Genomic DNA, 144,179 nt, shown 5'->3' on the forward strand with positions numbered 1-144,179 from the left:
ATCTGTGCTTCTGCTGTTCTCTCCAGTCACTCAGCAAACATTGCCTGATGTGTGCCCAGTAGGAACAGCCATCAAGTGCTGTGTGTTAAGCCTTTGCAGGCATTTATCCCGGCTAACCCTCACGTCACATACAACCCTATGGGGTAAAAACGGTCATCCTATTTTCAGATGAAACAGCCCAGCAGAGCGGTCAGCCACACCAGCTCTATATGAGTTTGTTAGGGCTGCCGTAACAAAGGACCACAAACTGGGTGGCTTAAATAACAGAGCTTCGTAGCCTCATAGTTCTGGAGGCCGGAAGTCTGAAGTCCAGGTGTTGGCAGAGTTGCTTCCTTCTGAGGCTGGGAAGGAAGGAGCTCTCCTTGGCCTGGGTCTCCAGGCCTCCCTCCTTGCTCGTAGATGCCGTCTTCCCTCTGTGTGTGTGTCTCTGTGTCCTAATTTCCCCTTAATATAAGGACACCAGTCGTATTGAATTAGGGCCCACCCTGATGACCTCATTTAATCTTAATTGCCTTTAAGGAGCCTACCTCCCAATACAGTCCCACGCTGAGGTACGGGGGGTTAAGGCTTCATGAAGTATGTGAGCTTGGGGGGAGATACAGTTTAGCCCATACCAGGCTCTAGAGTCAGCTGGGCCTGGGCTGGCATTCTAGCTCTAATGCTCGCTTGCCACTCAATCCCAGGAAACCTCGGCTTCCTCATTTATAAAAGAGGAATAAGAACACCTCTCACGTGGGGTGCTGCATGAGGACTAAATGAGATGCTTCGCACTTGGCACGGTGCCTAGTCAGCCCTGTGGTTATTGTAAATCAGGGGAGCAGATGCTGGGGATGCCCCACGCCCAGCCCTCGGCCACCTGAGTTCCCCCGATGCTGAGGTGGGCTGGGCCATGCAGAGGGACGGCTCACTTGCTCAGGCACATGCCCCTTATTCTCTGCCCGGGGAGTTCTCGGGGCTACCCAAGCTGGCTCAGCCCACACAGGACAGTCCTAAGTTGCCAATCACTGAACGCCTCCGGGGCTGTACCCTCATGCGCTGAGAGACGAGGCGCAGTAGTTAAATAGTCCAGCTTCCCCATAACGATCATTCTCAAGCGTATTCTACGTGGGCCCCCAGCACGACCGAGCCCCAGCTGCCCACCATGCCAGTTAAAGCAGCCTTTGCCTTTCTCCTTCCCCTGGCTTATCCTTCCATTTGTGCTCCCTGGGCTCACCTCCCAAATAAACCACCGGCAGCCGAGTCCTTGCCTCGACGTCGGCTTCTGAAGTGCCCAATGTAAGGTAATGAGGAAACTGAGGCCCAGAGCAGCTCCGCGGCTTGTGTGAGGGCACAGGTAGGGTGTGCTGGGCCTGGGGTTTGAACCATGGCCTCTCTGGATCCAAAGCCCACGGGCCCAATCACCGTATAACCTCATCTCTGGTCCTGAATGCCTGTCCTGTTTCTGTCTTTCCTCATTCTGTTTGTTCTCTCATATTTTTATCCTCTTCTGTACAACCACAGGAAGGAAGCCATTTTATAGAGAGGGAAAAGTTTCTCCTTTTGTCTCCTAACAAACATAACCTAACTCAACCTCCCAGCCTTTCCCCCTTGACCTTCATGCCATCTCCACTCCAGAGTGAGAGACACCAGAGGGACCCACGAGGGGACCCTGCAATGCCCAATGTGGCCAGAAGGGGTGACGCCATCTCAGCCCACAGGGGGTTACCTAGGTCAAGCCCCTTTTATTGGGCATGGCCAATAGAAAGCTAAGTAGCCATGGCTCTTGCCCTGAACAAGCAAATAGTTTTATAGAAAAAAGCATTACTTTCCTCCCCTGGAAAATGGGGATAATAATAGCTTCTTTGTCAAAAGGTTGTTGTGAGAACTAAACAAGACTGTGCAGGTATTGGGCTTAGCATACAGTAAGGCCCCAAGAGTTAAATAGAAATATAAGCTTCTTGTGGGGAGGACAGGAAGCAGCCGTCATTTCTGTCTTGGAAAATCAGGAAGTGGTAGTTTAAGCTGGGTCTTGATGATAAGTATGAGTTGGAACTTAAGCTGCTGGTATCCATGACGCTCACCGAATGGGGAGAGCCTGTCCAGGAGGCAGCACGATCAACAAAGCCCTGATCACTTCATCTGAGGCCCTGGATCCAGCTATGCCTGAAGCCAGGACTTCCTTCGTTGCTTAAACTATTTTGTGTTAATTTCCTGTTGCTTGCAATGGGAGGGACCTACCATAAATCCTCGTCTTCTCTTTGCACGGGTTCTCCTGTCAGTCGTCAGATGAATACATCTTAACGTTTCGACTGTTCTTCCTTCCCAGACCACACACTCATCTTACCAACAATGTCCAGCGTGACCGGTTGTCTGGTTATACCCACTGTGGCCCTCGAGTCTTCCAGCTGAAGCCGTAGGTCTCATGGGACAGAGACAAGCCATCCCCGTGTCTGGTCTCAATTCTGGGGCCACAGAATCTGTGAGCATAATAAATACCAGCGCTCTGAGCCGTTGGGATGACGTGTTACACAGTGGCAGGAACTGAAACACCCTCCTACCCTCCATGCCCATGTTCACGAAGAAAAAGATAACTCAAATGCATGGCACAAATAGATAATCTTTAATGTCAATAAATAGCTCCCCATTATACCAGACAATAGGCTGTGGGAAAAGATACAGAAGCATCAACAGAGAGAGAGATCTATTCTAACTACACTAATTTCTTAGCACGAGAGAGATGACTTTGGTTCACACACAAACACAGAGCGATCCTCAGGGTGTGACGAGGAGGGGTGTCGTCTTGGATGGGGGCGTGCAGCAGCCGTGGTGGCCATTTTCTTCCCTGTAACTGTCCTTTGCCGGTCTTCTGTGAGTCGCAGTCGCCATGATTCGGTCAAAAAACGTTACTTCTGCTCTATCGTATTTTATTTACTTGACTTACACACACGCTACTGCTACTGAAGGTGGGGTCTTCACAGACAGGAGGGCGCTGGGTGAAACTTCACTGACGGGCGAGGCAGAGAGAAGGGAGTACTCAGGACTGAGGTCCCGGCCCAGCACCTTGCTCACTAAGGGGACACACAGGCACACACACGTGCTCACCTGAGGGCACACACACCAGAACGTCCACATACATACCCACAGGGAGTCCCCAGAAGAAAAGCTACCACAAGGACGAGTTCAATTAAGCCAGGAGCGCCTTCTTACACTGGAATATTTTTTGTTGCCGTTTGGTTTCTCCAAATAGTCTAATCTATTTATCACATCTACTAAAGAGAAGACAGAGTACTTAACACTTTTGGGGAAAGGTACCAGGTTTGAAGAACCCCTAGGAACAGCAGCCCATTCAGAAGTCACCCAGTGGGTGTGCCTTTTGGGCATGGGGGGGGTCAGGCCTCCCAACACTGGCCAAACTCTTGGAAAATTTTGTCTCAATGGAGGTTGGCACCTTTGGGGAGGCCCTTCCTCTGGCCTGAGGTTGAAAGTGCATTTTGGGGCAGGGGGTTCCACGAGAGCAAGCACTGCCCGTAAGTCTCGGAGCGGAGCCCACTCAGCTCATGACCTATGCGTGGGAATTCTGGCAAGTTCGCAGGCCTCGCTCCTTGAGGGCGGCCAGTTTGTGATCAAGAGTCAGCTTCCTTTCGGTTCTGAGAGGAGCTGTGTGTGTGGTGAGGAGGGTGTGTGCAGATGTGGATGTCATAGTATACATATATGGCATATTTTTTGTCCTAAGTTTTCTTCCTTTTTTCACAAATGAAAGCTGCCTTCCCCGCAGCCCTCAGGTCACCTCCAGCGAGGCAGGGGACACACGGTCACACTCGGCCCGGGACCGCAGGCTGTGCCACTGCTCCACGGCCGTGCGGTGGGCACTGAGCATCCGCCGCCAGTGGTTGGATTCTGAGGGGCCCGAAGAGTACTGGCCGATGACGATCCTCCCGATGAAGTCGTTGCTGCTCTTCATGTTGTGGCCGAACACTAGCCAGAGGGGCGAGAGGAGGAGGGGGCAGGACGGGAGGCAGGAGCAAGACAGAGGCGTTAGTCTCCATACTCCTCAACTGCAGGTGCGAGGTCCTTGTTCTCAGGACACTTTTAACCATGAGAATTCCCGGATTCCCTCATCATCCTCCCACGAGTCCCGTGGCTGCAAATTTAAGCTTCTGACTCATAGACTCACCACACTGTCCTCAGGGCACTACAGCCGGACAGTCCTGGTGGAACTGCCAGCCACCACTGGAGTCCAGCTGAGCACTTAAACCAGGCTTCTCAAGCCCGGCACTGTTGACACTGGGGCCTGGATAATTCTTTGTGGGGCATCCTGTGCACTGCAGGATGTCCAGCAGCACCTCAGGCCTCTACCCACCAGATCCCAGTAGCACCCACCGCCCCCAGCTGTCACAACCCCTGAGTCTCCAAACATGGCCTGGTATCCCAGGGGGTCAATTCATCCCAGATAAGAACCACTGGGCCATGGGGCCAGACATCCTAGGTGAATCCTGGCTCTGTCATTCAACAGCTCCGAGACCCTGAGACAAGCAAAGGAGCCCCTCTGGCACTCAGTTTCCTCCTCGGTTACACAGGAATCTTAACAGTACTGTGAGAGCTTTCAGTGAGATAATGCACACTGTGCCTGGCACTCAGTAAGTGCTCAATAAACACGACACTGCTCTTTCGATCCTCAATTTCTACCTCTTGACCTTTTACAAAAGGGACTTAGGCAACAGAGGCAAGTTTCCTGAGAGAAAGGGCTCCAGCAATTTCTCCTCCCCTTGTTGCACTGCATGTCTCTTTGGAAGGCTGTTAATTCCCATGCAAGCTTAATTTGTGTCTTTCAAGCCTAATGAGATAGTTAGCTTGATTTATCTTTCCAGCCGAGTTCTGCCTAATTCCTTATCTGCATGTGGGTAGTCCAGGCATGCCATCTCACTACCGGGGAAGCAGGCTGTGTCTGTGTTACAAATGAAAGACTACAGAAAGGGGACCATCACAAATTCACCCAGCGTGAGCAGAGCACAGGCAGGCTGGATCCCAGGAGGGATGCCCATTATCAAACAAACCAGCTAAAATATGCAGCCCAAAACAGAGCTTGAATGCTAACAAATCTCTGTTTCCCCCTGTGGGGCTCACATCAAGAAATCCAAACGGGGGCTTCCCCGGTGGCGCAGTGGTTGATAGTCCGCCTGCCGATGCAGGGGACGCAGGTTCGTGCCCCGGTCTGGGAAGATCCCACATGCCGCGGAGCGGCTGGGCCCATGAGCCATGGCCACTGAGCTTGTGTATCTGGAGCCTGTGCTCTGCAACGGAAGAAAAAAAAAAAAAGAATTCCAAACATAAAAATATGGGGAAAAAAAGAAAAGTGGAAAAACAAAAACAAAAATCCCATCGTCTTCAAACCCAAAAAAGACCTAGAGTGAACCAGGCTAAGTGAAACGCTGTGCCATCTCCATCAAGAGTGTCCCGTACCTGTCAGCTCCATGAACAAAAATTGGACCATGTATATTTTTTGTACATTTGGTAAAGTGTTCACTATGCATAGGTAGGCCTTATTTATATGAAAATCCCTTACGGAAGAGAAAAATTAGGAAAAGAATCTTTGCTTAATAAAGGAAATTGCTGAGAAGCTCTCTGATGCATCTTAAAAAAAAAAAAAATCTTTTTTGAATAGGTAACATTCAGGACTCTTGAACTACACCTAGTGGGCAATGTAAGGTTTAATTTTCACCAAATGAAAACAAGTTACCAGAGTCCCCTTCCCCGTGGGCCTCAAATCTAAAGTAAGACATTAGGAGACCATTTCAGGCCCCATTTGGTTTTCTTTCCTGGGGGCAAAATGTTCTGTCTTCCTCTGCCTCTCCAAAGCTCAAGACTGAAAATGCACAAACATCCTAGTCAACAGGTGCAGGTTTTGCTTCCTTGGCAAGTGGTTCTAAGAAAGGAAATCTCAAAGGTTCTCAGGCACTGTTGGTGAAAGAGGAAGCACGTTCAACTTTTGGGGGAGGTTCACAGTATCTGCTCAAAATAAGAATGTCATTACTCCAGATCCAGCAATTCTACTTCTAGGGATCTGTCCCATAGAATTATCTGCACAAATGGACAAAGATAAACACCCAAGAATTATCCACTGTAGCAGGGGTTGGCAAATTAGAGCCCTCAAGCTAAATCTGGTCTGTACCGGTTTTTTGTAAATAAAGTTTTACTGGAACCCAGTCAAACCCATTTATTTCCATAATGCCCGCAGCTGCTTTTGTGCTACAGCAGCAGAGTTGAGTAGCTGCAGCAGAGACTGTGTGGCCTGCAAAGCTGAAAATCTTTGCTAGCTGGCCCTTTACAAAGAAGTTCACCAACTCCTGCTCTAGAACATCATTTGTGAGAATGACAAATGGAAATAACAAAAACACTTCATGACGAAGTGTGGCTGAGGCTTGCTGGTACCCTGCCTGCCCCCTCAGCCCACCCCAGAGGCTACCCATAGCTTCTGTTGCTGGCATCCTACCATGAGCGCCCGGTGCTCTCTGCCTGGGACGTGCCAGTGTATGCCGACAATGTGACTTTCGGTAGGGGCCTTGGACCACTCAATAGAAACTTGACCTCTGAAAAGGCTGGGGACTAGGGTCAATCCAAATCCTAGACACCGAGGCTTCAGTGCTCTTCTCCGGTTGGTGATCCTCCGAGCATGCTGCCACACATCATTACTGGGAGAATGAAGTGCTGTCCATACACAACTGGACATTCACGGCCGGTCTCTCCTGGACTCTGCCTTCTGCTGATTTGGGTCTGTACCCTTTCACTTCAATAAACCATAACCAGGAGTATAACAGCTTTTCTGAGTTCTGTGAGCCCTTCTAGAGAATCACTGAACCTGACGGTGGTCCTGGGGCCCTCCCGAGCTGCAGTTACCCACGCATCAATCGTCCTTGACTGGGGGCTTCCCTGGTGGCGCAGTGATTAAGAATCCGCCTGCCAATGCAGGGGACACGGGTTCAAGCCCCGGTCCGGGAAGATCCCACGTGCCGCGGAGTAACTAAGCCCGTGCGCCACAACTACTGAGCCTGCGCTCTAGAGCCCGCGAGCCACAACTACTGAGCCTGTGTGCCACAACTCCTGAAGCCCGCGTGCCTAGAGCCTGTGCTCCGCAACAAGAGAAGTCACAACAATGAGACGCCCACACACCACAATGAAGAGTAGCCCCCGCTCGCCACAGCTAGAGAAAGCCCGTGCACTTCAACAAAGACCCAACACAGCCAAAAATAAATAAATAAGTAAATCAATCAATTAATTAATTAAATAAATTAAGAAAAAAATCGTCCTTGATTGGCCTGCCTCCCTTCCTGGTCTCACTTCCCCAGCCTCTTGTTGGTGTTTCCTGGGATCACCTTCCTAGTAGCCTGCTTGCACCCACGTCCTTGTCTTAGGACCAGATTTGGGAGCACCCAAACTAAGACTGGAGAGGACTAATTATGAGTTTTCTTCTATTGCGGTACGCGGGCTTCTCACTGCTGTGGCCTCTCCCGTTGTGGAGCACAGGCTCCGGACGCACAGGCTCAGCGGCCATGGCTCACGGGCCCAGCCGCTCCGCGGCATGTGGGATTCTCCCGGACCGGGGCACGAACCTGTGTCCCCTGCATCGGCAGGCGGACTCCCAACCACTGCGCCACCTGGGAAGCCCAAGAGGACTAATTAAATAATTTCTGATGTGACAACACCATGGAAACCAGAACCATGGTAAAAAATGAGACAGACCTATATATACAAGATGGAAACATCTCCAAGACATATTGCTAGGAGACAAAATCAAGCTGCAAAACAGTATATGTAAACACAATCTCTTTTTGCTTAAGAAAATGTTAACATATAGAATAGAAAATAGTATCTGGAAGAATATTCACAAAATTGTTAAGAGTAGCTCTCTCTAGAGAGAGGAAACAGAGAACTTGACACTTTTTCTAATTATTATATAAGTATGTACAGTTTGAACTTCTTAGTAGAATATATTATTTTGGAAAGAAAACAAAGGAAAAAATAAGTTCATATTAGAGAATCAACATCGAAATTACCAGAAGGGGCAGAAGGATGAATGGAAATCTGATAGCCTACGTTCCTTATCCCAAGGTGCAAAGTAACTTGGCTTGGTAAATCACTCAGCACTTGAAAGGTGGTCGCTCCTCAGTGATTCAGCCCTTCTGATGGGAAGCAGTTGCTGCTATGGCCATCTGACCTAATTGGCAGGCTTTGGGACTTGCAAATCACTGGGTAAAGTTATGGCAATCTTAACAGTCTTTTAAAAAACATACATTTAAAATGCAAATTATAACAAGCTGAATAAAACCAATGACTTCTATCATAAAATTTGCCTGGGAGAGTATCAAGATTTGCCATCACTGTAAATGCTAGGGAGTGTGAGAATAGGGAATTAAGACTGGATATTTATTGAATCCAGAAAGGGGCTCAGAGACAGGAGACCAGATACCCCTGACCACTCCACTTTGTAGACAGGGAAGCCAAGTCACTGAGTAAGCTGGTGAGACACTCGCAGTATTTGCAGCAAAAAACCTGTAAAGGAAGCAAATTCCTCATAACTAGATCCCTACATTTCTCCTCTTTAGAAACAATAACATCTAGGAATTTTGTTGTGAGGCACCCCAAATATCCCCACTGGCTGTTATGGGGGACTCGTCTTACTGCAGTCAACAGTATACACCTGCAAAATGTATAGGCTCTAATTTACCCTCATCATCTGGAGGGAACTTCAAAACAACCTTTACAAACCAGAGAGTGAAGAAAAGCCATAGATGTCAGCAAGGACCTACGGTATAGCACAGGGAACTGTGCTCAATATCTTGTAATAACCCATAATGGAAAAGCATCTGAAAAAGAATGTGTGTGTGTGTGTGTGTGTGTGTGTAACTGAATCACGTGGCTGTACACTTGAAACTAATACAACATTGTAAATTAACTATACTTCAATTAAAAAAAAAAGGCATAGATGTCACGAAGTCCATGCACAAAACCTGTGAAGAGGGCGCCTCGCATTTCCTCTTAGATACTATTTACTCTTCATGGCTTTAGACATAATTCAAATAAGCTTGGTCATGTGGTTTCCCCATCTGGAGTAATTTAAATTAATCTGGTAGATTGTGACTACCAGACAGATACCAGAACTTAAAAAAGTACAACAGAACCAGGGCTAGGTGAAGCGGCAAACAACCCTTTTCTCCTTCATAGAGCCTGGGGAAATTCACTGTGTGATCATTTATTTTTATAATTAAGATTCTGAATCGGTAAGAAAGCTCAACGTCCTGGTTAATGGGTCAAAGGAAGTACAAACAGTTTTCTATCAAACAGTTAAAACTTTAAAGCCTTTTTAAAAAAACGATAAATTTATTTATTTATTTTTGGCTGCGTTGGGTCTTCGTTGCTGCCCGCTGGCTTTCTCTAGTTGTGACGAGCGGGGGCTACTCTTCGTTGCGGTGCGCGAGCTTCTTATTGTCGTGGCTTCTCCTGTGGCGGAGCACAGGCTCTAGGTACACAGGCTTCAGTAGTTGTGGCACACGGGCTCTAGAGCGCAGGTTCCGTAGTTGTGGCGCACGGACTTAGTTGCTCCGCAGCATGTGGGATCTTCCTGGACCAGGGCTCAAATCTGCGTCCCCTGCATTGGCAGGTGGATTCTTAACCACTGCGTCATCAGGGAAGTCCCTAAAGCCTTTTTTAAAGTTTAAGGGGAACGCGCTTGGCGAGTAGAAAATTTACTCACACAAAACCCCTTTAGTGCCCCTCCCCCAGTGATCAGAGTACAGCACCAGGCGTGCCAGGAACGTGCTCTGTGCCCTGTCACACTGTTCTCTCTCTAACCTCGACAAACTCCATGCACCCTGATGGCTACAGTCTCCAAGGATCACCCTCCGTGTGGGCCAGTGAGTCACTGAAGTCCAGCTCTATCCTCAGACGGGGCGTGGACACACCTGGCACATTCTACTTTCTGAAATTTATCTCTAAAGGATCACCAACATATTGAAACCATGTACAAGCCCTGCCTCCTTGTCATGTTGCAGCAAAAATAGAAATGAGGTTTTTTTCTTTTCTGACAAACAAGGAAAATAAAGGAACAATGGGTAGGCTACGGAAACAACATAAACTGGCCCGAAAGAGTTAAGCAATCCTAGTTTTACTGTAACTGTTACTTGTCCTTCACAAAGCTAACTCCTTAAACACTCTCTGACTCATGTGAATTACATCCTGCACCTAGTCTTTACATCCCCTACACTCCCTTGTAACAATTTACCCCTTGTAGCATTCTTCATTTCAGAAAGGTCACCAGCTATAACCCACAGATGAACAGACCTAATTACTGGGCTGCCTGATGCCAGCTGTGACTGTTTTAACTTTTTGCAAAAAAAAAAAAAGAATATAAGGCTGTCACTGCTTTGATCCTTATCATCTATCCCAGACCTCAGACTACAAGACCTCTCCTGGGACTCCACTGGTGGCACAGTGGTTAAGATTCCGTGCTCCCAATGCAGGGGGCCCAGGGTTCGATCCCTGGTCAGGGAACTAGATCCCACATGCATGCCACAACTGAGAGTTCCCATGCCACAACTAAGGAGCCTGCCTGACGCAACTAAGACCCAGAGCAACCAAATAAATAAAGTGTCGAAGAGAAATGCACACTTCAATATACATCCCAAGGAGGGGAAAGAAGAAAGACCTCTCCTAATTCCCTGAAGAGGGGGGCACAGTTCTTGAGGCGCTAGCCTGCTGTGTTCCCTTTCTGTCCAGCAAAGAATAAAGCTCTTTCTCCTCCAAAACTCTGTCTCCATATCTTATTTCAGCATCCGTGTAAAAAGAGCCCATATTTTGACATCAATATCTGTCTGCTTCTGTGGTGACGATTGCCATGGCAATTCAGGTTAGGGACACACAACTGGCAAAACAAAAGCATGATGAGAGGCGCCGATGGGCTCAAGGCTTTGAAGGAACACGGAGAGCACCACTGCTTTATGAAGCACCTACCATGTGTATGGCCCAGGGCTAGGCGTATCACATGGATTAACTCACTTAATCTTCATATCAACCCACTAGCATGGGGTTTCTCATCCTCAGCACTGCTGACATTTGGGGCCAGACTGTTCCGTGTTATGGGGGCTGATCTGAGCACTGCAGGGTGTCCAGCAGCACCCCTGGCCTCTGCCCACGGGATGCCATTAGCAGTCCTCTCCCCAAAGTATCTCCAGACATTGCCAGACATAATCCACCCCCCCCCCTTCCACTGAGAACCACTGCTCTAAGGCAGCTGCTGTCACTGGCCCATTTTACAGCTGGGGAGCCCGAGGCCCAGAGGTGCAGGGAGATCCCTGCTCCAGTCAACATCCACGTGCCCTGAGTGAGTCAGGGGCAAGCTGAGGCTTTCACGTGTTGATATGTGCTGGAAAAATGATTCTGTTCTTTCCCACAAGAGCTAAACTCCTTTGGTTGCTAATTTAGTTTGCCAAGGCAGACGGTTCTGGAAGGGAAGCTGGACGACTTAGAGTGTGGGTGTGATAAACACTGCAAATGAAAAGGGAAGAAAATCTTGATCATTACCAGTGGGAGCAGACTTGGCAGCTGCCCAGTTTGCAGGTTCGGTTCACAAGGTGATGCCCCCACCTGCACAGAGACCCCCGCCTCGTGGAACCCCACCTCGTCGCTGTCCCCTGCAGTCCACCTCTTGGGTGCTGGATTGAGCATGCTCCCGCACTTCTGAAAAAGCTGCACTAAGCTACCAAAACCCATCCTAGCTGTTTCCCAGTCCTCTTGAACTCGTCACTCTGGAGGGATCCCCGCACTTCAGCAGGCTGTTCGGGAGTGATCTCAGCCCTTGGAGGAGCCCAAAGCAGTCTACACGCCCCTGCTTCCTCCCCTTCCCCCTCCCCACAGGCCACTCCACAAACGCACCCATTCTCTTTTCAACTTTTGCAAAACTTCCTCAAATTACAGTTGGTCCCCTGCATCCGCAGACACGGAGGCCATTTCATATAAGGGACGTGAGCGTCCACGGAGTCTGGGATCCAAGGCGGGTCTGGAACCAACTGCCCGCAAGTGCCTCTTTTTTCTTCTCTCTGGAACCTAGAAGCTGTTTCAGGTTTTTCTTTAAAACCAGGGAGATCATATCACTTCCCTGGGCCTCGGTTTCCCCATTTACACAATGAGTGGGTTTATGTAGGATTTAAGGTCCCTTTCAGCTCTGAGATTTCTTCAGTTCCAGTTTCATCCATGATTTAAGGGTGACGTTTTTCATGCTTTCTTGGCTCATTCTGTGATTCACAGCAGCTGCATGGACGGAATTGTTTCTCCATGTTTTTCCTTCTAATAGTCATCGTGACAATTTAGATAGCAGTATTACAATAATTTAAAATCAGCAATGCCGAATCCTGACATCTTTTTACTAGGCACTGAGCAAAGTACTTTGTATACATTTTTGACTTCATCAACACCACCATCCTATAGGGAAGGTGCTATCTATACACCCATTTTGCAGATGGGGAATTAGAGGCTCAGAGGGCTTAGGAGGTTGAGTGTCCAAGGTCACACAGCCAGCATGGGCATAGAAGGAATTGACATTCAAAGCTCAGCATCATTTCTCCTCCTTCTGTCTCAGAAAGAAGAGACTTCTCACCCATTCCCCCCTTCCACTGACCCTGCCACAAGACAAAGACAAGATTAGGAACAGAAATATACACAACAGGTCCTCAAGTCAGCATGTCAAGGAGAATGGCCCTAAAACCCCCTCATGACAGTGCCGGGTTGGAGACCTTCACACCATCTCTCTGGGGTCCAGCAAGGTCAGGTTAACCTCCAACATCTGAATGGATGGCTGCTTCTTCAGGGTGCAGCAGACAAGGAAGTTGTCTTATGTTTAGGGACTATTGATATGAAAAGTATAATAATAGCAGCTAACATTTATATAGAGCTTATCATGTGCCAACCCTGTTCCATGGACTTTGGATACACTAAATTATTTAGTCCACACAACTCTATTTACAAAGAGAGTACTATTATTATTATCTCCTTGGGCCTAGAGGTCACACACTGGCATCATGGTCTACCTCCCTGAAGATGGACCTGGAGAAAACCCTAAGCAGGCTTCGGTCATTTGGGTGAAAAATTCTGGGATCCCAGTACTCAGAGGTGATCTGGAAAGGAAGATGTGGGCTCCAGGTGCGCACATCTCCTTGTCTCCCTGGACTCCTTGCCTTTAGACCCCCTCACCCCATTTAAAGTACAAGGCCCAGGAAGACCTAAATAGACATCTCTCCAAAGAAGACATACAGATGGCCAAGAGCACATGAAAAGATACTCAACATCGCTAATTATTAGAGAAATGCAAATCAAAACTACAATGAGGTATCACCTCATGCCAGTTAGAATGGGCATCATCAGAAAATCTACAAACAACAAATGCTGGAGAGGGTGTGGAGTAAAGGGAACCCTCTTGCACTGTTGGTAGGAATGTAAATTGATACAGCTACTATGGAGAACAGTATGGAGGTTCCTTAAAAACCTAAAAATAGAATTACCATATGACCCAGCAATCCCACTACTGGGCATATACCCACAGAAAATCATAATTCAAAAAGACACATGCACCCCAACGTCCATTGCAGCACTATTTACAATAGCCAGGTCATGGAAGCAACCTAAATGCCCATGGACAGATGAACTCATAAAGAAGATGTGGCACATATATACAATGGGATATTACTCAGCCATAAAAAGGAATGAAATTGGGTCATTTGTAGAGACATGGATGGACATAGAGACTGTCATACAGAGTGAAATAAGTCAGAAAGAGAAAAAGAAATATCGTATATTAATGCATATATGTGGAACCTAGAAGAATGGTACAGATGAACTGGTTTGCAGGGCAGAAATAGAGACACAGATGTAGAGAACAAACGTATGGACACCAAGCGGGGAAAGGGGGTGTGGTGGTGGGATGAATTGGGAGTTTGGGGCTGACATATATACACTAATATGTATAAAATAGATAATTAATTAACAAAAAAGACCTCTTTAAGTAATAGAAGACATGAAGAGATGAAAAATAAATAAATAAAATAAAAAATTAAAGTACAAGGCCCAGGGTAGAGGCCCCTCTTGCCCAGGTCTGCAGGCAATGATGGCTTAAAGCGTTGGGTTCCTTTAATCCAGTGGTTCTCAGCTGGGGCCAATTCTGCCCTCAAACTTGGCAATGTCAGGAGACATCTGGATTGTCACACTGGGGATGGGGGGTTACTACTGGCATCTAGTGAGTAGAGGCCAGGGATGTTCCTAACCATCTTACACTGCACAGGACAGCGCCATGACAAAGAATTATCTGACCCCAAATGTCCACAAGTGCCAAGGTTAAAAATCCTGCCTTAAGGGAAAAGCACGCGTTTGGCGGTTTCCCTTCATTAACACCCAATCCATTGTCACCAAAGGAAAGTCCCTGTGACCCAAGTGGCTACAAAGATCTGCAGGGAAAAAGAGCTGGGAGGGGAGAGGGAGGGAGAGAAGTCACCTGTCTGAGATAAAGAGGGTTTGGGAGCTCAACAGAGAAGAAATTCCCGAGCAAATTCAGGGCGAGAGGAAACCGGGGAGTGGGGGCAGGGCCTGCTGAGAATGTCGCTGTGGCTTACGAATCAGATCTTCCTCCTTGCCCAAGAGAAAGAACTCAAGATTGCAATGTTTTAAAATTCCTTCGGACCACGGCCGGACTACTTTGTGTCTGTGTGGAAACTGAGCCACGTGGAGCCTGCGTTTACAGGGATGACATATGGGTTGAAGCATCATGTTCAGATCTGTGTGTGGATCACACTGTCTAGGAGGAAGCATTTAGAAGTGTGACTGTAATGCAACGTGCTTGCTTTTACAAGAACAACTGAAACTTACACGTCTGAATGAGGATCATCTTTGTAATATTTGTTTAAGAGATGCTGGCATTGCTTTGGGAGAGAATGTTCACTGCAAACTGTCTTCCGAGCTAGTTATACGACACCCACTGGAGCTTTAGAAGATGCCCCTCGTTTTCTAAAATAACTGAGAAAATGAAGGAGAGAGACCCCGAACGTGAGAATCACTTGGAAGACTTTTAAAAGTATCAGTGCCGGGGCCTCACCCCAAGAGCTTCTGTTGATTGGTTTAGGGGTGGGGGACTGGAGGCCAGTGTTTTTCAACAGTTCCCCAGGTGAGTCTCACGTGTGGTCAGGTTAGACACACGGTATTAGAAGTAGATCAAAATATCCACTGGACTGGTGGCTTAGCTGGGGAAAAACCCCACACGTTTGGTGTCAGAAATGTTGAGTAGAGAAAGACAGTTTTTTCTTTTCACTGTGTTCCAATAAAACGTTATTTATAAAAACAGGCAGTGGGCCAGATTTAGCCCATGGGCTGTGATCTGCCAATCCTGATCTATCTAGGGCAGCGATCTTCAAAGTATAGACCCCAGGACACCAGCTCCAGCATCATCTAGAGCCTGTTAGGAATGCAAGTTCTCAGGCGCCATCAGGGATCTACTGAATCTACTGGAGATCTACTTGTCCTACATAATTTTTCCTTATTCCCCAACACAGTCTCTTTCTTAACCATCAATGCGGGTCAGTGCAGCAACTGTCTTGAATCCTAGCTCAAGACGAGGTGTCAAATCCTAGTGATAGATGGAGGCCCAGCTGGGATCCAGCCAGAGTGACAGTGGTAGAGCTGGGCTTGAACTCAGGTCCTGATGACCTCCTAGGTCCCTACTCTTAACCTCTCTTGGCATTTGCAGCATTCTAAATCATGCTTTGAAAGAAGTGATGCTCATTTGGATGGGCACATTCTAGTATGTTTAAATATCACCCTACTTTTATAATAGATACATAAATTGTTGTATAGTTACACACTGAAATACTATATTAAAAATGTGATGAAAGGGGACTTCCCTGGTGGTCCTGTGGTAAAGACTTTGCCTTCCAATGCAGGGGGTGTGGGTCTGATCCCTGGTCGGGGAGCTAAGATCCCACATGTCTCACGGCCAAAAAACCAAAACATAAAAAACAGAAGCAATACTGTAACAAATTCAATAAAGACTTTTAAAAAAACGTGATGAAAAACCACAAGTACACATAATTATATGAATAAATTTCATAAGGATGATGTTGAGTGAAGGAAGTGGTATGATTCCACTTACACAAAGGTCAAAAAGAGACAAAATGAATGTATGATAAGAAAAGTCAGCACAGTGTCCCCTGGGGGAGGGAGCAGTAATTGAAAAGGGCACAAGGAAGTTTCTGGGAACGCTCTTGTTCTTGATCTGAGTGCCAGTCACATGGGTGTGTTCGTTTTATAAAAATTCATGAATTGTATCTTTAAGACTGATGCACTTTTCTATAGGTATATTACACTGCAACAAAAAGTCAACTTTAAAAAACAAACGAATGCGACTAATGTCTACAACTGACTTGAAATGCATAGAAAAAAATGAATCAAGAGATAAATAGATGGAGAGACGTGTGATAAAGCAAGCGGGAAATGTTCATTGCAGAATCTAAGTGGTAGGAATACGGATGCTGACAGAACCATTCTTTCAAAAATTTTTAAAGTTTCTCAATAAAATGTTGGGATTAAAAAACCCCCAAACACACAAACACCTTAATTGTCCTACTTGTATATTTTATAGTTTTCGCTTGCTTCTTTATACCACAGAAATATCAATTTCCAGGTCTGTGCGCCCATTCAGTTCACAGGCTGGTCACAGGGCTGTTGGATCCTGCAGTAGGTAGGCAACTTGGGGAATCATCAGGGACACAGGAGCGAGCAGGACAAGACTCTCTGGGGAGACGGTGCAGACCTCCCAGTGGGTCCTGCCAGCTTATCCCAATGACCACAATAACCAGACCACACATGGTCAGAAACACAGTCCTGCGCCTGAACCAGGGGGTCTCACACCCTGATGATCTGTCTACTCACAACACCAAACTGAAGGTTCAAGTTGACTGTGGACCACTGACCACAGAGCAAACCCCTGCCTTCAATGCCTTCCTCCTTCCACATGATCTACACCACAGGTCACTGGGGAAATGCAAATTAAAATCACATCCAATTGTTTCATTAAAAAAAGATTACCTACATAGGATAAAATCCATCCATTTTTAAGTATACAAAGTTTTCTCCCTAGTACTTAACATCATTTCTACTCGACATAACTCAGCTGTTTTGTTTACTGCCTGTTCTGTTTACAACATTCAAGCACTCACCCGATGAAACTCGGATGTTTGTCTGATTTCTTCACTGATGTATGTACAGAGCTTGGCTCACAAGAGGTACTCAACGAATATTTGAGTTGAATGAATATATACATTAATATGGAAAAATATCCAAGATATATTATGCGAAAAGGGTAAGTTGCATGAAAGTATATTTATATATTTTGGATGTTAACAACAGAGGCTGGAGATCTATGCATACACACATGTGCACACATGTCACACACACACACACACACACACACACACACACACAGGTGTGTACATTCCTGGAAAGAAGGCTACAATAAGTTGTTAAGAGTAGTTACCTTTAAGTAGGGGGACTTAGGGATTTTTACTTTTTATTCTACTCTCTCCTGTATGTCTGTATCATACACACATATGTATTATACATACATATATGAATATACATTTACATGTACGTATAATAACAACGTAAAAAAGCCTCCAGTACTCCTTGTCCCATGTAACCCCTTCACGTCACCACATGCAGGTGACATGCACCCATAAACTACAATGTGGGGTGGAGTAGAGACCTGATTGAAAAATACTCTGCTCATCTGCCCAGGAGGGCTGCCCAGCCCTGTCTCCCGCCGAGCCAGGCCACAGTGCATCTGCCCAGGCCACACTACCTGGGACATGGGGCTTGTTTGCAGAGCAAGATGTTTCTGTCTGGCCCAGTGATTATGGGCAGAAACAGGGAAGCCGTTTGAAACCGTGCACAGATGAGCACGAATTCAGCCAACAGGCTCTGCCCCGGAACTCTTCACACTTAGGCAGCTAAAGCGAAACTGCTGGGAATGATGAGAGGTTAAAATGCCATAAAGAGGGCTTCCCTGGTGGCGCAGTGGTTGGGAGTCCGCCTGCCGATGCAGGGGACGCGGGTTCGTGCCCCGGTCCGGGAATATCCCGTATGCTGTGGGGCGGCTGGGCCCGTGAGCCATGGCCGCTGAGCCTGCGTGTCCGGAGCCTGTGCTCCGCAACGGGAGAGGCCACAACAGTGAGAGGCCTGCGTACCACAAAAAAAAAAAAAAAAAAAAATGCCATAAAGAGAAGAAACATGCCCCAAACAGGCACATGACATGAGCGGACTGGCTCCGAGCCCACACCAACCTGCCCTTCACAGCTCCTGGCGGAGGCCACCACCTCACCTGCAAACTCCAAGGCGACCAGCAGAGCTGCTACTACGTCTCAGGGGGTCCCAACCTCAGCATCCCTGACGTTCTCCTCTGTCTTGTGCAGTGTAGGATGTTTAGCAGCATCCCTGGCCTCTACCCACGAGACGCCAATAGCTTCCCCCAAGTTGTGACAACCAAAAATACCTCCAGACATTGCCAGATGTCCCCTAGGTGACAAAAATCAGCTCAGCTGAGAACCACCCATCTAACAGCTCTTCTACTTGAGTAAGTGCCCGGAGCTTGCCAGCCAAAACGTATTTGGTGAATATACTGCAAGGACTTCTCTTGTTAGGCTGAATTCCCCAAGCTTGGAATTTGGTGGTGTGGGATCGCCCATTGACACTGATCATGAATTCAGGTAACAGGTGCTCAGAGAGGCAGTGGAGCAAGCTGGTTCAGGGTCCAGGCTGGCTCTTTTGTTTGCCTCTTGGGTGCCTGTGGCAGAGACAATCGTGTGGTCTCCAAAGGCTTTTCTTCCTGGACAAGCAGCTGGACTACATTTCCCTGCCTTCCCTGCAGGGAGTTGTAGCCAAAAGTGTCTGAGTGGAAGCAGAAGTGATATTCATAACTTCCAGGCCTGCCCCATAAAAACTTCCCAGGCAACACACAATCCTCAACTTTCTCTCTCTCTCCCCCATTCACCAGCTGGAGATGAAACCCTCCAAGGCCTGAGAAGATGGCAGAGCCACAAGATGGAAGGGGCCTGGGTCACTGAATCATGGAGTGGAAGGCCACTTGTGAGAAGACCCACAAAGGATCAGTGTGCAAGAAATAAGGGCCACGACTCCCTCTTGCAAGAGCACCAGAATCACAACTAACTGCTGAACAATCATCAACAGGAAGACACTGGAACTCAGCAAAAGAGATACCCCACATCCAAAGACAAAGCAGAAGCCACAATGAGACGGTAGGAGGGGCGCAATCACAATAAAATCAAAACCCATGACTGCTGGGTGGGTGACTCACAAACTGGAGAACGCTTATACCACAGAAGTCCACCCATCAGAGTGAAGGTTCTGAGCCCCATGTCATGCTTCACAACCTGGGGGTCCAGCAATGGGAGGAAGAATTCCTAGAGAATCAGACTTTGAAGGCTAGTGGGAGTTGATTGCAGGACTTCGACAGGACTGGGGGAAACGGAGACTCCACTCTTGGAGGGCACACACAAAGTAGTGTGCACATCAGGACCCAGAGGGAAGGAGCAGTGACCCCATAGGAGACTGAACCAGACCTACCTGCTAGTGTTGGAGGGTCTCCTGCAGAGGCGGGGGGTGGCTGTCGCTCACCGTGGGGACAAGGACACTGGCAGCATAAGTTCTGGAAAGTACTCCTTGGCGTGAGCCCTTCCAGAGTCCGCTATTAGCCCCACCAAAGAGCCAGGTAGGCTCCAGTGCTGGGTTGCCTCAGGCCAAACAACCAAAAGGGAGGAAACCCAGCCCCACCCATCAGCAGACTAGTGGATTAAAGTTTTACTGAGCTCTGCCCACCAGAGCAACACCCAGCTCTACCCACCACCAGTCCCTCCCATCAGGAAGCTTGCACAAGCCTCTTAGATAGCATCATCCACCAGAGGGCAGACAGCAGAAGCAAGAAAAACTACAATCCTGCAGCCTGTGGAAGGAAAACCACATTCACAGAAAGACAAAATGAAAAGGCAGAGGACTTTGCACCAGATGAAGGAACAAGATAAAACCCCAGAAAAACAACTAAATGAAGTGGAGATAGGAAACCTTCCAGAAAAAGAATTCAGAATAATGATAGTGAAGATGATCCAGGACCTTGGAAAAAGAATGGAGGCAAAGATCGAGAAGATGCAAGAAATGTTTAACAAAGACCTAGAAGAATTAAAGAACAAACACCTAGAAGAATTAAAGAACAAACACACAGAGATGAACAATACAATAACTGAAATGAAAAATACACCACAAGGAATCAATAGCAGAATAACTGAGGCAGAATAACAGATAAGTGATCTGAAAGACAGAATGGTGGAATTCACTGCCATGGAACAGAATAAAGAAAAAAGAATGAAAAGAAATGAAGACTGCCTACGAGACCTCTGGGACAACATTAAACACAACAACATTCGCATTACAGGGGTCCCAGAAGGAGAAGAGAGAAAGAAAGGACCTGAGGAAATATTTGAAGAGATAATAGTCAAAAACTTCCCTAACATGGGAAAAGAAATAGCCACCCAAGTCCAGGAAGTGCAGAGAGTCCCAGGCAGGATAAACCCAAGGAGAAACACGAGACACATAGTAAATAAATTGACAAATATTAAAGACAGAGAAAAATTACTGAAAGTAACACGGGAAAAACAACAAATTACATACAAGGGAACTCCCATAAGGTTAACAGCTGAATCTCAGCAGAAACTGTACAAGCCAGAAGGAAGTGGCATGATATACTTAAAGTGATGAAAGGGAAGAAACTGCAACCAAGATTACTCTACCTGGCACATATCTCATTCAGATTCGATGGATAAATCAAAAGCTTTACAGACAAGCAAAAGCTAAGAGAATTCAGCACCACCAAACCAGTTTTACAACAAATGCTAAAGGAACTTCTCTAAGTGGGAAACACAAGAGAAGAAAACGACCTACAAAAACAAACCCATAACAATTAAGAAAATGGTAACAGGAACATACATATCAAAAATTACCTTAAATGTGAATGGATTAAATGCTCCAACCAAAAGACACAGGCTCGCTGAATGGATACAAAAACAAGACCCATATATATGCTGTCTACAAGAGACCCACTTCAGACGTAAGGACACATACAGACTGAAAGTGAAGGGATGGAAAAAGATATTCCATGCAAATGGAAATCAAAAGAAAGCTGGAGTAGCAATATTCATATCAGATAAAATAGACTTTAAAGAATGTTACAAGAGACAAGGAAGGACACTACATAATGATCAAGGGATCAATCCAAGAAGAAGATATAACAGTTATAAATATATATGCACCCAACACAGGAGCACCTCAGTACATAAGGCAACTGCTAACAACTATAAAAGAGGAAATTGACAGTAACACAGTAATAGTGGGGGACTTTAACACCTTACACCAATGGACAGATCATCCAGATAGAAAATTAACAAGGAAACACAAGCTTTAAATGACACAGTAGACCAGATAGATTTAACTGATATTTATAGGACATTCCATCCAAAAACTGCAGATTACACTTTCTTCTCAAGTGCACACGGAACATTCTCCAGGATAGATCACATCTTGGGTCACAAATCAAGCCTCAGTAAATTTAATAAAATTGAAATCAGGGACTTCCCTGGTGGCACAGTGGTTAAGAATCCACCTGCCAATGCAGGGGACGTGGGTTTGATCCCTGGTTCAGGAAGATCCCACATGCCACAGAGCAACTAAGCCCGCATGCCACAACTACTGAAGCCTGCCCGCCTAGAGCTAGTGCTGCACCACAAGAGAAGCCACAGCAATGAGAAGCCCGCGCAACACAATGAAGAGCAGCCCCTTCACAACTGGAGAAGGCCCATGCACAGCAACGAAGACCCAACACAGTCAGAAAAAAAAAAAAAAATTACTACCTTAAAAAAATAAATAAATAAATAAAATTGAAGTCATACGAAGCATCTTTTCCAACCATGATGCTATGACATTAGAAATCAATTACAGGGAAAAAAAACCCGTAAAAAACACAAACACATGGAGGCTAAACAATACGTTACTAAATAACCAAGAGATCACTGAAGAAATCAAAGAGGAAATCAAAAAATACCTAGAGACAAATTACAATGAGAACATGATGATCCAAAACCTATGGGATGCAGCAAAAGCAGTTCTAAGAGGGAAGTTTATAGCAATACAAGCCTACCTCAAGAAACAAGAAAAATCTCAAATAAACAATCTAACCTTACACCTAAAGGAACTAGAGGAAGAAGAACAAACAAAACCCAAAGTTAGTAGAATGAAAGAAATCATAAAGATCAGAGCAGAAATAAATGAAATAGAAACAAAGAAAACAATAGCAAAGATCAATAAAACTAAACAGTGGTCCTTTGAGAAGATAAACAAAATTGATAACCCTTTAGCCAGACTCACCAAGAAAAAGAGGGAGAGGACTCAAATCAATAAAGTTAGAAATGAAAAAGGAGAAGTTACAACAGACACTGCGGAAATACAAAGCATCATAAGAGCCTACTACAAGCAACTCTATGCCAATAAAATGGACAACCTGGAAGAAAGGGACAAATTCTTAGAAAGGTATAACCTTCCAAGACTGAACCAGGAAGAAATAGAAAATATGAACAGACCAAGTATCACAAGTAATGAAATTGAAACTGTGATTAAAAATCTTCCAACAAACAAAAGTCCAGGACCAGATGGCTTCACAGGTGAATTCCATCAAACGTTTAGAGAAGAGCTAACACCCATCCTTCTCAAACTCTTTCAAAAATCGCAGCCAAAGGAACACTCCCAAACACATTCTATGAGGCCCCCATCACCCTGATACCAAAACCAGACAAAGATGCTACAAAAAAAGAAAATTACAGACCAATATCACTGATGAATATAGATAGAAAATACTAGCAAACAGAATCCAACAACATATTAAAAGGATCATACACCATGACCAAGTGGGATTTATTCCAGGGATGCAAGGATTCTTCAATATATGCAAATCAATCAATGTGATATACCATATTAACAAACTGAAGGAGAAAAACCATATGATCATCTCAATAGATGCAGAAATAGCTTTTGACAAAATTCAACACCCATTTATGATAAAAACCCTCCAGAAAGTGGGCACAGAAGGAACCTACCTCAACATAATAAAGGCCATATACGACAAACCCACAGCAAACATCATTCTCAATGGTGAAAAACTGAAAGCATTTCTTCTAAGATCAGGAACAAGACAAAGATGTCCACTCTCGTCACTATTATTCAACATAGTTTTGGAAGTCCTAGCCATGGCAACCAGAGAAGAAAAAGAAATAAAAGGAAAATTGGAAAAGAAGAAGTAAAACTCTCACTGTTTGCAGATGACATGATACCATACATAGAGAATCCTAAAGATGCCACCAGAAAACTACTAGAACTAATCAATGAATTTGGTAAAGTTGCAGGATACAAAATTAATGCACAGAAATCTCTTGCATTCCTATACACTAACAACAAAAGATCAGAAAGAGAAATTAAGGAAACAATCCCATTCACCATTGCAACAAAAAGAATAAAATACCTAGGAATAAACCTACCTAAGGAGGTAAAAGACCTGTACTCAGAAAACTATAAGACACTGCTGAAAGAAATCAGAGATGACACAAACAGATGGAGAGATATACCATGTTCTTGGATTGGAAGAATCAAGATTGTGAAAATGACTATACTACCCAAAGAAATCTATAGATTCAATGTGATCCCTATCAAATTACCAGTGGCATTTTTTACAGAACTAGAACAAAAAATCTTAAAATTTGTATGGAGACACAAAAGACCCCAAATAGCCAAAGCAATCTTGAGGGAAAAAAATGGAGCTGGAGGAATCAGACTCCCTGAGTTCAGACTATACTACAAAGCTACAGTAATCAAGACAATATGGTACTGGCACAAAAACAGAAATATAGATCAATGGAACAGGATAGAAAGCCCAGAGATAAACCCACACACATATGGTCACCTTATCTTTGATAAAAGAGGCAAGAATATATAATGGAGAAAAGACAGCCTCTTCAATAAGTGGTGCTGGGAAAATTGGACAGCTACATGTAAAAGAATGAAATTAGAACACTCCCTAACACCATACACAAAAATAAACCCAAAACGATTAAAGACCTAAATGTAAGGCCAGACAATATAAAACTCTTAGAGGAAAACATAGGCAGAACACTCTATGACATACATCACACCAAGATCCTTTTTGACCCACCTCCTAGAGAAATGGAAATAAAAACAAAAATAAACAAATGGGACCTAATGAAACTTAAAAGCTTTTGCACAGCAAAGGAAACCGTAAACAAGATGAAAAGACAACCCTCAGAATGGGAGAAAATATTTACAAAAGAAGCAACTGACAAAGGATTAATCTCCAAAATATACAGGTAGCTCATGCAGCTCAATATCAAAAAAACAAACAACCCAATCCAAAAATGGGCAGAAGATCTAAATAGACCTTTCTCCAAAGAAGACATACAGATGGCCAACAAACACACGAAATGATGTTCAACATCACTAATCATTAGAGAAATGCAAATCAAGACTACAATGAGGTATCACCTCACACCAGTTAGAATGGGCATCATCAGAAAATCTACAAACAACAAATGCTGGAGAAGTTGTGGAGAAAAGGGAACCCTCTTGCACTGTTGGTGAGAATGTAAATTGATACAGCCACTATGGAGAACAGTATGGAGGTTCCTTAAAAAACTAAAAATAGAATTACCATATGACCCAGCAATCCCACCACTGGGCATATACCCAGAGAAAACCATAATTCAAAAAGACACATGCACCCCAATGTTCACTGCAGCACTAGTTACAACGGCCAGGTCACAGAAGCAACCTAAATGCCCATCGACAGTCGAATGGTAAAGAAGATGTGGTACATATATACAATGGAATATTACTCAGCCATAAAAAGGAATGAAATTGGGTCATTTGTAGAGACGTGGATGGCCAGAGAGACTGTCATACAGAGTGAAGTAAGTCAGAAAGAGAAAAACAAATATCGTATATTAACACATATATGTGGAACCTAGAAAAATGGTATAGATGAACAGGTTTGCAGGGCAGAAATAGAGACACAGATGTAGAGAACAAACGTATGGCCACCAAGGGGGGAAAGCGGGATGGTGGTGGTGGTGGTGGGATGAATTGGGAGATTGGGATTGACATGTATACACTAACATGTATAAGATGGATAACTAATAAGAACCTGCTGTATAAAAAACTAAAATAAAATTCAAAAATTCAAAAAAAAAAAAAGAAAGAAGGGCCACAAAATCTCAGCATTTGATCTATTACAGCTGCTCGCCTTACCTTAACTAATACAGTGCCTTTTGAGGTCACTTGAGCTCTCTGAGTTTCCTCCTCTGTAAAATGGGAATAACACTAGTACGTTCCTCACTTGGTGGTTGTGAGGATCAATTGAGAGAGTGCTTGGGACAGTGCCTGGAACACACAGAGCCTTGATAAAGGCTGGCTATTATGATTAGTGGGGAGAAGAGTTACAACTGAATTCCTGCCCCTCCCATTATCTCTTCTGTGAATTCTTCCAAGTCACACTCAGTAACCTGGAGAAGAATGATTTGCTGCCATCCTGAAATGCCTTAGGGACACACCGGGATTGTAGGGATACTTCTTGTAATGAGGCTGGAGACCCTCATTTTATCATGCGGTTGTCCAGGCATCTCTTAAGTATCCTGGCCTCTCCGTACCAAAGAGGCCACTGAGAAGCCAACGTGACCCTGCACAAGGATGGAAGAGGACCCCACCCACGAACCATCCACAGGCTGCCTCTCCTCTGCTTCTCCAGCCCCGATGAGATGAAGTAGAATGAAATCTGGGAAGTTTGGCACCAAGCCAGGGGATACCCTTCCGGATGCTGTAACTCAGGATCCTAAGGGGAGTGGCTGAGAGTTAAGCCCCCAAAGACCCTCCCTTCCTGGGCACCAGCTCCAAGAGACAGAGGGAAGGATGAGCCCTTCCGCCCACTCCGCTTATTCTTCACCCACTTGTATGCTTTGCTGTCGTTTTTTTTTTCTGGTAAATTATGCCCTTGCCTAAGGCCATCTCTAGAAATAATTACCATAGGTCAACTACATTCTGTCCTGATTTAATGCAGGGGGCGGGGGTCCGGCAGACACCCAGCGAAGCAGTTTTCATGTCAACTTACAAACGGGGAAAGAGAAAATTACGCCCACTGAGCATCTGCTGTGTGCTAAGGGCCCTGCACTCACGTCAGCTCACCCATCCTTCGTGAAGGCAGAGCCACATCTGCCTTCCTCATTTCCGTTTCTCCGGTGCCAAACAGCCCTAGGCACACGGGAGGTTATCACCTAAGCTCCTGACCATGGCCCCTACTTATCGCTCTGACCTCACTGCATAAGTCACTCCCCTCATTAACCAGGCTCTCGCCACTGAACCATCTTTCTTTTCTTTGAACAAAACAAGCTCATTCTTACCTCAGGGCCTTTGCATTTGCCATTTCCTCTGCCCAGAATGTCCCTCTCTCCCATCTTTGCAGGGCTGCTCCTTTCTCAGCTTATGTTACCCAGTTTAAAGTAATGCTCCAGGCCCTCTCTGTTGCCTTACTTTACTCATCTTTAGGTGTTCATTTATTTCTTGTTTGTCTCACCCCAACTAGAATGCCAGCATCGTGAAAGGATGGATTACTTCTGTCTTTCTGCTATCTCTCCAGCAACGAAGCACAGCACCTCAACATAGTAGAGGCTTGATAAATATTTGAGGCTGTTAAAACCCAGCGATTGAGAGCCCAGATTCTGGATCGACATGACCCGAGTCGGAATCCGGGCTCCAGGATCTTGAATCAGATGTTCATCCTATTGCTGCCTCAGTTTCTTCATTCCTCACTAAAATGATGACGATGCCCATGTCACAGTGTTTCTATGAGGATTAAATAAGTTAATTCACATGAAAACAGTTGGAGTAGTTCCTGGCATGTAGGAGACGCTGTATATCTATTTGCTATTATTATTGCTAAAAACTGAATGAACAGGGTCAGGGAGGGGAGGGGGGAGAGGAAGAAAGAAGTCAAAAGGTACAAACTTCCAATTATAAGATACAGAAGTACTAGGGATACAATGTACAACATGATGACTACAGTTAACATAGTACGATACGCAGGGAAGTTGTTAAGAGAGTAGACCCTAAGAGTTCTCACCACAAGGGGAAATGTTTTTTCTTTTCTTTTTATTGTATCTATATGAGATGATGGATGTTAATTAAACCTACTGTGGTGATCATTTCACAATATATGTAAATTAAACCATCATGCTATATGTCCTAAACACATACACTGATACAGGTCAATTATTTCTCAATGAAACTGGGAAAAAAAGAAATCTAAAATAAGAAACCAGGGGAAAAAAACTGAACAACACCAAGGTAGATTCTAGGTGCATCTGAAGGATGGAGAATGGAGGCTCAAAGATGTTAAAAGGTCCTTCACGACGTGATACAGCAACGAAGCTCTGGAATCTGGTTTTCTGATTTCTAAGCCACATCTGTTTCCATGATGGTGAAAGCTCTCCTCGAAATATAGAGAGACAGGTGACACTACAGCTTGTGCCCTGCAGGCCCCGGCATTTTAAGGGTTAAGCCTTCTCCAGCTGACTGGCGGCTCTGGGTTGGTGAAGTCAGGTCAAAGCAATGGACAGAAGGGAGATCTGGAAAGGATACTTTCGATTTCTGATTTTACTTCACGCACCAGCCTTCACCTCAACCGCCCCCGGGTGCTGGCCTTGGCTGCTGGGCCTGACTGCTTGCAGCCAGCCCTGAGGCACAGGTGAGGCTGAACCTGGCCTCCACTGGCGCCCCCTTCTCACTCCATGTAGCTCAGGCCCTGCAGGCACACATATGGCTGGATAAATTCCCAGCCCCCTGATGGTCTCCCCCATGGGGACTTGCCTGGAACGAGGCTTCATCAAAAGGCACCAAAATCATTAAAAAAAACCATGCAAATGGAATAAAAATCCCCAGGAACCCTGGCAGCTGGCCTGGTCTTCAAAGGCTGCCACTGGAACCCAATGAAGGTTTAAGATCCAGCCAGGTTTTACCACCTGGGTGGACTCCGGCAGCCTCAAGGAGCCTCTGGAGAAGAGGCTAAAGTGCAGGTGCCACTGTGGGCTGCGTGCTGTGCCAGGGGAGCCCCAGGGTGACGGGTCTCTGCTTCCCTCTCCTGATGACTTGGCTGGAGTTCCGCGTCTGCGCACATCCAAGGTCAAAGCCGTGATCTGCAGAGCCCTCACCAAGCACTGTGCTAAGCATGTTACATACAGGATTTCCTTTTGTCCCTGCAACACTCCACTCTGTGAGGTGGCAACTGAGATGTACAGGTAAGGAAATCGTGGTTCAGACTGAAGTAACTTGCTGAGATAGAGGATGGTCCTTTACATCTAACTCACCAGCACGTTCTGTTGACTCTGCCTATGTAGTTACATCCTACCACGTTACTTCTCTGAAACCCTTCTGCCACCTCCCTGGTCCAAGCCACCGTCACCTCTCCCCTGGACCAGCACCACAGCCTCGCACATGGTGGGGAGCAGCCTCGCTCCCCCCTCCTGCTCTCCTTCAACCCAGCTCAACAGCTGGAATGATACTTTAAAACGTTATCCAAATCCTATCAGTTCCCGGTCAAAACCCCTCCAAATGCGTCTCGAAGCACTTAGAGAACAATGACAAGCTTCTTGCCCTACAGGCTCTATTTGATCTGTCCTCTGCTAATTCTCCAAACTCATATTGGCTTCCTTGCTCTAGATGTATTGGGGTAACATGGGAGAACAGAGAAAAGGTCTTCTTGCTATTCAAACTGTGGGCCTCACACCAGCACTGGGGTCATCCAGAGCTTATTAGAAATACAGATGCTCAGGTCCCATCTCAGACTTACTGATTCAGAACCTGCATTTTAACAAGATCCCCAGGTGATTCATACACACCTAAGTGTACGATGAACAGTCAGGAAGGCTTTGGAATCAAACAGATTGAGTGGGAAGCTCAGCTCAACCACTCACCAGCTGGGTGACTTGGCACAAGTGACTAGTTACTTGCTGTGCAGTGAAGAATTCACCTACCCAAAGCGAGGGGTGGTCAATGCCCTTGGCTCCTGGGAGGTGATCTCCAGGCCCCTGGAATGTCCTGCCGAGTGCCTTTGTGTGTCTCAGGGCTCTGGCCATGGGACTAACAACGTGATTTATGATGGGAGCTTTTGGCCTTGCAGTTCAGTTCAGACCCCTGGAGAAAGTGATGACTAAGACACGAGCTGGACCTCCGGGAGGCGCTAGAGATGGAAGGTCAGCCACCGGACAGCGTGTGATCAAGCCCCAGTCAGAACGCTGGACATCAAAGGCTCGGTAAGCCTCCCTGGTTGGCAACACTCTGTGCACACTGTCACCCTTAGTGACCAGGAGGAGGTACCGCTCGCTGCCCATGACTCCACAGGGAGAAGATGACAGGATCCCCTGGACTCTGCCCTGTGCGTCTCTTTCCTGGGCTGATTTTAATTTGTACCCTTTCGCTATCATAAAACTGTAGTCATAAGTAGTGCTTTCCTGAGTTCTGTGTGTCATTCTGGTAAATTATTAAACCTGAGGGTGGTCACAGGGACTGCGAACTTGTAGCCAACTGGCATGAAGTGAGGGTGGTCCTGGGGACCCCTGAGCTGGGGACCACTGAGCCTGAAGCGAGGACAGTCTTGTGGGGATGTTCTCTCAGGCTCTGCAGTTGACTCAATTCATTGCACTTCCCTTCTCTGAGCTTCAGTTTCCCCAACTGAAAGATGGCCATCAAAGAGATCACACCTTATATGGTTGCTGAAAGATTCAATGAGATACTGAGTACATAGGAGCCTCACGATAACTACAAGTATCAGTATTACTGTTCCCATTGTTCAGACAAGGAAACTGAGGCTCAGAGACGTAAAGCAACTTGCCCACAATCACACAGAGTGTGAAGCCAGGTCTGGCTGACTTTGTCCACAGTGCAATACTGTCTACTCATGACTTGCTGATGTGTTCTGGGAAGGGAAGGACAGTAGTGGTCCTGCTGAGCTGGGGTCATCCATCCTCATCCCAATGCTCCCCACTGTTTCTCTTCTCTCCTTCTGAGATTCATGTGACATAAATATTAGACTTCTTAATATTTCTCCATAGGTCTTTTTTCCCCTTCTTTTCATCTTCCCCCACCCCCAGAGAATTTTTTTTATTCTCTGTTGTTCAGATTGCCTAATTTCGCTTGATCTCTCTTCAAGTTCACCAACTCTTCCCTCTGTTTCCTCCAGTCTGCTATTGAGTCCATCCAGTGAATATTTCATTTCAGTGACTGTACTTTTCAGTTCTAAAATTTCCATTTGGGTTTTTTCTTTTATATCTTCTATTTCTATATCTGTTGATCTGCTGTCTTTTCTATCTTATCGTTCTTTTTAAGAGGGTTCACTCTTACTTCCCGAAGCATGGTTGTAACAGCTGCTTTAATGTCTTTGTCTGATAATTCCAATACCTGGGTCATCTTGTGGTTGGTGTCTGCTGATTATATTTACTCTAGGAACTTGCCAGATTTTCTGGTTCTTCATAAACCAGGTAATCTGTATCCTGGACATTTCGATCTTGTATTATGAGAGTCTAGGTCTTGTCGAAATCCTACTGAATATGTTGATTTTTTTAGCTGTAGCAGGCAACTGATCAAAGATTAGGTTCAGACTGCAAGTTCTAACCTGCCTTCATGTGCTGTCATTCCGATGTCAGTTCAGTTTGCAAAGCCTTTGCAGTGCTATCCCTATGTGTGCCTCACGTGTGTCCCCCAGGGGTCTACCCTGTGATTCAGTTCTCGAAGTCTCTGATACACTGTGCAGGGCCATCTCCACTCACGCGCAGCTTGGGATGAGCTCAGGAGTTTATACATAAGCTTATGGGATCCCTCCTGGAGTGCCTCCTCTCTGCAATCTTTCTCATTCTGGCTTCCAGGGGCCCACTTTCAAGGCCCTCCGGCTAGAAAGTGGAGGCTTTAGTCTTCCCACTCTGCCGCTCACTGCCCGTGACTGGGTCTGGAGCCAAGTGTCTACTGCCAGCCCCGCACACACTGCCAAACCCAGGGCACTAAAGGCAGCACAAGCCGGCCTGGCCCTGTGGCTGCGTCCACACAGCTTCAGTGTCCATCCCTGGCTCCTGGACGCTGTACCAGCTGGCAGCTCTGGGGTGACGGTGATTAGGTGAGGGAGACAACCACAGGCAGCTGGGCTGAGCCAGTAACCTCAAAAGTGCCAGTGTTTCAACTCACACACATTGCGATTATTAAAACAGCAGGTATGGATTTCTAAGGGGTCACTTCCGGGATGGACAGGTCCACATGATGATCTGCCTTTAATCCCCATAATAGGAATGATTTGCTAGATTTTACACAAGAGAAAGTTGGGACTCAGAGAGGTGGAGTCATTTGCTTGAAGTCACACAGCTGGTTAACAGTGAGGCCAAGATGCAAACCCAAGTCTGTGTAATTCCAGGGTCCACTCCTCTATGGCAGCGTCCATTAATCTCACCATCATCATCAATCTGGTATCTCTCTCTTTTTTTATAGATTTATTGATTGGCTGCATTAGTTCTTCTGTTGCTGCGCACGGGCTTTCTCTAGCTGCCGCGAGCGGGGGTCACTCTTCGCTGCGGCGCGAGGGTCTCCCATTGCGCTGGCTTCTCTTGTTGCTGAGCACGGGCTCTAGGCACGAGGGCTTCAGTAGCTGTGGCTTGAAGACTCTAGAGCGCAGGCTCAGTAGTTGTGGCGCACGGGCCTAGCTGCTCCACAGCAATGTGGGATCTTCCCGGACCAGGGCTCGAACCTGTGTCCCCTGCATGGGCAGGCGGATTCTTAACCACTGCGCCACCAGGGAAACCCAATCTGGTATTTCTTGAGCACTAACTATGTACAAGGCACTGCCTAAAGCTCTTTTTTTTTTTTTTTTTTTTTTTGCAGTACGCAGGCCTCTTACTGCTGTGGCCTCTCCCGCTGCTGAGCACAGGCTCCGGACGCCCAGGCTCAGCGGCCATGGCTCACGGGCCCAGCCACTCCGTGGCATGTGGGATCTTCCCGGACCGGGGCATGAACCTGTGTCCCCTGCATCGGCAGGCGGACTCTCAACCACTGCGCCACCAGGGAAGCCCCTAAAGCTCTTTATATGAATTGTTGAGACTGGAATGTTATAACAGGGGAGGAAACTGAGGCTCAGAAGAGGGATACCAATTACCCAAGGTCACAGGCACTTGCTGAGTGGTAAAGGTGACATCTGAACCAAATTGCATCTCACTTCCATCCATACTCTGAGTGGCCATGCGACCATCTCTCCAGGAGGCAGAGCTAGGCCTGGTACCGAGTGAGCAGGGCTGGGAGAAGTCAGAGCCTGCGGAGGCTGCAGAAAGGGGGCAGGGCATAGGTGGGCCGAGGCCAGATGCTGGGGAACATCTGTGTCCCAGAACAAACCCACAGCATCTTGATCTCAACGGCGTTTCTGGCTCTCACAGAATGGCTATGCCCCTCTCAGACTGGCTTGCCCTTCTCTCCTCGGCTAGAAACCCACTGCTCCACTTCTCAAACCCCGACACTTTTCCAGCATGTCCTCTGTTGCCCATTCAACCCTGAGGTCTTTCCAGGTAAGAGGGCGGCACACTGTGCTCCAGACCTCCCCTCTCATTCTCCTCCACGCCTCCCACCCGTCTCATCTCACCAGCAGATACAATTAACCAATTTGATGCTACAGCTGCAGAAAGCCAAGCAATTATGGAAAACAGACCAGGTGCCTTGGAACTCGCTCTCACAGAGGGCCCTGGGAAGCCTCCAAGCAGACAGTGGGGTCGGGAGGGAGGAAGAACAGGACGGGCAAACGCTTGCCAACCCAGGCTGTGCAAGAGGTCCACCTGGGAAGCTTTGATAAACACACACACACACATCCACACACCCCCCAGATACAAATGCCCTGGCCGATTCGGCTGCTCAGGGCCAGGGCCTGGGCATCAGGGTCTTTTTAAGTCCCCACGTAATAACGAATATACAGATGGGGTTAAGAAATCTAATGATGTGCAGAGGTGAGGATCACAGCTGGAGAGTCTGATTCTTTCTAACACAGGCAGAAAGACTGTCACTCACCCTGAGCACTTTCTGGGTCTCTCCATATCTGCTCCCCAAAGCATGGTCTGCGGACCTGCGGCATCGGCACACCAGGCTGCTGTTAGAAATGCAGAATCCCAGGCCCCGCCCCAGACGGAGTCAGAATCTGCATTTTAACAATTCCCTGGGGAACGCCGTTGCATGTGAAAGTCTGAGGTGCCAAGTTCTCTAGTCCTGGCTAGAGACACTAAGCGTTGGCAAAAAGCTAGGGGTGTCATTCATTGCCTGGCTTCCCTTCCCCGGTGTTCTGCAGCCGCCCGGCACTGGTTATCACTGACAGGCCCCCTTCAAAGCCTATGCCCAGGCCAATTCCTACGGCAGCTGCCTTGAGAAATTCGAACAGGACGGGAGGGCAGCAGGGCATGGGTTAGCGCCCGTCAGCGCCAGGCTGAAATGTCTCCTCCAGCCCTGCCTGATCTCCTCTCCCTCCCTACACCCTTCAGCTCCCAGCTCACATGTCACCTCCTCTCACTCCCCAGACTGGCTCGGGCACTTCTACAATAGGCCCTGCTTCTCTGCTTCATAACCCCTAGGCCAACTCACAATTACATCGCTTTGCTGTGGCATTGGATTGACGTCTCCCTCCAGAGGGAAGCTCCATGAGAACACGTGTCAGGAACGTCTGGTTGTCTACTGAATAAGGAGCATCCAGCACAGTGCCAGGCACATAGTAGGTGCTCAAAAAAAATTCATTTGGTGGGGACGGATGCCTGGTTAGCTCCTGTCTTGGGCAGCTGGACCCTGCCCGCCCCCAGCTCTGCCGTCAGAGGCCGCCTGTAGGCAGCGGGTCCCCACTCCTGCTGCCCCCAGGCATTGGGAATCTTTTCTAAGCTAAGTGCCTCCTGACTAAGGTCACCAGATGAGTAAGAGCTTTGAATGCTTTTCAGAAGGCCAGGAAGCCCAGGGTACTTAGGGGAAACAGACAGAGGCATAGGGCCAGAGGAGCATGACATAAACTTTAGTTCCTTCTAACCTAGCGATCTCCCCCAAACTTCACCTCCAAGCAGACAGAGGGTCTTCCTCTGACACTCAGAAGGAGAGGGACAGGAAGATGAGACAATACCCCACCCAGGTAAGTCTGTAAAATAAGTCCTTTCCTTTTTGGACTTTCCACAGAATCTCAGACTCTAAATTGACAAAGTGGGTAGAACATATTATTTATTTATGTATAATTACCTGTCTTCTTTCAGAAGCTTTAAGATGGCATCTGGCTGCATAAATCTGGTGTCTATCAAGTAGCAATAATAGTAGCTAATACTGAAGGAGCACTTTCTCTGAGCCAAGCACCATTCTAAGCCTTCACATATATTAACTCATTTCGGGCTTGACAACATCTACTGAAGTAAGGGCCACTGTCCCCATTTTACAGATGAGGAAGCTGAGGCAAAGAGAGGCCAAGGAAAGTGCCAAGATCACGGACTCAACCTTGGGCATCTGGCTCAAGGGTCTGGCCCCTAACCACTGCATTTACCCCCTCAGGGAGGACAGTCTGCAAGGGTCTGGCCTCAGCATCCAGGAACTATGCTGAACCACTGGGGTTCTGCGGAGCTCAAGCTACATTTCTTGTCTCTCTCCTTTTTTTAAATTGTGGTAAAATACATGTAACATAAAATTTACCATTTTAACCATTGTAAGGTATACGGTGGCGTTAAGACAATTCGCATTGTGCAGCCACCCATCACCACCATCCATCTCCAGAATCTTTTCATCCTCTCGAACTAAAACTCTGTACCCACTAAATACTAACTCCCCATTCTCCCCTCCCCTCTGCCCCTGGTAACTCTATTCTACTTTCTGTCCCTATCAATTTGATTACTCTAAGTACGTCATATAAAGGGAATGACACACTATTTGTCCTTTTATATCTGGCTTATTACTTAGCATAATGTCCTCTAGTTCATCCACGTAGGAGCAGGCGTCAGTGTCCTTCCTTTGAAGGCTGAATAACATGCCACTGTATAGACACACCACATTCGTTTACCCATTTATGCATCCATCAGTGCACACTTGGGTTGCCTGCTCCCATCCCCACTCTTTTTAGCTGTTGTGAGTAAGGCTGCTTTGAACACGAGTGTACAAATATGTCTGAGTTCTGCTTTCAATTCTTTTGGGCACATGCCCAGAAGTAGAACTGCTGGATCATATGGCAATTCTATTTTTAATGTTTCGAAGAGCTGTGATCAAGCTACGTTTCCTTTTTTCTTTCTTTTCTTTTTTCCTCCTACTTCCAATAACAGCCCAATAAGCCCAGTGACTCCACTTGACTACCTGGAAGGCCTCTGGACCTCAGGCTGCTGTCTCAGGAGTCAAAAAGCCATTTTTCCCCTCTTTTCTTTTAAACGTAAGCTGCAGAAATCACCTGATTGCAACCTGCAGAAGAACCCTCAACCCACACACGAAAGGAACTGTTCAGAAAGCCCAGCCCACCAGCTAATTACAGGCTTTTACCAGGATTCTCCACAAATGCTTCAACTGCAGATCAACCTTCCTTTTGTTAGGTGTTTGGAAACATGCTAATGGACTGGCTTTCAGATGCTTAGCCTAGAGGTGACAGCTCTTTCCCCCAGTGGATAAATAAAGCAAGTTAGAACCTTATGCATTTGAATTCAGGAGAATCACAGCTTTGCCTAGATAGATACCAGCTTAATCTACATTTCTTTATTATTCCAGCCAGTGGCCTTTATGTAAAATGCCACCCCAGCTGGGATTTCCACTCAAAGCTGTGGCTCGGAAGGCTGACTGAGCATTAGAAATATCTGGGGGGCTTTAAAAATATAGATATTTATAGAGAGCCCAGGACCCCAGCTTAGCCCGGCTGAATCAGAGTCTCTGAGGTGGCATCTGGCCACTGGTAGCAGTTTAAAGCTCCCAGCTGATTCTAAAGTACAGCCAGGCTTGAGAATTCCTTGCTTAAGGGGGCACAGAGGCCTGCAATCCTTCCTGCTCTACAAAGAATATTTTCAATGGGCTTTTAACCTGAGGAGAGAAACCCGAGCTAGGGGCCTGAAACGCCAACCTTTAAAGGAGAGAAGCAGGTCTTCCACAAATGGAGAGCACAGGCCTTGCTGATGGCCGCAGCTGACAACTGCCCCCTAAAGTTGGGGGAGGGGGGATGTCAAATGAGAGATGTACGTTGGGGAGGCGGGGCTGGGAGTGCCACTCCGGTTTGAGGCTTCTGCCATATTGGCCTCACATATGGGATTCAGGGGGTTCAAAACACCTCTGAACTGTGTGCAAAATTTTCTGTCCTATTGTGTATTTTTCTGGGGAGGGTACTCCAGAGTTCCTATCACATGCTCTGAAGCTGTCATACACTCCTACCCCCGCCCCCAGAATGAGGAACCTTGGCGTTTTATCACAGTATACCATGTGATGGTATATGATGCAGTTATTAAAAACAGTTAGATCCATTCATACTTGCATTGACCTGGAGGGACTGAACACGTTCATTGTTAATGAAACAGAAGCAAGTTTCAGAGTGACGTTCACAGAATGGTCCAGAAACCTCCACAAGAGCAGGGACTGCTTAATACACAGTTCTGGATTAATGAATAACTTTTTCAAAGAACTGACCCTTCCACATGTGGATGACGTTTGTGTGAACAAGGGGAAAAGTGTGGAGTGAGACACACCGGGACGTTAAAGGTGGCGAGTTCAGGGAGAAGGGCCTGGAAGGAGGGTGAAGAAGAGAGTAAAATTTCCTTTTACTAATAGTGAACAGTTAGCTGAGGGCTTGCTTTGTGCCTGGCACAGTGCTCAGCATTGATTATGAATGGATCTCATTTAATCTACATAACAGTCCTTTGAGGTCTCCTTGTATGGTTATCCCTGTTTTACAGATGAGAAAACCAAAGCGCGCAGCTCTTGCCCAAGGCCACAAAGTCAGCACCCAGGCTATGCAATGAACCCCTCTGTTCTTCTGATTCTCCGTCCATACACATCCTTCGGTTGTATCACTCACAAGCATGTGCTACTTTTGTCATAAAATTTTAAGTAAAATACGAAAGTGTCAGGACTTTCCACGCAGGCTCTCTCAATGCAACCCACCCCCTGCCCGAACCCCTTCCCGATTTAAAGGTGCAACGTTAAGTCCTTTATTCTCAGGAGGGATGTAGGAATCGATATTCCATACCTGGATCCAGTCTTGGTTCAATATGGTTCCCACTGCCTGCTGGCTACTTTTAAGGAGTCAGTGGAATCACTGTCTTGTCTTGACCTGAAACCTTCCAGGGAGTGGGGTCCTTGTCTGTTGGTAACTCAGTCTGGACAGACGCCATCACAGGCTCTATCAGAAATCATTACATCTGCTAGGGCAGGTGGCCCTGATTAGATACAGACTCTCTGGGTGACAGGTCTTGAGAAAGCCCAGAACCAGCCTGCCTCGGAGGGGTCTTGGAGCACGGAACATTAGCAACCTTGGGGATGAGAAGCGATGAGCTTGTGCAGTGGAAGGATTGCATGCAAGGATTTTTCAGCCATGGCCTGCTTTCTTGGGACACCTGCGCCAAGGATTCTAGACTGGATCTAAACAGATGAAGGTTCCCAATTACTCTGGAGCAGGACTCCTCAAAGTATGATGTCAGATCCCTAATGCCAGCACTACTTGGGTGTTTGAGGAAATGCAGATCCCTTGATTTTAGGAGCTAGCAAGACCAGAGCTTGAATCCTGACTCTTACCAGCTTGAGACCCTGGGTGGATTGCTTATGTCTTAGGCCTCAGGCCCCTGCCCTGTAAATGGACGAGGATGATGTTGACTTGACAGGGTGCACTACGATGAATATTAGCAACCACACAGGGGACGTCTATGAAAAGGACACGGGAAATAATAACCATTACTTCTACTAATTACCCTGTGCCGGGTGGGGGGGGGCAGCTTCTAAAATGGCTCCAATGATCCCTGCCTTCCAGTATCCACACCCTTGTATCCTCCTCTCCCCTTGAATGTGAGCTGGACCTAGCAAATTGCTCACACCCTTGTATCCTCCCCTCCCCTTGAATGTGAGCTGGACCTAGCGAGTTGCTCACACTCTTGTATCCTCCCCTCCCCTTGAATGTGAGCTGGACCTAGCGTATTGCTCACACCCTTGTATCTTCCCCTCCCCTTGAATGTGAGCTGGACCTAGCGAGTTGCTCACATCCTTGTATCCTCCCTCCCCTTGAATGTGAGCTGGACCTAGCAAGTTGCTCACACGCTTGTATCCTCCCCTCCCCTTGAATGTGAGCTGGACCTAGCGAGTTGCTTCTAATGAGTGGAATATGGCAAAAGTGATAGGACGTCACTTCCAAGACTGGGTTACATAAAGACTCGAGCTTCCGTCTTGCTTACCCTCTCTTACTCCCTCACTTGCCCACTCTAATGGAAGCCATCTGCCATGTTGTGCACTGCCCTTTGAAGCAGCCCATGTGGGCAAGGTCACTGGATAACACCCAGGAAGGAACTGAGGTCTCAAGCCAACATTTTGCAAGGAACAATTCCTGCCAACAACTATGTGAGAGATCTTGAAAACAGATCCCCACCCTACCTCCAGTTGAGACTTCAGATGAGACTGCAGCCCTCACCAATACCTTAATTGCAGCCTTGCCAGAGAACCTCAGCCAGAAGCACCCAGCGAATCTATGACTGGATTCTTGACCTACAGGAACTATGAGATAATAAGTGTTGATTATTTTAAGCCACTAAAGTTTGGGGTGATAACTAATACACTCTGGAAACAGTAGATTAAATTACACGCTGGAAACAATAGATTCAGCCAGAGTGTGGCACCTGAAGCCTCTACTTAAATACCATGTCCTCTGGGAAGCCTTTCAAAATCCTCCTCTCGGAGTTAGGTGAGCCTATTTTCTCAAGTTTCCCTATTAGACCATAAGCCACTTGAATCATCATAGTGTCAAAGCTAACGCAGCACTTACTATTATCTCAAAGACACAATTTACTTAATCTTCACGACAAACCTATGAAGCAAGTACTATTATTGCTCACGTTTTATAGATGGAAGAAACTGAGGCTCAGAGAGGCTAAGTCAGCGGTCCCCAACTTTTTTGGCACCAGGGACCGGTTTTGTGGAAGACAATTTTTCCACAGACGGAGGTTGGGGGTGGAACGGTTGTTCAGGCGATAATACGAGCGATGGGGGCGATGGTTCAGGCAGTAATGTGAGCAATGGGGAGCAGCAGATGAAGCTTCGCTTGCTCCCCCGCCGCTCACCTCCAGCCGTGCAGCCTGGTTCCTAACAGGCCGCAGACCAGTACCAGTCCACAAACTGGGGGTTGGAAGCCCCTGGGCTAAGTAATTTGCCCAAGACTTTAGTAATTATGTGGAAGGGCCAGGAAATCTGGCTCCAAAATTTACATTTGTAACAATTATACTTTGTGGTTCTATGAATCTTTTCCAAGTCCACAAATGGTGAGTTCAAACCCAGGTAGCTGAATACCAGATGCGAAGTTCTTAAACATCACCCTCTCTAGATCACCTTCTATCCCTAGGACAATACACCGAATATGCCTCACCTGCAGTTCATCAATGTCTGGAACACTACCTACCTGTAAACACTAGGCTAGCATTTTCCAGTTCTTCTTGGGGAACTTTGAAGCTGAAGGATTCATTGTAGAAAGGATCAATTGTGCCTCTTAAGAAGGATGTCTTCTTTGTTTTCACAAGCTTGAGTCCATGTACCAGCTGGATTTTCACAAAGGGATCTGAGAATTGGATGCAGAATCATAGCATTGGAGATCAGGAAACCCAATCCATCCATCCATCCATCCATCTATCCATCCATCCATCCATCCATCTATCCATCCATCCATCCACCCATCCACCTATCCATCCATCCACCCATCCACCTATCCATCCATCCATCCATCCATCTATCCATCCAGCCATCCATCCATCTATCCATCCAGCCATCCATCCACCTATCCATCCATCCACCTATCCATCCATCCACCCATCCACCTATCCATCCATCCACCCATCCAGCTATCCATCCATCCATCCATCCATCCATCCATCCATCTATCCATCCATCTATCCATCCATCCATCCATCCATCCATCCATCCATCCACCCATCCATCCATCCATCCATCCATCCATCCATCCACCTATCCATCCATCCACCTATCCATCCATCCACCCATCCACCTATCCATCCAACTTCCCATCCATTTGACAGCCCAACCACTGACCCATCCTTTCGTTTCTCATCAGTCCATCCATTCCAGGTTTCCACTCCTCCTTTCATTCATCCATTTTCCCATCTATCCATCTATTACATATTCTTCCTTTTTCCCATCCAGCTGCTTTTCTGCTCACCCCTTTCTCTCTTACTCTAGCCATCCAAAATTTATTGAGCTCCTCCCGTGTGTCAGGCATTGTGTTCATTTTACAGATGAAGAAACTCAGGACTCAAGACAGGAAATGATTTGCTTAAGATCAGGCTAGTGGAAGAAGAGCTAGACCCAGAGCCTGTCCTAGTTTTCTGCCCTTAGAGACCCATTAACATGTCAGTGAGCCCATAGCCCGTACAGGGAAAAACAGAATTATAACTGTCATTCTCAGATCACTTTATGGTTTACAAAGAGATTCATGTACATTATCTAATCTTGTATTGGTTTAAACAACCCAGTGAGATGAATACTGTTATTATCTCAATTTTTCAGATGAAGAAATTGAGGCTTATAGAGGTTATAAGTATATATACTTATATATGGGGAAGTATATATAACTTCCCCAAGCCCACATTATTTATAAGCCGTAGAACTAGGCTTTGGTTCCAGGCAGTTTGACTCCGGAGCCTTTAATCATTTTATCACACTGACTCTCCCACTGTGGTGATTCTGAAACTCTCCAGCCTTAATACCATTCCCTCTACTGGTCCCTTCAAAACCTGTTTTCATAATGTGTTTTTTTTCGGTACGCGGGCCTCTCACTGTTGTGGCCTCTCCCGTTGCGGAGCTCAGGCTCCGGACGCGCAGGCTCAGCGGTCATGGCTGACGGGCCCAGCCGCTATGCGGCATGTGGGATCCTCCCGGACCGGGGCACGAACCCGTGTCCCCTGAATCGGCAGGCGGACTCTCAACCACTGCGCCACCAGGGAAGCCCTATAATGTGGTTTTTGAGAATACAAGTTGTCTTCTAAATTCAGCTGTCACTTTATAGCAAAAGTAATTTATCTCAGCTACGGCACTTAGAGAAGACGGTACTTCCCCTACTGAGCAACCGTGGCTGCTTTCATGATAATATCCTTTGCTGTCATGGGAAAGCTACATACAAATGGAATGGAATCTGTTCTACTTCATTCAAAGTCACGTTTGAATTGGTGTGTTATAGGCACTTTAAATACAACAGCCTTTTCAGAGCTGGGATTTATAAAGACTTACGCTACTCTTGAAAAGGGCTGGGAAAAGAACCTCAGGGTGTGTCCACTGCTCTCACAGATTAGAATGCATGGTCAGTGCACGCTACCGCCACCTGGAGCATGGTGTCTGCATTACATTGCATAGCATCTGGAAAGGCAAGTTAACTTCTTTGGGGCTGCATGTGTACACAAAGAGGATCTAGATTTCAGTAGTCATCACACCTGGTCTCGGTCAAACCCCTGCTTCAAATGGAGTAACTGGAATGGTATCACTTACCTGCCTCATCCTAAGAAACAACCGATCGTTATTGCACTAACATCCTAGATACGGACGCTATTTCGCCCTCAAAGGGTCGCGTTAATTAATAGTATCCAGGAGGCAGAAAAAGAAAATCAGGTCCCTTGTGTCAAACAAACATAGATGGCTTGTTAAAGAAATGGGGGAAGGAGAGGCCACACAGTACCTGAACCTTGGCTCACATCTGTCTGAAGAAGTTGCTTGGCTCGAATGACATCAACGTTCAGTCTCCCAGCACTCGGGAGATAATTGAGTGACAGAAGCAGCTCCCCCAGTTCTACCTCATTCTGCGGAGGAAGGAGATGGTCAGGAAGGTGCATTTTTTTTGTATTCTTTTTGTACCTATCACGCAGGAAACTGATTCTAGCAGCTCACAAATGGACTTCTGTGGGTGGATCAGCTAACAGTAAGTGCCTCTTTCTTTGACTTCTTTTAGCCTCTGTCCCCACGTATTTTCTTCCATCTATTTCAGAAAGTTCGTTCTGCTCTTAGAATGTTTCAGAGCAGCCACAATGTAGTAAGAACAAAAGCATCAATAATGAGAATAAATAAATGCTACATGTCGAGCTCTGTGCTAAGTACTTAACATGTAATTATTAGTTCAATCTTCATAGCGAGTCTGTGAGATATGAGTGTTACATTTAATGAGAGAGGAAACTGAGGCTCAGAGGAAACAGAGGCTCAGAAACATGTCCAAAGCTACACACAGCTAGAAAGTGGTAGTGCTGGCACCTGGAGCCAGGGAGGCTGATTCCAGATTCTCTGACCATTGTGCTATTCTGCCTCCCTGCGGGGTAACAGGGAGGAAGACCACCCTGCAGGGAAACCATCCAGGTGAGAAATCTGTTCTCAACCTGCAGGCTGAGTCCACAACAGAGCCCATGCTTCTTGCCTCACCAAGGCAAGCTGAGACTGTGACATCCCTTGTTAAAGAGTACCCATTCCTCTGCTGTCAACACTACCACACTCATGGGAAATTCACATACGCACCCAGTGTATGACTCCATACTTCCAAAAGTACCTGGAAACAAGAGGTCCCCACCTCTCTATCCCTTTAAACATTTTTTTAACTGTAGAAAATTTCAACCGTATACAAATTAAACACGCCAGTTCCATGAATCTCCACATACCCATCACCCAATTGTACCAATTATCAACATTTTGCTGAAGGATGTTTCATCTTGTCTTAGGCCATACAGGCTGCTACAATAACAAAATACCACAGACAGGGTAGCTTATAAACAACAGAAATTTATTTTTCACAGCTCTGGAGGCTGGGACATCAGGGTGCCTACATGGTCCGGTGAGGGCCCTCTTCAGGGTTGCGGACTTCTCACTGTATCCTCAGCAGAGGGCTGGGAAGCTCTCTGGAGTTTTAGTAAGGGCACTAATCCCATTCAAGGGGGGCTCCACCTTCATGACCTAATCACCCTCCCGAAGGCTCCACCTTCTAACACCATCATACTGGATGTCAGGTTTCCAACATGCACATTTGTAGGTGGTGGGGAGGGGAACACAAACATTCAGATCATAGCACATCTGCACCCTGACTTGTGAAAATTTTTAGCTGAATATTTTAAACCAAGTCCCAGACATGACGTCATTTTACCTATATCTCTTTCAGAGTGCATTTCTAACTGATAAGGACATTAAAACAAATATTTTTAGTATGGGAAATTTCCAATCATATTCAAAAGAAGGCAGAAGAGTATAAGGAACCTCCTCATAGCCACCATCACTCAGCTTCGACAATTATCATCACATGGCCAATCTTGATTCACCTATCCCCTCGTTCAACTCCCTGTATTATTCTGAAGTAATTCCCAAACATCACATTATTTCATCTGCAATATTTTAGCATGTATCTCTAAAAGATCAGATTGATCTATCTGCCTATCCATCTATCCATCCGTTCTTCATCCACCAACCCACTCACACACCCATAATCTCTATCCCTTTTGCTGTCAGTCATTTGAGCAAATTAATGCCAAGCGGAAGCTCTAGAACAATGCTCCGTAGATACTCAATAAAGATTTGTTGACTAGATGAAGAGTCAAACGAAAAGATTTCTGAACCGAGCGACTTAGTCCCCAAACAAGAAACAACCTTGTAAATTAACTCAGAGGTTGCAGACTGGCAGCCTGTAGATGCGTTTTGTTTGGTTCACATCATGTTTAAACAGATAATTCCTTGCTGATAATTATAAAATTTAAGAATCAAGATTTTTCACACTAAAAAAAGTCTGGATTTCTTGTCTTTCTTGAAAAACAGGAAGGTCTGGCAAGGCTGGGCCCACATTCCCACCTGGCAACATCTGGCCACAATGCAGTGCCCTCTAGATGGGACCTGCCTCTTCACGTCACTGGGTCCCCACCTGTCCTCCTTCACCCTTTAGGTTCCTGCTGTCCAGCTCTGGGCACATAAGCTTGCAGATTTTTCAAGAAAGAAACGGCCAACTCAGTGTCCTGAGTAAACAAAGAAGTTCAGAGCCCTTTACGCATTTGCTAGGGGTTTCCATTCTTGTTCTCGAAGGCCTGGAAGATGCCGCATCTTCAGAGCATGACCCTGAAGACATATTTGTCCTCAGGCAAAGAATGCTGTGAACTATGCTGGTGCCCAGGCCATGGAGAAGCCATTCATGTCCTGTGGACTTTTTGCTCCTCCCAGGTTTATAAGTCAGAGTAATGCCTTCCCTGCTTCTAAAACAAACCAGCATCTCCTTTGATGATGTAGCTGTAAAGACAGCGATCAGGACTTGTAATTCAGTCAGCTGAGCTGCATAAACAGGGCAAAAAATGGATTCAACCAATCCAGTCATTGAGGGTAGTTTGGTTATGGATGGGCTCAACTGAGGAACAATTTAGGATGGCAAGAAATTAGCCCACGTACACAGACCAGTGGTTCTCAACTGGGGACATCTGCCAATGTCTGGAGACATTCTGGGTTGTCACAACTGGGGTCAGGGATGCTCCTGGAACCCTTCCCTTTGTAGGATACCCAAATCTAGTGTAAGTCCTGGACCCCAAAGAATGATCCAGCCCCAAATGGCAACAGTGCTGAGGTTGAGAAACCCTGGATAGACAAGAGAAAGGGGGGTAGATGTCTCTTTTGTGATAACAAGAAAAGAGTAAATATTCTTTAACCCAATAGTTCCATTCCCAGCAACCTACCCCACAGATATCCTCAGACATGTGTGTCGGGATGTGTACACACAAGGATAATGAAGACAATATCACGGCTTCCATAGACTGCTTGTGGGCCTACCATGTGCCTGGACTGGGAATGGGATACGGTCCCTGCCTTTGTAGAACATACACTCTGGCGGTGAAGACAGACAGGAAACAGACTAAAAAAGTCATGAATGAGGTGATTTCAGATAATGTTGAGTACCAGGAAGAAAACTCCTGCAGGCTACGGGAGGTGAGGGGCCTTTCTGGGGATATGGAGATATTCTGTATCTTGATTGTGGTAGTGGTTACACAGGTGCATTTGCCCCCAAATCAATAAACTATATATTTAAAATGTATGTATTTATTGTATGTAAATTATACTTCGATAAAGTTGATTAAAAGGAAAGATCTAAAGTAAGCAAGTAGCGCAGAACATTAGCCCTTGTCAAGTCTGGGAGATGGGTACATGGGTGTTTGTTTTATTGTTTTACGTTAGAAATATTTCATTTAAAAACACAAAATAGGGCTTCCCTGGTGGCGCAGTGGTTGAGAGTCCGCCTGCCGATGCAGGGGACACGGGTTCGTGCCCCAGTCCGGGAAGATCCCCCATGCCGCGGAGTGGCTGGGCCCGTGAGCCATGGCCACTGCGCCTGTGCGTCCGGAGCCTGTGCTCCGCAAAGGGAGAGGCCACAACAGTGAGAGGCCCACGTACCACAAATAAAGAAATAAAAATTAAAAAAGAAAATAAATATTAAAAAAGAAAGCAAGAAAACTCAGGCAAGAGAGTGGTGACCGATCGGGCACACGTGGGGACCCCTATGTGAGCCACGGTGGTCGGAGGGCGAGGCCTCTCTGTGAGGTGAGCTTGGAGGCGGGGGACACGCCAGGCAGAGAGAACAGCAAGTGAGAAGAGGGAAGAACCAAGCCGGTGTGTTCAAGAACACAGGGAAGGAGGGTGAGAAGAGGTGGATTCTGGAAGCGTCCCCAGAGCCAGAGAAAGCTGCGCGGCGGCCGACCGGGTGGGAGCCTGCTCACCCCCGGCTGCCAGCTCAAGAGATGGATGGAGAGAGAGGGGCCTGAGGCCAGCTCCTGAGCCCTCAGCGCCTAAGAGGCCCTCAAGCCCTCTCTAAGTGGAGAGTGCTTTCTGGAGTGGAGAGAGCTAGAGAGCTGCTCTTTCCCGCCCCTGAGGCCATTGACTGAACCCTCAACGAGGCAGCTTCCTGGTGTCATCACCTTTCTAAGAAGGCTGTTTGTCATCTAAGAGCTTCTTTTAGTCTTCCTTCCCTTAGCAGGACACAAGCTCCCTGTGCCCTCCCGGTGCTCCGCCCCCAACACAAGCATATCAAGGTTTTCATGTTCTATTTTTCCAGGGAAGCCGTTCCCTTGATCGAGCCACTCTTTCTCTCTGTCTTGGGAGTGATCAGTTTGCAAGACAGCTGTCTGGAATTTGGGGAACAGTTGGTAGAAACAGAAAAGAAGGCTAATTGAGCAATATCGAAGGGCTGATTCATTTAACAAACATTTATTCAAGTTACTGGGGCCTGGGCCTGGAAAGTTATGAACATGGTTAATTACAGCAAACCTTTATGGAGAAATCACCCTAGGCCAGTCACTGACCCTGGCAAGTTAAGGCTCAATCTCATTTCTTCCCCTCAATAGCCCTAGAAATTTCCATTTTACAGACGAAGGGATTCCAGCTCAGAGAAGGCAAGTGACTCAAGAAATCATAAAGTAGGACAGGATGCGAGCTCGGCCCCTACATTAACTCTCACACCATGTTGCTGCCAATTACAGCATAACCCCAGCCATCAACACGTCAGTCTGTTGGGGAAGACTAAGGAAGGTATAAAAAAATAAAAATTCCAGGGGCCTCATGCTCACTAGGATGGTTATTAAAAAAACAAACAGAAAATAACAAGTGTCGGCACAGATGTGGAGAAATTGGAATCCCGTACATTGCTGGTGGGCATGTAAAATGGTACAGCTGCTCTGCTGTAAACTCTAAACGGTTTGGCCATTCCATGAAAGGCTAAACATACAGATACCATATGATCCAGCAATTTCACTCCTAGGTACATACTCAAGAGAACAGAAATATGTGCACATGAATTTCACAGCTGCACTACTCACAGTAGCCAAAAGGTGGAAACAGCCCACATGTCCATCAGTGGATGAATGGGTGAACAAAATGTGGTCTATCCACACAATGGAATATTATTCAGTCATAAAAAGGAATGATGTACCGATACATGCTACAGTGTTGTGTAGATGAACCTTAAAAACATGATGCTAGGTGAAAGCCAGACACAAAACCACATCTTGTGTAATTCCATTCATGAGATAGGCAGAATCGGTAAATCCACAGAGACAAAAAGCAGATTAGTGGTTGCCAGGATCTGGGAGGAGGGGGAAATGGGGAGTGACTGCCTAGTGGGTACAGAGTCTCCTTTGGAGTGATAGAAATGTCCTGGAAGTAGAGAGAGGTGATGGTCACACAACGTTGAGAATGTAGTAAACGCCACTGAACTGTACACTTTCAAATGGTTAAATTGATGTTATGTGAATTTCACTTCAACTAAAAAAATGTTATAGGTCCTAACTGTTAAGGAACCATATGAACCAGACCTAGTGCAAGACGGAAGCACAACCCACTCCTGGGAGGGGCATGACTAGGGACGGCTTCGCTCAGGATGCATTTGAGTTAATCCCTAACAGGTAGACAGGATGTGTTAACTAAGCTGATCACGGTAGTCACTTCAAAATGTACACATCTATATACGTCATCACATTGTACCCCTTAAACTTACACAATGTTCTGTATCAATTAGATCTCAATAAAGCTAGAAAAAAGAAAGATAAGTAGGATTTTGTCCAGCAACTATTGCAGGGAGGCACACTCCACACAGATGGAACAGAATGAGGGAATCCTTCACTGCAGCCCTGGCACCGTTTGCCGCTCTGATCCTGAAGGTTCTTGATTTCAAAACATAAAGTCCCGCGTAACTTGCTACTAATAATAAAGTAGCCAAAGAGGGTGAATAATTTGGATTTCTAAAATAAATTAGTGAGGATTCTCCTTACAAATAAAGTCTCTAGACATTGCCAAAGGTCCCCGCAGTGTAAAAGTGCCCAGTTGAGAACCACTTGTCTACCAGGATCTAAATAATCTGACCCTGCTTACGTCTCAGACCTCATCCAGCTGCCACCTCTGCCTTCTATCCCTTGAAAACAGAAGACCGCTCCTACCCCAAGGCTTGCTGTTCCCTTAGCCTGGGAATCTCAGCTCAAATGTCACCTCTTCTAGGCTTTCCATGACCACCCAGTGGACAAGAGCCCCCTGCCTCCATCACTTTCTATCACATCACCTTGTTTTCTTTCTTTCATGGCACTCGTCCTCGTCGGATGTTTTCCTGTTCTCCATAAAGGCAAAGACAGTGTCCGTCTCTCCACCACTACATTCCGAGCACGTGGAAGAACTACAATCCAGGGGCCACGAGAACAAGCTATGCGGCCCCAACGTGGAGGCTTCCTGCACCACATCCTGGTCCGAGAGGGGTCATCGGCACAGTGTCTGTCGCCTGTCCTACCCAACCTCCAGAGAATTGAAGCTGAGGTGGGAGAAGGACCTGGGTGACTGGTGACACTTCTACCTTTTCCCGTTTCAAGACAACGTCACAAATAGGCCTCGTTTCCTTTTTAAGAGCCTGATAAGCTTCATTTGGTTGAATCACGTGGGGTGGGCTTGGGAGAACTGAAATAGACCGCCCGTAAGTTACTCAGATGAATCCAGAACCGCCCTGCCAGCCCCCCGCAGCTGGCTTGTGCAAATGCTCCTCCACTCTCCACCCAGAGAGAACTTCGGTCTCTCTGCAGCCTCTGAACACAGCTAAGTTCTAATCAATAAAAAGGAAATCAAAGAAAACCATGTGGGACAAAAGACACGTTCTGGGGAAAATAACTGCCCAGCTCCCCTCCTGACATACTTCCTCTGAAGTGTTTCTAATGGCACCCGGCTCCTGCTCCCCTAGCAGAGGGGGTTTCGGATGTGTGCACGTACTTTGAACGATGCCAAACACAGCTGCTGTGCGCCCACCGTCTTTGTCCCCGTGGGTCAGGAGAAACCTTTTGTCTCTTAATTTACTGCACAAACAACATTAAAATAGGAACGGATTTTTTAAAAAAGCGAAATCCAACCACAATCGCAGCACGTTACACATTTCATCAAATGCTTTCTTTTCTCCACTGCCCCGCTTTCAGACTCTTTTCCAGTCCTTGTCAATAATCAAAACAATATTTGCATAGCTGCATTGACAGCACAGGTGAATTCCGAAATACCACCCCTGACCATTTTAAAACTTAAATAAACAGACACACACATTTTCCAAGTTATTACCCAGACATCACAAGTATCATTCGTAATGTCTACTTAGAATATTCCATTAGGCTGAAATACTGCAATTTATTTTAACCATTTTCCTATTACTAGGTACTTAGGTTATTTTTAATGGTCTAAAATAGGGCACTTTGGCACTTTTCTTCTTTTAGATTACATCCCTCTAATAAAACCCAGGGGTGAGATCACTGGGTCAAAGAATATATTAAAACATATCAAAAATATCCAGATATTTTTCTGTCATTCAGTAATGAACTGCCAGACTATTTGTTAAAAGGGCTGAACTAGGGCTTCCCTGGTGGCGCAGTGGTTGGGAGTCCGCCTGCCGATGCAGGGGACACGGGTTCGTGCCCCGGTCCGGGAAGATCCCACATGCCACGGAGCGGCTGGGCCTGTGAGCCATGGCCGCTGAGCCTGCGCGTCCGGAGCCTGTGCTCCGCAGCGGGAGAGGCCACAACAGTGAGAAGCCCGAGTACCGCAAAAAAAAAGAAAAAAAAAAAGGGCTGAACTAACCTCACAGCCGTCAGGAGAGGGAGAGGACAGGAGTATCACCACAACATCACCAGCACCGGGTATTAACATTTTGACAAATGCGGGTGGGATCAGTGTGGTTGCATTTCTTTGATTGAATATCTAGCCATATATCAATTTAATTACATTTCCTTTTTTACGTGGAAACACTGAGTTTCTGTGTGAGTTCAATGCCCCTCCTCGATATATGCCCACGCTGTGGTCAACAATACACACTTCGCACTGGACTGTATGTGTCTGTTACTGTCAGGCTTTCTAATTATTCCTGTCCACTGGATATCTTACTGTGGATTTAGTTTGTATTTCCCTGACTGCTAAAAGGACTGAGTATCAGCTATTCATTTTTTTCTCTTCTATGAAAACCCTGTTCACTTCTTTTGGCCTTTTTTTTTTTAAAAAAAAAAAAGAAAACTAGGTGTCTCTCTTTTATTTATTTATTTAGTTAGTTAGTTATTTGGTTGTACCGGGTCTCTCAGTTGTGGCAGGTGGGCTCCTTAGTTGTGGCATGCGGATTCTCAGTTGTGGCATGCATGTGAAATCTAGTTCCCTGAGCAGGGATCGAATCTGGGCCCCCTGCATTGGAAGCGTGGTGTCTTAACCACTGGGCCACCAGGGAAGTCCCTTTTGGCCCATTTTTCTATTGGGCATCTACTGATTTATAAGAAGGCCTTTAAATATTATGGCTATGAAATTACTCACCAGTTATATGTTATGGGTTAAACTGTGCCCTTCCCCAAATTCGTACGTTTAAGTCCCATTCCTGAGTGCCTAAGAATGTGACATTATTTGAAAATAGGGTTGTTGCAGATGTAATTAGTTAAGATGAGGTCATAGTGGAGTAGGGCAGGGCTTTAATCCAATTAGAGGGAGAACTTTGGACACTGACATGCACACGAGGAGAACGCCATGTGAAGACTGGAGTCAGGCTGCCACAAGCCAAGGAACTACCAGAAGCCAGGAGAGAGGCCTGGAATAGACCCTTCCTAGAACCTTCAGAGGAAGCATGGCCCTGTCAACATGTGGATCTCCAGAACTGTGCAACAGTAAATTGCTGTTGTTTAAGCCAGTTTGTGGAATTTTGTTACAATAGCCCTAACAAACTAATACATGTGTATAGTTTTCCCAGTCTGTGGCTTGTTTTTACATTTTTTTAACCATGTTTTCTGATGAGCAGAAGTTTATAGTTTTGTTTTTTTTGCGGTATGCGGGCTTCTCACTGTTGTGGCCTCTCCCGTTGCGGAGCACAGGCTCCGGACACGCAGGCTCAGCGGCCATGGCTCACGGGCCCAGCCGCTCCGCGGCATGTGGGATCTTCCTGGACCGGGGCACGAACCCGTGTCCCCTGCATCGGCAGGCGGACTCTCAACCACTGCGCCACCAGGGAAGCCCAGAAGTTTATAGTTTTAAAGTGGTAGAATGCATTTATCTTTTTCCACTATGGTTCATACTTTATGACTTTTTCAGAAATGCTTTGCTATTCTTAGGTCACAAAGATATTCTCCTTTTTTCCCTTCTAAAACTTAAAGTTTGGCTTTTCAAAAAGTCCTTGGACCACCTGGACTTGGTTTTGGTGTATGGTGTGAGGTAAGGCTCTGTTTTCATTTCTGAGGTAGTGACCCTCTTTTCTCCTATCTTTCTGCCCATGAGGCTGTCAAGGGTAGTGATTTTATGTTACCTCCGTCCATCTTCCCAGGTATAGAACAGACCCTGGGTGAATGTTGGCCAAGAGAAACGTTTGTTTATATCCTGTGTATGAAGCTAAACCTTCCAGGGAAGATGGGAGAGAGGCTCAATCTTCTCATGTCTGAGAGTTTATGTCTAGTGCTCACTGGCTGTCCAAATTAGATCAACCTACTTCAGATCCACTCAAGCATCTTGAAAGAGTGAGATACTGACTCTATTCTAAATTGGGCCCCCAGTGAGCATCTTGTAGCAAAGACAGCTGCTCTAGCAGAGATGCTGCCGTAATATGCAACACTATCAACCCAAACCCGAATGGCAGACATGAAGCCCTGCCTCCAGCTACCCAGTGTCCATAATGAAGGGCCAACAGTGGACAGCTAGGGAGAAGCAGCAGCAGCAGCAGCTTCCAGGATGGGCCAGGGCACTTGCAGGCAAGTGGCTGGGAGAAGCTCTGCCAGCCAAGGGAGGGCTTTCGAGTCAGCGGGGTCCAGCCCCAGACCTTTCTTTCGTCTGCTCATCCCACTTCTGCACAGAAAGCCCCCCTCTGCTTCTCTGTGTCTTAGTCACCTAATTAGACCACCCCCTACCCAACCATCCAGTCCACAGATATTTATAGAGTGTCTACCACATGTCAGGCACAGGGCTAGCATACAGTAGGTGCTCAATAATTATCTGTTGACTGGGCAGTCCTGCTAGACACAAAGGACACAGCAGTAAGCAAGACGGTCAAGGTCACTGTAATGCAGTTCCTGAGAGTAAACATTATTTAATGAATTACTATGCAGAACGAGTTAATAATGAGATGATTTAATTAGCACTGTGGTGTGTGCTATGAAGAATAACAGGGTGCTGTGGCAACCGACTTTCCTAAGACTCCCCTGCAGAAGTAGGGACAGGAGTTAGAGGGCCAAGGAGTTAGAGGGCCAAGGAGTTAGAGGTCCAAGGAGCAGGTCCACTGAACAGCGGAAAAGGCCTATATGGACAAGTAAAGGGGGAAGGGCTGGGGTAGGGCAAGGTGCAGAGCTGAGGCTGGGGGAAAAAGCAGGTCAGCTCATGCCTTGCAGCCAGGTAAGGAGTTTGGACTTATCCTGAGGAATAGGGAGCCACAGAAGGTTTTAGACGGAATCACCTAATTCAACTTGCATTTTTAAAAGATCTCTCTGGCTGCACGTCCTCCCTCTTCCGATGGAAGCTGTTTCTGCTTCTGACTCCCTCTTCCACTCATGTCGTAATTATTCAACTTCTCTGCACCTCTTGTAACAATCTCTTTTGTGAGGCTATTTTACTTTTCATGTACTATCATTTCTCCGGGGCAGGGCTGCACCTTCTATGTTTGCCCTCACCTCTCTTTCCTACCCCAGTATTTGGAGGTAGGGTGGTTGGTATGCGTTGAATTGTGTCCCTCAAAAAGATCATGGAACCAAACCTCCCTCAAGGCCTCCAGAAGGAACCCGACCCTGCCGACACCTTGATTTTGGACTTCCAGCCTCCAGAACTGGGAGAGAACACTTTCCTGTCGTTTTAAGCCACCCGATCTGTTGTCACTTGTTACAGCAGCCATAGGAAACTGATACAGTGGTGGTATAAGTAGGACTGAGTCACAGCCCTACAACCCAATGCCAGCTCCACCACGTACTCACTGTGTGGCCTTGGACATGCTGCTGAACCCCTCTGAGCCTCTTTTCCTCTCCACCTGGGGAAAACGGGGGGCATAATAAGACACCCCACGAAGTTGTAGTGGAGACCAGCTCTTCTTGCAGTTCTGTCACCATGCACGACAGGGTTCTCACCTACCTTCCCTCTCCCTCTAGCTTCTGTTTCCTGGTCTTCATAGTTCCTAATCCTTCTCCCCTGCCCTTAAATGCAGTTTTCCCCAGAATTCAACTCATGGTCACCTTTTCTTCTTACATTATACAGTGTTTCTCAGTAAATGCTGTTGATGCCTAGGGTTTCAACTATCATATTTTCTGTGTGTCCCAAACATGCTGATTTCTTTCGAGTTCTAGTCCTGCCTAAGCCTTATATGTTTTCCTTCCTCCTTCTCCTTTCCTTTCTTCCTTACTTGCTTCTCTTCCATAAATATTTTTATTGAACATCTATTATGTACCAGGCACTGGAGGACCAGCAGTGAACAAGACAGAAAAAAATCCCCATCCCCTTGACCTTCACATTGTAGTGGAAGGAAGAGATAATAAAGAAATCAGTTTGCAAAGTCTGCTACTGGTAAGTACTGGAAGAAAAATAAAGCTGCCTAAGGGGATAGAAAGTGATGGGGCTGCTCTTCAAGAGGGAAGTCAAGGAAGGCCTCTCTGAGGGCAGACCTAAATGAAGAAAGGAGGGAGCCATGCAGGTATCCGGAGGGAGAGCATTCCAGGCAGAGATAGCAAGTGCAAAGGCCCTGAGGCAGGACCATGCTTGGTGTGTTTGAGAAACCCAACAAAGTTGGTATGGCTGGAGCAGAGTGAGGGAGGCCACCAACAGGGAAAAACAGGTTGGAGGGAGAAGGGATTGGATCTTGTTTAGATTTTATCTTGAATGAGATGGGAAACCACCAGAAAGTTGAAAGCAGGAGGAAGACCTGAGCCGATATTCATTTTACTAGATTCCCTGGCTGCCGTGTTGAGAATATATTGAGGTAGGCAAACGGATGAAGCAGGGAGACCCATAGGAGAGTTACGATAACCCAGGTGAGAGGTGAAGGTGGGCTGGACCAGACAGTCGGAGTGGAGGAAACTGGAAGTGGTTGGTAGGGCTGGCATGGTTTGCTGATGGTTGAAGGATAAGACTCCTAGGTTTAGGGGTAAATGCTGATACCACTGATGGATATGGACAACATGTGTGGAGGAGCAATCTGGGGAGAAATCAACAGTTCAGTCTTGAACGTATTACGAGTGAGGTGTCGGCCATCCACCCAGGCAGGGGACAGGTCTAGGCTTACAAAGTTCCATGTTTCCACAGCCTCCCTCATCAGACGCATCCCTGGGGGATTTACGGGGCCTCCCCAAACCTACTTGATCAGATTCTTCATAGGAGGGGCCTGGGAATTCGTATTTTAAACAAGTGCCCCAGAAAAACTGATAACACAGGTGTTTCAAGTGATGGGATCAGACACAATCACTTAGGGAGTTTAACTTCAGTCCACAGGAAATCTCCACATGGATGTTTCATGGTCACCCTCAACCCCAGCATCCCAAAATGAAGTATTCATCACCACCCCCACTCATCCCCGCCTGTTCCTCACTGCCCAGCTCCCCCAGCCAGCAAGCCCCTCAAACTGAACAAGATCCTGGAGGCCTCCTTCACCCTCGTCCCTCATGTCACTTCCAACAACTAAACACCCTCGACTCCGAGCCCACCCCTGCCCTCAGTCACAGCAGGACGCCTCGCCCACTAGTTACAGGCCACCCGCCTCTGCTCTCACACTTCTCTCAACGGGTGCTTCTCAAGCAGGCTATGTGCCCCCAGGGGACATTTCGCAGTGCCTGCAGACAGTTTTGGTTGTCACAACGTGGGTAGGAGGTGCTACTGGCATCTCGTGGGTAGAGACCAGAGATGCTGTTAATAATACTCAGTTCCGCCTAAAAGAGAATAATCTGGCCCAAGATCAGTAGTGTTGAGAGTGAGCTCTAAACTATCTGGTCTAAACACCCCAGAGGATTAGCCTAAAATGCAACCCTGGCCAGGTTTCTCTGCTACTTATCATCTTTCAGTGGCTCCTGCCCCCATGCCCTGCTCAGGATAAACGCCATCTATGAGGTTCTTCACTCCCCAGCTTCAGTTTCCCTCCATCTCATGCTGTGAAATTCCTTGTAGGGTCCGACTATGTGCCAGGCAAACAGAACATCCCAGACCACCCAAGCTCCCTCCATGCTCCCACCCCACCCCCAAGTGGGGACAGGGGCCCCTCCCACAGGCCTCAGACTTTCAGAGGAAATGCTACCAACAGGTCATTCATTCCACAAACAGAAGCTCTGCTCTGAGCCAGGCGCTGGCACAGCACTGGGCATAGAGCAGTGAACATGTCCCCCCAGGAACCTCAGCCCAGGGAGGTACCAGCGCAGAGCACAACTTAGGACACTGGGTTCTAACTGTCTAGACCTTCTGTCTAGACTGAGAGTCTGCACTAGAGCTGGTACATGGGAAACCCTGCAAACAAGTTCACTAAATAAATGAACAACCGCAGCAGAAAATATTGACTGAATACTTCTGTACCACACGTGGGGTGGAGCACGTGGCATGTGTTATCTCATGCAGTTCTCAAAAGAACCCGTTGATAATGATAATGATGCCGGTGATTATGTTGATGTTGATGATGTTGATGTTGATGATGATGATGATGATGATGGTGATGATGTTGATGTTGATGATGGTGATGGTGATGATGGTGATTATGTTGATGATGATGATGGTGATAACCAACACGACTGAGAACACACCACGTGCCAGGCCCTGAGTTCTGAGCCCTTTCCTTTATTTTCCCATTTAATCTTTACTACAACCCTCTGGGAGAGGGACTATTATTATCCTCATTGCACATATGAGTAAACTGAGACACTGGGAGGTTAAGACTTGTGCCTGACCTTACATAGTGAGCAGGGAGCAGAGCCAGGGTGTGATACAATGAGAAATACATATTTGGTCGTTGTCCCCAGTTCCTGGCATACATGTCCTAAAACTCTTGGGATCTCTGAAGTGATGAGTATCTTCTGGACGCTAACAAGATAACTGATTTAGGCTGGGGGTCCCAAAATAGCTTCAAGATGGAGGCTGGTCACCAGAAAGACCAAGGCAAGATTAGAGGGTTGGAACTCTCAGCCGCAACCCCCATTGTCTGGGAAGGGGAGAGGGTTTATTACAGGGTTTAGAGAACTTCTGAGTTGGTGAACACACTGAGGTACTGGGAACGTGGTACCCCTGGAGAGGGCATGGACGCTCTCCCCCCTCAACCCACCCAATACCTTGCCTTAAGCGTCTCCTCCATTTGGCCATTCTGAGTTGTATTCTTTATAATAAACTGATAATAGTAGGGGCCTTCCTGAGTTTTGTGAGCCATTTTAGTAAATTATGGAACCTGAGGAAGAGGTCGTGAGCACCCCTGATTTATAGCTGGGTGGGTCAGAAGCATGGCTGACAACCTGGGACTCATACTGGGCATCTGAAGTGGGAGCAGTCTTATGGGCCTTAACCTGTGGGGTCTGAGCTAACTCCAAGCAGTTAGTATCAGAATCAAACAGACTTGCAGGACTCCCAGTTGGTGTCTAGAGAAATGGAGAATTTGCTGGTGTGGAGAAAAAACCCCACACATTTGGTGTCAGAAGTGTTATGAGTAAAAGCAGTTTACGGCGTATGAACCCAAGGAGGCTGGCTCCAGACTGCGCCTTCTTGACAACTATGCTCTCGGGCTTTTATCCCCATTTCCCCCACTGAAAACTAAGGCTCAGAAGAGTCAAGTAACTTTCCCAAGGTCACATAGCAAGTGGTTCCTATGACAACACTAGTGCCCTAAGTGCTCAGCAAATGTTTATTGAATAGATGAAGGCATACTTACACTTGGTCAAGTCTGGATTAGAACTCAGGTCTGTCAGATGTAAGTCTAATACATCTATTGATGGAAGGAAGGAAGGAAGGGAGGGAGGGAGGAAGGGAGGGAGGGAGGGAGGGAGGGAGGGAGGGAGGAAAGAAAGAAAGAAAGAAAGAAAGAAAGAAAGAAAGAAAGAAAGAAAGAAAGAAAGAAAGAAAAGAAAGAAAAGAAAGAAAAGAAAGAAAGGAAGGAAGGAAGGAAGGAAGGAAGGAAGGAGGAAGGAAGGAGGAGGGAAGGAAGGAAGGAAGGGCATTTCCTTTCTTACACCTGCCGCCCTTAAAAGCCCTCACTTATGAAAATCCACACTTTCTCTCAGCCTTAGGCTTTGGAGGGGCCCTATAGGATGCACCTGTTATTTCTGCCTATTTAGCATCCCTCCCACTTATCAGAACCTCTTTGGCTGTGGTTTGGGTGGGGCTAACCCTGGGCATTTGACACCCGCCCCCCCCCCCACTAGAGTAACTTCTCCTCTCGCTGGCCAGGTGACGGGCTCAGAGATGGCCATGTGACCAAACCACCCAGTCAGAGTCCTCCCCCATGGGGGATGTGGGAGATCCAATTCTAAGATGGTCCCCAAGACTGGTGCACACCCTCCCACACACAGATTACCCTCCCTGAACAATCAATCCCTCCCCTTGAGTGGGTGGGACCTGGGTAGAGGATCCGACATCACTCTCATGATTAGGTTACATTGATGAAAACGTAAAGGGAGTCTGCAGATGTAATTAAGTCCCTCATCAGTTACTCTGAGTTCACCAAAAGGGAGATTATCCCGGGTGCGTCTGACCTCATCAGGCGAGCCATTTAAAAGGGGATTTCAAAGTCAGAGATAAGGAGCACCAGCAGACACTCTCCAGTTCAGGTTCAAGCTGACCCTGAAGAAACTGTCATCTGCAGAGAAAGCCACAAGGCAGGAACTGCAGGAGGCCTCTAGGAGCTGAGGGCTCAGTCTACAACCACACAAAACCGAATTCTGCCAATAACCAGGGAGTCCAAACGAGGACGCCAAGCCTCAGATGAGATCAAAGTCCCAGCCAACACCTTGATTTTAACTTGGTGGGGCTCTGAGCACCCAACTCAGCCGTACCTAGAAAGTGTGAGATAAGGAAGGGGTGTTGTTTTAAGCTGCTAAATTTGTGATTGTTACGGAGCAATAGGAAGTGAATACAGGGTGCCAGGCTGTGAGCTGGCTGGCGGCTGTCTAATGACAGAGTCTATCTGAGGGATGGAGAAAGAGAGAAAGGTGGCCCTGAGAACAAGGCTCGAGCCTCTGGATCCAGCTGTGCCTGAAGCTCGGGAAACTCCGGGGGTTCTTAGTTCCCTGAGCCGGCATCTCTCCTCCCATCTCCTATAAAGGAAGCCTGAGTTGGGGTTGTGTCCCTGGTGGCCCAAAGGGTCCCGACACACTTCACAAATGTCACAGGAGGCAAGTCCCAGCCCCCATTCCTGCCAGAAGATGAGGGGCGGCCGGCCTCTCCATGCTGCAGATAAGCAGTCTCCGTTTACCCTGCTGCCACACAGAAACCAACTTCTTCTATCACACAAGCTTGAAGCGCAGGTAGTGTAGTCACCTGGACCATCCAGGGGTGGCCGGGGCCTCAGTAGGGCCTGGCGCTGAAGGCGACCTCTGCCATGGGCCTTGAGAACGTGTGAGGGGCCACAGAGAGAGCCCTGGATGGTGGGGAGTTGCAGCTGTTCCCCAGAGGGTTCCCCCGCTAGGATGCACAGCCTTTCTTCCAGATGCGTCTGCAAGCTGATCTCACTTTCAGCCTCCGTGCACCGACCTGCCTGCCTAGTTTAATTCCTGTGCCAGTTCAGAGGGGCAGCTGAGCCAAGGAAGCTGGCAGAGTCACCAGTGTGGGCAGAAACACTTCAGGAACTGAATGGGCATCTCATCTCTCCCTCTCTCCTTGCCCCCAGCACTGGGATTACACACACCCTGAGGCCAAAGCCAACTGAAGTAACTGTCCAGATCAAACAGGGCCACGCCTTCCGGGGGTGACTGACAGCACCTGCCCAAGACCCCCAGCCCAAGGTGCGGGCCCACTGGATTCCCTGTGTCCTGGAAATTTGAAACTGGAATGGAGTCAGAGAAAGAAAGCAACCCCACGCCCTTGGATCCAAGTCAATCCATCTTCTCGCTCTAGTGCTGCGCTGTCAGAACAGACACCACCAGCCTCCCGTGGCCACTGAGCTCCTGAACTATGGCTACTCCAACCTGAGCTGTGCCGTAAGCATGAAATAGACAATGGAGGCCACGCTCTAGTGTGGAAAGAAGATGCAAAATCTCACACTAAAAAAAAAAAATGTTCACACTAATAATTTCTGATGATCACACATGGACATAACATTTTAGTTAGATTAGATTAAATAAAATAGTACAGAATAAATTTCATCTGGTTCCTTTTAGTTTTTTTAAATGTGGCCACTAGGCCATTTCAGATGACGTAAGTGGCTCACGTTATACTTCTGCTCCAAAGGACCCCAGAGCTGCCTGGGAGCCTGCAGGGCTCAATTCTTCCCTTGCTGTTATGAACTACTCCACTACCCTTTCTATACTGCCCTCTTTTTCTCCCAGAGAGCCTGGTATGAAGCCTGGCTCTGTCATTTACTGTGTGACCTTGGGCAGGTTCGCTAACTCCCTGACGTCCGTTTTCTCATCTGTACAATAGGGACAGTAAGAGCACCTGTCATATATAATTGATGAGAGAATTAAATGGATTAATATATGGGAAGGGCTTAGAGCCCAGCATTTAGTAAGTGGATCTATTATTTTATTTATCATTTCCCTTAAGGTGGCCACAGTCAGATCTGCTGCTGCTTGAAATGAACAGACCGTTCTCCTTTGGTCCCACTAATTTTCACCTTGTATCATAGTTACTGATGGCCCTGACTTGTTTCTCAGAGGCACTTCCAGGTAATGAGGAAGGACTGAGCTCCGGAGTCACCTAAGTTCAAATCCCGGCTCCAATATTTATTCCTTGAACATCAAGGCAAGTCACTCACTGACTTGAACCTCAGTTTACTCCCGTGTAAAATGATCACGGTACCTCACAGGCTCGTATGATTCAACGTGATCATGTATGGAAAACGCTTCGTGCAGTGTTAGGAAACAGGGAGCACTGACAAATGCTTACTATTGTTACACAGTCGTTCCTTGGTATCTGCAAGGGACTGGTTCCAGGACCCCCTCAGATACCAGAATCCATGGACGCTCAAGTCCCTTATACAAAAGGGTGCAGCACAGTTGGTCTTCTGTTCCGCATCCGTGGATTCAACCAACTGGATCTGGATTCAGAACTCCTGGATATGGAGGCCGACTGTATTACGATGAGAATCTTAAAGGAAGGGATCAGGTCTCACTCATGTTGGTAGCCCCAGAACCTGCCCTCTGCGTGTGCTCAAGCAATCGGGACAGCCCGTGGAAATTTTCAACCTCTCCCTCTTTGAAGAGAGCCCCGGCATCCTCTCTGGGGTGCACCGCCAGATGCCTGGACCACCCAGCCTGCCAGCCACTCAGAGTGACAGCCTCATCTTCTCAACCCCAGCTGGAGTGGATGAATGACTCGGCTGGCAAATGTTGCTTTAAGCTCCTTGGTCAAACTGAGTTGCGGTCCCTCGGCTGGGAAGATTTTAGTGCAATCATCATGGTAACGATTGACAGTGACATTTACTCAGTGCTCACCAGCAGTAAGCGCACGTCAGCTGAGGCCCTGCCACGTGCAGGGCCTGTGTAAACAGCACAGGCGTTATCACATCCCACCCTAACCACAGCCTTTGAGGTCAGGGTTGCTATTCCTGCCATCTTCCAAAGAAGGAAGATGAACCTCAACGAGACAGGGTGGTGGCCAAGAGCAGATGCTGGGATTTGAACGGAGCCTCCTTCCTTCACTGACTGCATGGCCTTGGGCAAGTTACTCAAATTCTGTCTCACTTTCTTTAACTGTAAAATGGGGAGAATGATAGTCCCTGGTGGTTTTCTGACTTACACGGAAAGCCCCAGAACAGTACCGGGTCTATGGGAAGCACTCAGGAAGAGTCAGCAATTTCCATTATTACCAGTGACCTTGAGTAACTGCCCAAGGTCACACCGCTGGAAGTGGCTGGACTGACTCTGGCCTGAAGATCTGGGGACTGCTGGGTCGTGCTCTTGACCACGACATGGCATCACTGTATACACGTGTCAGGCTCTGCTCTGCGGGGGGGCAGAAGGTGGAGGCTCTGATTACAAATGCTACGGCATCTGTCAATTTCATACACAGCGGCTGATTTTCAATCTGCCAGTGTGAAGTCAGCGGGTTTGTGAAATTCCTGAAAATAACAATTGACTCTACAGGCCAGCTCAAGCTGGTTCCAGCACACCACATGATTCCCATTTTATAGACAAAGAAAACTGAGGCTTAGAAATGATAAAGTTAACTTTCCTGGACCCACATCTGTAGAAGGTGGCAAAGCTGGGACTTGAACCCAGGTCTGTATGACTCTAGGGCCTGTGCTCTTAGCCACTATAGATCCCTTCCCTTGTGGGGTAAAGCAGTATGTGCCAGGAGTAAGACCTCCTGCCTGCTGATCAGGTGACCTACCTCTAGTCTCCTTTCTGTCACTGAAAGCTGTGTGACCTTGGATAAGTCACTCAACATCTCTGTGCTGCAGTTTTCTCATCTATAAAATAGGATTGGTTCAAATCATCTCTGGTTCCCCTTCCAGTTCACATTATAAACTAGGAATCAAAAGCTCACTTTAAGGTCTGAAATGTAAACTACATTTGTATTTTAGGAGGAAGAAACAAGAAGGACCACATAGAAAGAACCTTCTAGTTAATGCTGCCTTGTAAGGTTCTGGTCTGCGCCCAGCCCTGGCTGCACAGTGGTGCCAACACTGCTGTTCACCAAACCTGGGCAGGAAACCTTTCAACTAACACATGCAGAGGACAGGTTCCTGCCGAGAGGGTCAAGGCTGACAACAGCTCAGGACAAGTTAAAGACGGCTTCTCATTAAAAAACTGACATATGCCTTGTCAAGGGCCTTGACTATTTAGGTATCAGGTGGTCAGTGATCACCAAATACAGTATGCAGTCAGGAGAGGCTGGGGCGTGTACGGCCCCAGGCAGATTCCAGGTACTAGGCCCAATCAGCACATGCCTCTGGGTACCTCAAATCATCACCATTTTTGCTATTAAAAAATGTCCTCAATTCCTTCTAACTTCATTTGCCTGGGGCACGGTTAAGACCAAAGTTGCACATATTGAAACACAAATCGGATTCTAAGGCCAGTTCCTCATGGCTCAATCTCAATTGCTCCCCAACCTCTCCTCCCTCTTTTTTTCCCTCCTCCTTCCTCAGTTCCCTCCCCAACCTCCTGGTACCTGAGCTCCTGGTCACCACTATTCAGTGTATATTATACGCCAGGTGCTTTGCGTGCCAGACCTTGGGTTATCAAGAGGCAATGTAGTGCAGTAGAGTGGCTAAGTGCACAACCCTGGAGCTGGACTAGCTTGGGTTCAAATCCCAATTTTGTGGCCTTAGGCATGTTACTTAATGCATGCCTCAGTTTCTCCATCCATAAAATGGGATGCTGAGAGTAGTGAATACAATAGAAGCCTTAGCACCATGCCTGGCACATGGTGAGTGCTATGTAAGTCAGACGTTGCTATTGTTATCTTCACGATGTTCCCCCAACTCTCCACGCAGTAAGCATTATTATTCCTAATTTAAAGGTGAGGAGTTGAACCCAAGTTCATTCAGCAGTAAGTGGTGAAGCCAGGACCTTCACCAGGTCAGTCTAACTCAAAAGCTAACACTCTTTATACAATGATATTTATTTAATTCAAAAAACACCTATCAAGTTCCTTCTAAGTGCCAAAGATACAGAGAATAGATAACAAAAGCTGACGTTATGGAGGGTCTGGGAAGCCTTTAGCTGTGCACGGACAGAACGTGGAGGGGGACTTTTCCTGTTAGGCCAGAACTGGCTGCCTGGGCCCAAAGCTGGGGACTAGGGAGAGGCAGCAAGGGGTTGGCAAAAACCGGGCCCAACACCTCCCTCTGGGATTTTTAAGAGGCAGAGACCTGGTCCTGCAGTTTTCAAAACCATCCTCCTTTCCCACCTCTATAAGCAGAGGGGAGGTGCTGGCCGAGTGGGGAGAGCTGGGGATTTTCCCTGCCCACCCACTCAAAACCGAGAGAGACGGCTGCCAAGAGGGTCCCTTGCAAACATCAGGCACCTCCTCAAGGGGAGACCGGCGCCTTTTTCTCCATGGCATCCACTTAGCCAGGGGTCTTGCTCATCTGCTTTGCACCTTCCTGCCCAGAGGAAAGAAGAATGGAGAGGGAAGGGGGAACGCGGAGGATCCTGCACTCGGAGCCTTCGACGTGGCAAGGTTAAGTGTGGCCACGTTGAGGGTGCACCCCGGCCCCCGGCCCTGACCAGCCCGCAGACTCTCTGCCCACAGAGTCTCAGGTCACCAGGGTCCTCTTGAAACCCAGTCCCCCTAAAACTGAGTTCCTCTTCTGAGTTTATGATTACCTCTCTCTATCCAAAACTTTACTCCCTTTCTTTTCCTGAACCTGTTCCCCTCAAGATTGAGGACTACCAAAGAAAAGGGGGGATGGGGACCATATACAAGCCCCTTTGAAGTAAAGGCCTTTTTGCTTTAGTTTCCCAGGCCTCCCTTTGATTCTCTAAAGGCCGGCTCAAGACTTCATAATTAGGAAACGTGAAGATGTAGAAACAGAATAGCTATTGGGCCAGGACACTGGTACCAATTTAGACTATAAATTCACCACACAGCAGGATCACCCAACTTCCAGTTCCCTGAAAGACACAGATACAGGCCTGACACACAGTCCTAAGTTGTTTTTATAGGAAGCTGACCCCCTCCAGATGGAAACTGCTGATCGCAAGAACGCAGGCCCTAGGCTGGTTGAAACCAGAAGGATGACGATGCTTGAAACTTCACCTTGATGCCGACCAACCCGAGAACTGAGCACGAGCTGATCACACACCCTGCAGCCCCCTCCCTCCCACTGCCTTTAAAACCCCTTCTCTGAAAGCCATTGGGAGTTTGGGTCTTTTGAGCATGAGTTGCCTGTTCTCCTTGCTTGGTGCCCTGCAATAAACGTTGTACTTTCCTTCACCACAACCCAGTGTCAGTGGGTTGGCTTTACCGTACGCAGGCGAGTCGACCCTGGTTTGGTTTGGTAACACCAAACCTCTCCTCAGATGCATAAGGCAGGCTGGAGGAGCCTGGGGAATTAAGCGCTTCTGGAAACATCCTTCAACCTGTGCCTGCTGGGCATTGGGGAACACATGCCCCAGCGCCCCCCACCCCTGGGGAAGCCTACACCGAGAGTCCAGGAGGGTCGCGATCCACATGCCCACAGTGGGGACTTGCCTGATAACACTGGTTCTTCTTGGAATCACCCCCCAGATAAAATACTTGCACTCAAATCTTGATCTCAGGGTCTATTTCTAGGGGAGCTCGACCTAGGCCAATAGATGACTCTCTCAGGGGGCAGTGAGCCCCAGAGAAGGGAGCTGGGATTGGACCATCTGACTAGGGCCCACCCTCCCGGGCTGCTCCTCACTGAAGGGACCCCAACAGTAAGAGGCCATGGGAGACACTCCCAGGGCTAGGAGTCCACCCACCCACCACCAGGACGTTCCAAATAGTTGACACATGCCTGCCACCAGGGCCAGCTCTTGAACCCTGCCTGCCAAGTTCTTCCGTGGGGATATTAGCCAGAGAAGCTTCAGCAATAAAAACTGTGGCCATGGCAGTGAAATAAGGAGACAGTCATGCTTCCTTCTCTGAAACGGCACTCCTTCCCACTTCAAGGCTGTGAAAAGCCACGCTCCACCGTGCATGAGGAGGGCAGGATGAGGGAGGCCAGGCCCCTGAGAATCCTCCCTGGGACTTCTGGAACTTTCGGGACAGAGGATCTCTCTTTCCACTGGTGTGGCCCAGCTGGCAGGAGGTAAGCCCAGGTTTTGCTTCCCTGGGGAAAGGGCCTTCCTGAGAAGAAAGGCAACGGATGAAGGCGGCGCTGAGGAACATTCCAGCTGAGAGATTCCCAGAATACAACCTGGACGCCAGACTCAGTGGAGCCTGGAGCCCACACAACCGCAGACTTTTCTCTTTGACCAAAGCCAGTCTGTGATGGGTTCTGTCGGCTGTAACCAGCATTTTGGGAGCCACCTAAGAAAGTAAATCTCTTACTTCAGAGTCATGCAATTTTTCTTCTATTGCTCAATCAGAACAGCAGTCCCCACACTGACAATCAACTTGGTTACCAAATCAGACTGTCCTTTGGCCTCTTCCAAAGATCCAATCCGTTTGGTGCTCCTGAAGAAGGCCACCAGCTCACCCCTCAGACTCTGAAGGCTCTCCTAAGAGGCTCCAAGCAAACACAGAAATCCTCTGAATGGCTCCAAAGGTGGAAAGCAGCAAGATACACACTGATATAAAAATCTGGGTATACTTATGAGAAATACAGTCTTATCACATCCAAGTTACATGGGGTAAGTCAATTTACAAAGTCCTCAGCCAGGACTTCCTCCTAAATAGATTATTTCATAGCGGTTATGGATATGGGCTTGCAGTCCGTCTCAGGTTCAAGTCCCTACTCCAGCTGTGCAATTTTGGGTAAGTTTCTTAACCTTCCTGAGGCTCAGGGTCCCCATCTATAAAATGCAGGTGCCAGTGCCATCCATCTGGTGGGGAATCGTTAAGTATTACACCGAGCCCAGGGTCTGGTACGTGGTGAGAACCAGAACACGCTTATTGCCACCACCTCTGACTCTTATGCTGCAAAGGCAACACACACAGACTTCACTTCCTAAGCCACGGAGCCCTGAATTATAGGCACTGAAGGTCTAAAAGGCATTCCTTTGGACAAAGCAAATCTCACATTAAAGCAGTTTTCAGAAACATAAATATCCAGTAGCCAGATGTGCAAATATCACTTTTGACTAAGCACATTTTCTTTTTCTGGGCTCCAATCAAACATTGTTCCTCAGCAGGCAGTGTGGCTTTGTAATAAGAGATACTACACCCCACATGACTCCGAATTATCCCCCAAGAACATCTAAGAGCACGCTACCCGGAGCCTGCCCCTTTCCCAGACGGCTCCATAAAATACCATCCTAATGGCAGCCTAGATCGGGCTTGCAGGCAGCCAGGCCAGCTCGCTAAACCAACACAGCAGCCGACCAGCGAGACCACATCTCGGACCTGTCTGTCCAGCTGCAACAGCCCAGCCCCTTCAGCATTCCACTGGCCACGCAAGTGCCTCCCAGAATGAGGTCCGCAGTTCACTTACGTCAGACTCTCCCAGCACATTCACTCAAGTGCAGGTTCACCCAAGACTTAAGAAATCAGAATCCAGGAGGCTGAGGTCTGGGAACCCCACAGGCACAGCTCCTGGGAGATTCTGGTGCTTGGCAAGTAAGACAACAGCAGCATCCCCTGTTTGAGAATCCCCCCTCTGTTTGAGAGCCCTCATTTACAGCACCCCTGAAGCTGGAGTGTAAAGGCTAAGGGCTGGCTCTGGGGATCAAAGATGCTGCCTTCAAACTGTCTCCCAAGCTGGGCACTTGTCCGCTCCCCTTCCCACCCGGAAGCCCGCAGCGTATTACTCCTAACTGGTGTTCCCCAACATTTTCTTATGAACGTTATCAAATACAGAGAAGCTGAAATAACTGTACACTGAACCCCTTTAAATATATCACCGAGCTCGTACAATGAACAGTTATTAATTCTGCAACTAATATTTTGAAAATATGCTATATTTGCTTTATCGCATATCTATCAATCTTTTTCTGAGAGCATTTTAAAGTAAGCTGCAGGCACTAGTGACCTGAACACTTCAGCAGGCATATCATTAACCAGAATTTGAGGTTTACGGCTCTTTTCTTTTTCAGATAAAATTTATATGCAATGAAATGTGCAAACCTTACGTGATGAGTTTGACAAATGCATACACCTGTGTATCCAACGCCCTATCACTATTAGTCTAGAAACTTCCCTTTGGCCCCTTTCCAGGCAATCCCCTTCCCCAGTCACAACCACTGTTTTGATTTTTCACCATAGATTAGTTCTGTCGTTTCTTGAACTTTATATATATGCGATCATCTATACGGGCTCTCTCGGGTCTGACTTCTGTTTCTCATAATGATTGTCAGCAGGCTGTCCTCCTCAGCATAATGTCTGTGACAGTCATCCACGCTGCATCAGTCCTTTTTCCTTCTTACTGCTGAATAATGTTCCATTACATGAATATACCATAGTTTGTTATCCTTTATCCTGTGGATGGACACCTGGGCAATTTCTGGGGCTATTACATGTAGAGCTTCTCTGAATATGCATGTACAAGCTTTTGTGTGGACATAACATTTTCGTTTCTCTTGGGAGTGGCACTGCTGGATCGTGGGGTAGATATCGGTTTAGTTTTACAAGAACCCACTAGAATTTCTTCCTAAGGGGTTACATCACGTGATACACCCACAGCACTGCCCGAGAGTTCCAGTGGCTCCACACCTTCACCAACATTGGATGTTGTCAGTCTTTGTGATTTTAGGCATTCTGGTAGGTGGGTTGTAGTGGTGTCTCGCTAAGGTTTTAACCTGCATTTCTCTGATGGATGACGAAGTTGAGCACTTTCCCATGTGCCTTTAGACCATTTGCATGAGTCTTCTGCTGTGAAACATCTGTTCAAAATTGTTGCCCATTTAAGCATTGGATTTTGGCTTGTATTTCTGAGTCATTGGAGGTTTGTTTTGCTTTTGCTTTTTTTTAAATTGGGGTATAGTTGCTTTACAATGTTATGTTAGTTGGAGTTCTTTATACATTTTGGAAATAAGTACTTGTGGGTCCCCCAGGAACAGTTCTCTCCAGGCAGCCTGGCCGGGTCACCCCTCCTTCTCAAAATACTCCAAGGCTTCCCGTCACCCACAGGAATAAAATCCAAGCCTTTACCTCAGCCTACAAGATCAATGTGATGGGGCCTTTTAAGCCAGTTCAACCACAACTCCTGCTGCTCTCCCCTCACTCACTCTCCTCCAGCCTTCAACACACTCTGCCTCAGGGCCTTTGCACTTCCTGTACTCACTGTTTGGAATGCTCTTCCCCTGGACATCCTCCAGGCTCACTCCCTCAACCCTTCCAGCTCTCTACTTAAATGCCATCTCCTCACCCACCTAGAACAGCTTCCCCACTCTCACCCCTCAGCCACCCCTCTCCAGCCCCTTATCCTGCTTTCTTTTTCCTCCTGGCAGAGACAATGCCAACAGGCATGATGTGTTAATTCATTCACTGAGTATCTATGTCCACTAGAATGTAAGCTCCATGAGGGCAGGGGCTCTGTTCTGCTTGCTGTAGAGAACCAGTCTCATGTCTTGGTTATGGTGCATCACTTTGTAAGCCAAAGACCTCAGTTCTACCACTCAGCACAGAAAGATGACTTAGCTTCTCTCTGCCCAGTTTCCCCACTTTGTAAAATGGGCCCTTGTGAAGATAGACAAGTGAGCACATGTAGAACGTTGCTTGGCTCATGGTAGACACTCAGGAAACTCAGAGTGAAATTAGTAGCCCCAGCCCCTAGAGCATGACAATCACCTAACAAATATTCATTGACTAAATAAACGGATAGTTTATATATGTACAATATTTTGACTGTATATTTATAATGTACAGTATATTTATAATTTTCCTCGACTCGAGGGACTTTCACAGCCAGAAGCTACTTTCTCCTGAGAAGAGTTTATAGCCCTAGAGAGGCACTGCAAGGGAGCGGGCAGCAGGCACCATGTCTCCACTGGACACGAGCAAACAAAGACCTACAGGGTTACATGACTCCAGTCACAAGGGAACTAGTGAAAGGGCTGGAACAAGAACTCTGGTTCCTCCTAATGCTCTGTGAGGTTCTGGCATGCCCACGGGACCTCTGCTCTTTCCACCTCCCTCCCCCTTCCTTCCCCAAACCACATGATCTCAAGAGAAAACGAACGTCCTTCATCCTGAATGTTTTTCTGGCTCAAGAAAAGGTTGAAGAAATAACTGCACACCACTGTTCATAGCAGCATTATTCACAATAACCAAAACATGGAAGCAACCCAGCATTCATCAATGGATGCATGAAAAAACAAACAAAACGTGGTCTATCCACGCAATGGAATATGACACAGCCTTCAAAAGGAAATCCTGCCACATGCTACAACATGGATGAACCTTGAGGACATTAGGCTAAGTGAAATAAACCAGCCCCAAAGAGACAAATGTTGTGTCATTCCACTTCTATGAGGTACCCAAAGTAGTCAAACAGAAAGTAGAGTGGTGGTTGCCAGGGGCTGGGGCCAGTGGGGTATGGGGAGCTATTGTTTAATGGGAACAGAGTTTCATTTCTTGCAAGATGAAAAGAGTTCTGGATACGGGTGGGGGGCGATGACGCGTGTGTATGTGCTCAACACCACTGAAAGATGGTTAATTTTATGTTATGTGTGCTTTGTCACAATGATTAATAATTTTTAAAAAAAGAGTTGAGACTACACGGATTTCACCTCTAAATGGCGAAAGTATCAATTCACTTCAATCCACTTGGATGAGAGAACTTCTCTCAGAGGCCACTATAACGTCATACCACATCAATCACACCACACACTTCGGTATTTCTATGTCTTCATTTCCATTATCTTTCGGCCCAGCGTTCTCAATGTGACCAAAACATCTGCAGTAGATCCATTAGCTGCTGATTTCCTGAATGTCAAGATCAAAGACACAATGTTCAAAGGCACAAAACAACTGGGACATTCTGCCGTGAGCCAGAAGATGCCTATATGCTGGCCCTACAAGCCAGCAATCTATACGCCCCCATGGGGTCTCCACAGCAGAGACCGTGGAACTAATAAACCCTCAGAGTCGCTCTGACCCACATACCGCGAAGTCAGGCTGAAAACGAGAAACTGCTTCCACCCCCCGCCCACGCAGCTGCATCTTCGGAGCACTCTGGTGAAGGCAGACGCCTGCCTCCAATGGAAATCTGCGGTGATGGCCAACCTAACCGTCTGGGCGCACTGTGAGGATTTCGTTTTCTGTCTCCAGTGCAGGTCTATTTTGCTCCATGTAGATTTTTGTTCAAAACCGCTATCTCCTTTTTCACATTTGGAATGAAAGCCAAAGCAGCTACCTGGAGATCTACCCCTCACATCATCTTCCCCTTGGCCCGACCCCGACCCCTGACAACTGTCTCTCCCTGGAAAACCCTCCTTCCCCAACAGGGAACAGCCCAGCTCCCGTCTTGCCTGTCATGGCAGACCCTGCTCCGTCCCTCCAACCTCCATCCTCCCCTTCACCCCACAGCACTACGGACATCTTGGGCCAGATCATTCTGTGTTGTAGGGTCCATCCTGTGCGTTGCGGGACATTCAGCATCATCTCTAGTCTCTACCCGCCCGAGGCCAGCAGCACTCTCCCATCCACCTAACCCAAAACGTCTCCCAGCACTGACAAATGTCCTGGGACCAGAACTGTCCCTGTTCAGAACCACTATTCCATACTATAGAGGCTTCAGGAAGGCCCAGGGCTGCCCGGCTGAAAATCGGATTTCCCAGTACGGTCCCCGCCAATGACCGACAATGTGTGCTGGCTGGCTCCCTTGTCTGAAGGAGGAAATGCTGCGATGAGATCCAGGACCCAGAGTCCCCTCCCCACCACACACCAGGCTGAGGCTCAGCCTTGCTTGGCTGTCACCCTTCACCTAGACCACTTCACACCCACCCCTGCAGGGTTTTCTCTTGCGTCCCATTTTGGATTGAATTGTATCCCCCAAAGGTGTGTTGACCTCCTAGCCCTCAGTACCTCAGAATGTGACCTCATTTGGAAATAGGGTCGTTCCAGATGGGATTATTGAAGATGAGGTCATCCTGGAGTAGGGTGGGCCCCTAATCCAACATGACTGATGTTCTTACAAGAAAAGACACAGACACACACAGAGCGAAGGCAGGCTAAGTGAGGGGGAGGCAGAGATGAGAGTGAGGCAGCTATAAGCCAAGACTGCCAACAACCAGAAGCTAGAAATAGGCAAGGAAGGATCCCCTCTGGGTTTCAGAGGAAGCACGGCTCTGACAGCACCTTGCTCTTTGACTGAAAGCCTCCAAACTCTGAGACTATAAATTTCTGTAGTTTTTTTTTGTTGTTGTTGTTTTTGCAGTACGCGGGCCTCTCACTGTTGTGGCCTCTCCCATTGCGGAGCACAGGCTCCGGACGCGCAGGCTCAGCGACCATGGCTCACGGGCCCAGCCGCTCCGCGGCATGTGGGATCTTCCTGGACCGGGGCACGAACCCGTGTCCCCTGCATCGGCAGGCGGACTCTCAACCACTGCGCCACCGGGGAAGCCCCAAATTTCTGTAGTTTTAAACCACCCAATTTGTGGTGCTTTGTCACAGCAGCCCTAAGGAAACTAATCCACACTGAAATGCTATCTCAAGCTCTGCTCCTCGGGACCCCAACCGCAGACACTGACCTTCCCACTCAGAGAGTATAAATTCCAGAGCAAGCTTGAGACGGCAGATGTGAGTCCATTCTTCTCTCAATTTCCACGAGCCTTTCTTCACAAGAGAAAGAAGAAGAAGAAGGAAAGGAGGAAGGGGGGAGGGAGAGGAGAAGGAAATTTACTTTGGGGATCCTTCCTTCCTCCATCCTCCACTCATTCAATAAATATTGCTGAGCACTACCACGTGCCAGCCACCGTTCCAGGAGCAGGTGAGAGAGCGGTGAACGAATAGACAAAAGCCACTGCCCTCCCAGGGTTCACATTCTAGCAGGGGAGACGGACCATAAAACGTACGTCTACGGGGTGACGACAAGTGCCATAGAGAAAACTAGAGCAGGAGAAGCGGGCGGGGAGCGCCCGGGGCGGGGGCTGCCTCTGGCGTCTGATACAAATGTTCCCATGGTCCTGTCGGGCGAGGTCTCAGCTCAGGCAGAGGGCGGCACACCTGGTGCACACCAGCGCACTTGGGCTCCTTCTCTTTTCTGCCCTAGCCCTTCTGTGAGGTTTCGGGAGCCCACCTGGCCAGTGTGCTGGGACGGGCTCCATGCCCGTCCCGGTGCCAGAAGGGCGACCTTCAGAACCACCACTGACTCTGACGACCCCTCCTTCCCCGTCTCCTCCTCAGCTCTCACTTCTGCTTCTTGGGATCACCTCCTAAATTAACGATCTGCACCCAGGCCCCTGCCTTGGCCTCAGCTTCAGGAGAACCAACCCAGGGCAGATGGGCCAGGAAGACTCTCCATTTCAGGCAAGGTAACCTTTCAGCCAAGACCTACAAGAGCCAGGTATGGGGATGTCCGGATGCTCTACCTCCGGGGCCTTCCACTGACGTGAAGGGAGGAGCTGGCAAATCTGGAATTTATTTCGTCAGGTGGGCCTCCCTCTTTCAACATAATTTTCTTGACACTTGAAAAGCGAGTGATATCAAATATCCAGGAGGATACACAGAAAGTACCACATATATCCTGACCGTGTGACGGGAAAGAGGCTTTGGGATTATAGCAGACACTGCCAGCATCGTGCCCGCTTCTCCTGACCGGGACCACTTCAGCCTGCCAGCTCCTGCACTTATTTTTGCATTTGTGGATGTCAAAAGTCTCTGTACCGGGCTTCCCCGGTGGCGCAGTGGTTGAGAGTCCGCCTGCCGATGCAGGGGACGCGGGTTCGTGCCCCGGTCCGGGAAGATCCCACATGCCGCGGAGCGGCTGGGCCCGTGAGCCACGGCCGCTGAGCCTGCGCGTCCGGAGCCTGTGCTCCGCAACAGGAGAGGCCACAACGGTGAGAGGCCCGCGTACCGCAAAACAACAACAACAACAACAACAACAACAAAAGTCTCTGTACCTGCCAGTGTAACAGGACAGAAATACCAGGAAATGAACCTCCCCATCCCCCCAGCCCTCATTCAGTGGCTGATAGGAGGTGCTGTACAAAGACCCCGGCTCCCTCACCCCTCAGGCGGAAAGGCTCTTAGGTGTGTGTCTGACACTGGCTCCCAGTCCCCCCAGCAGGTTTCAGCTCCAGTCACCCACAGTGGTGGTCGGCTCAATAACTGCACCCCTCATGCGACTTTCCCACCCCCTCCTGGTGTTTCCTCTGGTGTCACCTCCCTATTAAATGACTTCCCCTGCCTCAGGGTCTTCTTTTCCTTGGGGAATATAAACTAAGAGAGTGATAGCTTTGAAGATGTGTACACACACACACACACACACACACACACACACACACACGGTGGAACAGCCCCTCCAGTCCTCATGTTTAACACCTGCACCCCAAATGTGAGATGCTAGCTCATCAAACCCCTGGCCAGTAGACCTGGGCTTTAGAAGCACCTTGATGTATTCGATGCAAAATAATCCCACCTGCGTTACACAGGATCACTGTCCCCGCGTGGGTGGGCTAGACCAGCCTCCAACTGGTGGGGTTTTTTCCTTCCCATACACTCCCCTCATATCTTTCCACCCACAGTGGGGGCAGTGCTGTCCTCCAGCCCACAGAATGCCCAAGGGAGGGACCCTAAAAGCCCACTGGTGAGACAGCCTGGTCCACGGGTGGCTACCCAAGGGGCCAATTGCTCTTCCCTGGGCTGGAAGAGGGAAGGAAGCTAATCTCACAATTTGCCTGAAAAAAATCCATCTATCATCCCGTTCTTCAGCCTTCATTTTATTTTTCCCAAATCAATTTCTGAAAGTCAAAATGACTGATAGCTTCATACCCAGGACCATCACTCTCCTTAGTAAATAACCCAGCATCAATGACAAACAGCTCCCAGGGCAGTGGTGGCCACATGAACCCACACACATGGGAAAATTGCATAGGGTCTGTAGTTTAGTTACCAACATCAGTTTTCTGGTATCGCTAATGCACTCGGATCGTACCAGATTTATCATCGGGGAAGCTGGATGAAGAATACACAGGACTCTCTGTACTGTTCTTGCAACTTCTTGGGAGTCAAAAATTATTTTAAAAACCAGAGGTTTTAAAAATGCAAATAAAAAAAAAGTTAAATACTGAGATAAAAATAATCATTTTTTTAAAAAGCTCCCAAGAGGAGACGCTGCCAACCCATCCCTTACCTGAGAACTGGGAATCAGCGCCTTCCACCAGTGTCCGCCTTTCACCAAGTCGACCTCGCACAAAGGCACGGCCACCTTGCCGATGACACAGTGGCGTGAGAACTTATCAAAGTCCAGCACAGTCAGCAGCAGGGTCCTCCTCTGCGCCTCCAGGAAGGGGATCTCAAAGGTGTAACGCTCCTCGAACACGGGCTTCTGGGTCTTGCGTTTGACCCCGGTCTGCTTGGAGTTCTTCTGGTCCGGCAGGAGGCAGATCTTGACGTAGGGGTTGGAGTGCGCCATGTCCTGGCGCGCGCCGTCGTGGGAGATGGGAGGTGGCAGGTCCCTGGCCTCGATCACGCGCACCGTCAGGTGGTTGTGCAGCAGGTCGTACTGGGTGCTGAAGTGCAGCATGCCCAGCTGGTACTTGGACAGGATCTCTGCGTCCGTCAGAAAGTCCACGTCGTCGCTGTTGGAGCCGAGGGAGTACAGGCGGGGCTCGAACTTTCTGAAATAGTCATCCGGGGTATAGGTCCGTCTGAGCACCGAGGGCTGGATGGGCTCCTTCTTGGCGCTGAGAACGCCGAACTCGATGGGTTTAATATCGATGAGTGGGGAGCTGGGTCGTCTGGAATCGAGACCTACACACCCATCAGAAATAACAATGAACACCACACCAAGTACCGGACCGGACCTGGGCCGATCTGTGAGACTGACGACAGTTCCCGGATCCTCACACCTGTTCGCTCTGCTTCATGATGCTCTTTGCCAGGTGCTCTCCACTCCCGGAAATCCTCTTATTTACTCTATGGGAGGCAGCCTGGCGGTACAGCCATCCCCATCGCCATCATCACGGCAGCTAAGCGCCAGGCACTGCCCTAACTGCACTGCGTATATCCAGTTATCTAATCTTCACAAGGTATTAGCCAGTGACTGTTATCTCCACTTTACAGATGAGGAAACAGAAACTTTAAGTCACTCACCAAAGGTCACACAACTAGTAAGAGGAGGAGCCAGGAGTCAAGCCCCACCTGTCTGGCCCCAGAGTCTGGCTCTAACCATTACCCTGTACTGCCTCCACTTTCACAGAGTAGGCTCTGGGGCCAGAGTGCCTGGGTCAAATTCCAACCCGGCTACTTCCCAGTGAGTGTGAATCTCTAGTAATGAGCCGTGTGACTCCAGGCACATTTTACACACTCGGTTTTCCCATCTGAAACGTGGAGTCCATCACAGCACCCACCTCAGGGACTGTGGTGAAGGTTCACTGAGCAATGCAGAGAGGGCTCAGCACAGAACACGCACACGGTTAAGAGGCACTAAATGGTAGCTACTGCCCATCTTCAAGGATCACATTCACACCTCGTCACTTACGGGGTACCTCTCCCCGGCAAGCAGCAGAGTTCACTGCTCCCAGGTTCATCATTCCAATCTCTGCTCATCCCTCTATTCTAGCAATGAGCTCATGGCATTCTTTTTTCATTTTTAAAGGACTTAATTGAGGCATGATTGACATACAAAAACCTGTCTATATTTAATATACACAACTTGATGAGTTTGGAGATAAGTTTGCACCCATGAAACCGTCACCACAACCTATTCCATAAACGTATCCATCACCTTCAGAAGTTTCCTCCCGCTTTCTTTCTTTCTTTAATTTTATGTGTGTGGTAAGAACATAAGAGCTACCCTCTTTTTTAAGTACTCCACACAGTACTGTTAATTTTATGCACTCTGCTGGACAGTGACTCTCTAGAACTTACTCATCTGGCATAAGTGAAACCAACACCTGCCTGGTTCCAGCTCCCCCTGGGAACCATATTCTACTCTCTGGGCTTAGGAGTTTGATTATGAGATGCCTCGTATTAATAGGATTGGTATTTGTCCTTTCATGGCATCTTGTTGATTGCCCAAAGCCTGTCTTGCTGGCTAAAATCACGAGCCTTTGCCGGTGCGTGGCTGCACTCTCTGATAAATGTGTGCTGAATGCAGTCATCTCTGTATAGAGCTGGGCACGAGATTTAGGAATCATCTAGACTAGCGCCATCCAAGAGAAAATAAATGCGAGCCAGATACAGATGTACAAGCCACAGAGGTAACTTAAAATTTTCCGGTAGCCACAAGTTTTTAAAACTACCAAGAAACAGGTGAAATCAATTTTAATATCCGATATGTCCAAAATATAATCATTTCAATATGCACGCAATGTAAAAACATTTTAGTGAGACACTATAAATTCTCTTTTTTCACACTGGCTTCAAAACCCATTGGGTATGTAACAGGTGCGGGGCATCTCAGCTCAGCCACGTGGGTGGTGGCCGCTGTGACCAGCGCAGGGGGCAGGTCAGCCCTCTCGTTCTACAGATGGAAAGACTGAGGCTACAGAAGCCCGACATCCCCTCCGTTTCACTATTTCAAGCCCTTGAACTTTACTTCCTTCTTCTTCCCCACATAGTCCCAGGAAAGATCAGACATCAGTCATTTCCAGCTGAGTGGATTAGTTTCATGAATTTAAGCTTTTTCCCTGTTAAGTGAATTTCAGACATCAGCTGAATGAGACAGAGGAGACCCATTTGGGGAGTGACAGGAGGTTGGGAGTCTCTGGGCTTTCTCCTCCCCACACAAATCATGCCATCTGGTCAAACACACAGGCTATACATGGACAAACTGAGTGGCCTGAGGGCCACATTCAACCCAGAGATACATTCTGTTTGGGTTTAAAAGTAAAGAAGTTTCGGGCTTCCCTGGTGGCGCAGTGGTTGAGAGTCCGCCTGCCGATGCAGGGGACACGGGTTCGTGCCCTGGTCCGGGAGGATCCTACGTGCCGCGGAGCGGCTGGGCCCGTGAGCCGTGGCCGCTGGGCCTGCGCGTCCGGAGCCTGTGCTCCGCAATGGGAGAGGCCGCAACAGTGAGAGGCCCGCGTACCGCAAAAAAAAAAAAAAAAAAAAAAGTAAAGAAGTTTCATATAAAAACCCAGACTGCCAGTTTCCCTTTCCAAAGATCAGGCAATACAATCCCACATGGCAAGAGCTGAGTAGTAGCTGGCCCCGTTCAATAAGACGTTAGCTTCCTAACTGGCCCCAATCCCTACCCTGCCCTAGTACAAGGCCAAGAGTCGCCTGCCATTTGTCACTGCATTAGGGTGATATTTATCTCTCTCCAACCCTCTGCACTCAGTCACTGACACAATCCATTTGGCCCCTGAAGCCACTTGAATTTGCAAGCCCTGCTACGTAACATGGTAACTAACACTTGCCTTTCGGGGTCCGAAATGATAATATGCTGACAATGTCATCAACTGAGCCAATTCAATGAAACTTGTGATCAATACTACAAAAATCAATCAAAATGATCGCTTCTCACTGAACTTGGAAGAAATCAGGTGCGATGCCCTCCTTTGTCACACTGCCATGATCTCTGTCATCTCGTCTCCTGGCCTGTCACACCACTCCACCCCCTCCCCAGAGATGACCCTGTCCTTCACGTCTTTCCCGGGGATGCTCCTGAGTGTCTGGGAATGCCAGCTTTCTCCATTTGTCCTGGAGACCCAGATAGCGGGGGTGAACTTCACGGACTCTGAGTGGCAGCTGAGCAGCAAGGCTTGCTCGAGCCAGGACCCCTGACCGTCACGGCAGAGACGCTTACTTGAAATCCTCCGGGTCAGGCTGTATGTAGACTTAGATGTGTCCGAGGACGAGCATCTCCGATCTGGGGAGTTGGTCCGTGGGGTCAGCGGGACTTCACTGGCTGTGTGGACAGAGTTCCCGTCCTTGTCACTGCTCCGGCTGGCCAACCTGTAGGAGAGAAGAGGTCTCAGTGGTCGTCAGAGAATCCCCAGGGATCGGCATCTCTGTCCCGTGGGAGACAGACCCATGACGAAACTGCTCTCAGACCCAGTTTATGCAACTTGGAATAAAGCAAATTTGAAATAAACTCTCAATAGCCGTTAACTCTCGATAACATCTTGCTTGTTGTACAAAATGTGAAATGATATAAATGAGTATTTCCCAATTTAGAACAATATCCTATAACAAGGTCACTCCAAGTTTCTTTGAATGGCAAGGCTATGGCTACAAAATGGCCCTGAGAATCAATGATTTAAGAGCAACATTTTGATGTGTAGAAACAGCTGCCAATTAGCAGCAGCCACAACTCAGTGTGCTCCCAATAAGGATGAGAAATGCTGAAAAAATAGAAAGCACTCCGGGGGGCGGCGGAACAAGGTAGTAATTAAGAGCTAGCTCAAGGCAAGTCCCTCCCTCTCTCTGTGCCTCCGTCTCCCCGTCTATAAAATGGGACTAATAATAGTACCTGCCTTACCCAGTTGCTGTGAACACTGAGTTAACAATATAAAATGCTTAGAACAGTGGTTGGTATGTTGCAGGTAAGTGCTCAATACATTTTAATTGATGTTATTCTAGCAGAGGTGGCTTTAAGATCCCCCAATACTCACACAGCTACTAAGGACGCTGGGAAGGGGAAGGAGCGGGGAGACAGCTTGCAAAGTGGCCGTGAGATTGACGCTGCTGACAGCAAGCCCCTCAGCCATACCTTCAAGACTGCATCCCCCAACTTGACATTTAAACCTGAGGCGAAACTAGTCTTGAAAAATGCAACTTTCAAATTCTATAAGGTCTGCAGATGCAGCCTGGGCATGACATGAGACTGATCTGATGTTCCTCCAAAGCGAGGGTCACAGCCAGGACGAATGGGCATGTTACGGGGCGAAACTCCCAGTCCTTGCTTGCCTCCTGCTCCTGGTCTGTAAAAGGAGAACGGAGGGGCTTCCCTGGTGGCGCAGTGGTTGGGAGTCTGCCTGCCGATGCAGGGGACGCAGGTTCGTGCCCCGGTCCGGGAAGATCCCACATGCCGTGGAGCGGCTGGGCCTGTGAGCCATGGCCGCTGGGCCTGGGCGTCCGGAGCCTGTGCTCCACAGCGGGAGAGCCCACAACAGTGAGAGGCCCGTGTACCGCAAAAAAAAAAAAAAAAAAAAAAAAAAAAAAGGAGAATGGAGCAGATGGAATGTGGGGCATGGAAGGGGGCAGGCGAGGGCACAGAGATGCGATCCTACTAGATCAGTCCTTCTCTCTCTCCTGTAAATGAAGCAGCAGCACCTCCCAAGGAAGGCAGGACCAAAATGCGACGCGGCCACTGGGGCCCCTCCGCCTGCATGGCCTGCTTCCCGGCTGTCATACCTCACCGAGGCCGCTGCCTCCACCTGTGAAGTCCCATCAGTCTTCAAGGATCAGCTTAAATGCCATTGCTTCCTGAAGCTTTGGTTGAGTCCTCCCAGACACGGTAGCAGCGTATGCCCAGCCCACCCCTGTCCCTTTGGCGACCATCAAGCCTCCGTGCCCTCTGTTCCTTCCGCCCGGAATGCTCTTCCTGCCCCCCGTCACCTGTCTTGTTCCTCCTCATTGTTCAGATCTCAGCTGCAACAGCACCTCCTCAGAGAGGCCCCGCCCTGTCCCGTCACCTCCTCCCACCCCGTCACTCCTTATCCCTGCACCTTCTTTTTCCCACTTCAGCACATAACTCTTCTTCAGTGTGGCCTGCCTGCCTATCTTCTGCGTCTAAGCCACAGCTCCACGCGGGCAGGGGCAGTATCTGCCTTACTCACCACTGCCCTCCTTGCCCTGGCACGGCACCTGGCACGTCTGGGGCGCTCTGATTTATTTTTTTCAGTGATGGGTGAATGAATACACCTTTCCAGTGGTTCTCATCTGACTTATCTTGTGTCACTCTGATCTGAGCACACGCCTTGTCACTCCTCCCATAACAGGGTACAGATCTTAACGGTGGGATCTGTACTTACTGTGATCAAAAGTACCAGGTGCTGAGCACCTACTGTGTGCCAGGCACTGTGCTCAATGCTCTGTATGAACCATCATTTCATCCTTGAATCAATGCAGGAGTTAGTCGTTATGAACCACCCCCACCCCCTTTACAGACAGGGAAATGGAGGCCCCAGTCGGGTGGAGGGAGGGGTGGAGAATTGACCCGCACCACTGGGAAATGGCAGAACCCCAGTGGAATGCAGCAGTACCGGACTCCGGATCACATGCCCCACGCTACAGAGCTGGGCGTCCCCTGGGAGGCCTGTAAGAGCCCTGCGCTTAGTAGGTACTCAACACATGCTTGTTGGACAAAGAAATAACCTAATTCACTCTTCAGTGAGGGTCTTCCTGGCACTGCCCCAAAAGGAGCCAGTCGGATTGTACCGTTTTTCTGACCCTCACCAGCCCAGCCCAGCCCAGCCCAAGAAAGCTGGGGGGACCCACGTGATGGAAGCATATGTGACAATTAATGGTGTGTCCCCCCAAATCACACACACAAAGGGCCAGCTCATCTGCCACATGCCACCCCACAGAGAGGCATGTTCTGTGGTTCTTGGTTCTAATGTCACAGTAGCAACAGCACTACAAGGCCTGTACACTTGACATTTCTACTCTCTGCCTGTTTGATAACATGCAACTGCCTGCCTGGTAAATAAATCTGAGGAAAGCACAAGCACTAAATTCTCTTTCTGGAGGATTTAACCGGCCTCCCCTTTACCGATTTCTCTTAATATTTCGCATGATCTTGACAGTCAAAAATGTACTCAGTGTGCCCAGGATTCAAGGAAGACCTGGGTCATCTTAGGAAGCACAAAGGTCATGTACAGCTGCTCAGACTGTACACTGCACTACGCTAGGTGGTCCCATTCATAATGACCACCACGTGAAGGGCACCTCCTGAAGCTGTGTGGTGTGCTGGCTCTGCTGGAAGGTTCCAGCCCACTTCTCTGCTTGTGGCATAACCAAAACAAGTGTCTTCCCTGAGGGTCCCACCCCAGAAGAAATCCCCCGCTTGTACAAAGGGTCAGCAGCCTGGGCAAAGCAAAACTATCCTCCAACTCAGTGGCCGTGCATCTGGAACACTCTGCATCTGGGGCAAACAGATACCAGGCTGTGATTTTCAATGTCTATCAGGGGTCTACTCTGGTTCAGAAGAAAATCCAAATTCCTTAATCTGGCATTTGAGACCCTGCACGACCTGAGCTCGCAGGCTCGTTTTCTATGATCCCCCCGATTCGTGGCGTTTGTCCACCCTGGATCCAGTCACAGCACCCAAATTGTTTATTACCCAGGTCTGCAAACTACAGGGCCAAATCCACTGCCTAAGTTTGTAGAAGTGTTATTGGAGCACAGCTATGCCCATTCACTAATGAACTGTCTATGGTTGCTTTTGTACTACAAGGATAGAAGTGAGTAGCTGCAACAGAAAGTAAGCCCAAGAGGCTAAAATATTTACTATCTAGCCCTTTACCGGAAAAGTTTGCCAACCCCTGTTCGACTAGCTTATTATTTCTTGTGTTTCAGGTGGAATAACCCTTTCCCTGGTTCCAGCATGGTCAGCAAACCCAGGAATGATCCCAGCACTTTTTCCTCCAAGCAAAAGTGATTGGATCAAGTGATTGGCACACGACCCGAGCCAGGGCAATGAGAGCCTTTCCCGATACATTTGTTGCTGTTAAAAATGAGGCAGAGAAAAAACAAAGCTTAAGAATGAGGCCAGGGCTTCCCTGGTGGCGCAGTGGTTGAGAGTCCGCCTGCCGATGCAGGGGACACGGGTTCGTGCCCCGGTCCGGGAGGATCCCACATGCCGCATAGCGGCTGGGCCCGTCAGCCATGACCGCTGAGCCTGCGCATCGGAGCCTGTGCTCCGCAACGGGAGAGGCCACAACAGTGAGAGGCCTGCGTACCGCAAAAAAAAAAAAAAAAAAAAGGATGAGGCCAAAACAGAAGAAACGTAAAGAAAGAGAGTGAGAGCGCGTACATGCACGCCCATGACATTATTTGAGCCCCTGGATCCAGCTATGCCTGCAGTCATTCTCCCAGGATTTTTCCATAACAAAACTCTATGCAAGACCGTCATACGGGCGTGCAGGGTGTGAATACACAAACTGAACTTATATACCTGCTGTACCTCCTACACTAGAGTTTAAATCCCCTGAGCATGGGAACAGGACTCTATCTAGCCTTGTAGGGCAACCTCAAGAGAAAAACTACCGAAGAAACTGAGATTAACTTTTCAAGGGCATGACTGCCACTTTCAGGACTCACTTTCTGCCTGCAGGTTAGTCAGCTGGTCAATAGCCATTTTTTGGAATGAACAAGACAGCCCTGGCACAGCAGAGCTGGAGTTCTTCTGAGCATGGCTTTAAAGACGCCAGATGGGCTGAGCCAACCTCCGTCACTGGAAAATGGGGATGATCCCTTGATTAACGAGTTGGTTTCACCAAACATCTCAACTCTGTGCACACCTGCAGGATCCAGGCTACAACCTGTGAGTAATGGGAGGTTCCTTAACATTATCTTTATCAGTTGAAAGAATCTTGATCTATACCTAATAATAACAGAGATGAATACTTACTACTGTGCTCAGCACGTTACGTGCATATCTCATGACGCCTAACAGCGACCCTATAAAGTAAGTTCTATTACTTTTCCTACTTTACAGATGGGGAAACCCAGAATAGGGTAAAAAGAATCACTTAACGTCTATGATTACCAACAAGGTATCAAGCAGCCTGAGGTACTTTTGCATACACTAATTCATGCAATCACCACAACCACCCTATAAGATAAATACTATTCTTTTTATCATCCCCATTTGACAGATGGGAAATCAAGGCACAGAGCGCTCAAGCAACTTGTCCAAGGGAACAGAACTAGAAAAAAGTAGGAGAAACAGGATTTGAACTCACAGAGCCTGACACAGGGCCGTTTGGCTATGGAAATATCTGATACCTGCTTCTAAGAAAATAAGAGGACTGAGGCATGACCCCCAACTTGGAGGGAAAGATGGGGCGCCAGAGGCTTCTGGAATCTTAGCCCAAGGGTTTAGCTGAGACAGCACTGGATCCCCACTGAGGCTGCAGCTGTGGGCCCTCACACTGTCTTCCCAACTCTCTGAGCCTCCCCTCTGTATCATGAGAAGTGGCACCTGGTGATTCCCAGGCCCTGGCCCTCTAGACTCAACCCAGACTCTCCGGCCACATTCCTCTCCCAGCCACAGAGAGGTGGACCAGACACGTGGCTGAGAAGCTTCAAAACTGCGTTCCCAAAATATCCGAGCGACTGGCAGATGGAGATGTTGTATGCGGGCGCGGGAGGAAAACGAATTGGAAATAAAACGAAAGACGCCAGAGAGAACATAAACAGCGAAGGAGGACACGATGGCGACTGGAGGTGCTTTTCTGCTCCCCTGTTTCTGAAGTTCCTGCTCAAACCAGCAGAGAGGCACTTGTTTGTTCATGCTGTCCACACCAAATACTCCTTGAGCATCTAGCATGAGCCAGGCACGGGCCAGGTGCTAGGACAGTTTGTCATACTGACTTGGATTGAAACCTTTAGAATGTGGACATCCCTTGAAGAATATAGATGCTCACAGATCTCTTTTTCTGCTTGGAACGACACTCAGCGTGATTAAACGTGCCCACATGCTTAGCGTTACACAGTTCGTATCTCAGAAGGCCCGATGTGAAACCAGCTACACTGAAGCCCCACCCCCAGCTGGTCTCGCCAGCCTGCCGAACGCAGCGAGGCACAGAGCACATCCCATCAGCAGCTAAGAGGTCGATGGAAACTCAGCCTTTCCCACTTTCACACCCCAAATCCTCCTTCCCGGGCCCCAAACCCCCTCGCAGAAACGGAGGAAAGAAAGGTCTTAAGATTGCCTTCCAGGAAGTTCGGAGCAGTTTTACTTACAGCCAGGGAGGAGTCTGGGCAGGGAAAGGTCCCAGAATTTCAACTTCATCCTCACTCGACTGGCAACAGCTGGATTCATAGCACTTCTGACAGCAGTGCCGGCAAGTCCATCTGCAGAGCAGCAGATCGGAGATTCTAGAAAGAAAACCCTGAGGCCATTGGGGGAGGTGGGGAGTGAAGAGGGGTAGAGGGGAGGTGGAAAGGGTGGGGAGGAAAAAGAGGAAAAACACCCAAAATTACAAGCAGCTGATCCCTGATGAGAAATAACGACATTCAGGAGGTCTGCCTCCGCCACTGATCACTTAGAACAAAATGTTTTCCATTTCTATTTACCAACTGCAGGCACAAAGATGTGGCAAACACCAACCCGCTCGAGCCATTAATAGCGAGCACAATATTTGCAGGTTATTTTCTTTTGCAGTTTATGTGAACGTCTTTCTTGACATGGGGATGGTTTATTCAACATCGTGAGGGCTATGCAATATGTTCTCAAAACACAATGAATATTACTTTGTCTTCTTGAAAGCAAAGCAAAAATATTTTAAAAAAATCATCTCATGACATGAGAGTAAACAGAGATAATCAAATGGCAATAAGTAGGGGGTGGGAAGGAAAACTTATCTCATCAACTAGTGTCTTTTCACCGGGATCTCCCTTCCGTAGAAGGGGATCGAAACTATGCCGTTATCAACATCCGGTTGCTGTTTAATATTCAATATCCCCGCAGCCCCACACAAGGCTCCAAAATGACAAGCAAGCATTTCTTGATCAGAAGCCAGACCAAACGAATCGCCGAATTAACTCACCTCGTTTAAAGGTTCCAACTGCCCTTTTAGAGATCCACGTGAAGCCAAGGGGCGCAGAGGGCGAGGGGGGTGACAGAGAGAGAGAGACAAGACCAGTTTAGCAATATTCCAGCAACCCAAAAAAAAAAAAAAAAAAAGCCCTGCTTCTTTCCACTTACCATCCTGGGAAGGGAGCTGACCTCCTAACAAGGTGTTGCTACCTTCAGGGTTGCTGGTAGCCTCCCGGCTAACCAACACCGAATAAATGGGAAACTTTAGCATTTCGATTTGATTTGCACCGTATGCTGTTATGAATCAGAGCGGGTGGATAGATAGTCATGCTATCCAATGCAGCCACACTTCAGGAGAGGAGCAAACCTTCCTATACAGAAATAGCCATGAAGCCAACCCAAAAGGACATGATTAGCTAACAGGCAGGCAGGCACAGCGTGGATGTGACTTGGCTCCCCCGCCCTCCCCGAGGCCCTACCTTCCAATTCTGCTCCAATGGTGGGGAGCTTCACATGACCACCCACAAACAGAGGGAGCCAAAGAAAAGAAAGCCATAGTCTGGTCCTCGGGAAGAAGGGAGGGAGCCCCTCCCTTCTTCAGCCCCACCTCCACCCCAGTTTCTTCTCTCCGGTTCCCAAGGCAGGGTCTCCCGCCACCCCCTTCCGGGAGAGAGTCTTAATGGCTTTCCAAACGGGCCAAGTAAACCAGGTAGGTTAGGAGGAGTCTCCCACAGAACTCAGAACTTTGAGTCAAGAGGGAGAAAGTTAACTGTCTTTTTCAATTCTCTTGCAAGGAGGAGAAAGTCTTAATTTGGTACCATTGTATGTGACATTTTTCTAACAGTTGCAAATCCCATCCCCGCCTTCCTTTTTAAACTGAGAGCAGACCCCAGCTCAGAGCCTTGGAGACAGCCTACCCATCTAGAATCCAAGAATGTGGCATTATTCTCATGGTGTTTATTTTTCCTGTTGCCTTCTGTTTATATCACGTGACCCTGGTTTTCTATTATGGTAATGACATAAAGTTTCCTTTTCATACTATTTTTTAAAGTTAAAATAAAGTGCAAGTCCATTTATAGAAAAAAAATTAAGTGAATAACAGCACAGGTGGTTCGCAGCTCATGAAAAACTCAAAATCCTTGAAGTGATAAGCGATTTACTGCAGCTTGGGAAACGAAGTCTCGGGCACTAACCACACCGAGGTGGGTGAGGAGAAGGGTATGAAACTGAGTGAAGAAGCGCTAGTCCTGGCCTCACCAGTGGCCAATCATGTGACTTGGGCAAGTAGGGGTGGCGGGGGGGGGGCGCACTCTGAGCCTCAGTTAACCTCTTCTCTTTAGTGGAAGGGCTAAGCTAGGACACTATGAAAATGCTTTGTCCTGCCCAGCTGCACAATATCTGAACCCCTTCTGTGGCTTATGAGAACCAGACAGTTTGTCAAGTCCAGTTGGAACCTGCTAGGCACCGGGGACTGTCCTGGCCAATACAGCGGTGAGGTGAACAATGAAGAAAAAGCTATGCCCTCGTGGGGCTCACATGAGAAAGTGCTTTAAAATGCTTACGGTCAAGTGCAAGGATACAGTGATGCTTCTTTACAACAAGCCAGGCTCACAGGGAAGTGTTCCTTGGGTATGCAGTGATCCAAAGAGAACCATTTCTAAAACCATGATGAGCAGAAGCAAGGCCACCTCAGGGGCCCCAATGAGGTACAACCACGCAGCTTTCTCAAGGCCCAGGTGCAAGGTGACTGTCAGGGCAGCAAAGAGAAACCAAGGAAAATGAAGAAAGAGGAAAGGGAAGATGCTCTGAGGCTCCCAGGAATGCCAAGTCTTTGAGGCTCGGTTTCATGTGTTTGACCCAATGGAGGAGAGCTGATTCGAGCCAGGAGAAAAAGGAGGAAGGAGGAGAACCCAGATATTCTAGAACAGGGGGTGCAAGCTATGGCTAGCAGACCAAATCCGGCCCGCAGCCTGTTTTTCCATGGCCCTCCAGCTAAGAATGGTTTGTATATTTTTATTTGGTTGAAAAAGAAATTTAAAGATGAATACTTCTTGACTCATACGAAGTATATGAAATTCAGTTTCAGTGTCCACAGACTTTTATTTAGACACAGCCATGCCCATTAATTTACTACTGTCTATGGCTGTTCAGAGCCAGAGTCAAGAGGCTGTGACACAGACCATGAAGCCCTCCAAGAAAAAAGAAGTGTTTACTATCTAGCCCTTTACAGAAAAAGTTTAACACCTTGTTCTAGGAGGAAAGTCAACATCACCGGGCCATCCTCATACCAGATGCTTAACAAATCCCCCACCGATCCCCACCAGCCCCCTTTTAGGCCTCACCACGACCCCTAAGCACCTGTATGGCCTTGGGCAGGTCCCTTAATTACTCTGTGCTTGAAGGCAGTCATTAAGACCCAGAGAAGCATTGTTCCTTTCTCGCTGCACTGCGCATTCTGAGGGGCAGGGACCTGCTGCTTTCTCAGCTGTGTCCCCACTGCCCATACATAGCAGGTGATTAGCCAAGTGTCTCGAGCAACTGTCAGGACAGCGCCCCGCCCGACAACATCCACACAGTAGGTGAACAGTAAATGTGACCTTCATTGAACTTGAAAAGATGACCTAGGGATTCCATAAAAGAGAAGTCAATGGAGCGAACCTAAGGAGAGGGATGTGAAGGCTATGGCCTAGGTGGCAGAGCAGAGTTGCTGGCTGGTGGAAAAGTCTAAAGACATGACGAGGGGATGCGTGAGCCAAAGGGGCACGAGGGGACCAGCAGCAACCCCAGCTGTAGCCGAGGGGAGACGTGAGCCCGGATGCACCCTGACTGTGGGAGCCTGGAGGCTTCTCTGCCAGGCTGAGGAGCCAACCCCAGAAGCAAGCAGCTCAGCGGGTCTGACTGCATGACCTTGGCGCTGACCCGTCGCCACTTCCCCCCCAATGTATCGAGAAGAAAGGTCTTTCAGTCAAGCAGCGCCCCCTCACCGCCCCCTAAAGAAGGTGCTTGTAAATTATTTCAGCCTAAGGATTCTTGGGGGGTGTCCCCAAGATGATGGTGGTCCACAACTCCCAGACCCCAGTGCAATGGCCCAAAGTAATCGGCTGCCCCCCAACACCACCAGCGCGCCTCTGGTGTGTCCCCCACCGCTCAACACCCAGTGCCCGGGAAAGACGACGTCCTTGTCCCTCCTGGCCGAAACAGGCTCCCTCCGCCGGCCAATTAGCCGGAGCCGTCACCAAGGCAACGGCAGCTGGCGGGCCGGGCGGCAGGCGCGCCCCGGGCCGCCCTGCCCGCGGCCCCTCCCCTGGGGAGGGGTGCACGAGGGAGGAGGTGGGGGAAGGGAGAAGAAAAGTCCGCCCCACCCCCATTCCTTCCCCAGGAGGTGAGGGCGCGCGTGAAGAGTCCGCTTAGGGCCTTTCGTCACGGGGTGCGGGGGTCCCCAGCCTCTTCTCCTGGGGCGCACCCCCCACTGCTGCACAGGTAGCCTGCGCTCAGACACCCTTTTTCTCCAGGCAAGTTTGTGGCAGCGCAGCCGTCTGCCCTCCCTCCCGCGCGCTCACAGTCGCAGGGGGCGCGGCACCCCTCACCCACACCGCGGACCTGGCCCCCCGGCCTCAGCCCTACCTGAATGTACGCCATTTTCGCCCGCGCGCACTCACTCCGGCCCGGGCATGGCGCCGCCACGGCCACTTTGCCCTCGCCAGCCCGAGAGAGGGGAGAAAGCAAAGGGGAAAAGAAAGAAAAAGGCAGCCGGGTGGCCCCAGACGTGACTGGCGTGGCTGATGAGCGGCTCCCGCCCCTCCGTCGGCCGCCCCGTCCTTGCCTTCCCCTGCGTTCCGGCTCCCGGAGTCGGGGCCGCCTCCCAGGTTGGGAGAGCTCGGGCGCCCAGGGCCTCCGCCTCGGCCTCCCTCGCTGTCCCGCGCTTCCCCCGAGGCGCTCCCCAGGCTACATTAAGGCCGGGACGCCTGGGGAGGAAGCCCGGGGCAACCACGGAGACTGCAGCGACCCCGGCGCGGGCGGGGCCGGAGACGCTGGGGCCAGTGCGCGCCAGAGGCGGGGGAGGGGACCGCGAAGGGGAACGGGGTGGGAGGGGGCGGTGCGCGGGTCAGCCCATCCGGTCGGCACCGATGCTGGCACCTACGAAGAGCGGGGCCTCCGAGGCGGCCGTGAAGCCGAAGGGGCACGGTCCAGCCCACCTTGTAGTCTGGAGCTGGGAGAGTCCTCCCCATCCAGCCCTCTCCCAGACCAGGTTGGAAAAACTTTATTCCCGCCCCCGCCCCCGACGCGCCTAGAACTGTTGCGGTGAGGAACGCAAAGGCCAAACGAATGGGAGCCTCAAGTTAAGGTGGGGCCTTGGGCTCCCCGAGGGAGATACCGCGGCCAGGGTGGCAGGGGCGCGCGGAGAGATCGGCGCGTCCCTTTACCCTAAAGCTGCCGGACTTGCGCCCTGGGCGCAACAGGTCTGGCGCGGGACGGCCCAGCAGCGCCACCCAGCGTCGCGCCCAGCATCCTGCGTCTCTGCCCGCTCGAAGCTCCGCGCCAGCGAGCGTGCGCCCCCGGGCGTGTCCACCGCCAGCCTGCTAGCCCTCGTGGCTGGGACGGTCTGGGCCTGGAGGCCTCCCCCAAGCCCGTCCTCCCACCCCAAGGCCACAGAGCTGAGGCTGGGTCTCCACTGAGGGATATGAAGTGGAAGACTGCCCTTCGCTGGTTCTCTTTTTAAAATGCCCAGCCATCTCCAGTTGCCAGTCACCTCCAGTTGCCCGTCACCTCCAGTTGCCCGTCACCAGTTTACCCGCTTTTTAAATCTCCCACTGCCTCTGTCTTTTCATCAGTAAAAATGGCATAAAATCTCTGCCCTGCCTTTCCTCCAGGGCTGTCTTGTGGGAGTAAATGAGGAAACTAATGCGGAAGTTATAAACAAAAGGTGTAATATACATATGTGTAAATATTTTGTGTAAATATCTAGCATACATATACATTTCTAAGTATGATATACTATTTCATTTGTAGCACATGGCATGTAACACATGTTGAGCGATTATAATTCTGCAGGCACCGTGCTCAACCCTTCACAAGCATTTCATTTTGTCCTCCTCTGCCTTGCGTACTCCTATACATCTAGCAGAGTGCTTGACTCCTCTTAACTTTATGAGGGAGCTGCTGCAACTATCCCCAGTTTACAGATGGGGAAAGTGAGGTGCACAGAGGTAAAGCCACTCTACCAAGTTATGACAGCTGCCAGTTGGTCGCACTGGCATTTGAACCCACCATGGTCTGTACTCCTAACAACTTCATGGTATGTATCCACAATGTTTCTTTAACACTGATGGGAAGTGTGCTTGGTCGGGAGTGGGCTTCACAGAGGAGGGGTGCCCACTGGGATAGGTGCTCCTTGTGGGGACTTGAGGGAGGTGGAGGGGTTTGCCAGGTGTTCCCATGAGGAATAGCTAAGTTTTTTTGTTTTTTTTTTTTTGCGGTACGCGGGCCTCTCACTGCTGTGGCCTCTCCCGTTGCGGAGCACAGGCTCCGGACGCGCAGGCTCAGCGGCCATGGCTCACGGGCCCAGCCGCTCCGCGGCATGTGGGATCTTCCCAGACCGGGGCGCGAACCCGTGTCCCCTGCATCGGCAGGCGGACTCTCAACCACTGCGCCACCAGGGAAGCCCTAGCTAAGCTTTTTGAGACAGTGCCAGGCAGGGCTTTAAACCTTTTAAAACCTTTTACAGCAAATTCAATCTTTTAATTCTCTGATATGCTTGAGGTGGGCACTATTACTGTCCCACTCTTCAAATGAGAAAAAAAGGAGGCACAAAGCAGTGAAGTTGCCCAGGGGCTATATATACAGCGTCGAGGAGCTGGAATTCAAACCTAGACCCCTTAAACGGAAATCCTTCCCTAGCCGCTGCCCCACGTTGCTGCATAGTGCCGGATATTGGGGGTAGGGGGATGAAATCCTTAGGGTTAGTTTGGTACCTTAATCCGTAAAGACTTAAAACTGCCTCAGAATACCAAGCACCCCTCCTCCAATGAAGGGGGTTATTTTAAATGGGGATAATAGCACCTACCTCTGGGATTATCAAATACTTTCATTTATGTCAAGCACCAGCATGCAATGGGCGCTTAATAAATGCTGTTGAATGAACAAATGGATGGTGTTAATAGCTGATATGGGTGCCTCCAACTCTTGAGTCATTATTATGATGGAGGGCTGATCCCTTCACGTGCATTCTTGTGTAATCCTCACCAGAGTCCTACAAAGTGGGTACTATCATCATCCCATATTACAGGTAAGGAAGGTGAAGATCTGAAGGGGGAGGGGAGTTGCTCAAGGTAAACAGGTGACAAGTGGCAGAGACAGGAGAAAAATCTGATCTGGTTAGCTGCAAAGGCCCATTTCTTTAGGGCTGCACCATCCTGCCTCCAATGAAAGAAGGAACAAGAAATCGGTCCTAAGTCATTCATCAGGGGAATGTCACTTCAGGGTCTCCGGCTCTGCGAGCCTCTACCTGCCCCACAGGGGACCTGCGGTCCAGCTTTGAGGTGAAACCTGGACTCAGACCGACGCTGTGCCTGTTTGGATAAGGCACCTTCACGGGTCTCAGTGGAGAGGCCCCCAGGCCAGTACACTGACAAATTCATGGAATTGCATATGACCTGTGGTGTGATAAAGGGAGGCCCAGGGGGCTGTCGGGGTACTGAGGAGGGGCCCTAACCTAGTGTGGTGAGGGTCAGAGAAGCCTTCCTGAGGGGTGACCTTAAGCTGAGTCCCAAAGAACCGAGATGAGGAGATTATTCTAGAGCCCAGTGGTACTTGATTGGGGTGGAGGAGTCCATGAATTTAGAAAGGCATAAAGTTACATCTCCATGGTCACTGACCTGGGACTTCGTCACCAGTAGAAATCACATATGTTCCTATCACATTACAGTTGTTGCTTTTATAACTTGACTCTTCATTGACACCCTTTACTGTTTGAAAATTACAGCAGTTATTAGGCCTCCGCACTAGGTCTTTCTATTTAATGCATTATTGAAGAAGCACATGCATTACCATAGTTAAATTTAAATTGGTTTTAATATTTTGATAAATGTATCTCAGTATGTTATAATTTCATTATAATTCCATGTATCCTGCTCTATGATTGAAAAGACATTATTCAGAGGTGGGGTCTAGAGGCTTCCACAGACTGGCAGAGGGGTCCATGGCAGAGAAAGGATTAAGAACCCCTGGAGGTCACATGTACATTAGCTTAGAGATGAGAGTGCGAACTCCAAGTAGCTCTCTAGCTGAAGTGAGGGGAGGGTGGTACCAGCTGAAATTCAACAGGTAGGAGGGACCAGGGGCCAGGTAGTCTGGCAGCCTTGTGAGTTACCCCATAGAAGAGCAGGAAGAGTCAGGCCGAGGCAGATTTCTGGCGTGTCTGTGTGTGTGTGTGTGTGTGTCTGTCTGTGTGTGTGTCTGTGAGCGCCGAGCAGACAGGCCTGAAGGCAGGGAGGCTGTTGCAGCAATCTGGGTAACAAGCAGTGTGAGTCTGAACCAAGGTCATGGCCATGAATCAGTGGCCGAAAATGAATCAGCAGTGATGAGGTGGGGAAGGCAGGGGAGGCTGGAGGAGGGCAGGTTTGCTGGGGGAGGAATTGGGGTTTTGTGTTTGGATATGTTGAACCTCAGATGTGTATTGTCTAGGGTTCCTGAAAGAAACCTAGTTCAATCCAGCTTGAGCGGAAAAGAGCTGATGGGCTTATTAAGTTGGAAGGCCATGGGCAAATCCCACAGAGATGTCTGGATTTAGGGATGCGGTGAAGTCATGAGGACTCACTCTCTCTCCATATCTTCTCTCTGAACATTGGATTTTTTTCCGCCTGGAGTAGGTTTGTTTCACATGGCAGAAAAATGGCCACTAGTGCCTTAAGCTTATATTTTAACAGTTTATGCTCCAAAAGGAAGAGAGACTTTGTATGAAATCTTAGGGAAAAACTCTAAATGGTCCTGCTTAGGTCACGTGCCTACCTCTGGACCAAGCCGTGTTTCCAGAGGACCCAGCACTCTGCTTGAGTCAGCCTGGACCAGGTGACCAGACATATGTGGGTATCATTAGCCATGACCCCATAAGGACCCAGAGAGGGGCAGGAGGGGTTCTGTAAGAGATTACAGGAGACAAAAATGCGCACAATGATACGGCAGTGGAACATCCAGGTGTAGATGCCCAATGGGCAGGTTCGATGGTTCCAGAGTTCAGCCCCTCCTAATGCAGAAAGACACTCAGAATTGCAGATCAGGAGATGAGGCTTCAGTCACCTCCTGGTGGCACGCGCAAGCTCATCTCAGTCTACAGCGTCTACAAGGAACCTGGCCTCTCACACTCTCCCCTCAGAGACCCAGCCCTGGATGGCAGACACAGGCACCTAATAATGGTTTTCTCTTCAGGATCCTTAAGAAGGTAGTTAGAGGTGGCATTGTAAACCACAGACCTCAGGATAGCTCTTATAACTAAAAAGCACCAGAACGGCAAAAGCAGTTACTGGCGTCCATATGGGCAACACACATTCTGGTTAGGTGACTTTCTATTTCTGCCATACAGGCTGACGGCATCGTCTCCCAAGTCAATTTTAATTACACAGCTTCCAGCACATGCCATTTAGGTCCTGTTTTAGCTGTGCCCGTAACCCTGGGCAGTGTTTCTGAACACCACGGAAGTAAGAAGGCTCCAGGCTAATTAAATAGCTGGTCTGGAAATAGGAAGGGCGGCCCCAGGGCTGACATAACAGGGCAACCCTCTGAGTGACCATGCATTGGAGTCAGACCCCTTTCATCTCCATCTTCACCAGGGGTAGTGTGGTTTGATAGCTTCAAGTCCAACCTCACCTACATAATAACTGTGTGGCCTCAGGTAAGCCATTTAATCTCTGGGAACCTGAGTTTTCCTCACCTGAAGAATGGGTATAATGCTTTCCTCCCAGGGCAGGTGTGAGATGGGGCCAATGAGAAAAATGCATGTGAAACACGAGCGCATAGTTCAAAACCAGTGGCTTCTTTCCGCCATAGCATACATTTAACCTGCAGCCACGGTGCCTCTTACCCTGTTTTACAGTTGGAAGGGAAGAGTGTGTCAGGGGGAAGGAAGGGTTAATGTGGAGGTTAAAATCCTGACCTCCGGGGTGAGCCAGGCCTGGGTCTAGGTCGTACCACCTGCCACTTAGAAGCTGTGTGACTTCACACCTGTCTCTCTGTGCACCTCACCTCCCTCCTCCATGAATGGGATGCTAACAGCCACTATTTCATGGAAGTGAGGATTCATCCCTTAGCACAGTGCCTGCCAACGAGGGGGGTCTCAAGAAATGCTAGCTATTATTATTTTTTATTTTCAAAATATATACACACTACACAGACAAGTCACTATTTTTACTAGTCGCTGTACTAGACGCTTTGTTTACCCTGAACCATTGTCCTTTTCTGTTCATGGCCAAAAAAGAGAAGGAGAGCTGTGTCACACACTAGGACATTCGTTCTCAAACCTGACTGCACAGAAGAGCAGGATGCGGGCTGTCTTGTTAATTTCCCATTCTCAGCCTCCTCAGCAGAGATTCTGGTGCAGTGGGGTCTGGGGAATCTGCATTTCCTAACAAGCCTCCTAGGGTAGGCTGATGCAGGTAGTCTAAAGTTTGACCTTGACCTCCACACACTATAACATCATCTTTGGACTTCCCTGGTGGTGCAGTGGTTAAGAATCCGCCTGCCAATGCAGGGGACACAGGTTCAAGCCCTGGTCCGGGAAGATCCCACATGCCGTGGAGCAACTAAGCCCGTGTGCCACAACTACTGAAGCCCACGTGCCTAGAGCCCGTGCTCTGCAACAAGAGAGGCCACCGCAATGAGAAGCCCACGCACCGCAACGAAGAGTAGCCCCCGCTCGCTGCAACTAGAGAAAGCCTGCACGCAGCAACAAAGACCCAATGCAGCCAAAAATAAAATTAATTAATTAATTAAAAAAAAAAAAAAGAACATCATCTTTATGTTGGTCACATACTTTCTACCGAGGAAGATGGTCACCAGCAGCCAGGCTGCCCCATGAGCGTCGTTCCATTGGCTAGAAAGGATCAGGTGGAAGATTTCATGGAGGCAGGGGTAGGCCTGATGGTGTCCATAATCCCTCAAGATGTTTGACTCACCGGTGATGCTTGACCTCCAGCTGATCCCTGCAGCCCACTGGCCATCTCCTTATCTTGCATGCTGTCTGCTGGCATCACTTCTAAGGGCCTTGCTCAGATGAAGGAATCTGAAGGTCTCGCCTTTGAAACCCCACTGAAGCCCCCAACCCATAATACCTCCAGCCCTCACACTGGTTCAAGAATTTCTACCACATATGCTCCTGATTAAGGCTGGTAGCTATAGTCAGCCAAACTCTCTCCGCCCCTTGATTCAGAAAAGGGTAGCTAATTATTTAGCCTTGAAGAAGGAAAATCTGAGGGCAATTTAATAATGGGCTGCAAACATATGAAGAGTTATTAGCAGGGAGCTGGTGACCACCTGTTCCCTCTGTCTGCCATGGCTAGGAGAAACGGAGATGGGATTTAACTGCAGAAATAAAACAGGACACCAGGGTAGTCATGAGCGTACATCACTAATGTGATTTCAAGGGGCAGCATATAAAATCTACCTTCCTAGGACTTACGGCAAGGAAAGAGCTTTGGAACTGACGTGTTGTCTCCCCGCAGAGGCCAGAGAAAGGCCTGAAGCTGTGAGCCACTTCAAGGCAGGGATTTTATCTTACTCGGCCCTGAGCCCCAGCACTGGGCATACCGTAGACCAGCGGTTCTAAAAGCAGGGTCCCTGGGGTTTCCCTGGGGTTTCCCTGGTGGCACAGTGGTTGAGAGCCCGCCTGCTGATGCAGGGGACACGGGTTCGTGCCCCGGTCCGGGAAGATCCCACATGCCGCGGAGCAGCCGGGCCCGTGAGCCATGGCCGCTGAGCCTGCGCGTCCGGAGCCTGTGCTCCGCAACGGGAGAGGCCACAACAGTAAGAGGCCCGCGTACCGCAAAAAAAAAAAAAAAAAAAGTAAAAGTCAAAAGGCCCCACATAACCTGGCCCCCATTACCTGCCCTGCTGTGCTCATCTCTTCTCCCCTACATCTTGCTCGCTCTACTCCAGCCACACTGGCCTCCTTGCTGTTCCCTGAACACTCCAGGCAAGCTCCCACCCGGGACCTCTGCATTTATTCCTTCTGCCTGTTACACTCTTCCCCCTGGGGTCCCCCATGGCTCACTCTTTCATCTCTGTGACGGGCAGCTTCTAGGATGGTCCATAGTGATCCTGCTTCCTGGTATTGACACCCTTTCATAATGTCCTACCATTGAGTATGGGCGGGACCGATCACAGGCAATGAGACATCAATTCTGTGATTAGATTACATAAGGCAGTAATTTCTGCCTTGGTAACAGATGCTTTTCCTTGCTGGCTTTGATGACCCAAGTTGCCATGTTGGAGAGACCCACATGGCAAGGAAATGAGGGGTGCTTATCCAGGAATTGAGACCCTTAGTCCAATAGCCCTAGAGGAACTGAAATTCTGACAACAACCATGTGAGCTTGGAAGCAGATCCTTCCCGAGCTGAGCCTTTGGGTGAGACCCCCCAACCCCAGTCGACGCCTTGATTAAAGACTTGTGAGAGGGACTTCCCTGGTGGCGCAGTGGTTAAGAATCCGCCCACCAATGCGGGGGACACGGGTTCGAGCCCTGGTCCAGGAAGATCTCACATGCTGCGGAGCAACTAAGCCCGCGTGCCACAACTACTGAGCCTGCACTCTAGAGCCCGTGAGCCACAACTACTGAAGCCTATGCACCTAGAGCCCGTGCTCCGCAACAAGAGAAGCCACTGCAATGAGAAGTGTGCACGCCGCAACGAAGAGTAGCCCCCGCTTGCTGCAACTAGAGAAAGCCCAGGTGCAGCAACGAAGACCCAAAACGGCCAAAAATAAATAAATTTATTTTTTTAAAAAAGACTTGTGAGAGACCCTGAAGCAGAGGGTCCAGTTAAGCCATGCTTAGCCCCCGACACACAGAAACTGTGAGATTATAAATGTGTTGGGTTTTTTTAAATTTTTTTATTTTTTAGATGTTTGTGGCAGATGTATACAAATGGACTGCTTTCAGTAGATTGATCTATTAGCAGCCTTGATGAACTCTTACTTGCTTTTAAATTTTTTTTTAAAATATTTATTTATTGGCTACATCGGGTCTTAGTTGCAGCACGTGGGATCTTTCACGGTGGCAGGGGAGCGTCTCTCCAGTTGTGGCGCACAGGCTGCAGAGCACGTGGGCTCTGTAGGGCTTTCTAGCTGTAGCTCGTGTGCTCAGTAGTTGCAGCGCATGGGGTTAGTTGCCCCGTGGCATGCGGGATATGAGTTCCCTGACCAGGGATCGAACCCGCATCCCCTGCATTGCAAGATGGATTCTTCAGTGGACCACCAGGGAAGTCCCACAAGTGTTGTTTTAAAGCAGCTAAGGCTGTGGTAATTTGGTAGACAGCATTAGACACTACAACCCGCTTCAGGTTTGGCTCAAATGTCACCTTTTAAATCTGACCTTTCTGACTTTCCTCTTTAAAACAGCAACCTTTCCATTCTGCCAAGAACACCCTATTCCTTTTCTCTGCTTAATTTTTCCCCATAATACATATCACCTTGTGACATATACTTTTCATATTTTTATGGCCTGTCTCTCCAACTAGAAGTAAGCATTCTGATCTCAGGGTTTGTTTTCTTGTTTGTTTTTTGTCTTTTTCTCCCATACCTGTATCCCTAGTACCTAGAGTAGTGCCGAGCATGTAGAAAGCACTCAGTAATTTTGTTGAATGAATGAATGAATTCTGCCGACAGTCTCCCTCCATACAGTGAACAAGTAGCAGTAATGGGCACCAACCTTAGTTTTTCACTATAGCAACCCCAGTGAGAAAAGAGGTTTTTCCAGACATTTTTATACAGTAGTCCTCACTTGTCTGTGGTTTCAGTTACCAGGGGGTCAACTGTGGTTCACAAATATTAAATGAAAAATTCCAGAAATAAACAATTCATCTGTTTTATATTGCATGCTATGCTGAGAAGTCTGATAAAATCTCGCGCCATCCGATTCTGTCCTCTAGGCTGAGAATCATCCCTTTGTCCATGTCCCACCCATTAGTCACTTAGTAGCAGCTCGGTTATCAGATGGACTGTTGGGTTATCTCAGTGCTTGTGTTCCAGTAACCCTTATTTTACTTAATAATGACCCTCAAGGCTGGCAATTCAGATGTGCCAAAGAGCAGCTGTAAAGTGCTTCTTTTAAGTGGAAAGGTGAAAGTCCTTGACTTAACAAGGGAAGAAAGAAATTGTATGCCTAGTTTGCTAAGATCTACAGTAAGAACGAATCTTCTATCCACAAAATTGTGAAGAAGTAAAAATAAATCTGCACTAGTTTCGCTGTTGCACCTCAAACTGAAAAAGTTACAGCTACAGTGTATAAGTGCTTAAAGGTGGAAAAGGCATTAAATTTGTACAATAAAATATTTTGAGAGAGAGACCGCATTCATACGACTCTTGTTACAGTATATTAAAATTGTTCTGTTTTATTGTTATTAATCTTTTACTCTGCCTAATTTATAAATTAAACTTTATCATATGTATGTGTAGGAAAAATATAGCGTACAGAGGGTTTGGTACTGTCTGTGGTTTCAGGCATCCACCTGGGGTCTTGGAACATATGCCCCACTAACAAGGGGGACTACTGTGTATCAATCCAGGAAAGGACTAATTGGTCCCACCTGGCTCTTGTCCCACCTTATTAAGAGAAACGTGAGAAAATCCCTTATACAGGGACTGAGACCTTCTGACATCCGTGTATCAACCTGCCTTCTCAGGAGTAGCGGATAAGTCTTAACACTCTATCCATCATTGTCAAGAAAGGTTCACCCGGAGGCCTGGGTACATTTTCTTCCAAGAAAGAGCTTGCCTCTCTGAGGTGAGGAAGGAGAATTCAGCATTGTCTACAGAGCCCTTGCCCTGCATGAAGACTCGTGTGTGAACATTCAGAGCATCACTCTTCATGATTGCCCCAAAGTGGAAACAACCCAAATGTCCATCAGTGGGTGAATGGATAAGCAAAATGAGGGTTAGTCATGTAATGCCTAACTTTACAGCAATAAAAAAAAAAAAAAAAAAAAAAGCAAGGGACTTCCCTGGTGGTCTAGTGGTCAAGACTTTGTGCTTCCAATGCAGGGGGCCTGGATTTGATCCCTGGTCTGGTAACTAGATCCCGCGTGCTACAACTGAAAGATCCCTCACGGGGCAATGATATCCCGCACACTGCAACTAAGACCCAGCACAGCCAAATAAATAAATATATATATATATTTAAAGTCATTAAAAAAAGAGCAAACTACAACATGCATCACCTCAAAAGCATTCTACTAAGTGAAAGAAGCCAGACAAAACAACCCATGTATTATACGACTCCATTTATATGAAATGTCCAGAAAGGGCAAACCTATAGAGATAGGAGGGAGTTAGTGGTTGTCTGGGGCTGGTAGTGGGAATGGGGAACAAACGCAGCTGCAGGGGGGAATGGGGAGTGGTGATGGAAATGTTCTAAGATCATATTGTGGTAATAGTTGCATGACTTTGCGAATTACTAGAAATCATTGAATTTATACTTAAAAATGGGTGAATTTTATGGCATGTAAATTGTACCTTAACAAAGCTATTTTTAAAAAGAAGATAAAATGAAAAGCCCTTGCTGAAAACCTTCTTTGGTTCTATGTCTAAAGGACCTCCTCTCAATTCTCTTTGAGGCTTATACTTCTTTACTTTTTAGATGTCTGTTTCTATGAAAGATCAATGAAAAGCCCCCATTGGTGTCCCAAATAATATACATGAACACAATAAATTAATAAATAAACAAGCAGGCCTTGTTTCTGCCCTATGGCAATAAAAAGGTCATAAGATTCTGACCTTTTGAAGTGGTTCTCTGCTCATGTATGCAGACCCTTTGTCATCTGACTCTGTCACTGCGTGAACTGCACCAGCTCCAGGGGTCTGTGCCCATCAGAGCAACTGAAGAATCCACATTCATGTAGGAACCGGAAGAGTACGAGTAAAATCTTGCATTGTGATTACAGGAGTTGGAGAAAGAATGAACTACTCTGATCAGTCTGTCTCTTGGTGACCTGCAGTTTCCATCTCGATGCAATCAGAGGACAGAGGTAGCTTCAACTTCGGCAGCCCCTGGAGCGAGCGCAGATGCAAGGGGGGATGTAGCGCTCGGTTTGGCACTGCCTCGGTCAGGTGCCCATGTAAGCACTAGGGACGGCACATCATGAATGGCAGCCCACTGGAAACACAAGGAAAAGAGAAGGGAAGTTCCCACAAAGGAAGTAAGGATGGTGAGGAGGCAGCAGCACCAGAGAGCCGTTACATTACTCCCACATGTGGAAAAATCACAACAGGGCAAGATATCCTATGGGCAAGGGCAGCTAGTAGGGGCTTCAGAGAGCACAGGTCTAACATCTGCTCATAGGGAAATGCCTTCCTGGTTATATTCAGATCCACCTTGATCAAGGACAGCACGATTTTCCTTTCTTAGGGCCAGCCCCATACACATACAGGTCCTCGCTCTCCACTCAAGGGGACTTAAAAGTGTTGAGGATTCTGGGATAGCCTGTGGTCCAAAGCTGGTGGTCATTGGATGATTCACACGGGCAGTGTGAAAACAGCAACCTCATAGAAAATAAAATCGAGAAACCAGAAGGGGGAGCTCTCATGTCCTGCTACTGACATGACTCCATGTCAATCGCCTCCCAGAGGGAAGAAGGTACCTTGCACTCCTGAACAGGAAATGCCAAGGCGGAATTTCTCCTAGCACAGTAACAGCCCGGCCAATGAGAAATGTCACTGCTAAGCTAATGAGACGTCATCACCACCCTGAGTTCCTCCTTTCCCCCAGTGAACTGTCATTTAAAACAGCCCCTCCCAACTCCTTCCTTTCCCCTATAAAAGCAGGCTCCCTTCCTTTGTTTTCTGGACATGCTTAAGGTTTATCATAGATTGCACGTCCCCAATCACAGTACTTTGCTGTTCCCAGATAAACTCATTTGCTGGTAAAATAACTAGCTGTTTTAATAATTTAAGGTCAGTTTTAAAACTGTTGACAGTTTTTAAGGTCAACAGCAGGCAGTTCATTGTCCACTGGGTCCTTTCCACCCCTGACCTTTACAGCTATGCAGGAGTGGCTACACGTAATTTTCAGGGCTCAGTGCAAAATGAAAATGAGGGGCCCCTTGATCAAAAGCAAGCACAGGGTCTTTCTGAGCATGGGATCTGTGCCACTGCCACTACAGCTGGCCCTGTCCTCATGACATAAATGTCTTCTTTCTGGTCCTACTTAGAAGACTCCGGTACCCCTCTCACCCCCTAGTCACCTGTGCCCCCCTCTTCCTTCACCTCTGGCTCCACTTGTATCTAGTATTGAAAACTAAACACCCAAACAAAAACAAAACAAGAAACCCACCTCTCCTGCAAGTTTAAATCCAAATATCTCTGAGGCTAAAGAGCTCTGCCAGGAGAAAGAGTTTTGCATTTTAAGTACCTTAAAGTACGTCTTACAGTATTTCTCCTCATCCTTGCCTAGAAACGGCCCCAGCATTTTTCGTGGGCCTCGGGTTGAAGATGAGTAGCTTCCTGAACGGAATCCCAGTCCCCAGGGCTGTCACCACTTGGTGATGTTTAATAATAACTATTTCCATTTATTGAGCCCTTACCCTGTGACCAAGTACAGCCCTACACACTCCACATACATGGATTCCATTCCATCCTCACAACAACTCTGTAAGCCAGGCACAAAGGCAGTATCCACTTTTCAAGAAAAAAACTGAGGCTAAGAGATATTCAGCAAATCATCCCACGTCAGACAGCCAGTCAGTGGCAGAGCTGGGATCTGAGTCCAGGTCCGACAGGGAGCAGAGTTCCTGCGACACCAAACAATGTTTTATCATTCCATTTCTAACCCCACAGAGTCCCGGAGACTGGACACAGGGCAAATGAAGCCATTATTATCTTAAGATGCATGTGGATGCCTTTTGCAGTGCTCAAATTCCATTAAAACTGATCAACTTTGAAGGTTACCATGGAAAAGAAAATCAAAGATAGGTCAACCAAAGTGCTTTTGGTGAGAAACAATGTCAAACCCTACTAGACTATCCATGTTTCTAGGTTCAGAGTTAAAATCTCTGAAGCTTGAGCGATAGTCTTCCTGAATAAAGCAAATGGGCAATTAGTAGAAATGAGTAAGTGTAAACCACCCTGCAGAGAAAGGATGGGTTGGAGATTGCTTTAGAGAGCTGGAGGAGAGGCTGTACTAAAATAGTGGAAACTTGCCCCGTCTTCCCTAAAACACTGTTTGAAGCATTTATCCCGCCAAGTGTATTGAGCATAAATTTCTATGAGCCAGCCAGAGTGTAGGGAATGGGAGATTCAAGGTGCGCCATCTCTCAGCCCAAAGGCCTCCCGTGGCCCCCATTGCCTACAGGACAAATACCACCCCCTCGACCTGGCATTCAAGGCCTTCACTAACCTGACTTCATGCCATCTTTAGAGGGAAGGCACACAGTGCATGCGAAGCTGGAGGAGGCGAGGGATCGTACGGGCGAGAGCTGAGTTAACAGTGAGGTCAGGCATTGGGAAGGGAGAAGGGTCTCCTGACTGTCAGTTAACAGTGGCTCATCTCTGTGGCTGGACTGACTTCACTGTGTGGGAACCACATTTTGCCTTCCTGACCGCCCGAACCACAGATCTCCCTGATGAGATCAGATGCCCCATCACAGTCTCAGAGTGCATGGTGTCTGACACACAAGCTTGTACCCCTTGTATGGGGCTATATGATCAGGCCACCCAAGATGGCCGTTCTCTTGCTCTCTGTACATCCCCTGCTTGGCCAGTCCCTGCTTCACCTATGCCTACTCACATGACTAACCTCTCTTAACTCTGGAGCCTAATCAGTAAACGCCTACATACTTGCCCTGACCCCAGCTTGTGACTGTTCTAATCATTCAATGAGAACTATCTCCACTATGATAGTTTATCAAAGAGGCGTGCCCCTCTGCGGGTTTCCCTGGCAACTGATGAGCCAACCTGAGGTCAAGTCCCTCTATAACTGGTAAACCACCCCCCACGCTGCCCCCATAGCGAAGCTTGCTGCCATGTCCTGCCCGCCGTGCGCTGCGCACAGTGGGGTGTGACTCCAGGACCTCGCTTCAGACATGTATGGTCCCCCATCCATTAAACCATGGACGTCTCTGTCACTGACTCTGGGCTCTTTCTTCAGTCTTGAAGCTGGGCAAGAAAAGTGCTTACAGGCCTATGGGGTACAGCCCAACACGGGGTATGTTCAGTTGGTAACCCCAGGCCTTTCCCTGGATCTGGCGCGACCCAGAGACTGTCCCTGCCCCTTGGGCCCCCGCCGTTTCCAAGAAAAATGCTGCTGACCCAGTGAGTAACCAAGTAATTCCTAAGGGGCCTGGTCTGCTTGATCCCAGACCTGCTGTCACACTGTCGGTTCAGCCAGTTTTCTCAGACAGAGGCACACCTACCTACCCATCACCCCATCTGACTCAAATATTACCCAGATCCTCACTAGGCATGTCTGAGCCTCCTAGCAAACCCCTCACCAAAGTCTTCCAAGGATCAAACTCTTTTTGCCTCAGACAAATCTTCATTTGTCAAAAGTTTTTTTTCTTTTGATTCTGCCTTCTTCTTATCTCTCTCTCTCTTTTTTTTTTACATCTTTATTGGAGTATAATTGCTTTACAATGGCGTGTTAGCTTCTGATTTATAACAAAGTACATCAGCTATACACATACGTATATTCCCATATCTCCTCCCTCTTGCATCTCCCTCCCACCCCTCTAGGTGGCCAAAAAGGCTTTTTTTTAATTAAAAATTTTTTTTTATTGAAGTATAGTTGACTTACAATGTTGCATTAATTTCTGCTGTACAGCAAAGTGACTCAGTTATATACATTCTATTTCATATTCTTTTCCATTACGGTGTATCACAGGATATTGAATGTAGTTCCCTGTGCTATGCTGTAGGACCTTGTTGTTCATCCATTCTATATATAAGTTTGCATCTGCTAACCCCAAACTCCCAATCCATCCCTCCACTACCCACCTTCCCCTTGGCAACCACAAGTCCATTCTCTATGTCTGTGAGTCTGTTTCTGTTCCATAGATAAGTTCATTTGTGTCATATTTTAGATTCCACAGATAAGTGATATCATATGGTATTTGTCTTTCTCTTTCTGGCTTACTTCACTTAGTATGATAATCTCTAGGTCCATCCATGTTGCTGCAAATGACATTATTTTATCCTTTTTATGGCTGAGTAGTATTCCATTGTATATATGTGCCACATCTTCTTTATCCATTCATCTATTGATGGACATTTAGGTTGTTTCCGTGTCTTGGCTATTGTATATAGTGCTGCTATGAGCATTGGGGTGCATGTATCTTTTTGAATTACAGTTTTGTCTGGATATAGGCCCAGGAGTGGGATTGCTGGGTCATATGGCAGCTCTGTTTGTCAAAACCTTTGATGTAATTTATGTCAACTGTGAAATACCTCGTAACAAATTTGATACTTACAGATTATTGTTCAGTTGTGCGAAACCGGCAAGTTTCTTTGTTTCCCATCATTCTTCGCATTTGGGTCTGAAATTCTCTTCCTGTTTCAGGAAACTTACCTGTTAAAGATAATCCAGTCTCCTCTCACTTAAAACAGACTTTTCCCAGGAAACAGAGGGATCAGAACTCTTTCCCTCAGCTCAAGGGCTGTGCCGTATCCTGACCCCTTCCCAAGATGGATGCATGGAACATGTAAGAATCCCAACGGCATTCTGGGAAGACTGTTGGGTCTGTAGGACCTCAGTTTAGGGGGGGGGGTCTCATCCCATATGTCTTTGTGTGGGGACTGGGGCTATGGTGAGCACTGACCCTGCACTTGAACTACCCTTAAATTTGGGGTTCTAAAGTGCCTCCCCTGCCTGACCCTACTGCAGGCCCCACTTTCCCTGTCAGCTTCTGTTCTTGCTGCTTCCCGCTGAGGAGTCGCAGGTCTATGCTAGTCTGGATTGTGTTGTTTCCTAGATTTCATGCTGGAATCCGTTACCCATGATGGTGGGTCCTGTTCCTGCTTCCATCCTCGTGTCCCTGTGATTGTTTCTTTCCGACCCCAGCTTCTAAAGGTCCACAATGACCTTGGTAGCCCCAAGGCAGGGGGGAGGGTGATGTAAACCCTTGGGTGGCAGGGAGGTTGTGCAGCAGTTGAGACTCTGGGCGGTCACCCTCAAGTCCACCCTCACCCCAGGTTTTCCTCAATCTTTGTCAATCTACCATTCCTGAGCCACCTTGAATTCGATGCCACGCCAAAGCAGGTTTCTCTTAGAGACCCACAGTCTCTCTAGGCTGTGTCACGGAAAGCTGGATTCTCTCAGATCCCCCAAAACCTTTCTGGAGATTTCTACAACTCACTGGCCTTTGCTACTTCCTCCAGGAGGTAAGCAGTGAGGACTCTTAAACCTAATCTCTTACCTCACTTCCCTCTTTCTCTCCCCTCCTCCTCCCAGCCGATTCTACTTCCCCATTATGTCTGGTAGGAATCTTCTTTCATCATTACCTCATAGCTGTTTCCTTCCTGTTCAGTAGTTCCCAGAGTGTGGTCCCAGACCAGCAGCAGCAGCAGCAGCAGCTAGGAACTTGTAAAAAATGCAGATGATTAGGACCCAATCCAAACCTTCTGAATCAGAAACTCTGACAGTGGGACCCAGCAATCTATACTTGAATAAGTCCTCAGGGGGTGCTGATGCATGCTCAAGTCTGAGAACCCCTACTCTAAGGTCTAAATCAATAGTTCTCCATCCTGGTTGCTTTAGGATCTCCTGGGTAGCTTTTAAAATTTAGTGGTTGCTAAGTCCCATTGCAGACCAACTAAATCCAAAGCCCATAGAGACCAGACCAAAATCAGCCCAGCCAAGTGTAGATCAACAGAACTTCCCAACTGACCCACAAACCATAATAACAGGTGTAAGCATTAATAACAGGCATTGTTTTATGCAACTAAGTTTGGGAGTAGTTTGTTATGCAGCAATAGCTAACTGATACACAGCACATGTGTGAACTTCTGGTGGAACAGTGATTGATCTCCTTACTCCCCCAAACCCAGCCCTCATTTCTGTTCCACGTCTGTTTTCCTAGCCGCCCCAGCCACTGGGAGGATACCCTAGCCTTCCAGATCAGACCTTCCCACTGACCCTGACCCAGGCTCAACAAGGCAACCAGTCAGGACCAGATAGAGGCTCCAAATAAATAGAAATATAACATGAGACACATACTTAATTTTATATTTCCTACTAGCCACATTTTCTAAAAAGGTAAAAAAAAAAAACCCAGTGACATTAATTTTAATAATATATCTTGTTACATATTTTATTATATATTTCCTTTAACCCAGTATATCCAAAATATTGTCATTTCACCATGTGGCATGGCACATTGCAAATGTTGGCTAGCCACATACAGCTAGTGTTTTGGACAGAGCAGCTCCATGCAGACCGCTACACATGTCCCTTCCAGAGCAACAATGACAGCAGGAGTGAGTAAGAAGCAGAAGGAGGGCTTCCCTGGTGGCTCAGTGGTTGAGAGTCCGCCTGCCGATGCAGGGGACACGGGTTTGTGCCCCGGTCCGTAAGGATCCCACATGCCGCGGAGCAGCTGGGCCCGTGAGCCATGGCCGCTGAGCCTGCGCGTCTGGAGCCTGTGCTCCGCAACGGGAGAGGCCACAACTGTGAGAGGCCCACGTACGGCAAAAAAAAAAAAAAAAAAAAAGAAGCAGCAGAAGGAGCAGAAAGAGCAGACCCTCCACCAACCATATGTCACACAGAATCTTGACCCAAGAACAACTGTGCCCAGCATTCTGCCGCTTGTAAGACATCTGCTCATGCTCTCCACCTGCCCTATACTTCTTCCCATTCTGCCCAACAGCTCAAATGTTGCCATCTCTGTGAAGCCTTCCTTGGATGCCCATAGCACTAACTTCAGAATTCTAAAACAGTTCTTAAAGACATACAGATGGCCAACAGGCACGTGAAAATATGCTCAACAACACTAATTATTAGAGAAATGCAAATCAAAACTACAATGAGATACCACCTCACACTGATCAGAATGGCCATCATTAAAAGTCTACAAATAACGAATGCTGGAGAGACTGTGGAGAAAAGGAAACCTCCTACACTGTTGATGGGAATGTAAACTGGTGCAGCCACTATGAAGAACAGTATGGAGGTTCCTCAAAAAACTAAAAATAGTGTTGCCATATGATCCAGCAATCCCACCCCTGGGCATATATCAAGACAAAACTACAATTCAAAAAGATACACGCACCCCTATGTTCACAGCAGGACTATTCACAATAGCCAAGACATGGAAACAACCTAAATGTCCATCAATAGATGAATGCATAAAGAGGATGTGGTACATCTATACACAGTAGAATACTACTCAGCCATGAAAAGGAATGAAATAATGCCATTTGCAGCAACATGGATGGACCTAGAGATGATCATACTAAGTGAAGTAAAACAGAGAAAGACAAATACGATGTGATAACACTTATATGTGGAATCTAAAATATGACCTATTTATGAAACAGAAACAGACTCACAGACATAGAGAACGGACTGTGGTTGCCAAGGGGGAGAGGGACAGTGGAGGGATGGATTGGGAATTTGGGATTAGTAGCTGCAAATGATTATATATAGACTGGATAAACAACAAGGACCTATTGTATAGCACAGGGAATTATACTCAATCACCCGTGATAAACCATCATGGAAAAGAATGTGAAAAAGAATATATATACATAACTGAGTCACTTTACTGTACAGCAGAAATTAATGCAACATTGTAAGTCAGCTATACTTCAATGAAATAACTTCTAAAAAATAAAACTAAAAAATTCTAGGGGACTTCCGTGGTGGTCCAGTGGTTAAGAATCCACCTTCCAACACAGGGGACGCAGGCTCGATCTCTGGTCGGGGAACTAAGATCCCATGTGCCGTGGGGCAACTAAGCCAGTGCACCACAACCTACCAAGCCTCCACACCATGACGAAGAGCCCGTGTGCCACAACTAAGACCCGACACAGCCAAAATAAGCAAATAAATATTTTTTAAAATTCTACGAAACACACACACAAAAATAAAGTAATTAAGTTGTTCTTAATAGCCTGTCCCCAAAACAGCTACCACTTAGTGAGTGCTTTCTGTGTGCCAGGTACTGGGCTGAGCACTTAACCTGAACTATACCATTTGATGCTGACACTACACCCTGAGTAGGAATTATTGTCCTCATACAGAGGAAGAAACTGAGGCTCAGAGAGCTAAAGGAGCTTCCAAGCTCACTCAGCTAGTTAGTGGAGGAACCAGGATTTGAACCCAGGGCTGTCAGGCTCTAGAGGCCATGCTTCCAATGCCTGGCCCCTCGCTAATAAAATGTGGTCCTTAGACCAGTAGCAGCATCACCTAGGATCTTGTGAGAAAGGCAGATCTCGGGCTTTTCCCCAAATCTACTTCTGAGAGTCTGAATTTTTAGAAGATCCCAGGTAGTTCATGTGAATATTAAATTATGAAAGGTGCTGGCCGAGGCTAGTCAGTATTTTAGTTACCTGTTTATATGTCTGTTTCATCCCTAGGCCACCAGCCCCGCAAGGGCAATACTGCACCTCTTTCACTTCTCTGTTTCCTGAACACCTATTACAGAGCTTCGCACAGTAAACTGCTGGGAACAGTATTGAATCAAGTTCTCATCCTGCCTATTAGAGTTTTTATCAAGCAGCCTACTTCCTTTTTTTTTTTCTTTAAACCCTGCCTAGGGAAAAGAACAAGAATCCACTGCACAGAGCCAATTTACTACATCTGCCTGTGTCCTCAGCAATAGCCTGTTCCACTTTAAAAGGCATGACAATGCCCTGGAGTCCCTGGTTGCAGAGCTAACCCCCCAAAGTTGTTGAAAGCCAGGGCCCAACACTCAGCTGTGCCGTTCCGATGTTTGCTCTTCAGGAAAGTAATTTTTCTGAATGGAACCCATTCTGCTATCTTAGGAAGGGTAAATCTTTGGAGACTACTCAGCAGAGGTAGTCCCAGAATTTTTACACTAGGAGACGCGTTGGGACTCTGCTGGGAAGGAGGATTGAAAATGAGGATGTCGAATAGCACATCAGATTAAGAAAATGTCAGCTGCCCATATTAAAGAGCAGTGGGGTGACGGAAACTGAGGGATGGGGAAGGCTAAAGCCTCCCCTTACCCCCCCAGCCAAACACACACACACACACACACACACACACACACACACACACACAATGATGTCCCCTTGGAACCACCAATGGTATTCGGGTCTCAGGAGTGGAAACCACAAACCATTGGAAGAATAGTTATTTGGGGTTCAGTGTTGATCCCAATCAATGTAGTAGAATTTTACGATCTTAAAACATCAGAGCTGGCTGTGACATGGCATAAGATGAGTGTTTCAGAAATATTTCTTAAAAGTTTAGCAGTGGGCTTCCCTGGTGGCGCAGTGGTTGAGAGTCCGCCTGCCGATGCAGGGGACATGGGTTCGTGCCCCGGTCCGGGAGGATCCCACATGCCGCGGAGCGGCTGGGCCCGTGAGCCATGGCCGCTGAGCCTGCGCGTCCGGAGCCTGTGCTCCACAACGGGAGAGGCCACAACAGTGAGAGGCCCGTGTACCACAAAAAAAAAAAAAAAAAAGTTTAGCAGTGTTGCCAACACTCAGCCTCTGTTCACCGGTGCCAAATAGAAATGTGGAGACAGAGTTTTGGCTGAAGCAGAAAAGAATAGCTTTATTGCTTTGCCAGACAAAGGGGGCCACGGTGGGCTAATGCCCTTAAAACGGTGTGTCCCCTCCTGGAGGGGGTAGTGAGGAGTCTTATAGTGCTCAAGGAGCAGGGCGTGATCGGTTTGTGGACACTCTTCTGATTGGTTGGTGGTGAGGTAATCGGGAGTCAGCATCATCAACCCTCCAGTTCTAACTCATGTGGGGTCCACGTGCTTGTGGGCAGCGTACAGTTAACTTCTTCCACCTGGTGGGGATTTCAGTATTTGCAAAACAGCTCAAAGGACATGGCTCAGAATATTATCCACAGTGCTTGAGGAGGAGCTAAAGGTCCTTGACTTTGTTTAATGGCTAAAGTATTATTATTTTGTCTTGCTTGACTGTTTTCCTTTCTTTCTGCATTTTCTCACTTCTCTGATTAAATATTTTCTTTGACTAAAGTTTTTCTATAGACAGAAGGCGGGCAGAAGACATGGATGGGGTCTATTCTGGGAAGGCCTCATAGGACCCTGCTTGGTTACAGCAGGAATTAGCTTGGGTTGAGATTTTGCTCATCTCTTAGATGCTACTGAGATCCGGGATCCAGGAATGCCTGAATCTTGCCCCTGTCAATCTCCTTATACCACCCCCTCACTCCACCTCATTCCCAATGTTACTTAGGGAGCCACGTGCAAGGGATAGTAGCTAGATTGGAATCAAGACATCTTATTAATAGTTGAACCTAGACCTAATAATCACCAGTGTAAAATTTCCTTTAAATATGGCACAAATGAACCAATCTATAAAAGGGAAACAGACTCACAGACATGGAGAACAGACTTGTGGTTGCCAAGGGGGAGGGGGGAGAGGGGGAGGGAGAGGAATGGACTGGGAGTTTGGGGTCGGTAGATGCAAACTATTACATGTAGAATGGATGAACAACAAGGTCCTACTCTATAGCACAGGGAACTGTATCCAATCTCCTGGGATAAACCACAATGGAAAAGAATATAAAAAGAATGTATATATATAGTGTATAACTGAGTCACTTTGCTGTGTAGCAGAAATTAGCACAACCTTGTAAATCAACTATACTACCATCTTAAAAAAGGAAAAAAATAAAACTCCCTTTAAAAAGGGAGCACTTTTCTAGAGCACTCAGCTTAAGCTCTAGAATAAAACGGGCTTCTTAATCCCCGCCCCCATCCATGAATATAAATCTTGGAGCCTGCCCAGCCCCATGGAGTGGGGGAGGGGCTGAACAGAGCTGCAGCCATTGCCACACAGTGACCCCTCCCACTAGTGACCCATGGCCCAGGGAGTGTCCTGGACTCTCAGGGAGCCGACTAGCACCTTCCCCTCATAGAGGAACTAAAAGGGTGATGGGCAGTGGGGTCAGGCATGATGTCTGAAGAGTCCTCTATGTGGACATAAATAAATCAATAACCTCTCAGGCACCACCCAACCCCCTTCACTTTGCATGAGAAAACCGAGATCCCCAAAGGAAAAGTGGCTCACACAACAGGACCACCGGCACAGCTGGAGTGAGAACTTGGGTTTCTGATTTCTGATTCAGAGCTTGGCAGATGGATTCTCTTCCCAGCTGGACACAGTCTCCAAGACTTATCAACTCTGTAAAAGAATGAAAGGTACTCAAGTGGCATCGAATCTCCTGGAAATGAAAGTAGCCCTCCCCTTGGCCAAAACAGGATCACACAGATACCCCTGGTTGCAAAGACGTCTGGGACAGCAGAGAATAGTATTTCCCAACTGACTGGCTTAGTGACCCATAGTCTAAGATGAGCCCACTCCTACCTGGAACTAATTCAGCGTAGGCAAAAAAATAGGGGGGATGGGTAACTTGTAGGTAACATCGTCCACATTACAAATGAATAGCCTGATATTAGAGAGGTAAATTGATTTGCCTAAGGTCACAGCTAATTAATGGTCAAATTACATTTCTCCCTGGATTCCCGAGTTTGAGCTCTTAGCTGCAATGAAACACTGACTTTCAGAAAGAAAACAAAAATATGCGACTCTTCAAAATTTTGGAAATCTAATCATTTTTAAATCATCTCAGTTCAAAGATACTTGAAATTTGTACACATTTTTCATTCAAAGCAGCAGATCATTTTTTCTTCACAATGGAAGGATGTAGGACGATCAAACCTCACACCTCCAGGAGGCGCTACTCACACGGGACCTGTGTTATCAGCAGCCTCTAAGTTGTGCAGTGCACAACCTGCCCGGCCACAGATATCGAACGGTGCTATGTTTAATCTGTCTGGGCTCCAGTTCCTTCATCTGCAAATTGAGCTGGTGGTTCTGGAATGATTCTGAGGTCCCTTGTGAGACCTGACGATACTGTGACAAACCACGTGTATTCACACAGGAGAATAACAAATAGGCCAGTACCGGAAGGGGTCATGCTTTCCCAGGAGGACTTGCTGGTGCTTTGCCAAAGTGCAGCGTAGAGATGGTTCTGACATTCCCCATATTGCCCATAAGACAGCCCTTTTGGTTGTAAAACACCCTTGTCAACAACCCAGAACTCTCTGGAGCTTAATTTTTCAGAAACCAAGTATGTCCTTATGGTCACATAAAAGTGATGCCTCTTCCTTGTCAGACTCGCAGCGAATAGGGTGCTGATCCTTGAAGGACACTCTTCCTGGGCATGGTGCCTGCTGTGAATTGGCATGACCTTTCCCCCTCATATCTGTCTAGTCCCCAGAGGCATAGGCCCTCTTATTACATTTTCTCAGCCTGGAGTTTAGCTCCACAGGCAACCTCCTGTCATTTGTTTGTCTGATGGATATTATTTCTTCTAAGAATCTAATTAGGATCTTTTAAAGGGTTCAGCCTGGGAGTGAGGGAATTAACTATGACTCAGAGTGTGTGCTTTTCAAAGCCAAGCAAAAAGTTAGATGATCATTTGATTTATTCATGTATTTATTCATTCCACAAACCCTGACAATGCACCTTTTTTGTGCCAGTCTCTGCTGGGAGTTCAGGCAAGTGGAGAGAAATGGATGATTTCTGGGCTTGCCTGGTGGCACAGTGGTTGAGAATCCACCTGCCAATACAGGGGACACAGGTTTGACCCCTGGTCCGGGAGGATCCCACATGCTGCGGAGCAACTAAGCCCGTGCGTCACAACTACTGAGCCTGTGCTCTAGAGCCCACATGCCACAGCTACTGAGCCCATGTGCCACAACTGCTGAGCCTGCGTGCCACAGCTACTGAAGCCTGTGTGCCTGGAGCCCGTGCTCTGCAATGAGAGAGATCACCGCGGTGATAGGCCCGTGCGCCATGGCGAGAGGCCCACACGCCATGGCGAGGAGTGGCCCCCACTCGCTACAACTAGAGAAAGCCCGCGCGCAGCAACGAAGACCCAACGCAGCCAAAAATAAATAAATAGATAAAAAGAAATGGACGATTTCTTTCCACCTTGGAACTGTTTAGCCACATATCACAAGTGCGCTCCACTTCAAGGAAAGTGATGAAACATGGCACAAAATGCCATGGGTCCAACCAAGTCACCTTTTAGTTCCCTCTTTTTGGGGGGTGGGGCCACGTAACTAGTTCTAACCAAAGGGCTCTAGCAGAAGTGACCAGTGTCATGAAGAAGCAGGGTGCAAACATCCATTCTCTCTTACCCTGGCTTGGCGACCGAGAGTGCAGGGGTGGAGGTGTCTGAATATCTGTCAGCCTGAGTCTCTGAGTGACTGAGTGAGGCAGAGCCCCACCCCTGCTTCCTATACCCTAATTCAGATGTGTAGCAGGAACGAGAAATAAACATTTGCCTTCTTAAGCCACTGAGATTCGGGGATTCACTTATCACCACTACATAACTTAGCCTCACCTGACTAATCTAAAATCTAAACATTTAAACCAGTTACACTGGTGGTGATGGACCTGGGGAGAACAGTAATATACCTCATTTATTTGGTAAATGTTTACAGAGCACAGACTATATGCCATATACAGTGTTGTGGTTCCAAAAATGAGGAAAGGATTGTCTCTGTCCTCATGGAGCTCATGATTTGATCATAATCATAACATTACAGTGTCTGACACATAGTAATTGCTCAGCAAATAATATTACTACTCTAACTGAAGCTCAGATATTCACACCTGCAGTGCGTTCCCAGCAAGATTATTATTCCCCAGAATTCAATCTTTGTGTATAGGTAAAATTCCAAATGGTAGTTCGCACAAAGCTTTAGTAGACCACTTAATGGGTTCTGACAAAGGCACACAGCTTCGCAATCCAAACCCCTATCAAGATACAGAACATCTCCATCACCCCAGAAAGTGCTCTCATGTTCCTGCTTTTCTCATCCATGCTGATCTTCACCTCTGTAAAGATATCTAAAAGGGTAAAATTAAAGGCAAACACACATAATTCTAAAAGAGCAACTCAAAGTTCTGCAAGCCATGGATGGCAAACCAGGGCGGGGGGTGCCACTTACGGAGCACCTTCTGTGACCGAGGCACTGCAGATGCAGCAGTGAACTAAACAGCCCCCAAAATCCCTGCCCTCACTGTGTTTCTATACTGGTGTGGGGAGTGGATGGCAATAAACACAGAAATAAGCAAATATATGGATTTCCAGATAGTGATAAGTGCTACAGAGAAAAATGAAGCAGAAAAGGAAACTAGTGGGTATGAGGCACGGGGACGTGGGGTTGCGATTTTAAAGAGGGTGGTTAGGAAACCTCACTGGGTGACAGTTAAGCAAATACCTGCAAATGGCAAGATGTATAGGAAAGTGTGATGAAGGAATACATGAGCGTATTAGTCTGCCAGGGCTGCCATAACAAAATAACACAGACTGGCGGTCTTAAACAACAAACATTTTTTTCTGAAAAGTTCTGGAAGTCCCAGATCACGGTGTCAGCAGGTTTCTCCTAAGGCCTCTCTCCTTGGCTTGCAGATGGCCACCTTCTCCCTGTGTCCTCACATGGTCGCCTCTCCATTTACGTGTTGTCTGTGTCCTAATCTCTCCCTCTAAGGACACCAGTCATATTGGATGAGGGCCCACCCATCTGACCTCATTTTACATTAATTATCTCTTCAAAGGTCCTATCTCCAAATACAGTCACATTCTGATGTACTGGGCATTAGGACTTGGACACAATGAATTTTGAGGGGAACACAATTCAGTCCATAACAGTGAGTGAATGAATGAATGAACAGATGAACCAGTCTGCTGCTTTGCTTCTGGGTGAGAAAGTGAAGGTAGCCAGAGAAACATGAAGAGAAACAAAGGACAAGGAACAAGCAGCTACATCAGGAGAAAAGCTGAGGATTTGACACGTGTTGTTTTTCAAATCCCTCTTGGCCAGTTCAAAATGTGCTTTTTTCTGGCTCTGGCTCTCAACTATTTCCAGAAGTGGTTTTATTAACTGATGGCTTGCAGCAGGAAGTCGTAGAGGAAAACCCTGATCTTGGAACCAGAAGAGCTGGGTTCTGTATCTACTCTGCTGAGTGACTTTGAAGAAGTCACTTAACCTCTCTGCTTCATCTATAAAATGGAGATGAGAATCCTGCCCCTTCACAGAACTGGAAGAGAAGTGAAGTGAGGTAATCGGCAGGCAGACGAGGGCGTGTAGCAACAGGGCTTAGTAAACAGGGAAATGTAATATAAATAAAAGCGGAAGGTATTACTGTGAAGCTTGCAGTGAAAACTACTGCAGACAGCTCATAGCTGGGGCCTTCCGGCCACTTCAAAGGGAGTTTATTAAACTCTAGTCCCTGTCCTGCTTGTTTCCCCTCAATCCCCAGGGCCATCAGAGAGCTGGGAAGGTGCAGGCTGGGGAGAAGAAAGGCTTATAAAAATGGGAAGAGAGGTTGACCCCATCTCAGGCGCAGAACTGGCCATTCCTGCCTCACCAAGGATCCTTTATACACACACATACATATATAAAGCTGTAGATGTTTAATGCATACAACCTGATGTGTTTGGAGATAAGTATATACCCGTGAAACCAACATGACTGTCGATGCCATAAACTTATTCATCACCTTCAAAAGTTCCTCCTGCCCCCTTTGTTTTTGTTTTTTTTCTCTTTTGTGGTAAGAGCACTTAACATAAGATCTATCCTCTTAGTGAATTTTGAAGTATATAATACAGCACTGTTAGTCATGAGCTCTATGTTATACAGTAGATCTCCAGAGCTTTATTTTGTATGACTGAAACCCTTGGACCACCAGCCCCCAGGCCCTGGCAACCACCATTCTACTCTCTGCTTCTGTGAATTTGATTATGTCTGAGTCCACATATGAGTGAGATCATGCTGTATGTGACTTTCTGTGGTCTGATTTATTACTTAGCATAACGTCCTCCGGGTCCATCCATGTTGCTGCAAGTGGCGGGATTTCCTACTTTTTAAGGCTGAATAATATCCCATCATATGTATATACCACATTTTCTTTATCATCAAGGACTCTTGGTATCGAAAGCTGACAATAAGGGGCCCCCTCCTTGCCAGATTTGGTACTAAGCCCTCCCCAGGCATCAATTCACTGAATCCCGACAATACCCTCTGAGTCTGGAGCTATTATCTACCCATTTTTTAGATGAAGAAACTGAGGCTCAATGGAGTTAAATAATTGCCCAGAGTCATGTGGCTATTAAGAGACAGAATTGAGCCCAAATCAGCTTCCACCTACACCCTTTCATAATTACACAAAATGCGCTAAGGTGTGTCTGGCACTAAGCAGGTGCTAAAGATATTTAAGGCGTCTCAATTCCGTTAGAATCCCCGCTCTGACACTTCCTAGCTGTGTGACTTTGGACACGTTATTTACCTTCTCAGAGGACTACCCTGCCCGCCTGTCACCTCCAGTACTGGCCAAGTGTGAGCTGGGGGTTGTTCTTTAGCCTCTTTGAGCCTCAGTTCCCTTAGCTGTACAATGGAGACAATAACAGCCCATATCCCGAGTGAAAAGCACTTACCCCAGGACCTGGCATCTGTCATTTTGTGACAGCAACAACAGGGCATCTACACCGCACGGGGGCAAGGAAGAAGAGCAGAGATGGAAACACAAACAGAAAGAATAAATTTAAATTTTGTACATTTTGCCCTTTCAGAGCTTAGGATCAAAAAATAATTATCTCAGCTAAAGATGTGTCATTATCCTTTGATTAGAAAACAAGAAACGGTGTGATGTGTTGTGTTTCCCTTTTTGCTTTGGCTACCAGAAAGCTCACAGCTAAATTCCATTCTTATTCATAGTAACTGGATAGAACAGAGTCTAGGCTTAGTCTTCCTTTATGCTATATGTATTTTAAAATTTCTGTTCTATTGACTTTATTGTCCTGTAACATTTAGAGTTAACATAAAAAAATTATTAATCCAGCCTCTTGAAAAGTAGGTAAAAATAGTCAAGACATATTATGTAGTTATATGTCAACTATATATAGGCTAAAGCAGTACACTTGAAATCAAAACATTACCTGTTACTTGAATTTTAGACAAAGATAAAAGGCACTGAGATTACTTTCAAAGTAAGAGATTACTTTCAAAGTGGATTAGTTCAGATGAAATATTTAGGGGGAAAAAAATGTAAGTGATTCCCAGTGCAGGTCAATCCTACTTGCAGGCAGAGAGGAGGGTCAGTTCTGGGCCCCCAGGGTCCACTGGGCTGGCCCTCAGCTTTTCCAGGTCCCAGCTCTACCAGGAGCAGAGGCCTGCACCGTTTCCCATGCCTTCAGGGGTTTCCTGTTTATCTTTCCAGATCGTGTGTCCACTTGCACAAAGATGTGAATCCCTGGCAGAAGCCAAGATGACAGGAGCTATTTCTGTAAGTCAGTTTGATGTTAAACATGCTGGAGGAAGGAAATTTACATTTAAATTAAATTTGGTTATATTCCCATTGTACAGAGTCTCCAGAAAGAGTAACTGTGTGTGTGAGAGAGAGTATGTGTGTTTATATCCAAATATGATATTCTCTCAAATTGATGGTTACAAGGGTTCTCATTCTGGTGCTAGTACAATGGCCAAAAGACTGGAAACAATATAAAATTAATCAATGGGACCTGGTAGGATGATATGCCCACAGAATGGAAGAGGACGCAAGGGTTAATAAAGAACGAGGACCCAGCCACTTTGGGAACTAGTCTGGTTAAGATGAACTCACACGTAACCCAGGATTTCCTCAGCCTCCGTCACTCTCAGAAAAAAATCCAAATTCCTCAGCCTGGCCTACACCAGCCTTTCTCACCGTGGGCACTGTTGACGCTTGGGGCCGGATAGTCTATGTAGTGGGGGGCTGTCTCGTGAGTTGTAGGATATGTATGGACGTCCCGGGGTGCCACCCATAAATGCCAGTTGCACCCCTGCCCCCTAAAGTTGTGACAACCAAAACTGTCTCCAGACATTGCCAAAATATTGCTTCATGCAACAGCATGGATAAATCTCACAAACATAAAAACACACACACAAAAAGAGTACATATCGGGAATCCCCTGGCAGTCCGCGCTTCCATTGCAGGGGGCATGGGTTCGATCCCTGGTTGAGCAACAAAGATCCCCCGTGCCGTGGGGCATGGCCAAAAAAACAAAAGAGTACATATTATTTATAAACCCATTTTGTTGGGAGAAAGAAGGCACAGGCAAGGGGCTTCTGGGATGAAAGTAACGGTCTGTTTCCAGATTGAAGTACTGATTACTCAGGTGTTTTTCACTCTGAAAATTCATCCTGTTGTGCACTTTTCCATAATTATGTTATAATTCAGTAAAAATGGTTTTTAAAAAATGAGGCGTATCTACATGGCTTGATATGGAAAAATCTCCAATACACATGGTAAGTGGGGAAAAAAGCAAGCTGAAGAACACAAATGCTGTAAGTCCATTTATAAGGTATTTCCGGAAGCACAGGGGGCGGGGGGGAGGGAAGCACACACACTACTGATGGGAGTGTGAACTGTTAATCACCGCACAGCGTCCTCACTAAAAATGCCAAGGTGGCCCACACCCCACGACTCAGCACCTCTGGACCTCAGGAATGTGCTCTCGAGAAACTCCTGCCCACTGCTCAAGGAGACTCAGACAAGGAATGTTCACCACAATGATGACTGAGGCTCAGAGGAGTTAAGTAACTTGCTGAAGATCACACAGCCTGTGAATCAGAAAGCCAGGATCTGATCTCAGGAGGTTGAGGGCTGCTAGGGGCTCTAACTCTCCAGCACTTCTGCTGGTACTGCATGTGGGTGGAGTGTCCTGTCACAGCTGGCTAAGAGTCCTCCGGCGGAGCTGCAGGTGTTCACAGGACGCAGGCTTCACAGTGTGGAGGTGAGTGCAGCCTCCCTACACATGCTGCCAGCCCATCCCCCCTAGACCTCAGTGTCTCCTTCCCAGCCTTGGGTTACACCACAAAATGCCCCCGTTTTATTGCCTCCTCCTTGGGAGGTACCAGCCTCAGGGAAAAGAGGACACAAAGGAAAAGTCCCTCTCTCCTCTCTACTGTAGGTTAACCTGGAATGGCCCTTCCTCAGAGGGCCTGGCAGCCCTGCCCGTTGCCCCAGCCCAACAGAGGAGTGATGACAGATTAGACCCCACCGCCTTGTGGCAGGAAGCCAAGGGTGGCTCTTGCCTTTGGGAAGGGCAAAGCTGTGAGCTGACTGAAGAGATCAAAGGCAGCTCCATCCTTTTCAGATGAAATGAGCTGCTAACACTTTTAAAGAGAGAGAATAAGTAAACACTGAAACTATCTCAGGGCCGAAAAGAAAAGTAGTCACATCCTAGAAACTCTTGCTAGACTCTGAGCTATTCTGCTTTCTCTTCTTCTGATTTGGGATTATCCACCAAAAAGTCCAATTCTTTCCCACATTGATGGTGATGATGGTGACAGTAACAATACCAGAGACTCTCACCACTGAGGCTTGTGTAAGGACTTTACATCTAGTAACTCATCTACTCCTCCCAGTTCACAAAGAGCCTAAGAAGGCGGTTCAGCTGGTAGCCCAGGCTTGCCGCGGAGAAAACTGAGGCCTTGATCAGAGGCAAGTCTCAGCTCCAGGCCAAACCCTTTCCAACTCAGCTGAGGTCAGAATTCTAAGTTGGAAGTCCACATCCTGCCATTGTCCCCGAATCGCTGGCCTCAAGGCAGGAGATGATGTCATGGGAACTGATGTTTTTGTCGGAAGGGATGGCAAGGCTGGGGGGAGGGGCGTTCGGAGGGCAGCCCTTCTCTCCCACTCCGGGTCGCTCACAGGGGTGTCCAAAGATCTTTACTTCTTTCTCACATGCTTCTGTGATATTTGCAATTTTTACGGCGAGCATAGATTATTTCTATGATCAAAAACAAACAAGAAAGCTATTTTCATTTTGAAAAAACAATCCAGGGCCAGTATGCACTTTTCTAGATTCCCAGGGTCAGTTTCCGGCCTATCTGGGTCACTTGCTCCTTGGCCTGGCTCTCTGTGAAAATAACCTAACAGACCGGGAGTCTCTCTCCGGTTCCTTCAAATTCAGACTGCTCTCTCAGGCTCGAAGGGGTCATAGCTGAGGGTTATTTAGCACAGAGCCAAGCACCTAATGAGCACCAACACATGACCCCTCTGTTGTTATTCATGAGTCTTAATTACGTTCTGTGCCGAATACCGCGCTTGCATGCTTGGTTGAGAGAGAGGTTCCCATTTTACGGATGAGGAAAATGAGATTCAGAGAGGCAAAGGGACTTCCCCAAGGATCTGAGGTCAAACCACATTGCATCTTCTGCCTGGCACGTCTTTCCCTCAAGTCTGAATTCAGTCCAATGTCACCTCCCTGCGTGGTCCCTCTCTGAGCTGATTCTCACTTACCTTGCCGAGGGCTCTTTGCCCCTGCCTTCACGTTTGAATCATATGGGGAACGTTAAAAAATCCTGTTTCCTGGCTGCTTCTGTATCAATGACATCAGAATCTCCGAGGGTGTAATAGTAACTTGGGGGTAGGATGGAGCATAATACTGGAGGCCCGGCAACAGTATTTATTAACACTCCCCAGGCGATTTCAACGTGCAGCTAAGATTGAGGTCCGTCTTCACTTTCTCGTAAGGACCAAAGTAGGGTAAATAACTGTCCAGTTTGCCCAGGACCGAGGGTGTTCCTGGGACATGGGACTTTCAGTGATAAAACTTTGAAAGCCCTGGGCAAACTGAGATGTGTTGGTTACCTTGGCCGAAGCCAGGTCCCACTGGCGGCAAAACCAAATGTCTCCAGGTATCAAGCCAGTACCTAAATGTCTGAAGTTGCCCGCAATGGGCAGTAGGAGATGGTGTTTGAGAGCAGACAGATGAAGAGAGCGTGTCCCACCTGGGCCCTCACATTCAGGTGAAACAATCATAACAAGCAGTGCTGCACTATCGGACCAGAGCCACTTGTTTTAAACTTCCAACAGGCAACCTTCAACTCCTACTCTAGAGCCACCAGAACAATTGTCTACCTACAGCAGAGTCCAGTGGACCCATAGTTCTCAAGCTTACACTGCAATTACCTGGGGAGCTTTAACAAAATCCTGATACTCAGGCCCGGCCCACAACAATTGACTCATAGTCTCTGAGGGTGGGACTCAGCAGTGGCTATATTTTTTAATCTCCACAGGTTGCTGTAATGTCTGGCTAGGGCTGAAGACAGATGCAGTGGGCGACGAGATGAAGGAGGAAAGGGGGACATTTGTTCTCCAGATCTGGTGTGTCTCTAAAGCACCCTTGGTGTCTGACTTATAAGCTTTGAAGAGCATTTCTGGTCTACCTGCTCTTTACAGCCACTAATAAAAATCAATTCTAAAGCAACAAAGATGTCCTGCAGTAGTTGAATGAACTGTGGTACATCCACATGACAGAATATTTTTCAGCACTAAAAAGAAATGAGCTACCAAGCCATGAAAAGACACGGAGGAACCTTAACTGCGTGTTATTAAGTAAAAGAAGCCAATCGGAAAAAAGGCTACATACTATATGATTCCAACTGTAGGACATTCTGGAAAAGGCAAAACTATGGAGACAGTAAAAAGATCGGGGGGTGGGGGGAGGGGAGAGTGATGAATAGTAGAGCACAGAGGACTTTTAGGGCAGTGGACATACTCTGTATGATACGAGAACGGTGGGTACATGTCACTAGACATTTGTCCTAATCCAAAGAATGTACAACCCAAGAGTGAACCCTGATGTAAACTTTGGGTGATAATGATGTGTCAGTGTAAGTCCATCAGTTGTAACAAATGTACCATCTGGTGAGGGATGTTGATAAGGAGGGAGTGGGGACAGTGGGTACGTGGGAATCTCTATACCTTCCAGTCAATTTCGTTGTGAATCTATAACTGCCTCTAGAAGAATGGAGTCTTTTTGTTGTTTTTTTTTAATCAAGACTGAAGAAGTGCTTCCAACTCATTCATTCATCAGGCACCACTGAGCACCCAGTGCCTGACCCAGCTGCATGCTGGGAGATCAGGGTGTGCTGCAGGGAGATGGCTTCTGCTGTGTGACACTGGGCAATACACTTAGCCTTCCTGTGTCTCAGTGATTTCCTCCATGTCAACATCAGCTTGAGGTGCCTGGGTCTCAAGTCCTATGGACATTCCAAGTGGGGCTGGGGATCCAGGGTCCTGGACCCATAGGCCTTGCTGTGGTAGAGAGAGATTTTGCACAATGGTGCTAAGGCAGCAGGGTTTTCTGGCATTAGAACAATACCCTGTGCAAAAGAGGGAGGAAAAGGTCGTCTGAGTCACTGGTGGAAATTACTATGGTCAGTGGAGAGGGAGGAAACAGTGTGGGCATATGTGTGTACATGCATGTGAATAGGTGTGATTACATATCTGGGGGGGGGGTGTCTGTGAGGGCATATATACCAGGAGTGTGTGTATGCGGTGGAGTGTGTATGTGTGAATGCCTGTGTGCGAATATGAATGTGTGTATATATGAATCTGCAGGAGGATTTTGTGTCTATATGAGGACGTAGGTGTACGTATATATGTGAATTGTGGACATACGTGAGGGATATATATGTGTAACGGTAATGTGTGACTATGAATGCACAGGCATATTTGTGTGAGTGAGTGTGTATGAGGGTGTGTGCCTGAGGGTGAACTAGGTGCTGGTGGGCAAGTTGTTTAACCTTGCTGTGTCTCAGTTTCCTTATGTCTAAAATGAAGACAAGTACTTACCGTGGTAGGTTAAAAGTGGTCACAAGCTCTTTATACCCCTGCCACTGATAGGTGGAGTCCATGTCGCTTCCTCTTTAACCTGCGCTAGACCTGTGGTTTGTTCTGACCAACAGAATCTGGGCCTTACAAGACCTGCAGTTCTGCATTTGCACACGTGGAACACCTCCCCTGGAAGAGTCCAGTGGCCGAGCCATGAGAAGCTAGAGCCAAACGGTGAGGCCACATGGAGGGAAACTGAGGCACACCAGTCCAGCACCAGCTGAGTTCATAGCCCACAGGACCACCAACTGCCCACTACAGGAGTGAGCCCTCCCGGACAGGCCTGTGGTCCCAGTTGGCATCACAAGGAGCAGAACTGAAACTGAGAAGGACCCTCAGGGCCCTCCTGAGTACAAGCCCCTCGACGTCCCCACTTCTTGTTTGTAGAAAAAGCTTTAGTCTCCTAGGTCTTCCCTGAGTTCCAAAGAGTAGGCTCAACAGTTAATGACCGGAGAAATGAGAACAATAAGGTCACAGGACTCCTGGTTTCCTCCTGAAGGGGTACAGATAACAACCTGATGCACATCTTTGAGTTGTTCTGCAAAAACTAAGACACCCCCCACCAACCGGGTAGAGGATGGTGATACATGCTGACCACAAGCATGTGGACCCCAGACTGGTTGGAACCAGAAGGCTGATGACTGAGATTCCTGAAACACCCCCGTTACCTCCCTACCAACCAATCAGGAGAAAGTCCACAAGCTGATCACACACCCTGCAACCCTCACCCCTAACGTTGTCTTTAAAAACCCTCACCTAGGGCCTTCCCTGGTGGCGCAGTGGCTGAGAGTCTGCCTGCCGATGCAGGGGACATGGGTTCATGCCCCAGTTCGGGAGGATCCCACATGCCGCAGAGCGGCAGGGCCCGTGAGCCATGGCCGCTGAGCCTGCGCGTCTGGAGCCTGTGCTCCGCAACAGGAGAGGCCACAACAGTGAGAGGCCCGTGTACCGCAAAACAAAAACAAAAACAAAAACAAAAAAAACCAAAAAACCCTCACCTAAAAGCTATCAGGAAGTTTGGGTCTTTGAGCACAAGCTGCCCATTCTCCTTGCTCGCTGCCCTGCAATAAACACTGCACTTTCCTTCACTGCAAGCTGGTATCAGTCGATTGGCTTTGCTGTGCTGTGGACCTGAGTTCAGTTCCACAGCAGAACTGCCAGCAGAGCTCATTAACACACAGACTCATGAGAGATAATAATGGTGGTGGTTATTTTTGAGCCACTAAATTTTAGGGTGGTTTATGCAGCAATAGATAACTGATACTATATAGAGTTTTTAAGCACTTAGAACATGGGGTCAGCAAAGTTTTCCTGTGAAGGGCCAGATAGTAAATACTTTAGGTTTGGGGGCCATATGGTCACTGTTGAAACTACTTAGTGCTGCCTTTGCGGTGCAAAAGCAGCTAAGACAGTGCATTAATGATGAGGGTGACTGTGTTCCAATAAAACTTTATTTACACAAACAGGCAGCCGCTGGATTTGGCCCACAGGCAGTTGTTGGCCCAGACCTAGAAAACTGCCTGGGACACGGTACATGCTATAGAAGTGTTAGCTATGGGTGCACATGTGTGAGTTCAAGAATGTGTACATCTGTGAGTCCACCATGTACACACGTGTCTGCATGTGACTGGATGAGTGGAAATGTGTGTGGAATCTGTTTAGTCCTTCTGTAAAAACACAGCAACTAGCCCGTACCAGCTGACGTTTCAAAGCACCTCCGCCCGGGGTTCCTGCTTCTATTCTGAGGAGAAAGCAAAGCATCAGAGAAAATCAAGAGAGGAGAGAGCTGGCCTGTCCCATGGTTTGCATCTGGGCTACTGTAGCGTGACACCCACGCCTTCCTGTCTGCTGGAAGGACGGTGAAGTCAGCTCTCTGGTTGGAGGGGGAGGGGAGGCCATAAAAATGAAAAAGGAACTCTAGAGCTTTTAAGGAGGGGCTTGGGGGGAGGCTCCTGTGTGTGGAGGGGGTGGCGGGGGGTGGCTTTTCTAGGCAACCTGTAAACATCTGCCTGCTGGTTTCGTTTTGTTCTCCCACTGTGGGACTCCAGAGGGGCTACTTCCTGCATGACTAACCGTCTTGGGTCAGTTTGCAGGGGCCAGAAATGCATCAAGTGTTAGCTTGGGAGCCAGTAGATGTGGGTTCAAACCCCTGTCCGCACTTGCTTACTAAGTGGCATTGGGCATTCAGCCTCATCTTGCTGAGCCTCAGTTTCCTTACCTGTATCATGGGGATGATATTAGCGCCACCTCCTAGGACTGTTACAACAATCAAATGAAGATACTGTGCATCAAGGCTTTGGTAAGGAGCTTTGCACACAGTAAATGCTCTGCAAGGGGACACTCTGACACAGACCCCGTGGGTTCCTGCGCTGGGCTCCAAGATTTCCAGGAAGTCTTCCCTAACCCCCCGGGGCTGCCTTAAACTCCTTTGGATTTACAGTGTCATAGAAACCTGTTTCTTTCCTTCAAAGCTTCTACCTCTATTTGTTATTCAGCATTCGTTGGCAGGCTTAAGCCTCTGCCTCCTCCAGCAGATTGAAAGCTGCAGCCAAATGAGACGGTGTCTGTTTTGCTAACCACTCCGTCCCCAGGGCCAGCACAGGGCCTGGCACTCAATGATGAGTTACCGAATGAGTGTGAATGGAGATGGAAAACTTCATAATCTGGACATTTCTGGGGCTCTAGGGAAGAACATCTCCTCATTTTTAATCAACACATGAATTTGAGAGGCTTCCGATAGGGTCTTCCAAAACGGGGTTAGGATAGGAGCCCTCTTCCGCAGCCTCTTGTATTAGTTAGGTTAGGCTGGGCTACGCTGCTGAAACAAAGAACCCTGACATTTCGTTTCAGAGGCCTAACAGCACACAGGTGGATTTCTAACTCAATCAAAGGCCAGTATGAATCGGGTGACTGGCAAGGGCAGCTCTTCTCGGTTCCATCTTGTGCTGCTGGCATCTTCGTGTGTGGCCTTTACTGCCTCTGCAGGATCATAACCAGTCCCTTCTGCTCCCTGCCTACTGGTCAGACCAGTCAGTCAGCCCTATCAAACTGCAGGGGTGCTGGGAGATAGTGGGTTCCTCGGGGCTACTCGGCAAGTAGCCGAAGAGTCTCTGCCACGTGTAGGAAGGGCTCAGACTTCTTGGCTGGCCACTCACAGGTCTCCCAGGCCCTGGTGTGAGGACTACCAAGTGCATTTTGAAGGCTTGGAAAGTGGAGATTCCTACTAATTAGACTGTTCTTTGAAAATCAGGTATTTATCAGAGGAAAAATAACCGATCATCACAAATCCTTTGCCTAAAATACGGAGCAGTGTTTTCAGTGCAGTTTCTTGCCATGCAAGACCCTGAGGGCCCCCCATCTCCAAATGTCAAAAGCATTTTTCTCCATAGTTGAAATACGTTTTAATGGTTTTACTTTGATAAGGATCGACAGCCGCCCATCAGAGGCTGAGCTCCAAATTCAAGGAGACCAATGATTAAATAAACGATAAAGATAAAAATCTTTTGATGACATAAGGTCCTTAAAAGCTCTTGGTTGAGTCTGGCACACAGTGGGATGCCTAGTATTTTTTTTCCTGGTTTCATTGGAAGGTGACCTGATGGACTGTAATTTTTCTTAAGTGCTGGCTTAAAGTCACTGCATCTAAGATGGCAGTGGGGGGAGGGGAGACACTGAGACAAAGCGTGGGAGAAACCACTGAATATTCATGAAAAGCGCCAGCATTTTGTGAACTTAGGCTGTATATGATGTATGTCCTCTCCAGGCTAGATGACAAAAAGAATGAGGGAACTATCACTTCTGTTATAGAGGCTTTTCTTTGCTGAGAAGTTTCAGGGTGACTCTGATGACATTTTTTTAAATTCAAAATTTAAAAAAAAAATGTTTTCATATCCCTGGGGTTGTAGAAAAAGGGAACTGCTAGTGGGATTAAATCCTGCGTCTGCTTAGCAATATTTTGCCTTGTATGCCCCAGCTGAAGAGTTCTGTCCTAGGGTTTTATTCCTACACCACCAACGCCAACCCTTCAGCTGCCTGTCTCTGTCCCAAAGCAAACCTTACACACACCAGCTGGTGGTTCCACAGCACCTGGTGGGGAGATCCCAGTTTCTCTGCTGAAAGGTTCCAGAGAGGCCATCTGACCTAAGTCAGTGGTTCACAACACTGGCTGCACTCTAGAATCGTCCACAGAGCTGTAGCCATGCCTGGGCTGCACCTGGAGAGTTTCTGACATCACTGGGCCAGGGTAGAGTCCTGAGCATGGATAATTTTACAAAGCCCCTTGTATAGCCAGGGCCAGGACTGAGAACTACTAGCCTGAGCTTTCCACCAGGACTCAAATATCATTTGAGAAATGAAGTGGGGAGAAGTCTTAGAAGATGACACAATTCAAAAGAAAGAAAGAGATATAAGGGTGGTCGTTTCTCTCATTGGATGTCCTCCCTCCTGGGAACATGAACAACAAATATTCATAAGTGCAAACTCACTCACAGTCCTGTGGGAAAGGAAGTTTGGTGATGGGCAGGCTCTGAGCAGAGTGCCTGAGGGTGACCCCTACCCCTTAAGATACGGATTCACCTTCCTGTTGTTCCAAAGATGCTGGGGCACCACTCCTAAGATATGGCAACTAACGTTTGGTAGTGCTTCTCAATCCCATGTGCATTACTCTTTGATTCTCCCGATTAGCCTATAGAAGGAGGGATTATCAACCCCATTTTGCAAATGAGGAAACTGATGTCCAGAAGACTTAACGGACTTGCCTAAAAGATTACAGCCAGGGAATGGTAGAGCTGGGACTTCAGTCCTAACATTTATGGAGCATTTACTATATGCTAGGACTCAGGATGGGTATAAATTATATAACTATGGAATTATAAATTCCCCAATTACTTCTCACTTCAGTGACATAATCTTCTGCTATTTGTTTCTAGCATTTCTGTGGCAGAATCTTATTTACTCACTAATACCCATTCTTTTTTCATATTTTGCTCAGGGCTGCTGTGTGCCATGTGCCGGGCTCTCTTTCCAGCTTCCCTTGCAGCTAGGAGTGGTCATGTGACACCATTCTGGCCAATGAGATGTAAGGGAAGTCTACTGCATTCCTTAATCCAGTTTCTCTTCTCCATGGCTGTAGTAGCCATTGTGGGATCTTGATAGGACAAGCATGAAGATAAAGGTGAAAATACCCAGAATGACAGAGCAAAGAGATGCCTGGATCCCTGATTCATCCCTAAACTGCTGGATGCCTACCTCCAGGCTTCTGGATGATGAAAAGAAAGAATTTGTCACTATAGATTAGGTTTTCACAAGTTGTGGCCAAATGTCTTCCTAAGTGATACAGTTTCCCACATGCCCTTTATCACTGCTGTTCTTTTCCTTTACAGTTGAACACACCACCCACCAGCTGAACACCAGCCAGTACCTGACTGAAGCTGAAGTTTAGCCAAGAGGGGACACTCAATCAGTGTCTCAACTGTATTACCTCTGAGACCTATGGCATGTTGTCACCTGAATCAGCACTTTCATTTTCCAGCTTCCATTTGCTTTTATGAGATCAGGGCAAATGCAGGAACACAAACAGCCGTGTAAACACGCCCCCCAAAAGATGGCAACACTGCCACAACTCAGCCAACATCATGCTTCAGCAGATGAGGGAAACCTGGATTCCCTGCGGGAAGGTGGGTTGCATCAAAGTCTGGCTGTCTGAACGTCAAATGCACAGAAGTCGGGACTGCCTGTATTTACTCCACTGGCAGCCTCTCCAGATTTCTTCTTTTTTTTTTAAGTTTCCAAATCATTTAGCTACAGCTGAGCTACAAACTACCACTAACTCAGTGGCTTAAAACAACGTGTTCATTTTTGCTTGGAGTCTATGGGCCAGCCGGGTGGGTCTGCTGATCTGGGCCAGGCTCGGCTGGTCTTGGCCAGGCTCGTTCAAGTGTTTCAATCATTCTGTTGTCTGGTCAGTTGCGGGGGAGAAGGGGAAACGGAGCTGGTCTGGGATGGTCTCAGTCATGTGTCAAAGGCGGCTGTCAGCTCTGGCGACAGGATCACGTGGTCCCTCATCCTCCAGCAATGCCAGTTATTCACGTGGGGGCAGCAGGTTTCCAAGAGAACAATCAGAGGCAGACAGGCCTAGGCCGGGAACTAGCACAGTGCCCCTTCCGCCACATTCTACTGACTAAAGAAAGTCACAAAGCCATTCCAATTTCAACGTGTAGGTAAAAAGGCTTCCTTCGTGACGGGAGAGACTGCAAAGTCACTTCGCCAGGGGCAGAGGTATAGGAAGCTTTGGAGAACAGGGGCGGCTACTTTTGTAATCAGGCTACACGGTACCCAGAGTAAGAGCTTTTCCTACAGGGGAACACCATGGGCATCAAGGAGCAAGATAAACAAAATCTGGGTAGTAGAGAGATGGTTGGGTGGACAAAAGGGAAACGCACCCTGCAGAGGAGGAAGAATGAGCCCAAAGGGAGCAGAGGAAGAGGTTGGAGACACTAAATGAAAATTCCACCCCGAAAACTGCTTCCACACTGACGCACACTGCGTGCCTAATGTGCGGCAAGTCCTTTGCAGGCACAATCAACTTAATCTCACTCACTCCTATGAGGGAGGTCCTATTATTAATCCCATTTTATAGATGAGGGAATTGAGGTCCAGACAGGATTGGGTAACTTGCAGAGAGACACACAGATGAGAAGCGCAGGATGCAAGACTTGAAGACAGGCCTCTTGGTGTTAAGGTGCTGGCCCTAACATGACACTGGTCTGTCTCCAGAGTAACTTGTGTCTCTGTCCCCACTCCCCTGCCTGGGCCCGGACCACTGCAGCATCTGATGATTTCCAGTCTGATTAAGTCCAGCCAACTTTTCTGTAAAAGGCCAGATAGTAATTCTTTTCAGTGTTGTTTTGCAATTACTCAACCCTGCTAATGGAGAGAGAAAGCAGCCAGAGCAGTATGTAAATGAATGTGTGTGGCTGTGTTCCCATAAAACTTTATTTACAAAAATAGATGAATTGCCACGCCCTGCTCAACCCATTCTCCACCTTGTAGCCAGAGTGGGCCAAACTCAAATGTGACCTTGTCATTCCTTCCTAAGGTGGACTGCCAGTATCTTGGGGACCAGTCCAGACTTTCAGCGTGGTTTACGAACTTGTGATCAAAGAGTGGCCCCTGCATCAGTGGCATTGCCATTATCTATTAGGAAGGCAGGCTCTCAGGTCACATCCAGACCTGCGGAATCAGAACTTGCATTCGGACGAGACGCCCAAGTGGTTTGCACATTCGAGTTTGAGAAGCTTTGGCTTCCAGAACCCCTGTGCCCTGGTGCCTTCCTACCTCTCCCACCTCATCCTTTGCCCCCGGAGCCTCCTCGCTCCCGCCCACCCCCACTTTCCAGCCAACCTGACTGCTCCTGTCACCTCTGTGTCTGATGCATTCCTCTCCAGCCCAGCTCCCTTCACGCAGCAAACTCCTATCTATCTCTGGATCTCAACTGCGACACTTCTTCCGAGCAGCCCTCCTCCCTGAAACCCCCGACTGCATGAGGTGCCCCTCTTCTGCGCTTCCAGACCCCTCCCCCACCTAGCACCCACCACACTGCACAGAAATGACTTCTTCAACTGCCTGCCCTCTCACAGCAGTTTGTGAGCTCATGAGAGGCCGTATCTGTGGTTGCCTCTGTGTGTCCTCAATGCCTGGGGACAGTAGCCACTCAAGAACTAATTGTTGAAAACTAAACAAAACACAGCCCGCCACACCTTTCCCCTGGGAGAGTGCTCTCCACAAGCAGTTTAGCCAGCCAGTGGCTGCAGGTTTCCCCAAACCTCCACCTGGCTCCAAGGCTTTGAAGAGTCCTACGTGGCCTCCAAGATTCCATCTCTCATGAAGCCTGGTGGGTTTTCGTATTAGCAAATGTTTACCATTTGGAGAGGACCTGGGGGCCTAAGAGATTTCTGGGCAGAATTCTTGAGCTATAAATTAGCCACAGGCCAAGACTTGAGTTGTGTTTGGGCTGGTGTGTGAGAGCCGAGGGTGGAGGGGGTGGAGGTGGGTGACAGAGGAAGGGCAGGGCCAGAATGTTCTCGATCAGAAAAAGACTTGAAGGCAGGCCCCCGGGTGCCTACAGAGCCATGAACTGGCATCCTTTCCCACCTGTGTACGGTGCCAATTCTGTACAATGATCCCAGCTTTGCTGTGTGGGAAAAAGTCCCATACACCCACTCACTGAAAGCAGGTGGGCCTGTGTAAGGGCTCACAAGCCAGTGTAGCCACAGGCTGCTCTCCAGGAAGACGACAACCCTCCCCAAATCTGACGTTCAGGTCACAGGTTTCTACAAGTTCCTTTATTAATAAAGCAAAGTATGAAAGAACAAGGTCCCCAAATGACCCATACGATTAAAAGTGCAAATGTACTCCAACCTGAAATAGAAAACAAATGGCCGGCCTCGACTATTGGGCCGTGGAAATCTGGTGTGATTAGAAGGCCTTTTAATCACACAACTGTAGCAGCTGAACCATACTTGATTACCTCTTTGGTCTCTGTTATTGGAACAAAACATACACTATGACCACAGCCAACAGACTGCATCATAATACACAGTTTGGGGTCAAAATCCACACTAAAAATAACAGTAAAATAAGAGGAATGTTTTAAAGTCAAATGACTGAATCAAGGCATTTTTTTTTAAGCAAAGGGTGCTAAAAATATTCCTGAATATCTGATACTTCAAAAACCAGATTACATATAATTTAGCTGCATGTTTTAGTCTGTTCTCTCTGTACTGATGTTCACATACATCTTCGTCCTCTCCCAGCTTATACTTGCTTCATCCCCACCAAATCATGTGCTATGTAGGTACAGAAAAAATAAACAGTAGTGTCTAAGAAACAGACATGCAATTTTTTATAAAAACTAACAAACGCCACAATGATAACACTGAACTTTTTTCCTTCCCAAGGGATACTGGGAATGTTCACCAGGTTCATTTTTCCCACCACTGGGGAGGGAAGTAATAACCTTCCTCCACGTGGATACGATAAGTCATCGTCACGGTCAAAAGCCACATTTTACGGAAAAGGTGACTTACTCCATGAGGTTAAAGGAGACACTTTGGAAGGCTATTAGTTTCATTCCTTCAGAAGGCTAGGATGTCAGTTTTGGTGGGAGCCACGGAGTCAGAAAGGGATAGAAACATATGATCAGAACAGTTCTCTTGGCACTGGGGCTGGTAACAAGCCTAAGAAGCTTGGCTGGGAGACCCAGCACTACTTTGCTGGTGTTCACGGCCACCAACCATCACTGCAAAGGCTAGGAAACTACTAAAAAAAATAATAATTAATTTAAAAATAAAAATAAAATACAAATAAAGAAGAAAACAAGTTATTCTGCAATCCTTCCTGATTACTCACCTGCAGACTCTGACAGAGCCAAGGAGTTTGGCCCCAACTCACCAGGGAGGAAATGCCAAGAGCTGGCCCCTAGTGGTCTGATGTCCCATCTGACTCCTACGGGTCCAGGGTGGAGAATCCTTCCGGGAATTGAGAGTTAAGTGTTATCTGTGGCCATGTTAATTTGGGGGGTTTGTTTCTACAATAAAGCTTAGCTCTGAGCGATAAAGCAGACTTGAAATATCATGCCCCCCACCATGTATAACAACATCATATCCATAACAATAAATATAACCTTATACATACTTGAGGGGTTACCGTCTAAGGCAGGGGTCGCAAACTGGTGGCCCCCAGGCTCAAGCAAACGTGTTTTTTGGCCCACTTGTGTTTTGGATATTTTTTAATTATGTTGTTTAAAAATCAGAAAGTTTCTTTTTTTTTTTTTCTATTTCCAGCCCCACCCTACCCTTTTCCCCGCATGGAGCTGAGCCACGTGGCCCCTGAAGACGGCACAGCCCCCCATCACCACCCAACCCGTCTCTTATTTACCTCCCTAACTTGCTTCTGCAGGCTGCTGAGTTTGCGACCCCTGGCTTGAAGTAGCACATATCTAGAAAATGTGTTTCCTAACCCAGACCTCTCTCGCACCCTCATGTGATTTCCACCCCATCTCCCCTTCTGCCCAGCTCTTCGTTTCACGTCCATCTTAAGTCCTCCTTCCTGAAATCTTCGGATTTCTCTTGGTTTGCTCACATTTTCCCTTTTAGCTTCAGTTTCGTTTTGCAAAAACACAGTCTCCTCCTCTCAGCCCACGAGCATTCCGGGATGACTCCCAAGACTGGTCAGTGGGAGTTACTGAAGGGTGTCTTAAGGCAAAATGGCTGAGTCATCTCCCCAAACACTTTCTTCGGACACTGGCTGGACAGTTAATCTTTTCTTAAAAGCACGAACAATTCTGAGCTTTCTTGTATGAGAACATTTGCAATACATGAACCTCCAGTACCAAGTATACACCAAAAATGTATATATTTCAGATCAAGGACATGATGGAGCCCTAATAAAATACAGAATCGAGCTTAATTTAAGTGCCTTGGGCAACCATCACACCTGACTAATATGCCGTATTATTTCATTTGTACACAGTACATGTTTTGGATTACTAAACATTGATCAAAATTGATCGAAATCTCTACGTTTTTGGTTACCATGTACAGAGAACAATTGCTCAGCATGGCATTTAAATAAAACATTAATATTTTAAAAATTCACAAACACAATGCCCCATTCATTAAAAAAAAATAAAATTTAAAAATCTTGAGGATGGATGAGGCTTTGGGTAATTAACCTGAAAAAAAAAAAACCCACAAAGAAACTACAAGAACTGTATGTTACCAGCTTCAAAGTTCAAAATGCTATTCAGATAAAAGAGGAACCTATCCACTCAGCTAGAAATATTTGGAAAATTCAGCTTTTAAAGCTTTATATCCCTCTAATAGCCTCGCTTTCCCCCACTCCAACTACTGGGGAAATTGTAGCTGAGTATGGAAACATTATAAATATATATATTTATATAAAGATCTACCTACTCTTGGAATTTATTTTAAAAATAATTATAAAAAACACTGTGCAGTTTATATCTTCGCAGGAAGTTGGTAGACGGATTCCTGTGCTAAATGCAGTACCTTATGACCTAACACTGACCTCAAAAGCTAGGAATGACTTTGTGGTATCAAGGGGACATGTCCCCAAACAACCTCAAAGACACAGCACAACATTTGCAACTGTTTCTCTTACAGCCCAAGGTTGCAAAGGACATAAGAAATCTCTGTAGCTCTGATGAGAAGGATTCCCTATAAATCATTTATTCACAACGATTTCCCCACAGTGGCCAAGCAGGTCCCCTAAAGAAAGAAAGTTTAAAGAGTTCCCTCAAAATAGCTCAGAAATTAAACAATGGCCCAATTCATGTGGCTACTTCTGTCTTCCAAGTTTTACCTTTAAGAGTCTCTGTTAAAAAAAAAAAAATCCCAAAGTATATCACTGGGATTGGCTGCATTTTCTATTCAGCAGATGATGGACCATTCTAAACTTCAACTGAGTTTTATGTCGACTGATGCAACTGAGAGCTGTTAGAAATTTGGGAGGACGGTGAGGGATTTCAGAATGCGCTAGCTGCAAAATACACCCAGCCTGGTGATATTTATGCCCAGAGAGAAGAAAGAACAGACAGCTGACAAAGGATGTCTCCCTCCATCTCCCCCTAACTTGCCCTCCTCTGCTGTCTTTCTCCTCTGTCAGCTGATTGGGAAATAACTGATCTTCAAGCACAGAGCCCAAGATACCGAACCCTAAGTGAAATGCATTGCAAGACCTGTGCTGAATCAACCCCTCCTCAAAGGTGGGCTTCGGGCCAATTAAAGGCCGCTTGGGCAATGAGAGCAAAACTTCCCAACTACGGAGGATCACTGAGCATTGGCTGAAAGCAGGCATTGCCTCTTCATTATCTCATTAAACTCGGAAAGAAATCTCCATGCAAAGGGGTTTGCCAAAAAGACTTAAAACAAAAGAAAAAGGTTTCTGTCTCCAGCCAGCAGCAAGCCCTGGTGACACATCTTGCTAGGCAAAGAGTGAAATATCAGTACATCTTTTTCGAGACCCAACATGTTTCATGCCCTCACCGGTGTTGTCAGAAGCACGTATCCTGTTGCCACTCTGCACTGTGACTGGCTCACAGCAGACGCTCAATGAATCAGCGCTGACTGGTGCACATCCCAGCGCGTGCCTAGAGGGATGTTGAGCAAGCCTGCTCCTCAAGACTGCACCTTTCTTAATAGTCGATGTAACTGGCCTCCCTTTCAGATGCCACACTTGGCACTAGCGATTACCACAAAATGAAAGAACTGATCAAAATAAAGTGCTATTTGCTCTGGAAGTTTCACTAACCAACTCCCGACTGCCTTTCAACACCTGTGACTTAATTCTTCATAATCCTGTCAAACACCTGTGATGGGCCTTTAACAAATACATTAATACCAATTTGAACAGTGGAAGCTACGTTCTTCAGAACATAAGCCTCTAGAATAGAACTACAATTCCAGTTGTAGATCAAGATTCAGATTTTTAAAAAGACAATCAGGAACCCAGGACCTACCAAGTAGTTGTGTCAAAAAACATTAGCTTCTTTAAATTTGGGGGCCAGAGAGATCTGTCTAAACAACCCACAATCCCTTCCTTTCCTGATCCTCCCTAAAAGCTGGATCCTTCTACAGAATCATTCCACACAAACCAACATTTGGACCAACTCTTAGCTGCTAACGTTGAACGTCTTTCCGTAGCTTGCCCAGGACACTCTGGTGGGCGTGAAAAAGATGCCACAGCTATCTGGATTGTGGAGCCAGGGGGTGATGCCGAAGCCACCAAATGTCATCCTCTGAACGTTCCAACACCTTCTGCAGGTCATCTTCCTTGCCTTAAACTGGCTTCACTGCCATCCCCAGCCCCACCTGGTGGGTGGGGCTTCAGGAGCACCAGGCCAGGCTGGGGCTCTGGCAGGGTTTATGGTTCATCTTCAGGGAACCCCTGGGGGCGCTGATTCCGGGATGGGGGACACCTGGCAAGGTAGCGGGGACCCCCATAGGCCCGGAGAAGCTGGGGCAGCCTTCGCCACGTGGACAGCAACCGTGCCGCTGCGAGTTCCCGGGCCTGCCTGTCGAAAGTGGCCAGGAGGTCAACCGGGGTGGCTTCACGCAGTACCTTGGGCAGTGGGCCCACCTCGGCGGCCGCCCCTCCAGGGCCCAGGAGGCAGTGGAAGAGTGTACGGCGTCGCAGCAGGCAATCCCTGAGGAACTGTACTAGCTCTTCCAAGCGCTCGCCCAGGTGCGCCTCGTCCCAGCCTTGTGCGGGAGCCCCCTGGCGTAGCAGCGCCGCCAGCAGCACTGTCTTGAGCACGTATGAGGATAGGATGCGTCCCCACTGGGTGGCGGCCGTCGGGTCCAGCCCGCGGGCGCCCAGGTCTCGCAGAGCTTTAAGCAACTGCAGGCACTTGAGGTAGCAGGCACCTGGAGGGGCCCTTTCCTGCAGCCAGCTCAGCAGCTTCTGCTCCTGGCGCGCCGTGTTCACACCCCACAGTGCATCGGCGCGCAGGCCTCCCGGGAGCTCCGACAGGGGCCCGACGGGTGAGGGTGGCAGTGGTGGGGCCACCAGGAAGACGCTGTCGCCCAAGTGGACGGCAGGGATGAGACGCACGGCCATGGAAAGGCGGCAGCAGCCGTAATCGGTGCGGCAGGGGAGGACGTGTAGGGTAGGGGGCTGCTCCAGGCCGCCTGGGGTCAGGCTGACCCGACAACGCCCCTCCAGGCTGTAGCGCACGGTGGCCAGGGAGCGCTGCAGGTGCGACTGAAACCAGCGCAGTACCAGCGTAGCCGAGAGATGGCGCCGCCCGCGCACATCCACGCAGAAGCCGTCGGCGAAGGCTTTGCAGTCCCGGAGCCAGTGGCCCCCGGAAGCCCCTGGCGGCGCCTTCAGTGCGCACACGAAGCAGCCGTGGAAGGCTGGGGCCAGCGCGGGCTCCGCGCCCAGGCTCCGCGGCTCCAGCGCCACCAGGGGAGGGAGGCGCAGCGGCACCAACACGTCGAAGCCGTCGGGCCGGCGGATTTTATGCTGCTCGTAGGCACTGCCTACCTGGATGAAATCTCCGCGAAAGGCCAAGGCCAGCGCTCCCCCGGGGATGGGGCCTGGGGACCCTCGGGCGCGGCCAGCCCGCACCAGCTCGCCCACGATCCGGCTCACGTGTGCTTTGCTGTGGCCCAGCACGTGCGGCGACAGGCGCACCTCGTGCTCGTAATAACTCTCCAGCAAGATGTCGAGGCTGGGCTCTCCTAAGTGTCTAGGAGATAAGGCGGAGTGGCCCCCCAGGCGGGGAGACCCCGGCAGGAAGCGCTGCCGGACAGCGTGGCGACAGCGCAGGAGGATGTAGCCGAGGAGCAGCAGGACGGCCACCTTGAGCAGCGGGAAGCCGCCGTCCGCGCCTTCGGGGGGCTCGGTCCGGGCGTCCCCGCTTCCCCGCAGGACATGGTAGAGGCACACGAGGGCGGTGCACAGGCCAGTCACCAGGGGCCAGAAGACGCGCAGATTCAGGGTGTAGTGCACCGACATGCCGGGCGCCCGGGGCAGCGGCGGCCGAACAGCCCAGGGCGCGAGCCCCGGCGGCGTCCCAGGCCCAGCATGCGCGCAGCGCCCGGGCAGCCCCGCTGTCCCGGTTCCCTTCGCCTCCGCGGCGGCGACCCCGTCGCAGGGCCGGGGAAAGCAGCCCTCCAGCTCGGCCTCCTCTCCCAGCTCAAGCGCTCCTTCCAGCAGCGGCCCGCCCTGCACGCTCCAGCGCCCAGCCGCGCCCCGTGCCGACTGCGCGCTGCGTCCGGCCCGCCGGCCCTCCCCGCCCCGCTCCCCGGCGCGCCGCCTTCGGCCAGCTTCTGGTCCCGCTGCGCTCGCCTCCTACCTCGGGCCGCCCTCCCGGCGCCGTGGGTCCCCGGAGTCCCCCGCTGCTCCCCTCCGCTCTTGTTCCCGTTACTCTGCCACGGGAGTTTCCTCTTCCGAGGGGAGGCGAGGCCGCGCCAGCTAGCGGGGAGGAAATGCCGAAGTCTGGAGCCGCGAGGCGAGCGGGCGGGCGGGGTCGACCCCCTCCCGGGCCTCCGCCTTAAAGCGACGCGAGGCGGCGGGAGGGACTTCAGGACGCGCTGGCAACTGGCCTCCCGCGGGCCACCCCTATCCTCCCTCCCCGAAGGCAGAACCAGGAAGGCTCTGATTGCGGGGCGGTAGCCTTGTCCAGGGAGCTTCTGCAGTTGTACTCACACAAAGTTACACTGGGAAGTTGAAAGGAGGGAAAAAGAGCGCACGACGGAACCGTCCATCCCCCGCCCCCCCCCAGCAAGTCGTGGTGGCGTGGTGTTGGTGGCGTGGCAGGCCCTGGAACGGAAGCTGCCCTTGCCAGTGTGCCGCTGTCCTTCATTCAAACCAGTATCTACTGAGTACCTACTATGTGCCAGGCGGGAGACCAGGTGCTGGCGAAATAGCAGTTGACAAAATAGACAAGGCTTCTGCCCTCCATAAAGCTTACTGCCTTTTGAGAAAAGGAAACCGAAAGACAAGGGATCCACAGCAGAAAATGCTCTGAAAGAAGCAAAACTGTGTGAGGGAGTGTGAAGGTAGGGGCTGCCCTGTGGAAGCCTGAGGCTCTCTGTGGGTCTGAGACCTGGATGAGGAGGATCCAGCCTTGAAGTAATAATCACAGCCTTTACAAAGGTCATACTGTGTGCCCGTACTGTGCTGATCACCTTACACATTCGCTCCCCGGTTCATCCTATGAAAGGGACACTATTACTTTCCCCATTTTTCAGATGAGGAAACTGAGGTGCAGGCAGGTTCACCCCTTGCCCAAAGTCACACAGCTTTTAGCAGAGCTGTGCCTTGAACACCTGTCTCCAGAGAAGCTGGGAGGCAGGACTCAGGGAAGGGGACTGGGGAGTCCCTTCCTCAACTGCTGAGAAGTGTCCTTTGTCAGGACCTACCCTGGGACCTCAGTCCAGGAAGCTTTGTTTTGTTTCATAACAGGGAGAGCTCCCTGAAATGATCGGCATTTATTTAATTATCCGAATTTATTTAAACAATTAACTGTACTTATTTACACTTCTTGCACCTTCCTTGCTCCCGGAGAGCAAGGGTAAATAGATTAAAAATGTCAGAACCCACATGCCATCTGGGAATCAGGACTCAGGATGCTCCTGGCTTAAGCACCAAGATGACTCCCAGGAAAGCCTCTCAGAGCTGAGCAGAAATGCTTTCAGATCCGCATTCCCACTACTATTAGCTGTGAGATCACGGTCTATTAGTCAGGATTCTTTGGGTTGCAGGTGACAGAAACACAGCTTAGAAAGCATTTTATTGTCGTATTAACTGAGACGTCCATGGGGCTCCTGCTTCAGTATGGCTGGATCTAGGTACGCTCAATCCACTTCTTAGCTCTGCTTTCTTCTCAGTGGGCTGCACTCTCTGCGAGCCTCTCTCCATAGGCCCCTGGCTGCTCTAGCCTTATGTTTTCCTCAATGAAGAAGAAAAGAGAGCTTCGGTTGCCTGAGAGTTGTAGCAAATGTCATGCCTAGGGATAACGTTGGGTCCTACTCTAAAAGTGACCAAGTAAGAGAATGCACTGATTAGCCTGGCCTAGGGTGGTGTGTGGACTGAAATGTGTCCCCTCAAAATTCATATGTTGAAGCCCTTTTTTTCCCCAAATTAAGTTCATATTCACAGGTTTCAGGGGTTAGGATGTGGGCAAATATTTTTGGGGAGCCACCCTCAGTAAATGATGTACTGTATTACCGTTACTATCTTTTCTGCCTGTAATCAGTTTCCGTAGCTCATTTCCTCCAGAGAGTTCAAGGTACAGACCTCAGAACTTTGCTCTTGGAAAAATCTACTGTATGTTTCAGAGCAAGAACAAATTCATTTATTCATTAATTTATTACCCAACATACCATGTGCCAGGCAGAGGGGGATGTGACGGAAAAGAGGGGGCTCTACACTTATGGACTAAAACGCCACACAGGGTGGATGGAGTCAGAAAACTGCCACTGTTTCATTGACTTTTGATCATTATTTCATTAAAAATCTCCTTTAATGTTTAATAGTTGACAAAGGCCACTCCTGGGTTTTTTTTAACAGCTCAGCAAATATATATACACACCCCTCCCAACATTTCTGATATCCCGGAGGTGTGTCCTGCGGAGGAAGAATGGCAACATTGATGAGGGGAAAAGGGAACGAGGTGGTGACATTTCCCATGGGAGGCCCAGGGAAGGCTCCTGGGAGGGAACATCTGATCAGGCTTTGAAGGATGGGAAGGGACAGTGTGTTTGATAGCATGTCTGGTATTTCCACTGCAAACATTTTCATCACATAACTAATTGGCCTTAAGGCAATGTTGCTGTAAAAGATAAAATAATGAAAACCAAAAGAGGGGCATTAAAAAGGACATAATGAAACATGAGAAATGAATAACAAAATTAAAAAGACTTTATTGCAAAATGCAAACATATTGAGTACATTTAAAATGTGTGTCAATTTGTGGCAATACTGCACAGATAATTGATTTTGTTCTGTAAGTTGTACCTACAATTGCCTTTCAAGTCTTTTGTTTATGGTATTTCAGAGAGATTTTGCTTTTGACTCATCTCCCCATTCAGCTTTGCACTTTTTCTCTAAACTTTCTTCCATCCTTAAGAGGGGCATCAGCTTCCAAATACCAGGATGCATATTTGCACCTGAGCCTTGTATCGAGTTGGGAAAACTGTTTGTTTTTGGCAGGTTGTCACATGTCTACTGATAGACGTTCCAAAGTTCTATGAAAGGTGTAGGTTCAACTCTGTGCCTTCAAATCACTGAAGGATCTGCAAACTGATATGTTATCGTTTTCTGGTACAGTATGTGCTCTGGCATACTGTCTTACTTCGCACTTCCAGTAACTTTTATCACCATATTTTCTATCAAGTTCACGTATGTAGTTGTTATCCTCCTCTATTTTAAGACCACCACGTCTACTCATCACTGTACAAACCATCATGAGGGCTGAGATTGATGGAATATTAAAATGAGAGTTCTATGTCAGTGGAGAAATAAAACCAAACAGTCAACCAATTGAAAGCAAACTGTCAAACCAAACTGTCATCCAGTTATTTTATCTTTTACAGCAAAATTGCCTCATGACCAATTAGTTACGCAGTGAAAATGCTTGTGGAAACGTCTGTGCAAAGATGCTTGAGGCGTGAGTCCCGGGAGCCCTTTGAGAAATACCGTGTGCCTCCTGGACGCAGCTCTTCCCCTGTGGTGGCTCCTGAAATGCTCAGAACCAGGCCAGTGGGGGAGGTGCTGCCATCAATGCCATTCTACATACGGGCAAAGTGAGGCAGAGAGAGAGCAAGAAACTTACTCAGAGTCACACAGCTGGCAAGGCTGGCTCCGGGGCTGGACTCTGAACCCCTCTGCCTCACTCCCTTTCACGCTGTAAAGGGTTTTACAGGCGCATCTCGTTTTACAGCACTTCGCTTTGCTGTGCTTCATGGATGTTGCATTTATAACAAGCAAGGTTCGCGGTCACCCTGTGAGCAAGTCTGTCGGCACCATTTTTTCCAACAGCATTTGCTCACTTCGTGCCTCTGTCACATTTTGGTAATTATCACAATATTTCACGTTTTTTAAAGTTTATTTATTTATTTCTGGCTGTGTTGGGTCTTCATTGCTGTGCGCGGGCTTTCGCTAGTGGTGGTGAGCAGGGGCCACTCTTCGTTGCCGTGCGCGGGCTTCTCATTGTGGTGGCTTCTCTTGTTGTGGAGCACGGGCTCTAGGTGCACGGGCTTCAGTATTTGTGGCTCATGGGCTCAGTAATTGTGGCTCATGGGCTCTAGAGCACAGGCTTAGTAGTTGTGGCACATGGGCTTAGTTTCTCCACATCATTTGAGATCTTCCCAGACTAGAGCTTGAACCCATGTTCCCCTGTGTTGGCAGGCGGATTCTTAACAACTGTGCCACCAGGGAAGTCCCTAAACCTTTATTATTATTATATTTGTTATGGTGATCTGTGATCTTTTTTTTTTTGGCGCGGTACGTGGGCCTCTCACTGTTGTGGCCTGTCCCACTGCGGAGCACAGGCTCAGCGGCCATGGCTCACGGGCCCAGCCGCTCCGCGGCATGTGGGATCTTCCCGGACCGGGGCACGAACCCGTGTCCCCTGCAACGGCAGGCAGACTCTCAACCACTGCGCCACCAGGGAAGCCCTGATCCGTGATCTTTGATGTTACTTCTTTGACTCACTGAAGGCTCAGATGATGATTAGCATTTCTTAGCAATAAAATATTTTTAAATTAAGGTATGTACATTGTTTTTTTAGACATAATGCCGTTGCATACTTAATAGACTACAGTATCATGTAAACATAATGTCTATATGCACTGGGAGATAAAAAAAAATATTCGTGTGACTCACTTTATTGCGATATTCACTTTATTGCAGTGTTCTGGAACTGAACCTGCGGTCTCTCTGGGGTGTGCCCGTATAGGACAGAAAGAGCGCATTCTGGGAAGGCAGGTTAATTTATGTTTGTCTCTAGCTCCCTAACCAAGTGATGAGATTCTTGGGGGCAGGGACATATTCATCTTGGTATCCCCATCAGCCAACATCATGCCCGCTACTTTATAGAGCTGTATGGGAGGAAGGAAGGAAGGAAGGAAGGAAGGAAGGCAGGAAGGAAGGAAGGGAGGAGGGAAGGGAGGAGGGAAGGGAGGAGATTTTGGCAGGAAGGAAGGAAGGCAGGAAGGAAGGAAGGGAGGAGGGAAGGGAGGAGATTTTGACCGGCAGAAATTCAGGGAGGCCATTCCAGGTAATGGAAACAAAATGTGCAAATGCTCGAGGAGCATGTGACAGCTGGGTGAACAGGATGTCAATGTTGTTACGAAGTCTGGTGTTTGTGAATGAACACTGTGGCATTCACTGGCCAGCCATTCCAGCCTTCTTCCAACAAGCCTTCCAGCAGTGGGGCCAGCAGTGGGGCCAGAGGCAGCAGCTCCCTTGGTGACCCGGTTCTGCTGTGTGGCTTAGGAATCTTTTCTGGAAGTTGGGCTCAGAGCCCTTTCCTGCAGTTTTCCCAGTGGTTCTGAAAGTATCTGTGATAAATGATCTGTTGCCGTTTTTTTAAACTTTCCTGTGTGTTCTACTGTGCTTGGCTACTGCACAGCTGACGTCATGCAACTCAGAACACCCACACGGGTCTATCCTCTCTTCAGAGAGATGTGCCCATCAGTCACTTTGGTGAATGCCAAGGCAAGGCCAAGTTGATGCAGATGTGCCTGAACACTTCCTATCAAGTGACTGGATCAGGGCGGCCAGTAACAAGGGGGCCTGACACCCAGCTTTGCCAACAGTGCCATCCAGTACTTGACGGTGACCAAGTGACTCAAACCTATCTTCTGTCTTGGAAAGTCTGAATGGGACACAGAAGCCGTGAGGAAGCAGAGCTCAGAATTAAGCTGAAGCCATATATAAGCAGAAGGATGGAATAGGCAGAGGCCTTGAGGAAACAGAAACCATTGCAGGTCAGGGGAGCGTAGGAAGAAGCCAGGAGAGTAAGCGGCTCACCTGAGAATGGTGAGTGTCAGAGTTGATATTGGGGCACTACAGCTGCGGTGCCCAGAGAAAATTCCAGGCCCCCTCCTGTTTGATGAGCAGCTGCCTCAGTTCCTGTGGAACCTGATAATAATCCCCACTGGGCTCTGAGATCATATGAATGTGTCTCTTCCCTGCAACCCAGACTCAGGGTTGGGGAGGATTTTTAGCCCGGTTCCCTGGAAAACAGAATCTAAGAGTACAGCTTGTGTATGAATGTGTTATTGGGGGTGCAAGCCCAAGGCAGCAAGAGTGAGAGCAGAGGGGGAGTGAAGCAGGGAAGGAAGGGGAACACATACAATATGTTGCACACAGAGCTGGCCACGCATTGCTGCAAACACAACTGGTTCCCCAGTCACCCAACAGGCTGCACAGAGCCTCTTTATCTCTAAATAGTTAGGGAGGAAAAGGGCAGACAATTGAAGGGATGTCTCCTTCCCATCTCCTGTCCCTCATCTGTCAAAGTATGCCCACGGGGCACTAACTGACCACACTTCCCCTCTGTGTCATGGGGCGGCTAGAGCAGCCAGGGTCTCTGTGGGTGTAGCCCA

At 47.9% G+C, this 144,179-nt stretch overlaps 2 protein-coding genes across 2 annotated transcripts; both read right to left on the reverse strand.

Moving 5' to 3' along the window:
• Positions 1–2,645: 2,645 nt before the first annotated feature.
• On the reverse strand, positions 2,646–88,729 carry SYT17 (synaptotagmin 17). The gene is made up of 8 exons (XM_079945415.1): positions 88,568–88,729; positions 84,954–84,971; positions 84,148–84,296; positions 78,041–78,189; positions 74,420–75,039; positions 42,107–42,227; positions 39,827–39,982; positions 2,646–3,954 (listed from the first exon to the last, which is right to left on the reverse strand). Exons 1-8 carry the CDS (start codon positions 88,580–88,582, stop codon positions 3,758–3,760), a joined length of 1,425 nt encoding a protein of 474 aa, XP_079801541.1. The 5' UTR covers positions 88,583–88,729; the 3' UTR covers positions 2,646–3,757.
• A 42,636-nt stretch (positions 88,730–131,365) lies between these two features.
• Positions 131,366–137,910, reverse strand: ITPRIPL2 (ITPRIP like 2). Its single transcript, XM_079944082.1, has one exon. It carries the CDS (start codon positions 137,575–137,577, stop codon positions 135,979–135,981), a length of 1,599 nt encoding a protein of 532 aa, XP_079800208.1. The 5' UTR covers positions 137,578–137,910; the 3' UTR covers positions 131,366–135,978.
• Between the last annotated feature and the right edge of the window lie 6,269 nt (positions 137,911–144,179).

This window comes from Stenella coeruleoalba, assembly GCF_951394435.1.
Source record: "Stenella coeruleoalba genome assembly, chromosome: 15".
In the NCBI taxonomy this organism is placed as follows: Eukaryota; Metazoa; Chordata; class Mammalia; order Artiodactyla; family Delphinidae; genus Stenella; species Stenella coeruleoalba.

Bases quoted from the DNA above. Each gene is read 5' to 3' on its own strand.
- SYT17 (XM_079945415.1), bottom strand. The intron at 75,040-78,040 runs GTAAGCGTCTCT...ATGGGTGTGTAG, and splicing joins CCTGACCCGGAGGATTTCAA to GTCTCGATTCCAGACGACCC. The intron at 39,983-42,106 runs GTACTGTGTGGC...TCCAATTCTCAG, and splicing joins AGATGTGAGCCAAGGTTCAG to ATCCCTTTGTGAAAATCCAG.
- ITPRIPL2 (XM_079944082.1), bottom strand. From the start codon at position 137,577: ATGTCGGTGCACTACACCCTGAATCTGCGCGTCTTCTGGCCCCTGGTG.